The sequence below is a fragment of the Schistocerca serialis genome, chromosome 10, assembly GCF_023864345.2.
Source record: "Schistocerca serialis cubense isolate TAMUIC-IGC-003099 chromosome 10, iqSchSeri2.2, whole genome shotgun sequence".
NCBI lineage: Eukaryota > Metazoa > Arthropoda > Insecta > Orthoptera > Acrididae > Schistocerca > Schistocerca serialis.
Window position 1 is genome coordinate 89,221,455 of NC_064647.1, and position 144,179 is coordinate 89,365,633.

At 40.7% G+C, this 144,179-nt stretch overlaps 1 protein-coding gene across 5 annotated transcripts; it reads right to left on the reverse strand.

Annotated features, from left to right (window-relative positions):
- Positions 1–34,814: 34,814 nt before the first annotated feature.
- On the reverse strand, positions 34,815–109,539 carry LOC126425124 (F-box/LRR-repeat protein 17-like). Of its 5 annotated transcripts, none has more exons than XM_050088065.1 (8): positions 109,382–109,539; positions 99,760–100,130; positions 89,520–89,688; positions 82,890–83,209; positions 70,001–70,189; positions 55,017–55,190; positions 43,677–43,901; positions 34,815–35,302 (listed from the first exon to the last, which is right to left on the reverse strand). In XM_050088065.1, the coding sequence occupies exons 2-8, from the start codon at positions 100,125–100,127 to the stop codon at positions 35,170–35,172; spliced, it is 1,578 nt and encodes a 525-aa protein (XP_049944022.1). In that variant the 5' UTR covers positions 100,128–100,130; positions 109,382–109,539; the 3' UTR covers positions 34,815–35,169. The 5 variants fall into 5 exon arrangements, with proteins under 5 accessions (XP_049944022.1, XP_049944021.1, XP_049944023.1 ...); XM_050088064.1 differs by having other exon boundaries at positions 109,361–109,539; XM_050088066.1 differs by having other exon boundaries at positions 43,677–43,796; positions 108,928–109,539.
- Positions 109,540–144,179: the final 34,640 nt, after the last annotated feature.

Sequence of the window (144,179 nt, forward strand, 5' to 3'; positions counted from 1 at the left end):
CAGAAGGCCAATACGAAAGCGTTGGAAAGGCAGGAAGAATAGAATAAGCGCTTGGGATCTATACCACAGTACAGGGTAGGTCAATGGGTACTGATCACGAATCCATATACACCTAAGGGAAAGAGGAAAAAATTCTTGACGAAGTTCAAATGGTTCAAATGGCTCTGAGCACTACGGGACTCAATTGCTGAGGTCATTAGTCCCCTAGAACTTAGAACTAGTTAAACCTAACTAACCTAAGGACATCACAAACATCCATGCCCGAGGCAGGATTCGAACCTGCGACCGTAGCGGTCTTGCGGTTCCAGACTGCAGCGCCTTTAACCGCACGGCCACTTCGGCCGGCTCTTGACGAAGTACCACGGATCATACCAGGTCGTGGAGATGACTTCGCCTGTAAATGTTAAAGTGCAGCTGCAAACAAAAACATCCGTTATCCACGTAAGTAGAGTAAAGCCTTTTAAAGGAATGGTGGACGGATTACCTCAATTGCAAGGAAGTGACCCAATTGCAGAGGCTAGGCAAAGCAAATGGAAGAAGGTCGTAGCGGAGGGACAACAACGGACGCATAACGTTCTGTATGCGTTAAGGTCACGGAGGGAGTAAATTATTACATGTGTATTATTGTATGGCATGTCTACATTTTGTTTTTTTCTGTTTTGGTGGGTCAGGTAATAGTTGTGTTTTTCTTATTTGTTGTTTAGGTTTTGTCATGGTATGAAGGAGACTATTTTCTTTTGTTCAGAGAGTTCGATAGGAACGGAGTGTACTATCGGGAATTTTTGAGGACGTCGTACGATGTTGTAGTAACTTGTAGCGGATAAAATAAGTAGGTTACAACTGCAAGAGAGTGGAATGATTTTAAATGGTATGGTTTGTGAGATTGTGGGGAAGGATTTCCGTCTTCCAGCATCATGTACGGGTGAAACAGCTTTTAACTTTGTCACAGGGAATCTGACATATTTAAACTCAACGTTAAATCCAGAGGTTTTGGAAACGTTGCATTCCTTTATTCATGCACAGGAAGAATCTACCACAGCTAATAAAGTATTGGAACACGTTCGAATATTACAACAGTATCACACCGACAGAACAATGATAGTGAGCATTTCAGCCACAGGTTGTGCCGTCTTTCTATTTTTCTTGAGTATAGCTTTGTGGAGAGTGTGGAAACGTGCACCAGCAGAGGAGGTGCCAAGACATCAGTTGCCTACAGCATGAGTAACCAGTGTAAACAATGTATAGGGGTAGCGTTAGTGTTTTTGTGTTCTCGTTAGTTTTAGTCTGTAGCATATAAGTTTTGTGAACAAGGTATGTTTACGCAGCCACAGGCTGCGGCTGTTATATTTCGATGCGGGACGAATCTTGTTGAAAGGAGGGAGGTGTGCTGCGCTAGTATTAGTCTTAGGAAAGTCGTTAGGAAAGAGGAATTTTGTTAAAATTCAGTAAAGATGCAGTTGAGTGATGAAATCTGGGGCCACTGGCAGTGTGTGGTAATAGTCGGCAGCTAGTAGGCCAGACAGAGTAAGTAAAAATGGTGCGCAGCTGTAGCAGCGTATTGCACGTGCGATTTGAGCAACAGCGAGGCAGGGAACTGCAGCGTTGCTTGGAGTTATTGCGATGTATGAGGTGGGCCACTAGGCCAGAGCCGGGAGTGGCGATGTGTAAGTGACTGACGTATGGGAATTTACCCCTGCCATACTTTCTGTCTCTCTCTGGCACTACGTCAGAAGCGAGGGGAAAAGCAGTATAAATAGTCGGGCACTTTTAGCTTGAGCGTATGTGCCACGTCAGTCAAGAGTCGGGTCGGACGTGTGCTAATCTATGCTTACAGAGGCCAGTCTGGCAGCGATGTTTTAAATATTCTGTGTAACCTGCACTTTATTTCTATGTTCTTGTTCAGGGTGTATTCCGCCTCCAGGGACACAACACCGGGGTGGGATGGAATAGCAGCCAGTTACTTGGAGATTGCACGGTCTGCCTGAAGCAGTGTGGTGACAGCAGTCTGCAGTGAGTCCAGGACGGGCCACATTTGCCGTAGACGGCAATGGGTGTTGCCATCGAGCAAGCACCAGTAGCGGCAAGTTGCGACACAGCATCCAGGAGGGCACGGGTTCGAGTCCAGGCCTGTCCTGGGAGCAGTGGCGGCCAGAGGGTCACAGGTGGCCAGTATCTCCACCTTCGTCCTACGGTCAGACAAAGCAGACCAAATGGGACAGAAGGCGGCAGGGACCAGGGACTGTAACAGTTCCCAGAATCGCGAGCAGCTACGCGACGCAAGACACGACGCATCCTCAGGCGGGGACCGGGCAGAACATGGCCGGCTTCCAACTGAGCAGCCTTGAAGACGGCAGCAGCGGTATCGGCACACCAGCAGTTGCTGAGCCGGCTGGACTCGCGGGACAACGCTGTGGGCGGCACGCCGACACTACATTGCACCCATCGTAGTACTGTAAATTATATGAATATAGGAATACGTCCGAATACCGCTGTATCACACTGCACTGACCCTTGACGCTATTGAACTTGCTCGACCTCCTGACTAGAAGTTGTGCAGTGGGTCCCGGCTTCAGCTCGGCCATCTGGAGTCCTGCGTTCGACCATCCACGCCCCGCAACGAGAGAATATATTGATATGAAATTCCTGGCTCATTGAAAATGTGCACGCCAGAATAAGAATTGAACTCGGGACCTTTGCTCTAACAGCTAAGCTACCCAAGTATGACTCATGACCTGCCCTCACAGCCTTACTCGTCTTCTATCTTCCAAATTTCACAGATGCTCGCCAGTGAAACCTGGAAGAAAGAAATTTGCAGAGGCATTGCTTGGCTACAACCTGGGGCTATGCCACGTCTCCACAATATCCTTTCTTCCAGGAGTGGAGGTCTTGCATGTTTCGCAGGAGAACATCTGTGAGGTTTGGATGTACACAGAAGCGCCAAAGAAGCTGGTACAGACATGAGTATTCAAATACAGAGATGTGTAAGCAGGGAAATTGCTGCGGTCAGCAACGCCTACATGGGTGTCTGTGCAGATTTTAGATGGGTTACTGCTACTACAATGGCAGGTTATCAAGATTTAAGTGAGTTTGAAAGTGGCATTGTAGTCGGCGCAACAGCGATGGGACACAGCATCTCCGAGGTAGCGATGACGTGGGGATTTTCCCGTACGACCATTTCATGCATGTACCGTGAATATCAGGAATCCGGTAAAACATCAAAACTCTGACATCGCTGTGGCCGGAAAAAGATCCTGCAGGAATGGATCAATGACGACCGAAGAGAATCGTTCAACGTGACAGAAGTGCAACCCTTCCGCAGATTGCTGCAGATTTCAATACTGAGCCATCAACAACTGTCAGCGTGCAGACAATTCAACGAAACATCTTCGATATGCGTGTTCGGAGCTGAAGCCCACTCGTGTACACTAGATGACCGCACGACACAAAGATTTACACCTTTCCTGGGCCTGTCAACACCGACATTCGACTGTTGGTGACTGGAAACATGTTGCCTTGTTGGACGTCGTTTCAAACTATTGAGCGAATGGACATGTACGGGTATGTAGACAACTTAATGAATCCATGGACCCTGCATGTCAGCTGGGGACTGTTAAAGCTGGTGGAGGCTCTGTAAAGGTATGGCGCGAGTGCAGTTGGAGTGATATGGGACCTCTGATGCGTCTGGATACGACTCTGGCAGGTGACAAGTCCATTAGCATCGTGTCTGATCACGTGCATCCATTCGTGTCCATTGTGCATTCCACGGACTTGGGCAATTCCAGCAGGACAATGTGACACCCTACACGTCCAGAATTGCTACAGAGTGGCTCCAGGAACACTCTTCTCGTGTTTAAACACTGGGATGCCTTGCTGTGCTGTTCAGAAGGGGTCTCCAGCCCCTCGTACTCTTACAGATTTATGGACAGCCCTGCAGGATTCATGACTTCAGTTACCTGCAGCACTACTTAGACATTATTCGAGTCCACAACACGTCGTGTTGCAGCTCTTCTGCGTGCTCGCGGGGGCCCTAGACGGTATTAATTATCTTAGCTTTTCAGTGTATTAGATGATTTACTGAGGGAAGTAAGGCTGTGAGGGTGTTGTTCCCGGCGGAATTGCCCGAACACTACAGCCCATTTACGCCCCTATTATTATCGCTGTACAGTTCGTTTAATTATACGGCGACACTTGTCCGCATACACTCTTAAAGTAAACAGCAGCAATCACGATGTGAAGCAGTTTTCAACAATACAGGGGTCGCTTAGACGTCCCGTGTCGTTTCTTAGCAACAGTCTGGGTCGAGTCGGATGGTGAGCGACGTGAATAGTGGTGTCCGCATTCAGCAAAATCTTAATAAATACTGAAATGCCGTATGGGCAACGATAGCGGTCTCTGGAAAGCCATTAAACAGCATCTGATTTCCACCAATCCATAGCAGCAAAAATACAGGCGTTAAATTGGTTGCACCTTTCTGTGGGTGCATAACATTAATTCTGACATCACGTATTTTGAATGAGAATGGGGATCTTCAACACAGCAGTTATATTCGAGCTGATTTAATTTTACGCGGTTCGTCTAAAGCAGTTTGTGTTGGAGAACCATTAACTTCATAAATCTTGTAATTAAAGTAAGATCTGAATACGACAAATTAAACGTGATCCTACGAAGATGCCCATGCCAATTGCTTGCTGTATTCGCTCGTGTAGATAACGTTCGAAAGCTTAATACTTCACTAAATACACGTTTTCCATGGCCCTAACGTAAGAAATAATATGTTTCTATAAGACTTTCTAGCGTATTTTAGATGAATTTCAGGTATTGAGCTCTATTTTGAGTCAAATCTAGTGTCCGATTCCACCTGTCAGCTTTGAACATCGCGAGTGAACGACGCCATGAGTTTACGATGCGAAAGATGAAAGTGGTTTGTTATAAATTTTATCTGTGGTTGTTTTAGTAACTGTCGTAAGCTATGCAGTTTATTACAAATATATCGTTATTTCCCAGGTTGTGGTTAAGCAGAAACCTAAGTGTACCGCTTAAGAAAAGAATTTTTTGAATGACAACCCCTTCTACTCAATAGATGAATTCTTAGATATGAAGTAGTAACTGAAAAATAAATTAATTAGTTATTTTGTGTAAAGAAAACTTATGTTAAAGTGACACATTCCACATCATTACGAAATGTAGTATTCATGATCTATGGAACAAGGATTAATGTATGTATGCATGTATGTATGTATGCTCGTGAATCAAGTAGCAATCATAAATATATATCGTCGCTAGGCAATGAAAACCTCGTAACTCAAATTGGTCAAATTTTACAGGAGAAACAAAAAACTAATTATAGAAATCACATGAGGACCTGATTAGTTAAATGTAGTGGTTTCTGCTACACCATATGGATCCGGTCTTTGGTACATAAGACTTTATTATGCACTTCAAATTGTCTGCTGGTTTTTGGAGTTACGAGGTTTTCACAGTTATTTTTTTGGTAGTGATGGAGATGAGAGGCATGTAACGAGTGCACGGTTAAGAATTGAAATGAATTTGTTTTAAAAAAAAACTTACTTAAATTTTACATTATTTGTGTATTGTGAAACGTCTGTAACGATACATTGTTACAGATATAAAGTGAAATGAATAATTTCACTTTGATCAAAATATTGGAATCTGGATGTTAATAAATTGCAGTGTTTAAAAAACATAGAAACAATGTTGTTAGCTTTAATTAACCTTTTCTTACTGTGAACATTTGTGCAGTTTATTAACATTTATTATTGTTACTATTGCTGCTACACTGACAGTCATAGGTGGCTGTAAACAAGTTTAATTTCGGCTGCATTTTTTTATGCACGGACATGTTCTCTCATTACAAATGTGAGGCAGTGTGTCATAAAATGAATGCACGTCCTTAGGAAGGACCAGCTTTAGTTGTTGCAAATGCGTAAACTTTTCTGCGCTGATCTTTAGTGGTGAACTGTAGAGAGGGGGCACTGTAAGTGAGCTGGGTATGTTTGACATCCTTCTTGGAAGTGGTTCCCATGTATCGCTGAATTTCAATTTATATTCCATTTTTCCGGAGGGATCATACTTGAGACACCGGATATCAGTCACTGTTGGATCTCCAATTTTGGATCCTGGCCGAATAGATGAATACAACGAGAGTTTATCATAGGACTTGAAAAACGTGTGGTCCAAATAATTGACAACATAAGATCTAGGACTTTGTCTTGCGGTAGCACAAACTTCTACATAGCCAGCAGGAGTATAAATGTGTCTGTTTTTTAACTTCCTTTCTATGGTGGAGTGCATAGAATCACACTCCATTTGAGTGTGACCTTTCTTCAGAAATTTTTGCACTATTGTAATGCCTTTCTGATTGGCGAGATAAGCACAGTGCATTACTCATGACTGAGTTTCGATTCTGGTACGTGCATCCGTCGCTATAGAAAATGGCTTCTGAATCATTTGGGACGTACGTTGCTATAAAATGCACGAGTATACTGGCAAATTCCGAAGCTGTTAGTCCACCTGCACTCTCGTGCCAAAGGTAACAATAACCATCGTTACTTTTTAAATCATAGATGGTAAAGTTGTGGACCTTCAGTTTGCTTTTATAGTACAGTGCAGATGCTTTTAGTCTGGGAGAAAGGAGAAGTGCTTGAAGGTCCATTGTAAACACTCTAGCTGATCCTAATTTATCACTGTTTTTCGCTTCCCTTGCCTCAGTTTTTCGGGCCATATGCAAAGAGTATTCATTGTCTGAGAGATTGCCTGTCTGGTGAGAACAACAAAGATCGCACTGGTCCTTTTTAGGCGAAAATAAGTTAAGATTATTTTCATCGAATACCTCGCAGAACTGTTTGTAAGCAACTGGGATTTGTCCTCTTTTCTTGCAAAATTGTATATATTCCCTATGTAGTTCTGATTTACTCTGCCAGTTAGGTTCCAAGTAGAGTTTTGTGGAAGAACGACGGCAGTAAAGCGATTCCAGTTTCGGCAACTCTGCAAAAAAATCTGATGCTGATTGTCGTCCACCTGAAACTTTCGTTGGTCTCTCCTGCATTTGAGGCCCTTCTGCAAGCGTTCTTCCTGATGCACTAGATGCCCATGTTCTGACACTCCATTCGCCTAAGCACAAAGTATTCAGAAACATAGTCTTGCAGACAGTTTCTCTCTGTCCTACTACAAAATTGTAATATAGTGTGTTAGAACGGTGAGATTTGTTAGATTCTGAATTATTTCTGCGTCTTTTAACTGGAACGTAGTAGACATGGCTTCTAACAAAAATTTTTCTTTCACCCCAAGACATATCCTGCCAGAAATGATTAAATATTAGCTGTCTCTGCTCTTCTGTAATATCCTTGCAATTCCTGTTCCGATTTAAGGAAGAATGTTTACGAGTACATCGTGGTTTCATTTCCCTCCTGCTCCTGCTCATTGTTGGTCTCTTTTTGCCAAACTCATCTTTTTGCATTCCTAAATAATCCTGTCCCCTCATACGTTTTTCTTTCTGCAAACTTTGAAGTGATTGATTGCTTTTCCTTTTACGGCGCTGCTTAGTACTCTTCACTCCAACATCAACTTCGTCATCGTCGTCTTCCTTTCTCTTGTTACTGCTATGGTCATTTTTGTTTTTATCTGGATCGTACGCATCACTACTGCCACTGGAGATATCATCCTCGCTGCTGTGTTCGAAAAGACTTTCAAACTCAGAAGTGGAATTCGCCTCTGTATTGGCTTCTTTTTCCACATTATCTGTAGTGTAAACCATAACGTCATCAATAACATTTAAATAATTTAATCACCCCAACTTCCAAACAAGGATCTTACTTCCAGTTACAACAATATAAACTACGGTTTACCATCATTTTGTAGGTCTACCCTTTCTTTTGGTGTAGGACAAGGAGGAACCTGACTGGAATCTTCTTCCGGTGATTTTATAAGATACGATGCGTTGTCGGCTTGTTTCACAATGTGAAGAGTGAATTTACTCTTTTTACCCATAGCTGAAAACAAAGTAGTTGCTGTAGAATGTATAGGATTCTGTTCAGTTCTAAAATTAGAACCTCCTATGTACCGAGCGCAGTCTGCTTTACGCGCGATGAAAAACTCGTCAACATTGTATTTAACGAGGTCATTATTAATTCTGTATATTAAAATACAATACATAAATACCTAGAAATACTAACACGTACCTGTAGCAATAAAGCAGTGTTGGGTCTGTCAGTCAAAAACGTTACTATCACGTCAAAAAACGTTTAAATCTCGGAGTATGTGTTCGCCCTGCACACTAACAATGGCGATTACCGGAGATGCGAGGTTTGCTGCACAAACTACATATCGCTGGAGATGTGAAGTTTTCATTACTTCCGCTAGATGGCGACACCGTTCAACTCGAAGATGGAAGGTTTCAACAGCCTATGTGGCATAATTTTCTACATTTGGTAATGAAGTTACGTGGATTTCATTGTCAGATGGAGTTACGAGGTTTTCATTGCCTAGCGACGATGACAAATTTTTTCCGAATGTGGCACCTTTTCCTAAGGCTGAATTGGCTACAAACTTAAGAGCACAGCTGCAGTTGCTGGTACATAATCTTACTTCTCACAAATATTTGGCTGTTTTTCTCCAATTGCGCCACGATTGCCGAGGGTGAGATTGGGCAGCAACCTAAGAGGACAGTTATATAGGTCAATTCTAGTTCTTCGTCCCACGGTTCGTTGTTTTTCGTGATTTTTCAGTAAGTGTTTGTTGTTATTTCTTTTAGGATTACCGTATTTATTTATTTACTTCTTGTCTCTATAGGTCAAGTCTAGTTGTGGATTCCAAAGTTAGTTATTTTTCTCGTTCATCCAGTAGCATAGCGAGTGATATGAGAAAGTTAAACTTTTGACGAAATAATTAACAGCCAATCAAAATCATGAAAAATAACGGAATGTGGAATCAACAGTTGGAGTGACACCATACATGGCAATTCTCTAAGAATGCACAGTGCACACCTCTGGTACCAGCAGTAGTACACAAAAAAACACGAAAACAGAAATCGTATAACTGTGCGTGCTTTTAAAATTTTCATGGGTGATACCGTTCTAATTGTCGATTACACGTTCCATTTTCATTAGGCGTGGCTCCCTATTTCCTTTTAGGATTTACTTGTATGGTATCGCTTCCAGTACTACTGCAAAAAAGCGTTAAATAACCTTGGAATCGACAACTAGAAATGAGCTATACAGCTCACTTCTGGGTTATCGATTCCAAGATTTGTAATTTTTTCGTTACGTATGTAGTGACTGTTCCTTTAGAAATTCTGTGTTGCTTTTTCGTTATTTCCTGCTTCTGCCCTGCTTACGTTTCCTATGTGTTGCTGTTATTTCATTTTGCGGTTGTTGTGTTACATGTTAGTATGTGTCCATTCAAAACCCAATCCCCTACGATTCAATACTTGCTATTAAGAACTACAGCTATTCCGTAACATTACGAGTGTACTATGTGTCATATTGCGGTGAACTTTAAAGGTAGTCTGTGATTCTTTCACTTACTAGCGTGAACTATGATCACAATTCAGCCACTGAGAACCATGAGGGCCCAAAGCACATATGGAAAGTTTAGAGAAAAACAGATATTTGTAAAAATCAAATTTGTAGGGAAACCACCAGTCCTGTTTTTTAATATCATAATATCATTTAATATTTGTTATTATTGTTGATCTATAAATTTTGTATATATAGGCTAGAGGCAATTGCGTCTTTTAACTGTAGTATGATTTGTAATCAATGTAAAACTGGAATCAGAACATAAATAATAGACACTTAATGCACCACACATAGTTGGGACTTGTCCCAACACTTCACATTCCACGTTATCATCATCTTCATTAAGCAAATTCTCTAACTTGAGGTTCAGACAAAACTATCTGTTAACTTTAGGTATGAAATACAGTAGTTTTTTTTTTTTTTTTTTTTTTTTTTAGTCTATGTATTTCAAGTTTGATATATTTGCCTTCCATCTACGTATTGGGGCACTAGACTTTGCAAGGCATCAACAAATTGTAGAGAAATAGCAAATTGTGGTCTCCCTCGATGTGACTTGAAGTAAATGTTGGCCTCCCACGATTCCATTAAAGAATACGTTACTTTAAACAACTGTTCACGGAAACCTGTTGAAAATTTCATAATTTCAAAACTTATTAAAAGTGCGTTGTTACGATGAACACCAGTTTTCGGTGTGCTAGTAAGGTCGATAACACTCAAAGGTTCCAAAATCCTCCATGTCCATTTTACAACCTGGAATGCTCAAACCATGGAATGTGATTTTACGGTGGGGCATTTCCCCAAGAGCTTCCAGATTTTATGAAGAAATGGGTGTTATTGTAGCTCGTGAGCGTTTCTACAGCAATCAAAATTCATGCTTTGGCAGCTTTTCGCAACAGTTCACATACAGGGCGTTTCAAAAGGACTTTACAACTTTAAAAATTCATATAATTTTATCGAAAGAAGATAGAGAACTGGGTTTAGTGTTATTTTGTAGGGAAACACATCAAGTTTTTTTTTTTAATTTTAAACTAAAGATGTTGTATGTGGCTTCCGTTGGTTATCCTGCACACATCCGATCGGAAGTCAATTTCTTCCCAAACTCGCTGTAGCATTGCAGGTGTAACTTGCTCAGTGGCGGCGTCAATTCGTGCGCTAAGTTCAGTTAGAGAAGCCGGCACAGGAGGTACAAACACGATATCCTTGATGAATCCCCATAAACACACTTTGTTCTTGCTCAATGCATGTAAAACGTTCAGTTTAGGACTATCACGAACATGTTGCAATGTTTGATGTGGATTTTCACTGCCCCAAATCCTACAGTTATGTGAGTAAACCTTGACACTTAAGTGAAAAGTCGACTCGTCAGAAAAGATGATTTTATTCAGGAAATGTTCATGCTCATGTTATCGACATAACATATCTGCACAGAAGTTGTTGAGAGCAATTTTATCAGTGTCTTTCATTGCTTATACAATCGTCAGTCTGCACGGTTTCAAATGCAAACAGTTTCTCAACACACGTAAAACGGTCGTATGTGGGATTTGCAGTTCGCGAGATGCACGCCGTGTCGATTTCGAAGCCTGCTGACGAAACGTTGCCTCACTCTCCTAACGACGTTGTCAGATGTGCTTAAACGACCTGATGATTTCCCATGTCATTTATGCCACTCTAGGAGGATCTTTAGAGTACTTGGAATGGAAATTACTCTGGACTGTGTCGGTGTCTTCGATTCGTCCAAGCAAACCACACAGCTAGCTCGCTAGAAAGTGGTCGATTCCGCTGCCCCCGCCATCTACAGGGCCGAGTGTCAACTTTCTTTGTAGTCTGTTCGTAGGAAAAAGTTGAAAAATTTAAGCCCGTTTTACACAGGACGTGCGACACGAACAAAAAAGCCGCCGTCTACCGCAGCGCTCCACGCGACAGACGGTTCAACTATAAAATAGTGGTTACACGGGTACATGCCTGTCCAGCCGTGTGCTCTACGTATGTACTGTTTTTGTTGTCAACTGCCAGCAAGTGAACCGACGGCTTAAATTTACTTTTCGTGACTATCAAGTATTCTATGTCCTTTTGTAATGATTACTATGTTTAACTATTTCAGATGAACATTGTGACGCTGTATTTAGCTGTTTTCGTGCAGTTTATATAAAAGTAAATCACTTGCATCTGTAAACGACCTCACTGTAAGAGATGGAAATCATGGATAAACTAATAGAAATGTTGCTTTTCTGTTGCCAATATTAATGTACTAGATTAACTTACGTTTTTCCTTTCATTAAAATACACTTTATGGCTTTTGTGCGAGTGCATGTGCATATGCGAATGAACGAGAACATTTTTCTTAAGAGCAATTCCAGATAGACCCGGATCACTGGTTTACAATCACTTCTTCATACAAGCGTCTTATCGTTTAAATTCCACTGAATGCTTATAGCCAAAGTTTGACCCCATTAACTCAATTTTATGAGAACTACAACGTTTCGTTGAGCAGGAGACACAATTCACAAAGAACTTCGAGCGGTTTGTCAGTTGCGCTACGTACTTGGACGTTTGCACATGCACGAAGCACCTACACACGCGTGAGAATAGGATCAATCCTATTCTGCCTTCTAGCGATTGTACGCGTGAATCTCGTGCAAGTAGGTCCCTCTACACGGTAAGCGACGGCGGAAATGTGCATCATGAGTAATCTTGCAAGCTCGTAAGTCGTGTGTAGAAAGGGCTTAACACAGTCGCTGACCAAAGAACTAATCAGTGTCACCAACTCTGGATGGTGATAACGCTATAGAGTGCGTCCGATCTCCGTCAGTTCTGGGTGGGTCCGTGGAGGTGAGGTTAGAACCTGTTAAATGCAAGAATTAGGTTAGATTTTAACCTCTCAGTGTGGGATGGATACCACGATTCCTCCGTGGTTCGAAATGAGTTCTGCAGTGCGGCGTTTGCTATTAAAAACGAGGTCGAACGCCTCTAAATGAGATACTTATGTCTTGAAAAGAACTTGGCGAGTATTGTACACACTGTCGTCAGTTATTGGAATTTCGAGTTTTACGAATAGATGAGGGGGAAAATGCCATGCCACGGAAGTTAAAAAACGCTTTAACTCTCTGAGACAACTTTGCTTCTCCCACCACCGATTAGTATCCTTGATGTCTTTCATGTTTATGCGTGTGTATTACGAAATATGTACCTTGGCTTCAATGATACATCACATTAAGCATCTCTCCAAAACACTTTGTTCCAAGTATTGTTTAACGTGTGTTCACACATTCCAACAGCGCAACTACGCATGCACAATTGGAAATGGAGGCTGTGCATATAGTGCGTTGATACCCGCCTTCAGTGGGAATGCACGCTCTTCACCAGATGTCGGATAGCTGGGGTCCATATGTGTCGTTTACGTGGGACACATCTTCCGAAAGACGAAAACCAAATTTCGGAAACAATTTTTTGCTGTCGTGTTTACATGTTAAGGTCTGAAGCGGATTTGCTAGTCCAGTCAGACCCTTTGCACACGCAGCGACTCAAATGCAACCCACTGCCGACGGCAGTTGCCAACCGAGCCATTTCCTATATTGTCAAATGGGGCTCCGCAGACGGCGCAACTCACCGGTACATCAACGCTCCCAACGCGTTGTCAACCAGTTGCGCGCGACTCGGCGCCCGCGTTGCAAGCGATCTGAGTTGCGTCGTGTCCACGACATCAGCTTTGTTTTACGTGATTATGAGGATGAAGGAGCAAGTTTTTAAGCATTACTTCTGTGCGGGAAGTAGACAAACATTCCATTTTATATAATTACAAGCTTCCAGGCTGGTGCAAGAGAGATTTCACAGACATGTCGGAAAAGAAGTTCACATGACAGGTATGTAATGTACTGCATATCTATTGTTTATAATAAAATTACCAGTAAATCATTGGGAACAAATGTACAAAGAAAATAGATAATTCATAATTGGAGTATTCTTTGTGTGACAATGCTGTTACGTTGTTGTGCGCAAACAAACCTCAAAACGGCGGAAAAGACAAAGATGCCTTAAATCTACTATTTGTGTTAAATACAGTGGTGTTCAAATACAAATGATATAAAAATCATAAACCACTATCACCACATTTCCATGTGTATAAATGTAATCAACTGCAGGGTTTCAAAATAACAGTAATCGACAACACATCAAAGTGAAGAATGTTGGTTTCATTCATTCACGGAATTTAATTATAGTCGACATGAAAGGAACATTCAGGTACAGTTTATATTTCTGTGAATGTATGGAAGAAATTCATAAGCAATAATAATAACAGAAGATCACATCTTCTGTGCTAGAATCTGTGCTCGACATGGCCTGTAATCAAAAGATGCTCAGGTACAAGAGACAATACTCCTTCTCCACCAACTTTGCAAACAGCAACCTGTAGTTTCACATTGCAGAGTTGCGCCGTGTGCGGAGCTGCGTTGCAAGCCAGTCTGCAATCAGACATCGCTGACCCGTTGCGTTGCTTTTCAGTCACTGCGTGTGCGAATGGCCTTAAATATGGCGACTGGAAAACAGCTGTTACAGTGTATGATTTATTCAGTGCCATCTGTATTTCTCTGAGATTAGACGTGGTGTAAACAGCTCCAGCCTAATATTTCTACTTACCCATCACTGTAAAAAAAACAATTTGTCCATATTAGCTGAAAATTTTTTAAAACGTGACGAAACCTGACAGCTCAAGAACGTCTCAAAACTGATTGAATTTACATGGTACTGAAAATCGATTGCGCAGTTGGAAAATCAGCAACCAGAAGCGGATTTCCAGAATCGATTTTGAAATGTTTACATGATCACCTGGAAGCGGTATTTGAAAATTGGGTTACGATTCGGGTGTTAGGTGCCCCATGTTAACGGGGTGACTGCGTAGTGTGTTGAGGTTATGCTGTACAGTGATTTATGTGCAATATTCTCTGTTGACTCAAAAAGAAGCAAGCATAAGTTTATAGATGATTAGACACAAAATTAAAAGTTGTGTGGAATGCTGCATCTGAAGATTATTTGAATAAAATCTCGAGTATGTTGCCCTGAGCATCAAGTATTAGATAAAAAGTCTCCAATCACATTTCTACAAAGAACAATGCACCATAAGTAGGAAAACTGAGAAGATTAAGCTGAAAATAAATGAAAAGTGTATATGAAAATTACGGAATTGTATTCACACTGCATCGAATTAAAAGAACAACTGACAAGCCTTACATTTGAACAAATGAAGTGATGTACCAGTATGTGATGATGAAAAAAATATGAAGCTGAAAAACACGACGACCGTTCTAGTGGATTCTGTCGTCTATAAAATTCCAAATTTGTCGAGTATTAGTCCATATAATGCAAAATGGGGTAATATAGAACAGTGGGGTAACATGAGCCATTTTGACATCGATTGTGTTAAGTGCACATTGTGGCGACACTGGTGATCTAGTGATACCGCTTATGTTATGAGGACGTTGTCAGAAAAGTGCTGGTTTGTTTAAGAAAAAAAAAGTTGTTTCATTTGGTGAAGCTGAGTTTGAACTTATTTATTAACGTCATGTCAATAAATTACTGTTAAAATATGCCTCAAGAAACTTTGATTGTTCTGAAATGACCATTATTGAGTCAGTACCAATGCGTCCATAACACAACCTCAAATATTGCTGTTACAGTAGCACACTTGTAAGTTCAGTGCTGCCAACACAAGTAACGCTCCTTGCGAAAATTCTTTGAAGGAGCAATGATGGGATAACATGGGGCAGTGTCCTGTGTTACCTCCTTGTTTTTTCAGTGTCCAATGTTACCTCTCTTGTTATTTGTAAGTGCAATTTCAACATATTAATAGCATTTTTTTCTATTTTAGGAGAATCAGTATGATTGGAAATCCAAAAAGGAAGCCTGGGCCACGTAAATATCGTCGTTTTACTCATGAACAACTACAGAAAGCGATTGACGAAATGAAAAATAAAGGTATGCCTCTAAGAAGAGCTGCTGAAAAATATGAGGTGACCAGATCCACTGTAGACCTTCATATACAAGCTGAAGATGATAAGTGTGTCCTTGTGTCTTGTATAATTTCTGCAGGAGACTGCAGCTTCCCTTTGATACCTTTAGACGTTCATCTAGTTGTGAAACCATTCCTTGACCACAGAGGAATTATTGAGAGGAGATTCAACAATAATTTACCAGGCAAAGATTGGGTTTTATCAGTTTTATCTTGTCACAAACGAAAACTCCCACAAAGATTGTCTCAGAATGGGCAAAGATCAAGAGCTCAAGTCGCTTCAGAAATAGTAAACCAATATTTTGATGAATTACAACAATCCCTTGAATAAAACCACATCTTACTGTAAACTATGACGACACCAATATGACTGATGACACAGGAAGAAAATCAGCCACTATCAAACGTGGCTGCTGACATCCTGAAAGAATTGTCGATTCAACTAAATCGACTGTTTTGGTCATGTTTTTGGGAGAGGGGGGGGGGGCGCAGTACAAAAGGACCAGTTTATAATTAAGGGAAATGTGGAAATTTATGAACATTGGTTTGAAATGGTAGCTTTGCCTTATTTCAAACAATTCAGCGCTGAATCTCCAAAAAAATTTCATTAGAGCCAATTTAAGCAGCCACATATCAGCAAAGGTAATATCTGAATGTCAGAATAACAACACCAGTTTTGAAACTTACTGGCAGATTAAAACTAGGTGCCGGACTGAGACTAGAACTCGGAACCTTTGCCTTTTGCGGGCAAGTGCTCTACCATCTGAGCTACCGAAGCACAACTCACGACCCATCCCCACAGCTTCAATTCTGCCAGTACCTTGTCTCCTACTTTCCAAACTTCACAGAAGCTCTTGCCTGCGATAGGCAAATGTCCCGAGTTTGAGTATCCGTCCAGCACACAGTTTTAATCTGCCAGGAAGTTTCATATCAGCGCAAACTCCACTGCAGAGTGAAAATCTCATTCTGGAAATATCAGATTTGTTTTACTTCCTCCCAAAGGCACGGCCTTATGCCGACCACTTAATGTTGGCTTTTCCAGGCCTTTAAAAATTAAACAATAAGAATTTCAGCCTTCAGTTGCAAGGTAAAACTTTTTTACCCTGCAACTGAATGCTGAATTTCTTCTTGGCTGAACAATTCACAGCTGCTGAAGCGCTGCATTATGTTAAAGACTTTATAAATTAAGCGGAAAACTGTTGTTGATGACTGGACACAGAGGAAGAGAAGAATTATTCCAAAAGGCAGGTTTCCTGGACTGCTAAAACAATGTCTTGATGAATTTGGTGACAATTGTGGAAAGCATCTGAAATCGGGGTTGAGAAGTACAGGCATTGATCTTATAGACAGAGAAGAAGTGCTGAGAAAATTGTCTGGACCCCAAATCACCAATCTCAATCTTGAGGGAAATGAACCAGAATGGATTCAAACCATAGAAAATTTTCTTGAGCAAACCAGAAGAAAAGAAACACAACCCCTCCGAAGTAAAAGGAAAAGAATACGTTTTCCTGCAGGAAAAACTGTATCACCAAGTGATTACACTACACCTACAGTTCCTGGGACTTTAAAGAAACATGTCAACAGCAACAAAGATAAGAAACCCGACACATCATGTAGTGATCAATGTGAGATGTATTCAGTTCATGACTCTGACCCGGATGGTAACATGTCCCTTCTTGAAACATCTGTAGAGGAGACCAGCAGGAGAAAATGAAGAAAACCAATTTCCATCTGAAAGTATAAAGTTTTCTCCAAGCTTTGTACCAGAAGGTGCATTTGTAGTCATAAAACTTCTGTACAACAAGGACACTAAGGAGGCAAGTTCTTGATGAAATCATTAAAATGTAACAAAACATGTTTTCCCAGATGATGTTGATTTAATGAAATTGGAAATGACATCAAAAATTGAATTAGAGGATGTTACAAGTTTCAATTTCAACTACGATCTGTTTCAGTTTTTTTATCGATGAAAATTTGAAATTATGACCAATGCTTGGTATTAAAATAAAACAAAATTCTTTTTTCTTCATTATTACTTGATTCTAAATACCTTTCATTAGCCTTCCGTTGGAAAACACACAAACAACAGCTTTTTTGTAAAATAAAATGCCAATGTCATATGTTACCCCTATCTGTGGGTTAACACAGGACACATGAATTTTCATTTCAAAACACTGTCAGATGTGAAACTAAATTGAAAATGTTCACAAAATATAGGGGCTACAAAGTCACCAGGATTTTGGGAATAAAAAGTTCGTAGGTATACTTTAGTTAAATTGGAGAAACCACTAGAAGAAAAAAAAAAGGTGTCCTATTTTACCCCATATTACAGTATAATAATTCATGATTAAATGCAGCTGACACATTCAAAGTAAATTGAACAAAATGACTGAGTCCTCAGTTTCAGGAATAATCATTTTTATTTATTTATTCGTGTTCCATTGATCTATTTGCAATAGAACAGCATGGATATGAGATGGATCATATGTAATTATACATGAGCACAATACTTATTGATGCAAATAGGTATAAATTGTAATACTGCATAGGAACAAAATGTGCTAATCATTACAAGCTTAGGCATTTCTTACAGTGAAAAGAGATACAAAACAATCACATAATAAATTACAATTATTCCACATTACAAGTTACAAATTTGATAAAACTGAAATCCTTTGTTTTCAAATAAGGAGTAAATACTTCAAACAGGTATAAAAGTAGTCACTAGCTGAGGACATTTTATTCCCAAGCAGAAAATCTAAAACCCGGTTGTAACCTCCTCCTGAAATTTCCAGACAAAACATTGTCATTACTTTGTATTTCTCATACCCCTGTTGTTCTTTAGCTACAGTGGCATTTGTGTTTTCTTGTTCTGTTGCCTTTTCAGCACAAGAAACACAAAATAAGCTCCCAAGCAAAGAAGGGGATTCATAACATATTGCTTAATGCACAATGAGGCAATGTGTGGACACGAGAACACCCATGTGTACATGCATTCTTTCCACAAATTTTTGTGCTTGCCTTTTTATCCCCATGCATCTGCAATTGCACGCAATGAAAGGGGTATCATGTGGACATACTATACGTGAAAACAAAGTTGACACTTGGTGCAGTGGCTGATAGGAGGGACCGTAAAGGCATTTCCCTCTTACAGTTGGAACCATCAGCCACCACTCTGAATGTCAACTTCGTTTGAGTGAGTATTACCTTTACCATATTTTTCAACCACACCATCGTCTGATGTTATTGGGTTACTTCTGCCGAAAGTATCTAACTACCACTGTGAATACAGTCTTTTACAGCAAATTCCATGTGCCTCATGAACGTATTTTCATATCGTGGCCTATAGCATGGCTACCATTCTTGCAAATGACGATGATCCATTGCGAGTCCAGGCTGCCTATTTACACATGCTATCGCAGACACTTCTGTAATCTTCCAGGTACATTCAGTGATATACGTAGATCTGTCTGCAAAGTCGAGTACAGTCGGTAGTAAAGAAGTAAAAAATTAAACGTCATGTCTGATGCTGAACTATTACTGCATGAATAGCGAAAATGTAGTAAGTGATAAACTTACTTTCACCATTTTATGGGGGATATCAGCAAGAACAAGTTTTGTAAAGATTTGAAATTATGTGTAAAGTTCGTTGGAAGATGCTAAGAGCTCTCGTTCTCATATACTGAATGAATAAAGGCCGGGTATTTGCACACCGTCAGTTACACTGCCTCCAGCTGTTTAGTTGATTTGGAGAAGGGGACCAAACAGCAAGGTCACCTGTCCCACTGGATTAGGGAACAATGGGGAAGGATGTCGACCGTGTCCTTTCAAAGCAACTGTCCTCGCATTTGCCTGAAGCAATTTAGGGAAATCACAGAAAACCTAAATCAAGATGGCCGGATGCCAATTTGAACCATTGTCCTCCCGAATGCAAGTCCAGAGTTCTAACAACTGTGCTACCTCACTTGATGCCTGAAGGCAAACACACACTTTCTAACAGTAATGCTTGTTTTTGTGTTAAACTTTTAACATAAGAATTTACCTCTTTAACGATTTAATTATGGAAGCATTTTAAATTTTTTAAATTCGCCCACTTATTACGCGAAATAAAGATCAAATATTTGTTGCCCCAGAAAGTCATTACGTATGCAATCTGCAATTAGTGGCCAATTCCAAGACTGTCGATTTATAATAAAAGATTAATCGCTTTTGCTGTCTACAGATTTTGCAAGACAGCCAACTGATCGAAAGACCAAGCATAACCGATATATCTGAAAATTCACCGCACATTATTTGGGTTGTGTAAACGACGCTAATAACATATTTCATCAAATCTTAACACTTCAGATATTACTATCAGAGCCATCGAAACATTCACAAATTAAAATTTATGGAGAATTCCATTGCCACTCAACCTCTGAGCACCATGATATAGGTGAAGGTGTTGGTAAATTAACCGTGTCTAAATTGACTATCACTTCATGGGGCCACCGACCACAGGCAATTATATTGACTTCATTTATGACCTACATCAAGACATGGAATCACACAAACCAAAGAATGTTATTTTAACGGTTGTCATCATCATTCTTGAAATAATTCACTTACATACCATAGGAATTATCAAATGGCCACATTGTGCAGCCGACGTCCTGTTGTGTAGTGGTTCCTATAGATGTTAGGTAATATCAGGTGAGGCAGGCATACGGAGCATATAAAACAAACAGGCAGCAACAACGCATTACACCATACTGTAAAACACGTGCTCACACATACCACCGAAGGCAAAATTTTAACTCTGAGCAACTGACGTGAAACACAATAGCCTACAACTATAATGAGACATAATTCTTGACACGAAAGCAGCACTTTTAGTTTGTTACTTTGCACTTGGCTAAAGTGAGTACAACATCTGTTGACAACTCACCCCTGCCCATATGAGGCGAGGGAGGTGAAGTAAAGTAACATGAAACAAACGAAAAGTGAATACTATTCCTGTGGGGCTACAGTGTAGATTATACAACAGTCTGGCTTGAAGCAGCATACTCGGTTGATGAACGCAAGAAATAGTGAAATATTAGTCATTTACTATCATTTTGTTCACATTCTGGAAATACTTGGAATTGATCAGATAAAGATATGTTTATTTTAAGAGTTCTAAAGTCATTTCAGTTTTTCCTGCTGGAAAATGCAAGTCAGAAGCCTCCAAGCTCTCATTACCTTTTCCTGGTGCCCACATATTATAGAGGGGTGGACAAAAGCACAGAAACATCACGAGAAATGTATTTCACCACGAATGGCACCTGTGCAATTTGCGCAATACATTGCAAGTGTCAGGCGTGGTAAGAACAGTTTTCTTTGTAGTTGTGAGTGTATTATGACAGAGATAAGTGGATACAAATGAGGGCAAATTGTTAGTGCCCATATGGTGAGATATGGGCATTTCCATGACCAATGTAGCCCAAGTTTTTGGTTTTGGTGTTGCAGGAGGTCCCATATCGAAGATTTGCACGACATACAGGGAATGTGGAAAAACTTCATACACTAAGTGACATTGCTGTGTGTGTGTGTGTGTGTGTGTGTGTGTGTGTGTGTGTGTGTGTGTGTGAGAGAGAGAGAGAGAGAAAGAGAGAGAGAGAGAGAGAGAGAGAGAGAGACAGACAGACAGAGACAGACTGACTGTGGCAGATGCTCAATGAATGTGAAAATGTAAGAGGATGACCAATGCATACGTCACTGTAGAATGTCACACTCATGAACCCATTCATCACTAAGACAACACAAGCTAGGATTTTCATGGTGAGCTGGAATTCCAAAACCAGTGATACAAATGCCTGAATCTATAAAACCTGGACTGCAGAGCAATGGAATAAAGTCATTTTGGCAGGTGAGTCTTTTTTCACACTGTTTCCAACTTCTGGCTGAGTTTACATTCTAAGAGTGAAACACGGTTCAGTGATGATTTGGGCAGCATATCATGGTAATGTGTAGACCCCAAGGTTACAGTACTATCATTATTTGACTATTTTGGCTGATCACGTGCATTCCAGGGTACACTATTTGTGTGCCTTCCAGTGTACACTATTTGTCTCCCATTGGCGATGCTGTGACCTGGGACGACAGGGTCCCTATTCACAGAGCCCACTTTCCCCAGGACAGGTTTTGTGAGCACCAGGATGAATTGCCACATCTCCCTGGCTACCACAGCTAACTCTCAATATTATTGAAGAAAAAGACGCGTGATTGCTATCCACCTCAAACATCGCTACTATCACTTCCCGTTATTTTGCACGAAGAATGGTATACTGTTTCTTGGAAAACCGTACAGGACCTGTATTTACCCATTCAGATACAACAAAGTGTTATGAAAGTCAATGCTTTTCCTACACTGTATTAGGTGGGTATGTGCTGTTACCATGTTTTTGTCCACCCCTTCTATTTTCAATGAGTTATACTGGAGGTAATACATGGTCCAGTCACATTGATGTGACCACCACCTAAGTTTGACATCAACATGCAATAACTACTCATAGATGGGTGGTGACAGCAGTAGCAATGGAGGGTGCACAAAACATGTTAACGGGACACAGAAATCAGAGCAGCCATTGTTGTAATACGTAAATGGAGTGGTTTATTCAATGTCCAGTAGGGCAGGGTGACTGGCTTTTCAGGCCAAGAGTGGAAGCATTTTTGACACGCTAAGTTTCTGAATTGTTCGTGTGCTGCTGCGGTTAAAGTATACCCAGCGTGGAAAAACAGCACTATCCTAAACCGGAGCTGAGACAACTGTACTGTCCAATGGGCCATATATGACAGGGGTGAGTGATGACTGCAGTCATGTGTATGGGTGAATAGAAGTGCAACTGTTGAGCAAATGACTGCCCACATTAACCGAGGGGCTACCAACACTGTCTCCTCAACAGAGTTGTTGCGTACAGACTCCTGCAGCAGGTGCCTGGATTGTGCACCTGTGCTCACATGACAAAGGTTTTTGTAAATTGTCTTTCTATTTTCTTTGATACTGATAAATTCTCTTAACCAAACATTTTGTTACAATTGATATTACAGATTTTCTTAGTTTTCTTACAACCCTGTGCAAAACACCATAATAACTTCATTTTATGTATTCTCAAATTTTATAACATTATTATTAGGTGAAAGACTCATTCAACTTCGGTTTAAAATATTAACCTTTCTTAAGACAACACTTTTCAGGTGTGATACCTAAAGTCATACAATCTAGTACAAATTCAGTGACCGACACTGTGTGAGGGAGATACTGTAAGAAGTCAGGATCTGACAGATCTTTCACGCAGTTAAAGAAATATGCGATACTAACTAAATCCTGGCCAGATTTGCATTCATTTTAATTCGTAAATTATATTATTTATACTGTGGATGCTCACAGTGTTTTATAATCGTCAGGAGCTATTTTGCCATAAATAAAGGAAGAGGCAGAAATGACGGACATTTTTAGAACAGATAGCATTCAGGCTCAGGTAGTAGGAGTGGGAGGACTGATGTGGTCACGTGTTTGGTAGCTCCTCCCACTTTGTTAAATCGAGGTCACTGAGTCGTGTACAGTGCATTTTAGTCAAAGTGCATTGCACGAGTTACTGGTGATTTTCAAAATTTTGTAACTCATTATTTTGAGGTTTAAAAGCCATCTTTATGTCTTTATGTAATGTCATTCATTATGGGAAGTTTTCCTTCAATCAAAAAATATTATTTTTTAGAACATCATTTGAAAAAAAAGAAATAAATAATAAAAAAATTATTAAGTTAAAAGCTAAGGAGTTAAGACATTGCTGTAGGAAAGAGAGCGACTCAACCTTCAATGGTAAATTGGCATTGCCTGCCAAATGCAGATAGTCAGTTATAAAATGGCCCAAACGGTCCTTACATCACCCTCCCTAAAAAGAGGAAGAAAATATAGAATAGATGGACCCTGGACAATAGCCCATAGCAAATCAACAATTTAATTACTTATAGACTATCCAGCACATCCTAATGACAGCCCACATGTACAGTGACTACATGACGACCACAATGACTGTGCAGCAAAGCATCGGTACTCTGATCTTAGGGCTTGTCACAGCTGGTGTCAATAGTGAAACTGTGCAATGGGAGAAGCAATAGGTTAACCTCATCCCGCATACCTGTAAGCAGCCTGCAAAGGTTTGGCCACCTACAACAAAAGCACTAAGCTCCGAGTACCGGTGATTTGCTGTGCACTCAGTGTAGACCGTGTGGGGTCTGTCACTAGGATGTGATTGTAATTTGTTAGTATTCAAACTCTCGGTTCAGTACAGGCTATTGTCGAGGGACCTTCTATCCCATATTTTTTATTATCGGTTATAGGTTCTTCATCGCTTTTATGGAGGATGATATATACACACCAGCAAAAGCTGTACAACCCTTCTTTCCGACATCAATTTCATTAGTGACTTAAAAGTACTGTATGTTTAGTGATTTTCATTACTACAGTTTTGTGACTATAATTTCTCAGAAATGATTTTGTTCTTATCACCAACCTTGGTGTTTACTGTATTCTCTCTGCTTCAGCCATCATCAGCTATTTTGTTGCATTTTCTAACCTCATTTCCTCCTCATTGTCTGATGTAATTTGGCTACATTCTAAAGGGTGAGCCATAATGTACAGATGTTAAAAAAATATATTGTTACTTGTGCTTCAAAAAAATTTTTATTTACAGAATACCACTCAAATGATGTTGCCATTTCACAAAATTAATGCTCGAAAACAACATCTGCCAGGTGATGGCCGTTTTCAGCAGTACATTTCTGGAGCCACTCTTGGAAGTTGGCTTCCACTCTCTCTGATATTGTTCTGTCAATGTGAACAATTTCAACATGAATTGCTTTTTCAGGTCAAGTGTAGGTGGTTTAAGATCATTTACATGTGACTTGAGGTAACGCCACAAAAAGTAATTGCACACGGATGGGTCTGGGGAAAGAGGAGGCCAACTAATGTTACCAAACCGGGAAATAGCGTGCCCACGAAAAACAGCCCAAATAACTTTCACTGACATTCTTGCTGTGCCAGCTGTGGTCCCCTTCTGCTGAAACCAAACTCACCGGACAGGAATACATTTTCCTCTTAGTTTAGGTAGGAAGACTTCAGTGATCATCCGGCTATAATATTCTGAGGTTACAGTTACAGTGTTCCCGTTGCCTAGGAAAAAGTATGGATCAGTAACATTTGTATCAGTTACAGCACACCGGTCAGTCACCTTGGGACTATTTAATGGTCTCTCGTGTGTTAGTTTTGGATTTTCAGTGGCACATTAATGACAGTTCCGCTGATTTACCATGTTCAAATAAAAATGAGCTTTAGCACTCGAGCAAAATAATGCTGCCATTTTGCTCAACTACGAATTCCATTTCTTGAGCAAAATTTAGCTGCTGTACATAATGGCTAGGGTTCAATTGTTGCACTACAACCATTTTGTAAGAATAAAATCCCACGTCAATATACAAAATACGCTTTATTGACTGATTACTGAGGTTCAGTTCAGCAGAATGTCTCCTAGCGGATCGACGACCAGCTAGTACGACTTGCCAAACTCTTTCTACATTCTCTGCAGTGCGTTCCGAGTGAGGCATCCCTGGTGGCTTTCCACTCGTCACTGTTCTCATAAAAGAAATTATTCAGCCCAATGTAAAATGGTGTTGCAAGTGGGAACACTATCATGTTGTGATATTCGCTATTTTTGGCTTCATTAAAACAGCAAATAGTTAATACTTTCAGCCAGAAGGCAAATACTTGTTTATAAAGAATGATTAATGTATAATAAGGCGTCGCATAGTGACGGAGGAATTTCCTAAATAAGGTAACTCGTCGTCTTTGGGCGGCAATATAAACAGAAGAATACGGATAGATACGCGATCCTTCACTATTTTGTTCGCTGGAGAACAAATGAGGCCTTCAGCGCTAAACACTTGTACTGTTTTTCTTAAGTAAGACGGACGCAGATTTGTGGCGGTCTGATCTAATTTTTTACTAAATAAATAAAAACATGTTCCGTCTAAGTTTGAGTGAAGTGTAAAAAGAAGAACTGTTATAACTTATCGTGACGACACACGAGCAACTCAAAGAGTACAATGGCTATATAAAAGAGCGCTCAATAGACATGAAACGGACATAAAAATCTACCGTCATTGTAGTACTAAGCTTAAGGTACGATATATGTTTCAGTTATAATAAATATTTGTTCTGGGAATACTGAATCATTTAGCAGTGCTCATTCCTATTATCTCCTCAGTATTATTTTCATTTTAATTATGCATTTTGCTAAGATTACAGACACCAAGATCAGCAGTCCAATGTGCGTGTTACATTGATAAAAAGGAAACTGTTTTATCGTCTTCTTGCATCCGCTTTAATACTGAATTTCCCTTTTGTGTGATGTTACAGTTGTTTTTGCGCCCTTAAGAACTTTCTGGTCCCTTAGGAAATTGTTTTCTCATAACAATAACCTCACGACCGGGTATGACCGTATCTACGACCATGAAGTAATTAGAAAGACGATAACGCAATTTCTTAATAAATAGCACGCCAGTTGTGACTGCCTCAAACCACGCGAAACTGCAAGTAAAAACTATTCACATTTCATTATGCAATATTTTATGACAACGGTCAATCCATGATTCTTACGCCAATTGTGATTGATAAAACAGTAAGCGAAATCTCAAACACCAACTTTTTAATTGAATAACAACATCACTTTTATTTTGTTACATCACACTTAGCGCCCGAACAGGGACCTGACCAAAAATTAGTTCAAATGCTTGGAAAATTTTCTATGTGCTTATGTTAATAAATGTTCTGTCGTTTCATTTACACATCATCCCTCTGAGAGAAAGATGGAAAATACGCTGATCGATAACGCAGTTTAATTACCGAGAGAAAAGAAAAGAACAGAGACGCGAATTTGCTGAGACAACATAGCGGTAACCAAGCCATCAAAAAGTCAGAATTTTGCATACGCAGTGTAGTGCTTCAGTAGCAACGTTGCTTTTCCAAGTCGATCCACATCCCTTCTATCTCCTTCCCGCTATAGAAAATCTGCTTTATTTTATCTTTCAAAGTAAAATTCTTCATAGTCTGATAATAGAAATTATTTTTCTCCATTGTTAGTATAGCTGTATTACATTTTCAACATGGTGGATATTGTGTGCAATTTGCAGTGAAGAGCATCTTCATTCATTTGTCTGAAACGTTTAGGTTCCATCTTGTCTCCTCGCCAGATAGAATTTCATTTTTCACGTGATTTACTGACGAAAATGGCAGATAGTAAACAGAGACAGGTGACAACAGGAGATGGGAGTGAAGACGTAAACAGTATTCCATAGCCTTTACGATTGCGAACGGGAGGTTCCCGTGTGGAAACTGAACTAACTACGTATGTAACAGGGGGAAGTGACCCTGAAGTCCAAACTCCTCCCGCTGCAGCTACAAATGACCTCGATGCGTTAATGGAAATGCTGAAACAACAGTTTGACGCAGTAAATGAGACTATAAAAACACAGAATGAGACTGTTAACGCCCGATTAGATGCTGTGAGCGAATCAGTAAAAACACAGGTAGGCACAATCAAAACAGATGTGCATAAAGAAATTACGGCTGAATTAAATACCCATTTGGGTGAGGTGCAAACTAAGATCAGTGATCAAATTCTGAAAATGCAGAAACAGGCGAAAAGTGAAATAGCTGAAGCATCTGGAACATTAATCACAAAAATTTAGGCAGCTACCAAAGAAATAAACTCAGTTAGAAATGCAGTATCTGACATTGAAGATGTAGCAGAGGATCTGTCGAGGCACATAGACTCAATCAATATCGAAGAACAGGTTAAGAGCACTGTGAAAGCACACGCGGAGGCATTGTCGGAACACTACCCTGAATGGATAAAGGGTAAAGATATTTTTATCGAAAAGAAGGTCAGGGAGGAGCTTAGAGAGACTGTCAAGCACGTAACATATGAAATCTTAGCTGCTCCTGGTAAGTCGGGAGACACAGTGGTTTCTGAATTGGGACAGATTCGAAGGACACTTACACGGGATCTTCCTGAGTGGAAGCAGCAAGTAGTGGACAAAGTCAGATTTCTGAGAAACTGGGTAGAAAATCCGCACAAGCATACGCAAGCTATAGGGAACAACTCTATTGACAGTGACGAATGTCAGTCAACTCCTTATGGTTCACCACCTGAATACATGCAAAACAACAGTCCTGCTGAACCCCGAGAGGGGAAAATAAATGATCCGCCCACATATGTGAGTTTAATGCAAGAGGAAAGCGTGATTAAGCATCGCACTTTTCCTGTTTTTCATCCGCAGAAGCGAGAAATACACCCCATCGTGTTCCTAAAGAATTTTTCCGGCATATTTCCCAGGAGCTGGACAGACAGACAGACAGCGTATTCAGTTCGTCACTGGCTTTATTTCCGTTGATGTAGCATTATGGGGAACAGAAATGGTAGACACGTGTAGGAATTATAAAGAGTTTGAGAAAATGTTCTTGGCAAAATTTTGGAGTAATGGGGTACAGCAGAGATTAAGGAAGGAGGTGTATAGTGCGGAAATTTTCAATGAGAAGCGTGGAAGTCTCCGGCGATACTTTGAGAAGTATCTAGCAAAAATTAAATTCTGGGATTCTCCGATTTATTCCAAGGACGTAATTATGATTCTCAAAAGCAAACTCCCTGTGTCAATTAGAGAGAAACTAGTAAATGTGTCCGAAGAAGACACGGATGTATTCCTTTCTGTGCTGGATTCCTTACAATTAATTAGCGAGGGTGTGCGTTCCGAAGTTGGCAGCGGCAAATTCTTCCCTGGCAGCCAGCAGAACGCAACGCACGCGGTCAACAATGCGTCGAAGGAGAGGGCGAGCTGCTGCGATCGCTGGTACCAACCTGCCAGCCGTTATGAAAACACAAACGGCAATAATTTTAAATGGAAGCAGAAACCCAATTACAGTAGTCAGCAGAGATACCACCCAATTTACAACCACCAGGTACAACATCAGTACGGAAACCCACCCTTTAATTCAGCGCCTGAGCAGTATGGAAATTCTCCACAAACGAGTAGTAATTTTTCAAATGGGCCAGTGTACAATCAAACTTATAGGTCGAAAAATAGCAAGTGGCATGGGCAAGGCGGAGGCCACCCAGCACAACATCAAAACAACTTTTCCCGGGATAGTGGACCGCGGAACAATTTTCAAACAGCACCAAATGAGATCTTTCCTTCACAAGGAAATGGTTTTGCCGGTAACCAAAAGATCGGGCGACAGCAGCCGTCTCAAGTATTCTATTCACAAGTGAATGCACCCAGTGGATTTCACCCCTTTACACCGGCATTTGTACCACATAACCAGCACCAATATGAAACGGAACAAACACTTAAGGCTATGAATGACAAACAGACTAAACATCCTGCGGAAAATTAGAGGCAGCGCCTTTCAGCCTCCAAGAGGTCGCTGCGGATTTTGAGTGGGGGCACTAACGAATACTCTGATTCTGAGTATGTTAATGCGATACGGTACGACCATGAGACCGACTTACGAGATGACCTTGCACGTGACAAAGAAGCTCAAGACATGAACAACATTTATGATGAACAGGTCCAGGCTTCGATTAAGATTTCTATTGCCAACATTCCTTTCACAGCCGTTGTTGATACAGGAGCAAACATCAATGTCATGTCACCATGCCTCTTCAGACAGGTGTCTTCTGTTTCAAAAGTTTTATCATTGCCGATTCAGGGCTGCTCCATATCGGGAGCGATTGGTCCATTGAAACAGAGAGTTAGTTTACAGACACAGCCTCAACTGCAGATAGAATCTGTTTCGGTTTCTTGCCTCTTGCATATTGGAAATTTCCTTGTGTGAACTGTTAATGATAAGTATTGTGTTGAACAGCGCACGGACTTCATGGTAATGGCTACTACATGTAAACTTTCAGTATTAAATGTTAAGTATGGAAAAATTGTTTATAGTGATGGACATGAACTGACATTTCTTCAACAAGCTGAAGCAGGAAATTTAGGTTGCAGAAAGAATTTCAATTTAACTTTAAGTTAGTATACAAAAAAAAGTGCTTGCGAGGTGATTGCCCGGAGCTATATAAATATGTACAGGTGAGAAATGGAGGAGGGTGCGTAAATAAGCACTTCTCTCAAGGTACAAGAAGATTTATAGATTTATTTTTAGTAATGTAAGTACTTGAAGTTCTGTTGTAAAAGTCCCAATTACCTGCTTAAAAAAAATACATGTTCAAAACGTCCAGACAGTGAACAGGAGTGGAGGAAATATCTTAGCTTAAAGTTCAGTTACAGCGTACTGTTAAATGAGAAAACAAGTGGTAACCCACATGTGTTCACGCAAGGAGACAATAAGCTGTAGTACACTAAGTTAGGTGAAATACAGGACAATTAGAGGCAAACCATGAAGCATCAATAATGTAGCCATTAATTGCTATGAAAGTAAACTGTTTCCCTGTGATCTGAGCCCAATCTAAAGAGTATATGAGGAATGTTAGCTGACGAATTGATTTCAGTAGAATCAAGGTACTAAATAAACACATAGCAAGCCCCCTGTATCATAAATAAGTCCAAGTAAAGATCTTCGGAAGTTTTGTAGTGTAATCTAGCGACCATTCAATACCCTAATTGAAGGCTAATCTAAAGAACAAGCAATGCAGTGATGTTTAAACTTAATACTGATTATAATGAAAGTCAGATGTAGAAGTAGAAAAGCATGCTGTAATGAAATAGGTTAAAATTTATATATGTGCCTATGTTTATTATGATAATTTTATTTACATGCAGATTTTATTGTAAAAATGTCTCCTAAGACACTCCTCTTATGAAATCCATTTTCCTTGTGCCCGTTCCTTTTGATCCTGGTTCATTAACCTAGCCCAAGCGTCGACTTGTAAAAGGCACGTGTGCTTGGAGGCAAAGCAGTGCTTATGAGAAATGAGACAAGTAGTGCGATGAACTTCGCTAGCTTTGGTAATGTTTTTTTTTTTTATGGACAGGTTGCGTATTAGTGTGTATTAGTGGCAGTGTTATACTGCAAGTGTAAAAATAAGCCAAGACTACAACAATAGGTGCAACGCAAAGTTCTGTGTTGTTCTAAGTGCAGCGACAGCTACAATATTCGTAGTCACTTACCTGTGAGCCTCACGGGAGGCAGTTGACAGGGAAGTATGGAGGCAGCTTCAGTGTCCGGCTGCTCCGATGGAAAACGCGCGCGAGGTGTGTGTATCGATGCACTTGCGTGTTACTAAGTTCACAAAAAAAAAAGGGCGATCGATGACCAGCAGCTCTGTTACAGTTGAGCGCGAACGGATACTGAGTATTGGAGCTCACGCAACACTGTGCAGCCGCTGTGAGTGGCTGATGTGTGGGTGACAAAACAATCCAAACTTTAAACTGCTAACCGCCATGACCTCAATCGTACATACTGGAGGAAAGACATTTGCACACTTGTGTGACTACATTTTCATACGTAAATTAAGCAATTTTCTTGAGTTGAAGTTAAGATGAGTGAGAAGTAGATTGTCAGATTACTCAGACCTTAAAGCCATTAATACCGGCACTCCTGAACACTGCTAAAATGAATTATAATCCTGTCTCTTGATGGACAAAGAAAATGAATGTGCACTATAGGAAGACCCTGAACTCCGGACCGGTCCCGATCCTTAACAAATGTATCCAATAGGTTGTAAGTTATACTAATAATTTTCCACTTATTCTGTTTCATATTGTAAATAAAAACCCAGGAAGCCACTTGAATTCCTGGCATCACAGTGGAAAGGACAGATGTACTGCATGATGAACACCGTAGACAGATAGCACAGAAAGTGAAAGCATCACAAAGTGTAGTGCTACGTTATTAAACTGTAACTGAACCACAATGAGTCAACAGAAGCTCAAACATTGTCCACTCTAGTTTAGTGAAAATAAGCACTCACTGTACTCATGTATTAGTTGTTAAGCTCAAGAGAATGTAATTTCTGAATTCTATCCCCTGAAGTGTGAAATGAACGTTCACTTATTGTTATAAGCAAATATGGACCAAACTTAAATATGCACATAAGTGTTAATCTTGGTATTATGGAATGAATCGACTGATGAACAAAGAGTGATAAACTGTTTTGAAAAATGAAAATATCTGATATATTTTTTTATAAATGTAATTTCAATTTATGAACTTAGTACGCCAGTAACGTTATGTAAATGTCACACCAAAAATCACGAATATCTCATGAGGACATGAGGATCGAGGTAATCCTTCGGCATTCCCTCTCTCCTCATGGGAGGTGATGTGATATTCGCTATTTTTGGCTTCATTAAAACAGCAAATAGTTAATACTTTCAGCCAGAAGGCAAATACTTGTTTATAAAGAATGATTAATATATAATAAGGCGTCGCATAGTGACGGTGGAATTTCCTAAATAAGGTAACTCCTCGTCTTTGGGCGGCAATATAAACAGAAGAATACGGATAGATATGCGATCCTTCACTATTTTGTTCGCTGGAGAACAAATGAAGCCTTGAGCGCTAAACACTTGTACTGTTTTTCTTAAGTAAGACGGATGCAGATTTGTGGCGGTCTGATCTAATTTTTTACTAAATAAATAAAAACATGTTCCGTCTAAGTTTGAGTGAAGTGTAAAAAGAAGAACTGTTATAACTTATCGTGACGACACACGAGCAACTCAAAGAGTACAATGGCTATATAAAAGAGCGCTCAATAGACATGAAACGGACATAAAAATCTACCGTCATTGTAGTACTAAGCTTAAGGTACGATATATGTTTCAGTTATAATAAATATTTGTTCTGGGAATACTGAATCATTTAGCAGTGCTCATTCCTATCATCTCCTTAGTATTATTTTCATTTTAATTATGCATTTTGCTAAGATTACAGAGACGAAGATCAGCAGTCCAATGTGCGTGTTACAATGATAAAAAGAAAACTGTTTTATCGTCTTCTTGCATCAGCTTTAATACTGAATTTCCGTTTTGTGTGATGTTACAGGTGTTTTTGCACCCTTAAGAACTTTCTGGTCCCTTAGGAAATTGTTTTCTCATAACAATAACTTCACGACCGGGTATGATAGTATCTATGATCATGAAGTAATTAGAAAGACGATAACGCAATTTCTTAAACAATAGCACGCCAGTTGTGACTGCCTCAAGCAACGCGAAACTGCAAGTAAAAACTATTCACATTTCATTATGCAATATTTTATGACAACGGTCAATCCATGATTCTTACGCCAATTGTGATTGATAAAACAGCAAACGAAATCTCAAACTCCAACTTTTCAATTGAATAACAACATCACTTTTATTTTGTTACATCACAATGTCTCGCAAGATTGAAATGGTGACAAAACTCGTGCTGAACTGCAATGGTCGACTCATTATTGCCCACAAAACTATCATAAGCAAACACATGATGCTGCACAGTCCGCAGCTCCGTGACCCAACTAAACAAAATGGCAGGAGCTACCAAATATATGACCACATCAGTCCCACTCTCCTACTACCTGAGCCAGAATACTGCCTGTTCTAAAAACGTACATCCTTTCTGCCTCACCAGTTATTAATATTATTTTGCTTTTGTTGATATGCATCTCATAACCTCCTTTCAAGGCACTACCCATTCTGTTCAACTATTTGAGTGTAACAGCATCCACTCACAGTAGACCTGCTACCTGACTGCAGAACACACTCCATATGCCGAGTGCATTTACCGGCGAGATTTTTTGACAGCACTCCACTTCTGCTGAGGGGCTGACTTAGTGACCGAGATTGTCACTTACTGTCAGCTGTTGTGTTTACACCAGCTGTAAAAGACTTTGCACACCAGTTGTGACAGATACTGGATTTTGTTTTGTTCTCTGTGTACATTGACATTTCATGAATATTTTGTGATGATAATTTCTTGGCAGTTATAGACAGTTCTTGTCAAACTCTTCTCTAGCGCTAACTAGCCTCAGGTCTTATCCATTATCTATTCTGTGTTTATTTGGTTAATAAATGTTTATTGGTTCCTGGAACACCAGAATTTGAAACTCATTCAACTGGCTGTGTGTCTCGGTATCGACAGTTACAATTGTTCGGGTGCCAGCACAGATTTTATTGACCAATACCTGAGTTATAAGTAACCTCTAGTTGAGAGCTGAAAATTGTGTTGAAGAGAAGGGCTGCCACTTGGACATTTTTTTAAGTGGCCATATAGATAATAAAAACATTAACTTCTGATATTGAATAAATAAGCTGTTTCTTTACTTCAATATTAACATACTGCTCATTTGAAGATGATCCATTTGCTACTGGTCACCCTGCAACAGGTGAATTTTGGTATTTGGCCAGCAAGATAACTGACACTGCCAGAAGTAAAAAGAGTATACAACACAGACTAGTAACAGCAATAAAAACTTTTCTGGGAAAAGAGAAATGTATTAATAGCTAGAAAAGACCAAGGCTTGACTACAGTTAACAGTTTCAAGGCGATGTAGGGTACACACATACATTTATGAAGAGGAAAGCACAGGAGAGACTAACTTGGAGGGCTGTGTAAAACCAGTCTTCAGTCCCACGACTACAACAGTAACTGAAGTAAGCAGACATAATTATAGTTGTTATGGGAAGTCTGAACTGGTCATGGACGCTGAAAAGAGTTTGGAAATTTTTATCTAGATTGTAGTGATATTCTGAAAGCCTGAAGAAAACTGACTGCAGTTCATCATGATAAGGAGGACAAGATCATTAGAGATGGAGCACTACATCATCTACAGCCATTTATAAAAAATAAAAAATAAAATAAAAGCTGACGCACTCTTGCAGAAATCTGTTCTGGAAACTATAGGATTTTATGAGTTAGGAAAAATTACAGCTTCAACGGTGAGACAGGATGAAGACTGTTAATCCTTTGAGGTCCTTCACTCGTCATAGGGATCCAAATCTTTTTTTCTCTACCAAACTGTACCACAAACACACGCATGCACATCACTGGCATCAACTTTTACGATTAAATTCATATCATATCATTTGTTGCTTTGAGTAATATCACCTCACAACAAAATGTACAAGGAATAATAAAAATCACAAGTTTTCTTTTAGTGTAACCAACATATGTAGTCAGACACTACTACATACCAAAAACTGGAATCTGCAATCATGGAAAGAAATATTTTCAGCCACACAGTATTAAAAACATTGCGTGCCATTCGTACTATTGCAAAAACTAATTTTTATTTGTATCAGCAGACCTTCCAGTAACATACATCAATAATTAAATGTAATAATTTAAAACAAAACTGAGACACTTGAGACATGTGCAATTACTAAAATCTTTGTTCACGTATTGTCAGTTGTTTTCCTCTTCTCATTTCCATATTTTGGGCATCCAATGCCCTGTTGAAGCTGACAGTAACGAAATGGAGGAAGTGGCTGAGTTTTGTAGTCAGGGTCTTTAGAACACGAGTGCAACTTCCATCAGTGTGTCGATCCCATAGCTATCCCGCTCCATGTGCCGACTGTGTGCAGACCCTGGAAATGGTGTCACTCGGAGTTATCCTCTTCATATTATTCGTATTCATCGTGACTATCATCTGTCATTTGTGCCCCGAGTGAGCCCTCCACCCTCAGGTCTGGCATCTGGGCACTGATTCTGTCCAGTGCGCCCTGATCTCCATCACAGTAGTCAAACTCCAGCTCTCTGTTTGCACAAGACAAGAGACACGGTAATTATCAAGAGTTGCCACAGTCAATTTTTATTCTGCGTAATATACAGGGTGTTTCAAAAATGACCGGTATATTTGAAACGGCAATAAAAACTAAACGAGCAGCGATAGAAATACACCGTTTGTTGCAATATGCTTGGGACAACAGTACATTTTCAGGCAGACAAACTTTCGAAATTACAGTAGTTACAATTTTCAACAACAGATGGCGCTGCGGTCTGGGAAACTCTATAGTACGATATTTTCCACATATCCACCATGCGTAGCAATAATATGGCGTAGTCTCTGAATGAAATCACCCGAAACCTTTGACAACGTGTCTGGCGGAATGGCTTCACATGCAGATGAGATGTACTGCTTCAGCTGTTCAATTGTTTCTGGATTCTGGCGGTACACCTGGTCTTTCAAGTGTCCCCACAGAAAGAAGTCACAGGGGTTCATGTCTGGCGAATAGGGAGGCCAATCCACGCCGCCTCCTGTATGTTTCTGATAGCCCAAAGCAATCACACGATCATCGAAATATTCATTCAGGAAATTAAAGACGTCGGCCGTGCGATGTGGCCGGGCACCATCTTGCATAAACCACGAGGTGTTTGCAGTGTCGTCTAAGGCAGTTTGTACCGCCACAAATTCACGAAGAATGTCCAGATAGCGTGATGCAGTAATCGTTTCAGATCTGAAAAATGGGCCAATGATTCCTTTGGAAGAAATGGTGGCCCAGACCAGTACTTTTTGAGGATGCAGGGACGATGGGACTGCAACATGGGGCTTTTCAGTTCCCCATATGCGCCAGTTCTGTTTATTGACGAAGCCGTCCAGGTAAAAATAAGCTTCGTCAGTAAACCAAATGCTGCCCACATGCATATCGCCGTCATCAATCCTGTGCACTATATCGTTAACAAATGTCTCTCGTGCAGCAATGGTAGCAGCGCTGAGGGGTTGCCGCGTTTGAATTTTGTATGGATAGAGGTGTAAACTCTGGCGCATGAGACGATACGTGGACGTTGGCGTCATTTGGACCGCAGCTGCAACACGGCGAACGGAAACCGGAGGCCGCTGTTGGATCACCTGCTGCACTAGCTGCACGTTGCCCTCTGTGGTTGCCGTACGCGGTCGCCCTACCTTTCCAGGACGTTCATCCGTCACGTTCTCAGTCCGTTGAAATTTTTCAAACAGATCCTTTATTGTATCGCTTTTCGGTCCTTTGGTTACATTAGACCTCTGTTGAAAACTTCGTCTTGTTGCAACAACACTGTGTTCTAGGCGGTGGAATTCCAACACCAGAAAAATCCTCTGTTCTAAGGAATAAACCATGTTGTCTACAGCACACTTGCACGTTGTGAACAGCACACATTTACAGCAGAAAGACGACGTACAGAATGGCGCACCCACAGACTGCGTTGTCTTCTATATCTTTCACATCACTTGCAGCGCCATCTGTTGTTGAAAATTGTAACTACTGTAATTTCGAAAGTTTGTCCGCCTGAAAACGTACTGTTGTCCCAAGCATATTGCAACAAACAGTGTATTTCTATCGCTGCTCGTTTAGTTTTTATTGCCGTTTCAAATATACCGGTCATTTTTGAAACACCCTGTAAATACACTCATTCAAAGCTTCCATTAGTTAAAGGAGACAAGTCAGATTACTGCTTCTACCAAAATTTTATTCGCGCTGTGGGCAACGCGAGGCAGGAAAGCTACTTATTATTGAGGAATATGTTGTGCTGCATCAAATGTGAGAGCTATCAAAAAAGAAGCTTCACTCGGATATGAATAAAATACTGGAATAGTTGAATCACATCTATTAAAACCATCCTTAAAACTACAGTTTATTTCTCTATACAATCACCATTCAGATTTAAATATTCACCATTTGGCTAACAGATTGCAGTGGCGTTTGGTTTTGTGACTTGTCGTTTGTTTGATGTACAGAGCACAGAAGAGTCGTGAGTTTTGCTATTGCATTTGTAATTGAACAGCACGTTTTGTTTCATTTTGTTCTGTGTATACTGAAAGTGTAGGCTACGGAAGCAACTTTACTTTGTTCCTAAAGGGGAAGGGGAAAAAACTATGAGTATACAATAGAGTTATGTATGCATTTTTACCTCTAATTATTACTTAATTACTAATGTCACCATTTGGAGTCATTCATGGGTTAATATGTATGGGGTATACAAGGATGAATTTGTATCATGAGAGTGTATTGTTTTTGTTCTTATATAATATTTTGTAGTTTTCATTCTTGCATCATATTTTCTTTATGGGTTAAGCATGGACAACCCAAAGCTCTACAGGATAATGAAATTCTTCTTCGGCGTTGTGATGAATCTGAAATATCAGATGACGAAATTATTTTGGGTGGTGAAATTGATGATGAACCACCAGTGCAGCAAGCATTGCCTCAACAGACAGAATTTGAACTGGACAGTTTTGATGATCCTCGTACTAATGATGAAACTCCTATAGCTGTTATGGATACAAACTTTAGGAGCCTGTGCAATGTGTGGGTACGCAAGGATCTGCAGGCCATGGATGTACAGTGTGCTGTGCAGTTTCCAGATCCACTAACGTGAAGAACATACCCCCTTCCAATATTTTGAAAGTTTTATTGATGAGACTATAATTTACAATTTAGTTACACAGACTAATGTATACTCAACTCAAGGGTAAGGCGAAGTATAAATGCTAGTGCCAATGCAATGAGACAGTTCATTGGCATTCATTTAGTAAGTGGTATTGTGAGTGTTCCCATTTACAAGATGAATTAAGCAAATGAGACAAGCTATAAAGAGATAGCTGACACGATGCCACTCTGTCAATTCTACAAGTTGAGGAAGTGAGACCTGAGTTTCTCCTGGTGTATACAACTTTTAAATAACTTCCGGGAATTCAGCCAGGTAACACTTTCAGCGACCGCAGATATTTCGGTGGGAGAACACCCCGCCATTGTCAAGGCAAACTGAAACGGACAGGCGGCATACGTGCAAATTTAAAACCTCGGTTCTCGGACTAAAGCACCAAAGATGACCAAAGACAGAGCTATTGATAGTGGGACTATGAATGCGCAGGTGAGGTAGCATTGACTCTGTCCCTCTGTTTTTTGACAAGGGAGAGAGCCAGATTCCAAATAGAGTTTAAACAAACGTCCATCCCTGTTAACGAGGTGCTTGCTAATTTAATCTCAACGAGCAGACAGATGGAATTGCGATGGGTAGTCCATTGTCTCCTGTGATCGCAAATTTGTTTGTGGAAGACTTCGAGGAATGTGCATTGGAGTCGGCGCCTTTGAAACCCGCCTGTTTCTTTAGATACATTGGCGATACCTTCGTTGTTTGGCCTCATGGTGGGGAGAATTTGAATCTCTTTCTAGAACATCTGAACTCGATCCACCCGTACATTCATTTTACGAGGAAGAGGATGGTTGCATTCCCTTTCTTGATGTGTTGGTTAGGAGGAAGGATGATGGATCATTGGAATAGTCTACAGGAAACGTACTCACACCGACTTGTACTTACAGGCTAATAGTTGTCACCATCTGGCTCAGCGTGAAGGGGTACTTCGTACCTTGGTACACAGGGCACATGTCGTTTCTGACGCTGAAGTTACATTTTGGCAAAATGATTATAGTGATAGACAGATTGAATGTGCGTTGCGCTATCGACCAACTGAACATCTGGTGACTGATGATAATTCTGAGTCAACACCTAAGTTTACTGCCTTTTTGTCTTACGTAGGAAACACGTCCAACAAGATCGGTTGTATTTTACAGAAATATGATGTGAAATGTGTTTTCTGACCTCCATCTAAAATTAGAGCACTTTTGAGTTCCGTTAAGGATGATCGTGGACTGCATAAGGCGGGTGTATATCTTATTCCTTGTAGCTGCGGCATGGCATATATTGGTCAAACTATCAGGACCATGGAGGACCGATGTACTGAACATAAACGGCACACACGATTACAGCAGCCAAGTAGATCTGCTATTGCTGAACATTGCTTGGATACTGGTCACCCCATGTTATATAATAACACCGAGATATTGGCATGCACGTCCAGCTATTGGGACAGTGTTATTAGCGAGGCAGTTGAGATTAAATTAGCGAGCAACCTCATTAACAGGGATGGAGGTTTCTGTTTAAACTCTGTTTGGAATCCGGCTCTCTCCCTTGTCAAAAAACAGAGGGACAGAGTCAATGTTACCTCACCTGCGCATTCATAGTCTCACTATCGCTAGCTCTGACTTAGGTCATCTTTGGTGGCACTAGTGTTCGGTGTGTGTATTATCTTTCCTGCTTTAGTCCAAGAACCGAGGTTTTAAATTTGCATGTATGCCGCCTGTCCATTGCAGTTTGCATTGAAAATGGCGCGCTGTTCTCCCACCAAAATATCGGCGGTCGCTGAAAGTGTTACCTGGCTGAATTCCCGGAAGTTATTTGAAACTTGAGGAAGTATTTGTATGTGAACGACAGTGCAAATATGTTGCCCAGATGTGACACACACCATACAAATTGTTCAAGGCGAAGCCATCTTTAGATCAACTAAAGAACAATTTTCTCAAAACTGAAGTTGAAGAATACAATGGCATTGATGAACTTATTGTGCCTTTAAAATTACACACTTCTATGTGCCAGTATATAAAATCAAAGCCCCACAGATAAGACATAAAAGTATTTGTTTGAGCTGGTGCAAGTGGCTACATTTATGATTTTAAAGTGTATGTTGGGAAGGGAACAAACACTGCATGTAATCCTGAGTTAGGAATGAGTGGAAGTGTAGTGATGTGGCTGACTGAAATTGACATGCGTAAGCACATTCTTAAAGTCTTTACGGACAACTGGTTTACATCCCTCAATGCAGCAGCAAAGCTTAGAAATGAAGGAATACAGGGCGTTTCAAAAAGAAAGAGCAGATTTCAAACATTTATTTCTCAAAAACTACAAATGATAGAAACACAATTCCAACGGTCCTTCACTCAATATGAGTACCAAATGTTACACAACAAATATCAAAACTGTACCTCAATATGAGCACCATTTGTTACACGACAAATATCAAACCGGTATCTCATTTCTTGCCACACACGACGCAACTGGTCTTTAGTTACCGAATTCACGGCCGCAACAATTCGATGTCGTACCTCTTGAAGAGTAGCGGGCATAGGTGGGACATAAACACAGTCCTTTATGTACCCCCACAAATAAAAATCGCAGGGAGTAAGGTCTGGTGACCTGGGAGGCCACAGACGATGACATTGATCTTGTGCTCCTGCTCTTCCAATCCACCGTCCTGGAATGGTGTTATTTAGGTACCGTCGTACAGGTTCAGAGAAGTGTGGTGGGGCGCCATCTTGCATGAAGATGAAGTGATTTGAATCTTCCTGAAGTTGAGGAAATAGCCAGTTTTCTAACATGTCCAGGTAAATGGTTCCTGTGATAGTTTTCTCCATGAAAAAGAAAGGTCCATAAACTTTGTTTACCGAAATTGCACAAAAGACGTTAACCTTTGGTGAGTCTCTTTCATGTTGAATAACGTCCCTCGGAGTTTCACTCGCCCAAATTCGTACGTTATGCCGATTAACTTTACCAGAAATGTGAAACGTTGATTCATTTGAAAAAATTAATCGTTCGGCAAAATTGTCCTCTTCCATGTCCTGTAGAATTGCAGTTGAAAATTCGAACCTTTTGTTGTGGTCGTCAGGACGCAATGCTTGCAATAACTGCAGTTTGTACGGCTTCATGTGCAGACGGTTACTCAGAACGCGCCATACCGTTGTTTTAGACATGTTTAGTTCGTGACTTGCCCGTGCCGTGGATTTTCTAGGGCTCCTTTCGTAAGCTGCACGGACACGCTCGACATTTTCATCCGATGTGCGTGGACGACCCGTGCTTTTTCGCTTGCAGATGCAACCATCTTCTACGAATCTGTGATGCCACTCATAAATTTGCTTATGACGAGGCGGCTGTTTGTTGAATTGACGGCGGAATGCACGTTGCACACCAACAATGGACTCTAACTTTGCAAATTGCAGCACACAAAATGATCGTTCCTGTGGTGTCGTCGCCATTTTCCTACAAACAAACGCCAGCGCCACTGCGGATTTGCATGGAACTTCTGCGCGGACCATTGAAAAACTTTGAACCTTTCTCTGACAAGAAACGTTTGAATTGTGTTTCTATCATTTGTAGTTTTTGAGAAATAAATGTTTGAAATCTGCTCTTTCTTTTTGAAACGCCCTGTATATGTTGTGGGAACCACCAGAAAAATCAAACTGGGTGGATGCAAACAGAAAACTGATGCAGAGATGAAAAAAGCAGCCAAAGGAACCTGTGATTATAGGGTAGATGAAGAAAACAAAATTATAGTTTTGAAATGGTTTGACAATAAAGCTGTCCACCTGACTTCTCTTTATAAAGGCAAGGAACCTGTTGCAAATGTGGAACACTGGAGAAAAATAAACAGATCGTACATAGAAGTTCTATGTCAGAACATTGTGCTGGAGTATAATATGCCCACAGGAGGAATATGTCCATCCTGATATACTGAATAAACATAAAAAGCAAAAGGTACTACCTGAGAATTATTTTCCATTCCATAGACGTGGCTTGTGTAAATGCTTGGCTGTTTTAGAGAGGACATTGTGGTCAGAAAAATGAGAAGTAGCAGACGCAGCAAGTGCCTCACTGAAGAAAGGAAGGCAATCTGCCCAGTTGCTGACGTGCACTTTGACCAAATCGGATACTGGCCTGAGCATTTAGATTCAGAATCAAGATGCAGACTTTGTACAAAGGCCTATTCAACAGTCAAATGCTCCAGATGCAATGTTGCATTGTGTTTTTACAAACAAAACAACTGTTTCAGAAGTTTTGATTAAAAATAAATCAGTAAAAAATCAATTTTGTAGAACGATTTTCGGTTAAAAATAAATGTAAGATTCAAAGAAACATGCTGTTTTATTCCTTAACTAAACAGTAAAAAGTTTTAACACTTTCTAATAAAATAAATAAGAAATTAGTTTATGTATTTATACTAATTACTTTAAATCTAAGTAACACTTATGATGAATTTCAATGACAATGATGCCATTGAGAATAATTACTTTACTTTTTAACCAGTAGCATCAGAACAACTTCAGCAAAGAATATGGCATATGTACAACATATATAGTAAATATTCATTTTTCCCAATTTTTCTCTAAATACCATGCACAAATAGTTAATGAGCAACAGATTCTCTCTGCGTGAAACCCTGTTAGCTAAGATTACAACCGGCCTGTTACAGTATCTTCAAGTTCGTTATTGTAGCCGAGCCTCTGTTCAGAGTCCATGAAGAGATGGAAACCAGTTAGAGTGAAGTCTGGGCTGTAGGGTATATGTTCAAAAATGTCCCATTTGAACTGATGCAACAATTCTCACATTTGTTGGGCAGAATTCAGCCAAAAACTGTCATCTTAAATTGAGACACCAGTACCCTAGAGACCAAAGCACTTATATTGAATTGTTATTTTCACTTATCTCGGTAGCTCACAGTAGTAGTAGTAGTAGTAGTAGTAGTAGTAGTAGTTGTTGTTGTTGTTGTGGTCTTCAGTCCTGAGAGTGGTTTGATGCAGCTCTCCATGCTACTCTATCCTGTGCAAGCTTCTTCATCTCCCAGTGCCTACTGCAACCTACATCCTTCTGAATCTGCTTAGTGTATTCATCTCTTGGTCTCCCTCTATGATTTTTACCCTCCACACTGCCCTCCAATACTAAATTGGTGATCCCTTGATGCCTCAGAACATGACCTACCAACCGATCCTTTCTTTTAGTCAAGTTGTGCCACAAACTCCTCTTCTCCCGATTTCTATTCAACACCTCCTCATTAGTTGTGTGATTTACCCATCTAATCTTCAGCAGTAGACTTGAGAATTAACTGCCATTCACATTTCATAAAATCCAGAACAAGATTCCTTTGATGTCCCAAAAAGATAGTATCCATAAACTCTCCAACTGACAGGGTTTAGTGTCCTTTTTCCTGTTTTGTTACGGTAGGCAGTATGACCTCACATGATGGTCATCCATTTAGTTCCCTGTTGGGATCGACTCTTACCACTGGTCACAATTTCGTTTTGTAAGACTTCCCCTTTCACATTTTAATGATCACAGAGGTCCAGAGAAGAAGTCACCTGTTGAGTGCTGCTGTAGTTCATAGAAAGAATTTTTGGAATTCAATGACAACAGAACTTCCGGTAACCTGCTTGCATCTCCTGTATAACACCCCAAGGTGTTTGTGGTAGTTGCCGCCCCCCCCCCCCCCCCCCACACACACACACCTGTTAGCTAGACTACTACACTAGTATGAATGTAGTGTTACCTGAGGTTCACCAGTCTGCCAGGAAACTTCTCAAACGGTATGGCGTAGCAAATACAATACTTGAAGAAAAGCCTGCGGAGCTCTGACATTTCGAGAATGCAGTCCACATAGGGCTTTAATCTATAAAATTTAATAGAACTGAACTCCAAAGTGTGCAATGCTGACACCTGAGCTATGTATGATATTGCTTTTCCACCAAGACATAGACAATAAGAAATTTTCAATCTGAAACACAGCAAAATTATATTTCTGAAAGACTGCTAACAGGATATATTTGAGCAAAAACCTTTTTAGTAAAGTTTATACACATTTTTTGGATAATATAAATAGTACACTATTGTCAGTAGTTCAAGTCATTGTTAAATCAAGTAACAGTGTAAAAGAAGCAATTTTTACCTATCTATAATCTATCATTAAGCGTTTAAATGCACTCAGTTTCACCATTTTGTGTACACATACATGCACACAAACGCACTTGCATTGTGAAAAGGATACAGTGAAACACAGTGGAGTTATAATTAAACTTTTGCTACTTGAGCCAGTAGTGACAAAATTATTTACTGTATGGGAACCCAACTTTCTACGAATTATGTTCAAACTGTGCACTGCAGGATTTGTGATGTTAGCAGTATTAGTGTCGTGACTTGTCAATATATGCCAGTACTGATAGTGCATTACAGCTGAAGACAGTCTGGACAAGGCATGCAGGGCTTTATTTGCAAGGCTGTTTTATCAAAACAACAGCAATAGTGCTGCTACTCTTCACAAGTATCAATGCATTTAAGGAATATGGAGAGGTCCTCTTTCCACACTGGGGTTGAGGAATATTATTCATATATTCAAATTAACTGGTGATTTGGGAATTGCTCCTCGGAGAGGCCAACTGTGGCGCAAATTTTTGAAGAAGTTATGTTGCCACGGCTGAGTATGCCGAATGCAATGTGCTATTTTCGAGCAGTGCACGAGCTGTGTCAAGACAGCTGAACATTCCACAGTCCACCATTTGAAAAGTGCTGCGAACAACTATGAAATGGTATCCATACAAAGTTCCTGGCTGTTGTGTATGCAGATGGTCATCACACCGAGCAACACTTTGTAACCCGGAACTTAACATGGTATGCAATTAATAAATGTTACCCTCTCATGCAGAAATTAAGATGTGTTTCTTTCAATGGTTTATTTGTTATTTCTCTTCTGCATGCCCTTACAAATGTTTCCACAAAGTTTCATCATCCTATGATCACATTTTTTTCACAGGAGCCCTCTCAAGTAGCAAAAGGTTAAAATGAACACCCTGTATGTACGCACGTTATCTGCTGCTATTACCAATATAGATACTACAGTCTATAAGCTGGGACAGTTTTAAATATCACAAAATACTGCTACTCCATTGTACAATACATGACACATTTATTATGTACTCACATACATGAACAATATAAATGAAACAGCATTAGAACTCAGAATCAGATTCCACTATCAGTTTCCATACTGGGGAAGGCTGCAACATTTAAAGAGTAGAACTATGGGGCCAGGACGCTTTGAGGAGCTTACAAACTGCATCTCCTTTGCTTTTTGTAATCAACTACTAAATAGCACCAAAAGCTAAATCTGAGATACGATCTATAGATATTATGTTACAACACTGAAGCCACATTTTCTGACATTTTATCATGACAAACACATTCTGGAGAGATCTTTCATGTGGCATAGGTTAGCTCTGCTGTGAACTTAATGTTTTTCATGTTTTCAGTTCTGAATCTGAAATATTTAATGATTTAAGCATTTGTAAAGCAAATGTACTGTATCTGTCGGGTTTTTAATCAATGCTTATGTATTGCAAATATATGCAGTTTAGGTGATACACCACATTAAAGATCTTTGCAAAAGGCATCTTTTTTAATACCTTTTTTGTTGAGCTGAAGTATCAGGAAGTGTGACATTGGTGACCAAACATGCTACTGTACATTGATCTATTGATATTACTTATTATACCCTTGCATGGATATACACTGTTTTTTGATCTTGTTTGATGTTTGGTCAGGTACGAGTGTTCCAAGTTTCTTCAGTTTCCCTAAGCTCTTGTTTCAAATTTTACCTAATAAATTGTACACTGAATTCATGTTGCGCTATTTTCAGACTCATGGTATGCTATAGGTACTCACAATAAAATAAAACGCACTATAACTCGGGAACAATACGTTCACAAAAAGGAATGACATCAGTGAGTGAAGAAATTGTTGGTAATTACCAGTGATGGGACACATTTTGCATGCATACTTCATCTAATTATTCATGAAAATCTCATTAGATGGTACCACCTATGTTACCATATTCTAGTGAACTCTAGTGAGCCATTTACAACTTCGTGTGTCTTTCCAGCAAGGGATCTAAAAGCCAATGTCGGGAACAAAAAACTGTTTTCTACATAATGGAAACATTAATATTGAATATAGGTTAATGACCCATCAAAGTATAATAAAAATGTACAGAGCCAGAGATTTGATAACAAAGCTTCTGCTGCTCTGTTGATTCCCTTTCATCATAAGCAACAGTACGTGAGGTGATGGTAGGAGACCCTTAGGCAGGACGAACAGAGTGTTCAATGGATCCATATGAGCTGTACTACATGGGACTTAGGAACCCAAACTTCTGATACATAGAGCTAATTGGAATTTCAACGTGCACCCTTATCACTTAGCTACTACCTGTTCGAAAAACGTCACTCGATGTCAACAGTTCCAAAAACATTTACTGTGATTATTTACACCCTTGTGGTAAGCATACAAAATGTGTCTTGGTGATTTCAGCTCTGTAATTCATTACCAAGAAATATATTTTAATACATGCTCTGGAGAGGCTCCACCGCAGACCATTTTACTACAAGCCACGCCTGCTTAACAGACTTTCCAGGAAACCTAATGAATTCTCATACTGTATAAAACATCTTTTGTGTAGAGGTTTTGAACACACATATGCCTTCACTGGCAATATGTTATATAATTGTAAACCCATGTATGTCATAATGTGCCGAATTTTTTGTGTCTGGCAGCTGGGATGTCAATCTGCTTTTTAATGAATGGACGAATAGCAGGTGTAAAGGCTCACACAGTGTAGTACAGTAGTTCAATGGCTACCTGAGAAACATGTGTCCATGAGCTGTCTAAGGGTTGGAGATTTCATCGTGGGAATGTGGCTCTCTGGAAGAAGAATGTATCGTTTAAAGCCCTGTCAAGATCGAGGACATTAGAGATGGAGCACAAGCTCGAATTGCATCAAGGATGGGGAAGGAAATCAGTCGTGCCCTTTCAAAGGAACCATCCCAGCATTAGCCTGGAGCAATTTAGGGAAATCACAGATGTGACTCTCTGGAGTCCCCCAATGGGTTTAAGTCCTTGGTTGGTTGCTTTTGTCACTGTATATCAACAATATTTCATTTGTGGTCTACAAGGTGTGATAAAAAAATGTAATGGGAATTTTTGTTTCTCTTAAAGAATCTTTATTCATTCATCAGCATCAACCTTGTTCCTTTCCAAATAATCCCCCTCGGATACAATATGCTTGTGGCAACACTTTTTCCAAACTTGGAAGCCCTTCTGGAACACACTTTTCGTTATGATATTCAGCTCCTTCAGTGATTCTGTTTTTATCTCATCAATGGTGGGAAATGAAAGAAGTTGTAGGGGGCCATGTCCGGTAAATATGGTGGCTGAGACAATTTAACAGTTTTGTTTTAGATTTTAGTTTTTTTGTGGTTGCAAGGGGGGGGGGGAATAATCACGAACAAGTGTGAAAGTGTGAGTGGGGATAATTATTGTGATTAAATTTTCTTCAGATTGCTTGATGCAAATGGTGTACAACTTCCAGGAAATACCCCTTATTGACCATACAACCATAAGGCAGGAAACTCACGATGTACTATCCCATGGCAACTGAAGAAAAAAATGAGAAGAACCTTTGCATGTGATCGAACTTCTCAAATTTCTTTTCGGTCTTGGCTCTTCAGGCAATGTCCAATGGTAGGACTGGGTGTCAGTTTTGATGTCACACCTGTGTGTACATGTTTTATCACCTGTTAAAAAGCAACTTTAGAATATCTGGATTATTGTCAACATGATTCAGCAATTCCTTAGCAATGTACATGAGCTGTGTTGCGACTCGTGTTGGTGCCGTTGGTAGGTTGGTATCGTGTAATAGGGATATTGGCATCTCGTTTTCTTCTTGTGTTTACTGGCGCCACTACGTTTGCTGGCGTTGTCTGTCCGGAAGTGGCAGCAGCAGCATTAGCGATATCTAGTACCGTGGTACTATCTTTGGAAGGAAGCGAAGTGTTTCATGGGTCGGGTGTGTCGGCAGTTTGGTTGGGACAGAGCAGCAGTGAGGTCCGGCAGCACAAGGACATGCCAGGACCACTGGCAGCACAGAGGCATTGCCGGATCGAGGGGCTGTAGTTGCGAGGGCCACAACCTCATTGTCCACCAGACCCAGGACGTTTGAGTTGAGTGAACATTAACCCAGTAGTGAAACCTCCACTATTACGAGATCACGCCTTTTGTTCACGCACTGCTGCTAGCAGGTTTGCTGAGATGAAGAGCAACGAGTGGACTGTTTGCGGTTGGCAAAATTAATTAGCCGTCCTTCACTTCTTATTATTAAGCATTGAATTCCTTGTGTTTGTTGATGAAGTTCAACCAGCAGTATTTTTCTGCCTAGTGGCCGCCAATGACCCAGTTACCTGCCCTGGGGGTTAGCGTATTTTCGCGGCAGTGTACCTTTCCTCACCTTGCCGCTGCTGTATGGTAAGGCATGTAGTTCGACAGCCTCCTTGATTGTGGTTCGGATATTTTGTTCTTTTGGATTACCTTGGTCGTAGTGGTTCCTTATGCTTCTGGATGTTCTAAACACCGGATTCTCAAGATGTAACACTGTCTACCAGTTCTGCATTGCCAGGGTTATTCCATCGTTGTGTTGGTTAGCAGACGTTAGGTAGATTTTGCAAGAGTGCTGGTTTGAGTTGCCGTCCGGTTAAGTGACCACAACTCTTGGCTTCTTGTCTCATCGGTCACGAAAAGTTGAGTGACTTTCCCAGGCCAATCCTTGAAGCACTGTCTGAGGCCCACTTCTCTCTTGGATTGATCAGATTGTGATGATTTTTTCTAAATATTTTAATTCTGAGTTATTACTATTGAGGCCTTCAGCTGACAAGTAATTTGAATTTCTTGTCAATAAGGCCTTCAGCCATGAATGCAATTTGTCTAAAGAATTTTTAAATAGATATTGTCTCTTAATAGTAAAATTTTAATGATTGTGGTTTTTTAAAAAATATATATATTTTAGTACCTCTTGGAGAAGTTTAACTGTTCTTAAGAATTTGTTATCCATGCATTCAGCTGTTAAATTGTTTTTTTGAGTTATTACTATTGGGGCCTTCAGCCACAAAATAATTTGAATTTCTGGTCAATAAGGCCTTCAGCCATGAGTGCCACTTGCTTAAGAATTTTTTATTAAACAGTGTGTCTTACCAGCCAGATCTGATAACTGTTCCTTATTGTCAACCTTGTTCACAATTGGTTCCAAATAAAGTGTACGTGACTTTAAAAAAATAAAATAAAAAAAATAATCTGAGCCACCAACGGTAACTGAGTAAGGCCCCGTCCACACTGAATCCTACCTTCCCTAAGTACTACATCTCAGTCCACATGATACTGTTTTTGGTTGAAATTCAAGAATTTCAGAACAAACTTTGCTGCTACATGTTTCATGCCCAAAATATCTGAAAAAACTGCTTAGTATGGAGACACAGGAATCACATCATCATCAGTAACCTCTCTGATGGTGATTCAGTGATTTTCCAGAAAAAAAATAATTTTCTTACTTCTTCCACACTGTCATCAGTAACTGATGTGCTAAGGTGTCCAAGGCAGTCACTGTCTTCAATGTCTTTTCAAATCTCTTTGAAACATTTATATGACTCAGATGAGATCTGCTAAATCCAGTCAACAATTCAAATTCGGTGCTGCACTTTATTCCATTTTTCAAGAGAAATTTAATGCATACTCTTTGATCCATCCAGCTTTGAAAGTAAAAATTTGCCAACCACTTCAAAACACGTACAACCTATTCAATGTCAACAATAAACTAAATATTCAAAACAGCTGAAAATGCAAACACACATCAGAAATGTGTGTACCAATATGATAAAGAAACTGGAAAAACCGCAAGCTCTGAGATCATTGCTGCTGCCGTATCACGTTTTAATGATGACCAGAATGAAATTTTCACTCTGCAATGGAGTGTGTGGTGATATGAAACTTTATTGCAGATTACAACTTTGTGGTATATCGCTAGAGCACTTGTCCACAAAAGACAAAGGTCCCAAGTTCAGACATGTGCAACATCACTAGACATTTCTCACCCCATACAGTGTGTCATTTTTCTTCTCTCTTGCTCTGCACATATACAGTTTCTGGAGGATGTTTTCTTGATGGCATTGGCGGGAAGGGGAATAAACCTAGCAAAATGTGCCCAATTTTCTGCTTGCACTTTTAATGGGTAATCCCATAATGAAGCCATCCATGTCTAGAATAGTCTGGCGGTAGAGTGACCGTTTCTATTATGTCCTCAGCCAGCTGACTTCTAAACTGATTAAAACAAGATTTTTCTCCTGTTGCTTAGTTTAGTGTGACATATGAATTGAAAATCCCAATGTCCATCAAGTACAAGAAAATTTTGTTCTATCCTTTGGCATATCTTCTCATGACAGAGAAAGATAACAACTGCTGGTCTTGTCTGTCAACTGCATTCATTGATTTACTTGTGTTGTGTTACTGCTTGGGACTTCTGGACTGGAGTTTTGGTTTTCCTGCCAGTTTTTCCTGTTGCCGTCATACTGATATCTGTATGGATAGTTGATAGAATATTTACTTCTTTTATATCCATCCACTTCAGAGCCATGAGCCATTATCAGAACTATCAGAAACATCACATTCAAGAAATATTACTTTCAAGAAACACTGCTGTAACTTTTATTCAAAAGATTTTTTATGTCCTTGTCCGAGAAAAACTTTTTGCAATACAGCATTGATTGCTATTACACAGCTGCTGAAAAAGCCTGAAAATGATTGCTTATAACTCCCAAAATACCAAAAGAAATCAAATGTGGTATACATCACTAAATAGATCATTTTTTCAGCTTTCCAATGATATATAATGCACCACACACCATCTATTGACAGAAAATAAGAAACACTAAGAAGAAGCTATAGCTGACTGTACTACCAGCCAACAATGTAACAGCAGCTTGAAACCTGCAGCCAGCTGTATAAGCCAATGGGTTAATAAATGTGAATACAGTACTGAGTGAAATGCTTTTCCAAAGTCAGAACACAGTGTCCTGCTGACTAGATAGATCAGTGGCTTTCCAGTTGTCGTGTAGGAAAAACACAAGGTAGGTTTTGCATCACAAGTATTTTTGTAATCCGTGCTTGTCGGCACAAAAGAAAACCATTCTGTTTGTGATAACTCATTACATTTGAGTGCAAAATGTGTTCTAAAATTCTGCAATAGGTGGATGTCAGAGAGATCTGATGGCAGCTTCACAAATCACTTCTGCTACCGATCATATAGATGGTATGATCCATGCTTTCTTCTAACAAATAGGCAGTTTCTTGTTTGAGTGATCCACAGTAAATTACTCTAAAATAGGTGCTGGCCCATACATAATTTCTGTCTAGAACCCAAGGATTCCACGGAACTAGTTCACTCTAGCACTTTCAGCTGTTTCTCGAGGACAATTACACTAACATTTATATCACTCTTCTTTTCAATGGTGTGAGAATTGAACTGGGGCAGACCTCCTGTTATTTCCTTTGTGAAAAACGTTTTAAACTGCAGTACAACATATCTGCTTTTGCTCTGCTACACTCAGTATGAGTTACCGTTTCACCACAAGACTCTGGACATTAACTTCGGGGCCACTAATTGTCTTTTCGGTCAGCGTGGATTTTGTTTGAGTTCAGAAGAGTCCTTTTGATACGATTGTGCCACAGTTGTTGTTGAGCTGGAAGTGTGACTGAACAAAGTACAATAGTGAGAAAATTTTCGAGATTGTTTGTGTGTGCAAGCTATGTTGCAAAGAAACTTTTTTTCTGAGATTAAGAAGGAACAGGGGTATTTCTAGAAGGGGTAGGGGCGGGGGGCATTATCTGATATGATAAAGATTGATGATGATAATTTCTAGAAATACCGGTATAACAGTTTGTCTAGGATAGCAATGAATGATCCTTTAGAGTCAGTCATAAGAATAAATAAAAAATAAGAATAAAATAAAAAATAAGAATAAAATAAAAAATAAGAACAAAATAAAAAATAAGAACAAAATAAAAAATAAGAACAAAATAAAAAATAAACAAAATAAAAAAGAACAAAATAAAAAAGAATAAAATAAAAAATAAAAAAAGAATAAAATAATAAATAAAATTTCCAATACTGTGTACGTTTTAAAACTAGTGGAAGTGGGATGAGATAGGGCAGACATGTACTCTTCCCTTTCCAAACTCATTCCTGAACACAATTGAGCACTGCAGCAGAGTTCGAGGAGGTGTGAGGCAACTGTGTTTGACCACTGTTACTCAGGAAAGCACAAAATGGCTGTGGGAGAAGCGAGGCCACTAGAAGTTGGAGAAAACTGTGTTTCTGGAGAGCAGTGAAAGAGGCACCCCGAATGTTCTGGAAGGTTGATATAGGAGCATCTAACATTAAATTAAAAGGAAGATACAGTTTTGAGAGGAGAGCTACTCCTTGGCAACAGTAGAATGGACTTGTCCCTGCACACTGAAGCGGATAGACATGAAATGGTCAATAAAAATATTTTACAATAAGAATTATGAATGTTATGCAAGGTGATGTATCTGACATCAGATGTTCGTTGAGGCTCAACATGATGGACATTGGCTGAGAGCAGACAGTGACACTTGAGGCAGCACAACCTCACTGATGCTCTAAGCGGAATTGGTAGTTTATCTGATGTTGCAAACTAAAACCATGTACACCTATGACAGTCTACTGCACAATGTCTCTCAAATGCATTGGTACATGGGCTATGGACACTATCTTGCAGTGTATATTGTGGAAGATGATTGTGTTTCGCCTTATGGTCATAACTGAGTGGGGACAATCAACAATAGTGCTGGATCTTATTGTGAATGGTGCCAAGCAGTCTCTTAAATATCCTAGTGTTTCACAGATAAAGTCCCTTATGGCATCATATTTCATATAGCAACCTTTGCATGAGCAGGTGTAATGATGGCCCATTGGCTTATCTTCCACTGGTGTTGCTAGTTCATAGAGAGCACAGTGGGTGACAGTTACACAGAATTATTGGTTCCATGAATGTTCCTCAAATTCTAACATGATAAATAACATGATGCATATATATCTTTGAGTTGGAATATGATAAATATGTATACCAATAATGAAAACTCCTGGATGGAAAAATACATAAGATATGTGAAAAGCAACCACTTACCTTGTAGCGTAATTTGTGACTGGTGAAGTGATGTGCTGCAAAAATGAATGATGATTGCCAGTGTAAAAAGTTTAGTTGGGTACTGAATTTGTATAACCTGACGTTTGGCTGTACGTTTCATTTATGCTCACGTATCACAAGACAGATCGACACAGCGTATATGCTAGTTGGGCCAATGACAGAAGACATCTTAAATCCATTCGTGGTCGAATGTAATGCACCTGCCATTGTTCAAGCGTAGTACAGAGGTGGACTGTGTAAAGATTTTTGTGGTCACTATTGGTTATCTATATTACTAGCCTGGCCATGTCGTTACATCTGAAGACAGCAGACTCCTTTCTCCAAGATGCAAAGTCTGTGTCAGCTATAAATCTAAAAGATCGATCATGAAAAATAAATTCATGTGCTGTATTTCACTGCCATTGTATACATTATGGTTTATACTTTATCACAGTGTACAACTTTAACCAAATTCACAATAAAGACTGGTCTTTGTCATTTTCACTAGACAGATGGAATATCCCATCACTTTTCGAGAATGTAATAGATTACGCCTCAGTGGTAACTGCTAGTCGGACGGCTTATTCCTAGTAGTCAGGTCCAGCCTTAGAGATACAGCGTGAACCACGGAAGAAAAGTGGCTGTGACAATGCCTATGACATCGTGGGGAGAAGGGAAAACCTGTATCTGTATATCCAGTTGGAATCTGTTAACTAACACAGACCATTTGTGGATGTAGTCCATATCAAACTATTTGTAATGGTCCGCATAATTAACCAACTTCATTATGCACGGTCATTATAAATGAGAAATTCCGGGAGCGGAAAGACATACCTTAGGGGGAAAAAAGGACGGGTATATACTCGCACACACACACACATATCCATCCACACACATATACAGACACAAGCAGACATATTGCTCCCGGGATTGGAATGACTCCTTACCCTCTCCCTTAAAACCCACATCCTTTCGTCTTTCCCTCTCCCTCCCTCTTTCCTGATGAGGCAACAGTTTGTTGCGAAAGTTTGAATTTTGTGTGTATGTTTGTGTTTGTTCGTGTGTCTATCGACATGCCAGCGCTTTCGTTTGGTAAATCACATCCTCTTTGTTTTTAGATATATTTTTCCCACGTGGAATGTTTCCCTCTATTAATTCAGAATATAAAAATTGATACACATGCTTAATCTACATTGCCACCCAATATCGCGATAAAGTAGAAGCAAAACATCGCAACCTACAGACGATTGATGTGTTGGCCACACAAACACATAATAGAAAATGGTTAAAATTAGCTTTTGAGCTCTCGATTATTTTGCAGTAAGAGTACACACATTCACACATGCAACCACACAGATACCAAAGTGTACACACTCAACACAGCAGAATGAATACCAACTTAGTTTAGAGCACAGGGCCTCAACAATATAGTCTGCTCTTTCTGGGCATGTTGAGTACTTACTTTCTGGCCAGCTGTCCACGTCCCCATCCTGTAATTTCATTCAAAGTGTACGCATGTTCCACCACAATCTGAGAACTTTTGCAGTGAATGAAAGGCAGGTGAGTATTGCAGGTTGCAGTGTAGCTAACGTGCACCGACTTTTAGGAGCAAACAACGCTTTAGGGCACGAATGCGGGTGCCTGTACCTCAAACTGCCACCAATGTGTGTAAGTTCCTTCTCTAGAGATTTTGTGCGAGTTCTGCTTTTCACCTATCTTGTATGAATAAAAGTCTGTGCCATATTACGAAATTGGACACGAAGTTACAAGCATTTAATGCAAAACAAACACACTGTCGTGTTGCTCACACTTACGTTTCCAGCTTTTTAAGTCGGTGGAGTGGCTCAAAAAGAGCATCTGTGTGATCCGCACAGCTGAGCAGTTCAAGTTCTCGTAGGTCCGGGCAGTGCTGTGTCACGGTGCGCACCGTCTCATCCTGCACTATGCAACTCAGCTGAAGGTGCTGTAGTTTCTGCAATCGTCCGTTCCTAAAGGGACAGTAAACAGGTGTGTACTAGACTTATAACAAAATGTACAACATACAAAAACAATCTAATGCAAATTGTCGGAAACTTTTCTCAGACAATACTCTCATCTGCAGGGAGGTCACAAGCCCAGAGTATAGTACCACAAAGCAGGAAGATTTCAGAGGATCTGTGATGCGTGCAGTGACTGGAAGATAATACTAATGTACATAAATGTAACATACTACACATAAATAAGCAGAGACACTGATTAATGTCAGGTAATGCTGTTGGTGATAAATCAGTGAAAATGTTAACAACAATAAAATATTTAAGTGTATACATCTGGAACAATAAAATATTAATGACTATAAAAAGTTAGTTCTGTTGTAAGCAGATGCCAGGTTACGACTCCTTGGGAGAAAAAAAACGATTAAAAAAAGAAATGAATCGACTGAACCTTACATATTCCTTCACTGGGTATCATTAAGTGAGGACGTAATATGAAAGTGACCAAAACAGTGAGAATTTTTTTTATTGGCTCTTCATTTACTACATGGAACTGAAATTTCAGTTCCTCAATATTATCTTCCATTTCCACTTCTAAGTGTGATAAAAATAATAATTAACAAAAGCTTGCATGAGCCACACCCCTTTGTTGTCCTGTATTTCCACATATTATTTATTCCAGCAGTGTTTTCTTCCAGTTTTATGGAGCCACAATGTGGGGAATATTTTGGTGTTTAGCGGATTCAGTATGCGCATGGAAAACTCAAAATCCTAATGAAATTTCCAACTCCCTCGTAGGGTAACCGTGCCCCAAGACAACATTTGTTTCCACAACTGCTGATGAATTTGCACCATATGATGCTTGTTTAGTTTTTAACTGTACTAATCTTGCAGACTACAGACTCTAGAGAGGCTAGTATTTGATCCAAGAGCTTTCACACTGGCGACATTGAAGAAATCACAAGCAGGAGAATTGATGCTGCTGACATTACTGTTACTCAGTTTGAAAATCAGATTAACCTAAGAGGACAAGCAAAGTAAAGACTACTTGAGGATGAAAAGGAGAAAGCATATGTTTTGCACTAGTTTGCACTGATAAGGTAAGGCATAACATAAACACTGTCAAATCTTTAACTCAGGCTTCCCATAATCTACATTTTGCCAATTTTATGTAATTAAATTTGGCGTAAATCAGTCACTACTATAGTGAAACATTCTGTGGAAGGAATTTTCATTTACTACTATAGTAAGGCAAACCTCTAAGATTTTTTTTCATAGGAATTTGAATAGCTGTAAAAATCTAGCAAAAGAAGGTATCAATATTCTGTTCCACAGATATTTGTAATAATGATATATCAAACTTTGTACACAAGAATATTAATTCCAGTCCGACAGAATTTCATAGAAGGGACATTTGTACTCATCTTGTTGAAAAAATTTCAATTATTTATAATTAAAACATATAACTTAAATAAGCATGAAAACATATGTGTGTATCCATATGACATTCTTTAACAACTGTGCCAAATTTAGTTACATTGCCTTGAGAACTTCAGATTTTTTTCAAAGTACTGCAACTTCGCATATGTTGTTGTTGTGGTCTTCAGTCCTGAGACTGGTTTGAGGCAGCTCTCCATGCTGCTCTGTCCTGTGCAAGCTTCTTCATCTCCCAGTACCTACTGCAACCTACATCCTTCTGAATCTGCTTAGTGTATTCATCTCTTGGTCTCCCTCTACGATTTTTACCCTCCACGCTGCCCTCCAATGCTAAATTTGTGATCCCTTGATGCCTCAAAACATGTCCTACCAACCGATCCCTTCTTCTAGTCAAGTTGTGCCACAAACTTCTCTTCTCCCCAATCCTATTCAATACCTCCTCATTAGTTACGTGATCTACCCACTTTATCTTCAGCATTCTTCTGTAGCACCACATTTCGAAAACTTCTATTCTCTTCTTGTCCAAACTGGTTATCGTCCATGTTTCACTTCCATACATGGCTACACTCCATACAAATACTTTCTGAAACGGTTCCTGACACTGAAATCTATACTCGATGTTAACAAATTTCTCTTCTTCAGAAACGATTTCCTTGCCACTCCCAGTCTACATTTTATATCCTCTCTACTTCGACCATCATCAGTTATTTTACTTCCTAAATAGCAAAACTCCTTTACTACTTTAAGTGTCTCATTTTCTAATCTAATCCCCTCAGCATCACCCGATTTAATTTGACTACATTCCATTATCCTCGTTTTGCTTTTGTTGATGTTCATCTTGTATCCTCCTTTCAAGACACTGTCCATTCCGTTCAACTGCTCTTTCAAGTCCTTTGATGTCTCTGACAGAATTACAATGTCATCGGCGAACCTCAAAGTTTTTACTTCTTCTCCATGAATTTTAATACCTACTCCGAATTTTTCTTTTGTTTCCTTTACTGCTTGCTCAATATACAGATTGAATAACATCGGGGAGAGGCTACAACCCTGTCTCACTCCTTTCCCAACCACTGCTTCCCTTTCATGCCCCTCGACTCTTATAACTGCCATCTGGTTTCTGTACAAATTGTAAATAGCCTTTCGCTCCTTGTATTTTACCCCTGCCCCCTTCAGAATTTGAAAGAGGGTATTCCAATTAATGTTGTCAAAAGCTTTCTCTAAGTCTAAAAATGCTAGAAGCGTAGATTTGCCTTTTCTTAATCTTTCTTCTAAGATAAGTCGTAAGGTTAGTATTGCCTCACGTGTTCCAACATTTCTACGGAATCCAAACTGATCTTCCCCGAGGTCCGCTTCTACCAGTTTTTCCATTCGTCTGTAAAGAATTCGCGTTAGTATTTTGTAGCTGTGACTTATTAAACTGATAGTTCTGTAATTTTCACTTCTGTCAACACCTGCTTTCTTTGGGATTGGAATTATTATATTCTTCTTGAAGTCTGTGGGTATTTCGCCTGTCTCATACATCTCGCTCACCAGATGGTAGAGTTTTGTCATTACTGGCTCTCCCAAGGCCATCAGTAGTTCTAATGGAATGTTGTCTACTCCCGGGGGCTTGTTTCGACTCAGGTCTTTCAGTGCTCTGTCAAACTCTTCACGCAGTATCTTATCTCCCATTTCATCTTCATCTACATCCTCTTCCATTTCCATAATATTGTCCTCAAGTACATCGCCCTTGTATAAACCCTCTATATACTCGTTCCACCTTCCTGCCTTCCCTTCTTTGCTTAGAACTGGGTTGCCATCTGAGCTCTTGATATTCATACAAGTGGTTCTCTTTCCTCCGAAGGTCTCTTTAATTTTCCTGTAGGCAGTATCTATCTTACCCCTAGTGAGATAAGCCTCTACATCCTTACATTTGTCCTCTTAGCCATCCCTGCTTAGCCATTTTGCACTTCCTGTCGATCTCATTTTTGAGACGTTTGTATTCCTTTTTGCCTGCTTCATTTACTGCATTTTTATATTTTCTCCTTTCATCAATTAAATTCAATATTTCTTCTGTTACCCAAGGATTTCTATTAGCCCTCGTCTTTTTACCTACTTGATCCTCTGCTGCCTTCACTACTTCATCCCTCAGAGCTACCCATTCTTCTTCTACTGTATTTCTTTCCCCCATTCCTGTCAATTGTTCCCTTATGCTTTCCCTGAAACTCTCTACAACCTCTGGTTCTTTCAGTTTATCCAGGTCCCATCTCCTTAAATTCCCACCTTTTTGCAGTTTCTTCAGTTTCAATCTGCAGTTCATAACCAATAGATTGTGGTCAGAATCCACATCTGCCCCTGGAAATGTCTTACAATTTAAAACCTGGTTCCTAAATCTCTGTCTTACCATTATATAATCTATCTGATACCTTTTAGTATCTCCAGGATTCTTCCAGGTATACAACCTTCTTTTATGATTCTTGAACCAAGTGTTAGCTATGATTAAGTTATGCTCTGTGCAAAATTCTACAAGGCGGCTTCCTCTTTCATTTCTTCGCATATATCCCCCCCCTTAAAAGATCAAATAGAGAAAATCCAGCAAAGACCAGCCAGTTTTCTGTCTTCATTATATAGTATGTGCAACACTGTAACAGAAATCCTATGAATTCCAGTGGCAGATGTCACAGGAGCCATTCTGCTCTGTGCAGAAGCTTACTGTTAATATTTTGAGAAAATTTGTTCCATGAAGTGAAAAGCTAGATACTGCTTCCTCCTCACATGCAGCTTGTAAAATAATTGTGACTGGAAAACAAAGAGAATTTAGACCTCGCATGAGGTATTATATTACATGCCCTGTGCACCGTTTGCAAGCAGAACAGGTATGAGGTGAAATGACAGTTCCCTCCAACACACACTGTAATGTGCCTCGTGGGGAATACTTGGAGGTGTACAACTACATCATAAGTTTATGTATGTTGATAGGCCTGTGCCTCCTGGTACGTAACATGGTAAAACATTCTTTTTTTGTGCTGGTAAGGAATTCCTACACTGATACAAGGAAGTCCTACCTCGATACACTGTTGTTTATTGCCAGTATACCTTGTTAGACACTAATTAAAATTTTATGACATGAAATGACATCTTTTCCAGTATATATGAAACACTCATACTCAGTCACATGAAACTCGTTTATTCATTTGTTGTGTTCTGCAGTCCTCAATAAGGAGCGGAGCTTCCGGGAACAGGAGGGCCAGAAAACAAAGAAATTAAGATTTAACTAATTCAAATTTTACAAGCAGTAGGTGTATTTTCTATGGAAAGGATGAGAATCCAGCTGAGCCGTGATGCTATAGGAAGTGTTGAAAATCAAGGTAGTTAGTTTCATGTTCCCCAACTCAACTGCACCATAAACTGTAAAGTGGAATGAGTCATTTTTCGTTCACGTTGCAAGATAGCTTGTAAATATGGCTCATCCTGAACATTTATAACTGTACTTACAATCACTTTTAAATATACATCTATGAGTTAGTAATTCCTGCCCACCACCTTTTACACATCATAATAACAGAATATTTTTTTATGAAACAGAAGGAGTTGTCGATGAGAAACTTGATTTTGTTTTCAAATTTTTCTTTTTGCCAGTCAGACATTTTATAACACTGGGTAAGTTATCAAAAATTTTAGTTGTAGCATTGGCCATTTCTTTTTGTGCTGAAGACAACCTTAATGTGGAGTAATGAATTTCATTTTTCCTTCTGTCGTTTTGAGTAGTGCTGGATTTTTCAAAACAAACTGCGTGAGGGAATAAATATACTGTGAAGCACTAGTCAGAATGCCCAACTCCTTAAACAGATGTCTACACGACAATCATGCGTGAGCACCACGTATTATTCTCATAGTATGTTTTTCAGTAATGAAGACTTCCTTTTCTTATAGATGAATTACCCTACAACATTATTCCATATTAAATTCTTGAATGAAAATACGCAAAATATATCCACTTACAGATCTGTCTCTCCCCAAGATTTGTGACGGTTCTAAGTGCAAATGTGGCTGATTTAAGTGGTTTCAGGAGTTCCAAAATGTGCTTTTATCAATTTAAATTTTTATCAACATGGATACCTACAAATTTTGAACCGTCCAATCTATTTATTATTCCCTAATTATGTTACACTTACCGTTGGTGTAGCAACCCCAAGATGTGCAAAACTGAATAAATTTTTTTTAATTCAAGGTGATACCATCACAGAAAACCACTCAGTGATACTTTTAAGAACCTTGTTTACCATTCTTCTGGTGCTATATGTATGCTTGGAGTGATTACAACACTACAGTCATTAGCAGAAATAACTATTTCTGTTTGATGTACATTAGACGGAAGATCACTTACACATATGAGGAATAATAGCAGACCTAACATTGAGCCTCGAGGACACCCATATTCGATTCTCCCCAATCAGAACAATGTCCCCAGACTAAAATGGTTGATTCTTTTGGTTAGATCTGACATTATCCATTGCTTGGCTATACCATCAGTTAAATAAAAGTTCTGTTTATCTAAGACAGTACTGTAATTCACAAACTCGAATGCCTTATTTTGGTTGTACTAAATACCAATTGGCACTGTTCTCTTATTTAACATTTGTAAATTTTGCTGAGTGAACATGTAAATGGCATTCTCAGTAGAGTAACTCTTTTGAAATCCAAACTGTGATTTACTGAAGATATTATTGGAGCTTACATGAGAGATTATTCTATAATAAATCAACTTGTCAAAAAGTTTAGAAAATGTCAGTACTGAAACTGCTCAATTATTATTGATGTTATCTCTTATCGTCTTTGAAATATGCCGTTGTTAAACCCTTCTTTAAGACTCTCTCTGGAAATTCTTGAGCTAGTGATGGATAACATATTTCAGAGAAGGCAGAGCTTATTGTATGTGATTAAATCATCAGTACGCTACTGAAAACACCATCAAAACCAGATGAGCTTTTATTTTTAAGGGAATACACAATTTTCTTAATTTCAGAAGTTGGTGATACATTTATATGATTGAATTTTATGTGAGTTGCTTTCTCAACATAGTGTTGTGATTTTTCCCTGTAATTGTTTGTCATACACTCAACATTTAAGTAAACTGATATGACAATACATTAGGAAGTTATTCACAGAATTGGTGGGGGATGGAATGTGCCAAAGCCACAGAAAGAAGAAGGAATAAAGTGACAGTATGTGTGTCGATACATCAGGAACATACCCACATATTATAAACTCGTGCCACTGAACACAGTTCTTTTTTCTTGCAGTGTCCAATTATACTCCTCAAGCCACTTCACATTGTATGGCAGAGGTATCTCTGCCACCAATCTCTCTTCCCCCCTTCCTGTTCCACGCACAAACTGCAAAAAATGAATGTTGCTGAATCTCCATATAAAGGCTCTCATTTCTCTGATCTTCTCCTTGTGTGCATTTCACAAGACATTGGTATGTTTTTAATTTTCTTTCCAATTGGTAGGAATTCCCAATTTATTGGTTTACTTTAGATAGAAACTTCTCAAATATCTTGACACAACAACTAAAAGCGTACAGGAGTAAATGTATTGGGAACTGAATGTAAGAATTTCCAGATCCTTAGAAACTCTTCTACAAGTTGCTCAATTATCTACTTTACACAATATCCATACTGATTACTTCTGTTGAACAAACAATTACTTCACTTTATGTGAACCGCTATAGAAGATAGGGAGTGAAACCATACAAAACAAACCAACACTCTTGTCTTTAGGTCAACATACGGAAGTGACTTCTACGGGCAAAACACACTGAACTGAGTTTCTTGCTTATTTTATCTGTGTGTCGACTCCATCCTGACTTGTTAAGCAGCTCCACACAAAGGAATTTCCACAGTGTGTTTCATTTAGAGTACAGTCATTAATGATTTCTCACAGTTCAAACATGCCTTTTGACTTGTCTGAAACTGAATAATATTAGTATTTCTGAGATAAAGAAGGGAAGAATGAAGACTAAGGTTTAAATGAAATGACACTATTTCCGAGTCTTTACTGGCCTCAGAAAAATATGATTTTATGTGTGTAGACTGCAGCAGCAAGTGACAATTTGTACTGAGGCTGGGAGTCAAACCCAGGTCTTCTTACTATACAGGTGCATTGGCCAATAAACCCTTCTGGCGCAGTGGTTCACACAACTGCACAGATTAGCCCGGCATGCCTCCCCCCCCCCCCCCCCCCTCCTCGATCTAACTGCTCATTGCTGCCCCAGTCTGACACAACTGCTTAGTAAGCAGGAGATCCAGGTTTGATTCCCAGCCTTGATACATATTTTCACTCGCTGCTTCAGTATATATACACAAAAAAAATCGTACCTGTACGAGACTAGCGAAGTCTCTGAAACTGTGCCATGTCATTTGCATTAGTACTTGCACTTGCATTTCAGGCAGGATCCTCCATTTACGTTTGATGCTGAGGTGGTATTCCAAAACACGGAGCCTCAGTAATTCTGTAGTTCTGTTCACGTTTAAGGGGAGAATTAAAAGTAGTATGGAGCGGCAACGATAATTTGGATCGAGGAGAGGCGAGCCAGGGTAATCCGTGCAGTTGTGTGAACTGCTGTGCCAAGATGGCTTAGTGGCTAACGCATCTGCCTAGTAAGCAGGAGACTCGAGTTCAATTCCCACCCTTGGTACAAATTTTCACTTGACGCTTCAGTTTGTATACATAAAACCAGGGTTTAATGTCCTGTTGACATTGATGTTATTAAAAACAGAACACAAGCTCAGATTGCTTCAAGGATGGGAAAAGAAGTAGACCATGCCCATTCAAAGGAACCCTCTCAGGATTTGCCTGGAGCGATTTAAGAAAATTGCGGAAAACCTAAATCTGGATAGCCAGACACAGATTTGAACTACAGTCCTCCTGTATGTGAGCCCAGTGTGCTGACTAACCCTGTTGTGAGAGATAAGGATTTAAACTGTTAGGTGCAAAGCACTCACAGGCTCATACTGCTATCTTCTGAGCTAGTCTGGTAACAGTTTGATTAGATTAGCTCAGTTGTGCCACTGGCAAACATTAAAGCTTTGGAACATACCAACAGACCTTGTTAGGAAACAAAAATTGAAATTCATATGGAAAAATGCAGCCATATTTGGATCCTGTAGGATAAGCTACATTATCTACTTTGGCTAGGGCTATTTCTAATCACAGATGATAGGAAACTTTTTGTTTAGATTAACTTCCCACCAGGTCCTAACCCAATCTGTACGGTGGGTCCAATATTGCCACTACATGAGACACAGTCCAGCCATGGCGAGTGAACAGTCGACAGCTGATACTCTTGACATCGCCGTAGCGCCATAAGCTCCACTGGTAACTTTTCACGAAACGTCCCTACGATTCACACTATCCTTGTTAGCCACACCTCAACTGTGAGAAAACAAACTCCTTTTACCAGGAAACTGTCTCTCCTGTACACCAAGCTTGAACATCGTGCTTCGAAGGGCTCTAGGGAACAGCTGAACAATGGGAAGAGAAATTTTTTTGTTGTGGACTGAAACAGGGAGGTTTGAAAAAGCATTAAAATGTTTATTACATCACAACACATTACTGTACAGTAGTTATATTTTATGGATCTTGTACAGAGGCAGCTCTGGGGTGTGAAAAGTACTCAAACATGTACATTTTACTTACGTGTGTTATAATCACTTAAGTCGTTACCACAAAACATTATTGTATTACAGTGCTAATTTTGATTATAAAGTAACCTAACCCTCAATTTTAAGTGTTTCTGTGAAGATATTTGCAATGCAGTAGGAGGGGTTACCCAACAGAATGTTCTTTACTTCAGTCTGAAACTCCAGCAAGTTGTTGAATACGTGTGCTGCCACCAACCTGACTACTTCCTGCACTAATTTAAATCTAGAGATCATTTTTAGTCCTGATGGCAAATTCTTTTTTCCCCCTCTTTTTGTGGGAAAAGACAGGTATTAGTAATGACTAAGGACATTAAAAATGTATCTATTTGTGAAATAGCTTTCAAATACTAAGTTCTATGAAAAGAATCTCAGCAAGATGTCCTAGAACAAACACCTGTTATAATTATTGCAACACAAGTCTATTTTCTGGAACCACTATCCCCTTAAGTTGAACCTAGCCCCTCTGCCCAAAAGCCCCTCTGCCCAAAAGAAAGGTTCCAGAACTCACTGGTGAACATAACTACATAAATACATTTCTTTATTTTTAAATCATCTATAGCAGTTATCACACATATGCTAACATATGCTGAACAAAAGGTGCTTCAGTAATTCCAGGCAGTGGGTTTTCCAACTCGGACTTTGATCTGTCTGTAGTGCCAAAACTTCAACATTTTTGCTCCTTGCACGTATTTGTTTGAAAGGACTATTATACGGTGTCCAAAATTAAAGCAAAAAACCCCTGTTTCTCTATTCTGTGTCTAATTCACGATGTAATCGTACAAACTGTCAAGAGACATCTGTACGATTGTGTTGTGTACAGAATATGGCATTCCACCAACAATGAGGCCAGGACACTTATCGAGCAGGATAGTGTTCTCCAGGTAGTCCCTCATCCACATATGCTGTGTCAAAGACGGTGCACTGCGGCACAGAGAAGACACCTACCTGACACTCTGCGGTGGAGAGCCATAGGAAGAATGGAAGCAGGACAGTGGAAAAGGCTTAATGTGAACTGTTCCGTTATTTCTCAGGTGTGGAAACAGTTTAGAGAGACCGAAACCGTATCCCGAACACCAGGTCAGGGGCTACCATTTGTGACATCAGAAAGAGAGGATTGTTATTTGGCTTAGTACTGCACAGCAACTGACATCTGTCCCCACAGCATCCACTGGATGTGTCGTATCAAGGCCGACAGTGCACAGAAGGCTTCGGCAGAGTGGCCTCTACTGGCAGAGACCAATCGTACGTGTACCTCACAGATGGGAACGTCTAGAGTGCAGTTGTCAGCATGCCACCTGAACAGTCGAACAGTGGGCCGATGTTTTTTCCACAGACAAGTCCCGATTTGGTCTGGAGAGTGAGTCTCAATGGATTCGCATCTGGAGGGAATGTGGAACTCAATTTCGGGTCCGAAACACTGTGAAATGAGACTGATATCGCGGAGGATCACTAATGGTGTGGGCAGGGATTATGTTAGCCACATTAGCACCTCTTCATGAAATTATACGGGTGAATTGGCAAGATTTAACTGCCGTCAGGTATTGTCACGAGATCTCAGGACCTCATGTACGGTTGTTGTGAGGTGCTGTGGGCCCGGACTTCATACTGACAGACGATAACGCTCAACGTCATAGATTGTGGGTGGTTGTTCTCTTGGAAAAAGAAGATATTGCACCCATGGCGTGACCTGCTTGCTCTCCCGATTTGAATCTCACAGAGCATGTCTGGGATGCATGATGAGAGGGGTTGCATCACGTAAACTTTCGCTGACCACTCTCCGATACTTGCATGCATTACTCCTTCGACACGAGATCGATGACATCATTTGCAGCTTGGCCAATTGTCATCATGCCTGTATTGGTGCCAGTGGCAGTCACACCCCGTACTGAGCACATTAATCAGTTGTCAGAATGTGTATGCAGATCCGTTAAGTTGGAAAAAGTGAATAACATTTTTATCTATTCTTATCTGTGTTGCAGTTGTTTACATTCTGTATTTTTTACCTTGTGTCTACTTTACCATAACATGTTTATACTGTTTTGTGGCAAAATAAATGCAGCATTGCAAAATTTCCATCTGTTGCTTTAATTTTGGACACAGCGTGTTATAGTTTTCGGAGTATCACTGCACTGTATTGAAGTTTGACATGACATTTTTAGGATGGCACCTCCCACTCCCAAGCTTCTATGAAGATGAAAGATGTTTGTGACATTTAGCAGTGGGTGTTGGGATATTACACGATGGGATATACAGATATGTGCAGACAGGAGAAAATCCAGGTGAACACTTTCCTCAGGCTATGTATGTGCTGCTCATGGTGAGTAACATTGCTGCAGAGTAGGTTGGTGGTCTGAACACTGGGGGCAAACAGAGAGTAAATGTTCAATCCCATGATTGCCCACAGCAAGCAGACGTGGCAACGAGCCATCATCTTTGTCCTTGATGCCCCCCCCCCCCTCCCCTCGTGGCCACAGTGCAGGATGTGCAGGTTGTTCTGCTGGAAGGACGTCCAAATCAATGCCCGCGGCACTGTGTCTTCTGTTGTCAACAAGAGGCAGTCTGTGGCATAGAAGAAAATAACTACAGACAGGGTCTGAGGCTCGAGCCAGAGGCCACCTGGTCACCCACCCTCTGTGGATATGTTGCCTCACCTGGCAGAGAATGAGATCTGAGCTGACTGCATGAGCTCATAATAGGGAACCCGTCTATGGTCTGCTGAGCTTCTTTGTTAAGGTAAAAGTGGAGGATTTCTTCCCAGTCAGGGTCAGGTCCCATTGGGAAACATGAGAGTCCATCTGGGTTGGACTGCTGAGCCATCAGGCAAAACAGAATCTCACACTGGTAACAGCTGAGGAACTGGCCTGCTGTTGAAACCTGTGTGCCATCTTGACTGGCAGATGCACCGTGCAGCTAAAGAGAGAGACTAAGGACGTGTGATCCGTGACCAGGTGAAACTTCACACCATGTAGAAACACATGAATCATTCTGATTGAGTAAATAGTGGCAAGGGCTTCCTGTTCAATCTGAGAAGTGTCTGAGACAAGTAGTATTGGCTGATAGGAATTGTTGGGATTCCAAAGGACCAGTGTAGCCCACTAGCCTTACCGAGATGCATCAGTAGCCACAACAAACTGTCAGCCCAGCAAATGTGGCCAAGCACAAGTCCAAATGATGACTGTCTTTCAAACTGTTGAGTGCTTGTTCACATGCTGGCATCCAAAGAATCAATGTGCCATTTTTGGGCAACTGCTTTAGAGGATATGCCATAATAGCTGCCTGTGTAATGAAATTGTGGTAATAAGCAACATTGCGTAAAACTGCGTGTAGCTCCTCGATATAAGCAGGTCGAGGGAGGGCCTTTATAACCTCGACGTGACTGTCAGGTGGACCTCCCGAAAGCAAATGATGCATCATAGGTATTCAATAGATCGCTGAAAGAAATGTGATTTATTCAGTTTGCACTCGAGACCCACATCACACCGTGTCTGAAACAGAAGCCAAAGGTTCCGTAAGTGTTCCTTGATGGGACTCATGACTACAATTTCAGCTAGACAGTCCATACAAAAAGAGACCTGTTCTGTGAGTTGGTCCAAATAAAGTTGAAAAAAAGGCCATAGCACTCAAGATCCCAAAAATAATCTGCGGTACTTGTAGAGACCAAAGGGCCTGTTGACTCCAAGCAACTGCAGGAACTCCTCACTTAGTGGTAGTTGGAAATATGCCTCTGACACATCAAATATGGAAAAATACTGTCCCCCACCAGTTTTTCAATGAGTTCTTATGGACACAGGACGAGGTACGTGTTGACCATAAAGTGTGCATTAATTGTCCTCTCGAAACTGCTGCAAAGACACAGCTTGCCGGGGGATTTGCAGCATCTCAGTCACACCTTCAAGGTGAGAGGACTGCGGTAACACTAAGTCAACTCTCATAACGTACCTCAGTGACTGCTACTGTCACTATTCAACTCACCTGCTCCAGTGCTCAGCAGCACGATCAAACATTGGACGCATAGGGGACAGTACGTGCAGCCGATAGATGGTGCCACCTTGAGATGCTTACGAGCAATGAGCAATCAATCCCATATAATCCCAGAACGGAGTGCACACAACTTCATTCTGTTATCTTGTATGCTCATGTTAACTTGACTCAAGTCTTGGGGCTCTTTGCATCATATCCAATTTGTCATGGCATTACACTTGGACTGTGAATGGAACTTCTAAACTTGTTTCTCATTAAAGTGATTTACACTTTAGGCGTGTACTTACTTGGGTGTGTAGTTGCTATAGACATGGGCACTGTCATGCTGAGAAAACCAGTCACTTGCTGACAAACATCAGACCTTTCTACTGCACACTTTTGTCTTCTCCTAATGTCTAAACAGGAAACTTTATTATGGTCTGACCTGGTGGAATAAACTCTGATTTCACTATTCTCCTCACACAAAAAACAAAAACAAACCACCACTACCTCAATGTGTGACTTCACTTCACATGTCCACTTGGGGAGGCAGCACTGACATCTTCCATCTGTTTAATTGTCATTTAGGTTGCATGTCATTACCCTAGTACTGAGAAACACTAATAATAACTATTTTAGAAAAAAATCTGTGACAGTCTGGTGACATTCTGTTGAAACATAGCACGCTTCCAGTCGACACTCATTTTGCTGGACTGTACAATGTAGAAACTGCCAGATGTCTAGAATGAGGTGTGCCATCAATCAACATTTCACCAAATTAGAAATGAGCAAAGCACTGGTACGTTCAAGTTTTCCACACAGCATCAACTCTGCAAACTTTTACAACTCCACGAGAGCTTTAGAAGCATTTTTCCCAGAGCGGAAAGCAAAATTTCACAGCTGGTGCTTTTCACTTGTACTCATCTTTCCACTGTAAGAAATGAGAGAATGAACCAAATGCAGCAAAAAAACTCACTACAGGCAGAGAAAAATTTGCAGACCATTCATATCTCTCTCTCTCTCTCTCTCTCTCTCTCTCTCTCTCTCTCTCTCTCTCTCTCTCTGTCTCTCTCTGTATGTGTGTGTGTGTGTGTGTGTGTGTGTGTGTGTGTGTGTGTGCGCGCAGAGGGGGGGAGGGAGGGGGAGGGGGGGGGAGGGAGGAGGGAGCAAAGAGCAGGGAGCGAACTGCATGCTGCAGATGCTCCACACAGTGCAGCATTGAACTTTTGGGTAGTCCCATGCACAGCCATTCGAACAGCCCCTACACACTAATACAATAAGAAACAAATTTTATAACTAGACTAGTCACTCCAACGATGACAGGCTTTTTACAGAAAAAAGAGCCTTCACAGGTGCGGACGACTATGGCAACATGCCGAAGATCCAATTACTGATGTACCCTAGTACAGAGTACAAGTTGTTGTGAGTGGCACATAACTTTAGTCCCACCACTTGTCCTGGTCTCTCACAGAGGTATTTTCACCAAAGCGAATGCTGCAGCTCTTTCTTTCCCTTGGCCTCAATCTCTGAGTCCACAATCTCCTAGATGGGACCACGTTAATGGGTAGTCAATTCTAGACATGCAGATAATTTGACCAACTGTATGATATGGCCCTATAGTGGTATACTAGCACTGTGCATGGCAGAACTAACAGATCTTTTTGTAATGGTCACTGTGTAATTGTGGGCATGGACGAGCTCCACTTTAAAAGAAAAGTATGATATTTAATCTGGTGTAACTCACTCAAACACAGCAGGAACCAAGTGTCGGACTTCCCAAATAGTGACACCGAAGTGGAGACGCCGCAGGTTGTGGAGTTTCCCCAGGGCGGTGAGAGTTTTTGTGGCCTCCTCGACGCTGATCTTGTGGTTGATTATCAGCTCGAGGTGCTCCAGCACGTCGGCACACACAAGTAGCAGCGGAACTATACTCCTGTGGAGAAGAGCACAATACGGCTTTATGTGCTGATGAGGTGTACAGGTAAATCCTTCTACACAACTTCAGTCAAATTCACAACTCTGTAACAGTCAAACGTGGGGAGTCAGCACACAATCGACATCTGAAAATTCCACAGAAACATAGGAAGAGCTGAAGCAATGACTCAACTATTGGAGAAAAGCAAATATACATTATAGTGTTTACAGATTTCAAATAATTTTGAAACAATTCCATCTGGAATAGACAGTCTGACATTCTTAAGGCAGCAGGGATTAAACATAAGAAGCGAAACACAATCTACAATTTGTACAGTAATTGCTGCATGGTTAATATATAATGTGGCTCCTTTCAATATAGCCACACCTTTTACAGGGTAAGAAAAGCCAGTGACTAGCTATGGTAGGAGGTCACAGGTAGTCTTTGGGACAGTACTGCACCTTGGTCAACTATGAGTGAATGACTCATGGGGCGCAGGGTCGGGAGCAGGGTTGCGAGCAGGATGAACAAGGATATTCTGTAAGTTTGGTAGGCTCCAGAACACAGCTTTGGGTGATGCATGTAGGATATCCCTCATCTCAGAGCTGAACCCCTGTGGAGGATGGATTGAGCTCTTCAAAGCCAAGGAGACACTGGGTGATCAGAGAAGTGCTGGTCAGTGGTCAGTTAACACATTTACTGGTGTCACTAGAGGAGGCCGCAGTGGATATCTGATTGCGGATGAGCTGGATAGAATAGTCTGTCAATAAAACCTCTGGTATGCTTATCAGTACCTCTCCAGGAGAGACTGTTTAAAGCAGTACTATTCGTGTGGGTCAAGAGGTTTGCATGTTCGTGTGACACTAAGAGCTAAGCGGTAGCATAGCTACTGGGAGGGTCTCCCGAGCCGGACAGGTCTTGATCGAAGAACCAGACGAAGTGTATCTCAGAATGCTTTATTTTCCCATTCCTTGTCCTTCACCTTTTCACATTTTTCAGAGTGAGGAAATGAACCTTGACAGCTGTAGAGAAAGCCTTGAAATTCTGCAGGAAGAGATGGCGAATGCAGTCGTCAACCAGTAAATCAGGAGCAACAAGATTTGGGTTGGAGATGAATGCATTAAGACATTGTGAAGAGAAGAGAAGCCGAGAAAGGCTTGCTACAAGTCGCACATATTGCTCGAGGCAAAGCACAGTTCAAAGAAATATCGAGAAATAACTGAGCAATCCTGATGAGAGCAAAGAGAATGTGCATCAAAGGAATGAGGAGGCTCAACAAGATTTCTTGGGGAAAGAGGTGCAAAAGATGTGCTGTAAAGTCACCTTCTTCAAGAATAGATACCAGAGTTGCCAAAAATTCATCAAGGACAATAACAGGACCACATTCACCAATTAGTTCAATATTGCTGTGAGATGGAAACAACACTTCAGGGAGCTCCTCAACTGTGATGATCCTAAAGATGTGCTTGAATTTCAACATCCTGACATTGTAGATTTAAATTGCTGGGGAAATTAAGATCACCCACATTGGAGGAAATGAATATTTAGATAATGAAACTGAAGGAGAATTAAAGTCCAGGAGAAGATTGAGTCCAGGCAGATGTCATTCAAGCTGACGGAGAGACACTCCAGAAAAAAATACAGTTAATCAAGAGGATCTGGGTTTTGGAGGAGATCCGAGAAGATTGGAAGACAACAGTCGTCTGCTCTGTATACAAGAAAGATGAGAAAAAGGATTGCAGCTACTACAGAGGGTGCCTCTTGTAAGATCTTGTCTAACTGTATACTGGATAGAATCCAGCTATTTGCAGAAGCAGTGACTGGTGAGTATCAGAGGGGATTCAGAAAGGGCTATTCATATGTCAACATCTATGTGCTGCAACGGCTTACCGAAAACATGTGGGAATGTGGCAAAGACCTACATGTGCTATTCAGGGATTTTACAAACGGATATATTGCATTCACTGAGAGAGACGTATGAGTTGCCTAACCAAATTTTCAATGCCCAAGAAACTCATCAGCCTAGTTCGAGCCTGTCTCACTGATTCCAATGGGAAAATGAAGCTTGTGAAACAAGTCAAGGAGAGCTTTTACATAAAAGGAGAACTTTTACATAAAAACAGAGTTCAGACAAAAAAATGGTGTGTCACCGACATTGTTCGACCTGGTGTTCAAAAAAACAATAGGGAAGCTTTCCATAAAAAATTAAAGTGACAGAGGTAGATGTTGAGAAAATCGCATACCTCCATCTGTCAATGTTGCAGCCCTGTCCTCTAGACCTAAGGGAGAACTGATGCGGTTGATCGACAGGGTGGAGGTGGAAGTGAGTAGAATAGATCTCCTTGTGAATAAATTGAAGACAGAGTATCCAGTGATAAGCTCGACCCATGCCTGTTTGAGAGACCCACTCCAACCTCTGATAGTCAGAACCTGATCATACAAATGGGTTCATAATTTTAAATGTCTGGGGGCAATCTTTACGAATGACACATCGTGTAAAGCAGAAATCACAGGTCTGTAGAGTTGTGAAACTTGGAATATGCAGAAAAATCTTCTCATTTTCCAGTAAAAAGTCTTACGAGAGCTCTATGGTCTGGCAGAAGATAAGATCATTGGAGAATGGAAGATCCAACATAATTGTGAGGGGGCTGAAATCTGTAACAGATCAAACATTGCAGACCTGATGAGAAGCAAGCAGCTAGTATTGGCAGGGCATGTCACTCGGATGGGTAAATACTGAAGGCCTTTGAAATCCGTGGATTTTACTTCATGTGGAAGAAAACCACTAGAAAGACCAAAGAAAAGGTGGAGAAATGGAATGTACAAGGACTTGCTGCAGATCACAGAAGGTGACTGGTGACAGAAGGCACAAAACAGATTCCAATGGAAGAAGAGACTCGTAGCCGTGCACGATCCTCTGGACCTGATCGCGTAAAGTATGTGAGGTAATCTTTACATTTAGCCAACTCCTGTTTTCCTTTACAGATGCAGTAAGACTGTAAGGAAGACACTTTTTGAGATGGAATGGCTGACAGTTTACAAAGTGAGATGTAGTTGGTGGTTGGTCCACTCGATATGAACAGAAGAGGTTGAGACTGACATATAAGAAAAGACTTGGTAAGCTGAGAAGGACCAGGTGAAGTGGATTTCAGAGCAGATGTAGAGGAAGTGGAGATACAAGCAAGGATTTTCCCGTCACGAGCCCAAGTCGTGAAAATATTATCAATGAATCTGAACCTGACAATGCGTTGTAAGTGTTGACTGGGTAGGAAAGAATCAAAATGTTGTAAGACACTTAAAGAATCATCCAATTTAAATGTTGGCAGAATATCAGTGGGCTCAAGTGAAAATTATTCTTTCACTATCCAGGGACACAGCGCAGCGATACTGGTGCACTGTACATCCCATTATAATTAATCTAAAAGAATATTGAAGAATGCTAAAAAAATCCACTATTTTGGTAATGACTGTGAGGGACCATTAAACAAATTAATTTTAAAAAGACACGAGAAGAACAGCTGAAAGATAGCACAAAAACCCTACAAAATCAAATACTATCTTCATCAAGTTAGTTTCAGTTTTAACACGTTATCATCACCGAAGTTCAGTTTCATTTTATTTTGGAAGAGAATTGGGCAAATTCTTCTTGTGCAGAATGGTCCTCAGAATTCAGACACATCCTGAAGGCAGAAGTTTCCATAACTTTAAACCATTTGAGAGTTTTTAGCGAACCTGCAAGCAAGGAGGAGGAGTAGTGTTGTGATGTCTCGAGACCACCTCGTAATATAACTTAAAGAATAAATTAGCATCTTTTGTGTGAGAAGAAAATTTGATACCAGCAAGGTATGTAGCTTTTAAATATTTAGAACTGTGGATGTTTCAGACAATCATAGAGCTAAATACAACACAACATTATGTCACTGCACGGTTTACGCATTCCTGAGGACCTTCGCCGTCATTCCATTAGCCCAAATGAGAGGTACACATTCCTCGTGTGCTGCTTGTTGCTGAGCATCCTAAAACATCAGTGGGGAGAACTTACCTGTTTACAAAGTAGTATCTGTGCTCTGTTCGGAAAAAAATGTATGTAGCACTGTTTAGAAAAAAATTACTGGTAATTGAACCTATTTCTAAGTTTAATCAATTAAATTTCCAGTTAGATCAAAAGTATATTATCCAGGCCTCTCAAATCTTCAATTATTAATTTTACATTCTAAAGGAAAAATTAATAACTATTATTTGTTACACGAACAAAAATTATAAAGGGACAAATAACAAAAATTGAGGTTTCTTCCATTCCCACAGGGGTGGAAAGGAAGAAGCACACGAGGTAAGAGAGACGCTCAATACATAACAGACCCTGTAACAAAAGGAGTGGGAAGGCAGAGGACCTGGGTGAACCACCAAGCCCAGTTGAAGCCAATCCAGACAGGGTGAAGGGGGAAGCAACACCGATAAGGTGGAAGGTCCCTCACTTAAATAAAGCGATAAAAGCCCCCATCACAAATAAAACATAAAACGAGATCCGCCGCTGAGGCATTGTCAGCCAACACAAGGGGTAGCGAGTCTGGAAAGCTTAAAGCCCGTCGAAGGGTGGCCAAGTTTGGGCAGTCCAATAAGATGTGAGCCACAGTCAACATCGATCCACAATGACAGATAGGCGGGTCCTCATGACGGAGGAGACAACCCTGAGTCAAAAAAAAAGTATGGCCAATGCAGAGCCAGCAGAGGACAACAGAGGTCTTACAAGAGGCCCATAAGAAGGACCGGCATAGAGTTGTAGAATCCTTAATTGCCCTGAGCTTGTTCGGCGAAGAAAGAGTGATCCCTTCTGCATCCCAAAAACCCAAAACCTGACATCGTAATGCCAAGCGAAGGTCTATTTCTGGAATGCCAATAGCAATAGATGGCCTGGTAGTAGCTAATTTAGCCAGTTGACTGCCAGGAATCCCAACAAGGTCTGGCGTCCAAATTAAAACCACCGAGCATCCACGTTGAGTGAGGAGATAAAGGGACCAATGGGTGACGAGGGAAGCACCGGCAGATAGCGTGCAAACTGCTCAATGAGTCACTACAGGTAGTGAAGGGGAGTCCTGAGCAGAAGCAGATATGGTCCAGTATGTGCAAGATGGCTACCAATTCAGCAGTAAAAACACTACTGCCATCTGGCAAGGAATGAAGTTCCATGCGTCGCGCATAGGTGTAAGCAAAACCAGTGTGGCCAACAACCATGGAGCCATCAGTATAGATCACTTCTGAACCCTGAATTGCTGGAGCTCAGAAAAGAGTGACTGAATGCGGACAGCCATGGTAAGCCCACATCGTGGCCGCCACTGCAGCAGGGTGATCGTGTCTGGATAAAGGAGACCATAATTAGCGTGCTTTGGGGTGCAGCGAATGCGGAGCGCATAAGATATTGGACGTTGCTGGCGCCAAACTTGCAGTGGTGGAATCCCCCTCTCTGTGAGAAAGCTAAGTATGGGGCTACTCTGGAAGGCACCAGTCGCAAGTCGGACCCAACAGTGGTGGATGGGGTCTAGTATCTGCAGTGTCGAAGGCAACGCAGAACCACAGACAGGACTTTCATAGTCTAAACGAGACTGGACCAACGCTTGATACAATCGCAGGAGAACACAGCGGTCTGCACCCCATGTGGTATTGCACATACACATAAGAACATTGAGATGGGAGCAGCACGTCCTCTTCAGCTGGCGAAGGTGAGGGAGCCATGTCAACCAGGCATCGAAGACCAGACCCAAGAAGCATGAGTGTCCACCACCTCGAGGGCCTGGCCATCGAGGAACAGTTCTGGATGGGGATGGATTGCACGGCGATAGCAGAAATGCATGACACAAGTCTTGGCCGCCAAAAACTGAAAGCCATGGGAGAGAGCCCATGAGTGCGCCGGACAGATTACGCCCTGTAAATGGCATTCTGCAGTGCCCATTACGGAGGAGGCGAGGTAGACACAAAAATCGTCAACATACAAAGAGGGGGACACTGTCAGCCCAACAGCTGTCAACAGACCATTAATGGCTACGAGAGAGAGGGACGCTCAGCACGGAACCCTGTGGAATGCCATTTTTTTGCCGATGGGGAGAGCTGTAGGAGGAGCCAACTTGGACCCGAAAAGAGTGACAAGAAAGTAAGTTACAGATAAAAATGGGCAGAGCACCATGGAAGCCCCATTCGTGATGGGTGGTGAGGATGTTGTGGCACCAGGTGGTGTCATCTTTATGCAAATCAAAGAAGACTGCAAGGAGGTGTTGCTGATGGGCAAAAGCTGACCGAATAGCAGACTCCAGGTGAACCAAGTTATCCACCATAGAGCAGCCACAGCTAAAACCACTTTGAGTCAATGACAAAAGATCGTGGGATTCAAGGATCCAAAACAGCTGCCGACTCACCGTGCATTCAAGGAGCTTGCAGAGGGTGTTAGCAAGGCTAATTGGATGGTAGCTATCCAACTGAAGAGGCAGCTTCCCTGGCTTCAATACCGGAACAACAATGATTTCCTGTGACTGTGTAGGAAATTCACCCTCACCCCACAGACGGTTGAAGAGGGACAGTATCCGACGGTGGCCAGCCACTGGTAAGTGTTGGAACATTTGGTTATGTATCCCATCCGATCCGGGAGCCATGTCAGGACAAAGGGCGAGGGGACTGGCAAATTCCCACTCACTCAATGGGGTATTATATGGCTCTGAGCAGTGAGAAACAAAAGACAAAGGCAGTCGTTCTGAATGCTCTTTCAGGAGAAGGATACTGAGTCGATGCCGAAGCTTGAGCAAAGTGCTGAGCGAAATTTTCTGCCACAAAGTCCGGATTGGTAAGGACAACACCATGCACAGAAATTCCTGCAACCCCAGTGGGAGGACAGTGGCCAAAAATTCGTCAGAGTTTCACCCAGACTTGTGAAGTGGGGGTGTGGGGACCTATGGCAGCTACATATCGTTCCCAGCAAATCTGTTTCTGAAATTTGATTAGGTAGCGGGCCCGGGCATGGAGTTGTTTAAAGACCAGAAGAAGAGCAGTAGAAGGGTGCCTCTTGAAGTGTTGAAGAGCACGGCAGTGGTCTTTCATAGCTGCAGCAATTTCCGGAGTCTACCAAGGCACCATCTTCCAGTGGGGGGAACCTGAAGAAGAAGGGATTGCTGAAACAGCTGCTGAAAGGATGGAGGCAGTCAAAGTCTGAGTAGATTCATCAACACTGTCGTGTGGCAATACAGGGGGGATGGGAGCAGAGGAGAAAGCACGCCAATCAGCCTTAGATATGGCCCACCTGGGAGGATGACAGAGCGAGAGACACTGAAGGAAGGTCAAAACAATCGGATAATGGTCGCTGTCTCATTAGTCATCGTGGACGCCCCACTGAATGGAGGGAAGAAGGCCAGGACTGCAGACGGAGAGGTCAATGGTTGAGAAAGTGCCGTGCGCCACACTAAAGTGTGTGGGAGCACCTGTGTTTAGTAAACAGAGGTCAAGCCCCGCCAGAACAGCTTCAACTGTCCTGCCCAGGTCAGTAGTCGCGTGACTACCCTAAAAAGGGTTGTGGGCATTAAAGTCCCCTAATAACAGGAAGGGAGAAGGGGATTGTTGAAGAAGGGTGGTGAGGGCATGGGATGTTGGCGGCCTGTTAGGTGAGAGGTAGAGATTACAGATTGTGATTGGAATGGCCAGATGGACCCTTGCAGCAATGGCTTCCATAGTAGTATGGAGGGGAACCCATTTACTAACAATGTCCTTACGGACCAAGGTGCAAACACCACCAGAAGCCCGCAAGGTGCCAATTTGGTTCCGACAAAGTGTGGAACCCAAGAAGGGTGGGTGAGTAAGAATTGACAAAATGGGTCTCCTGGAGCGCAATATAAGCGGCAGAGTACAAGGAAAGAAGGAGCTGCAACTCTGGAAGGTGACGCAAATATCCATTACAATTCCACTGGAGGATTCTCAAGCCGGAACCCAAAGTGGAAGTGAATGGACCGGAGTCGGTCACGCCACCGAGTCACTATCCGTCACCGATAAGGATAGGGTAATATCCATATAGGTGGGGCCAGACTCTGTCGGTTCATTGACTGTAGGAGGGCAAGGCTGCATCTCAGGGGGTACCAGAGTGGACTTGACCTCATTCCTGCATTTCTGCTTCTTCTCTTGGCAAGGAAGAGCAGGGCAGACTTCAGAGGCAAGGAATCACCCTGCCGATGTGGAGCAGCAGATCGCCTTTCAGGGGGAATGCCGGGAAGAGGAGTCCTGGGAGGGAGCTCCAGTACCGGTGGCCTCCGAAGGAGGAGAGCACTTCTCTGGTGGGGGAGGAGTAACAGCACCCAAAGGGGTGGGTATGGGTACTGAAAGGCAGGGGGAGTGGGAGAGTGGGGGAGGAGGAGAGGGGAGGGGGAGGAGGCTGAATGCATGGGGCGAATGGGGTGGGGATGGGAAGAGGAGGGAGTAGGAGGGGGAATGGGTGTAATTGAAGCAAAAATAGATGTCATAGACACAGGATGGAGCCGGTCATGTTTTTGACGAGCCTCAGTGTAGGTGAGCCGATCTAAGGTTTTGTACTCTTGAATCCTCCTTTCTTTCACAAACATCGGGCATAAGGCGAGTGTGGAGAATGCTGTCCATTTCAATTTACACACATTGGCAGGGGAGCACAGGCACTCCCCTCACGGAGGGGGCACCCACAATAACCACAGAGGTGATCAGTGGTGCAGCAGAAAGCCATGTGTCCAAACCTTAAGCATTTAAAACATCTCATCAGTGGTGGAATATAAGGTTTTACATCACACCGATACACCATTAACTTGATCTTCTCTGGGAAGACATTCCCCTCGAAGGCCAGGACAAAGGCAGCCATAGTGATGCAATTGTCTGGAGGGCCTCGCTGCACACGGCGGATAAAACGAACCCCTCGCCACTTGAGGTTAGCACGGAGCTCCTCGTCAGTTTGCAGGAGAAGATCTCGGTGGAAAATAATGCCCTGTACTGAGTTCAAAGATTGGTGGGGTGTGACTGAGACTGGGATGTCACCGAGACGGTTACAAGCACACAGGGCATCAGATTGGGCAGCAGAAGATGTCTCGATGAGCAAAGCATCAGACTGCATTTTACTCATCGATTTAACTTCGCCATACTTATCTTCAATTGTCTCCACGAAAAACAAAGCCTCGGTCATGGCAAAACTATCACCATCCGTCCTGGTACAAACCAGGTACCGAGGGAAAGGTTTCAACCCAAGCTGGCGAGTTTGACCCTCTTCCCAGGGAGTGGCCATGGGAGGGAAGGCTGAAGGATCAGAAGAAGGAGTGTCACATCTGCTACCACTCTTAGAGACGGCCACAGCATGGCCATGATGGTGAAGCTTCATGCACAAGGCGTTCGCCCTAGTACCACCCAATCCGATCAGGGGCTCACCCCATGGGTGCCACCCAGTCGCAGCAAGAGCCATATGGCACGGCGGCCATTACAGGGAGTTTTGGCACCCCAAAGTGATGAGCATCGACTCCTGGGCAGACACGAGGTGTTAACAGCTCAGGTACTAGTAGTGTGATCCCTGTGGTTTCAGGGGGGCTAAGACAAGGGGTTCTTAACAGCCCCACCACACGGACTGGCTACAGTGCTGGTGACCTAGCAGGAGGGGGGCCAGGGTGCAAAGGGAAAGGGGAGGGGAGGGCGAGAGGAACCTGCACCATGGAAGCTAGGTAGGGAGTTCATCTCCAAGTGGCTCACACTGAATGGAAAATTTTGGAAATGGAGGTCAAACCCCAAGGGGACAAAACACGCCGAAAAAGATGTGGAAACAGCAAACTAAACAATAGCACAGACCAAAACAAAGCCAGGAAGATAGCTAGGTCAACATAAAGAAGTCCACTAAGAGGGAAAAGAGGGGGCACGAACAAAGGAGCAAGGATAAGGAGGGAGAGGAACAGGGATGGTAATGCAGCCTTCAAAGGAAAGGAAAGGAGACTGCAATAGCTCGGGGGCCTGTGCGTACGACACACGTACTTACTATAGGACTGTGGGCCCCCTTGGGGGGGGTAAAATTTTTCTTTACAGTCTATAGTCTAGAGCAGTGGTTTCCAACAGGTGGTCCACGGACCCCCAGGGGTCCGCGAGCTATGCCAGAGGGGTCCGCGAGATGCTATTATAATAAAAAATATATTAAATATATTTTGTATGATAATAGAGTTTTTGTTTTGGCCACTTCCTGCATGAGCAGAGCTTTAGCGAACGCTAACTTCTGCGTCTAGCAATAATCAAAACTTTAACAATAACAATAAATTGAAAAAGTTTTAAGCTCAATATTTTTTCAATAATGAATATGTCAATGTTTTTTCTAAGTACCAAAAATAGAAAATGTATAAAAAGACTTTTAATTTGGCTTTTTTAGGTGCCTGATACTGTGATATGACAAGGTACCAATCATGCTCAATGAGGGGGTCCTCGAGAAAATTTTGTTGGTAACCCCTGGTCTAGAGAGTATATAACCATGTAATTTCATATAGATTGGCTGATAAAAAATTCATAAAAATCATAATTGCATCAGACCAAAAAAGTCCCAAAAATTATATCATTTCATTAGAGAAAAAAGAAATTTCATTTATTCTCCAAATATTGAAGTGTAATTTCATGCCAACACAATGGTAAAAACAACAAAACTTTGAAACTTTGGAGTACAATAAAATGGAAAAACAGACAGAAAAATTGCTAAAATTTTGTGCGGTTATCATTTACTTATAGATGATGGACACGACAAAACATGTTTGTGTCAAAGACTGAGCAATAAACGCAGTGATATGCAATGATCAGAATTACATGCCTTCTCTGGAAATGACTGCATGATGTGTAAATCTTCACTTTGGCTAATTAGGAATGTAAAGATAACCAACCAAAATTAAAAGGTATGAATTAGGACAGAGTGGTACTAGTTACACAGAGGAGGGGTTGTGCGGAAGACGGGCACACTTAAAAGTAGGCTAAGCTATGGGACAAAGCCCTTACTCAGATTTATAACCCCCTCCCCCTCCCCCCCCCCCTCTCTCTCTCTCTCTCTCTCTCTCTCTCTCTCTCTCTCCATACTATCACAACAACTAATCACGCACATGGTCACTGGTGTCTCTGGTTGCTGAACCAAACTGTGGGGCTCAAGGCCTCTTCAATGGGGTGAGCAGTAACCCATCCTAATTCACACTGCTATTCCATTCAGGTTTTTCCAGTGTTAAATTTTACATATAAGTGGATTTCAAAATAAAAGTAAAATCTATTACTCAGTTAATGCCCATTATTTTGCACATAATTCAGTTATTTAACTTCCGACAGAAGAGAGCAGGTAAAAAAGACTATGACAAAAAATATCACCACTTTTGGAGGCGTGTGAGGTTTAACTGAAAACTTTTTGGAAAAATACTTTTTGTATTTATCTTTTACACACTGGATGCGTGAATTCAATTCCACAAACATTTTTAAGACAATTTGAACAGTAAAAATATAGGTCCCAATATACCAAGCTTGACTAAATTCCAAAACTCTTGCTCCATTATCAATTAGCACGGAAAGTTCACAGAATATTCAGATCACACTAATATGTCTGAAATCATCAATTTATATTCAGATATTCTGAGGAGACAAAAGACAGTTAAAATGAAATTTTAGTATTAACTGTGGTCTCTTTCCCCAAAGCACCGTCTAGTGGAGTAAGATATCTTTCTGTGCTCCACCGTATATTCGTCATAATTGATGGCAAAAGCCATTTATTGTCAAAAGTACCTGTGATGAATTTAATTTAAAACTACAAGAAGAGTATTCAGTTTGTTATTTTTCCATTTTCTTTATCACCAGTGTGTCAAGCATAATTCTGTATCCCTTCTGAAGACTAACCAATGTGTTTGGATTTTAGAGTCTTTCAAAAGTTTGTAGACAGCAAACTGGCAAACATGACATCTCTCATGTGACTCTATGAAAACTGAAAAATAATTAATAGTAGTTGACACCTGCCTTCCATTCTACTGACTTAGTCATCTTTTATCCTAATTAATCTTCTGAAACATAAATGAAAACAGCCAATACATTAAATTGTAAGGCAGAATCTCCACACAAAAAAAAATGAAATTATTACAGTAGGAATCAATCAAATTCCAGAAATGATTAGTAATGGGACTGAATTGTTTTGTTTATGATAAAATGAGTATTTTTTTCACAAGCTTTGATTTGAGTGACAAGTTCTTTAAGACAGGTCCTTTGCACAGAAATGAACATTTTGATTATGCTCTACATGTCGTTCTTAAACTCAAAGTTGTACATTTTCCTGCCGAGATGGGCACCGAGCTCATGGAGGACTATACTAAATAATTTACAAAACATCAAACACAGAAGCTTAAGTTTACATCTGATTACCTTGGTATGTATACAGTTTTATCAAAAAATAAGATTTTTTTAAAAAGAAAAGGCAATTTTTTTTTAGACAAAATTGCTGGATAGCACTTAGCATCAGTACTGCTGATAGACGCATACAGAAGTAAAATTGATACACTTACTAGCTTTCAAAATCAACAGTTCCTTCCTCAGGAAGGGGGGAGGGACAGTTTGGCGAGGGTTAAACAGGAAGGACAGGTCACAGGCCAGGATGAAAACAACTCACTTTGAGGATAGAAAGTGTGCGCACAGCAGAGGTGGCAATGCAGCGATTGATCGTACGAGATGAGCGTCACGACTTTAGACTCACCTGCCGTTGACTGATGTCCACCTGATACGCAGGCTCTTGAGCACACATTTATGGGAACTGATGAAATACTCGGCATCTTGATACTGGTAGCATAGGCCGTACATGTCCCCCAAGCCCAAGTCACTTAAATGTGGGCAGCCATCAGCTATAATGCGCAGTGGAATCACCTTCTCTGCAACTTCAGTTTCTCGTATGTGCAGCACTCGCAGGTCTGCCAGCCGTGCCACAGCGTCCAAGAATCTCACGTTTGCCCGGACACCCTTGTCGGAAATGGACAATGTACGGATCTTTCTACAGCCAGCAAAGAGGTTGTCTGCTTCCTGAATCAAAGCGAAGCAGACACGAGTCAGGTTTATGATACATTATGGATAATTTGCAGAACTGATACGAGTACAAAAACAAAGTCAATCGCGTATATACAGGACATCGAAACTGCACATCTTAACAAATCAACTCATTAGACACAGGGAAGGATAAAAAGGGTGACAAAACTGCCCCAGAATTCCAAAATTACACGGATTACATCATCAGGGGTATCTGTCTAAGCTACGTGTGACTGAATTTCAGTTACACTGCAGTACTTGCCATCTGAATGATGTAATGAAAATACAGTAAGATAAAAAAATGACACCACAAAGAAGTTAAGCAAACTGGTCACAAATTGATGTTCATACAGGCATTGACGAATGATGCAAAACTGTAGACCTTGGCAGCTGACAGATGGATGTGTAATGCTGCAGCACAATGTCGTAATGTAATTGGCAAGGCTAGTAAAAAGAGGAATATCAATACCAGGGCACAAAGTCTTCGCAAATTTCATTATGTGTACTCAGTTGTACAGCAACTATGCCTCACAGACAAGAGCATGAGTATATATATGCACATGTCGGGATTTGAGAGAGAACATGTAGTTGGGCTCAAAGAACCCGGTCAGAATAAACAGCGAATTGTTCCACATTTGAATAGGGAGTGATACCACTATTCGAAGATGTCGGCAGGCATAGGTGAATGGTGGCAAAACATAGTGTCAGAAAGGAAGCGGTGACCTAGAGAGAGGACAGAATGTGGTGGCCGAGCAATCGCCAGAGAGGCACTAAGAGCCTCAAATTCACATTATCATTGATCCATTGTGCAACTGGTGCTTCAGTGACTGCAAAAATCATTAATAGGAGGCTCACACAAAGGGGGCTGAGCTCACAGCAGCCCATGCACCAACTGCCATTGACATCTGCACGTCGACATGCCTATTTGCAGTGCTGTTGGGTACATTTGGCTGCGAATCACATTGACTGGAGTAGAACTGTCTTCAGAGATTAGTTCCACTTCAAACTGAACACTGATGAGCAGTGAAGACGTATCTCGAGGTGACATGGACGAAGGTGTGATACCAACCTGATTGTTGCCCACTATATGGCCTGACATCCAGGAGTGATGGCCTGGGGCACCATTTCTTTTCATAGTAGGACCTTTTGGTTATCATCTGTAACACCCTTACAGAACAGAAGGGCACTGACGATATCTCACACCCCAATTTGTTGCCCTTCATGGCAAACAACCCTGAGTTTGCATTTCAGCAAGATAATGCCCACCCACACAGTGTGATAATTTCTACAGTTTGTCTTTGTGCTTGCCAAACCCTACCTTGGCCAGTAAGGTTGCTGGATTCCTATCCAACTGAGAACATTTCAAGTATTTCGGGCAGGACCCTCCGACCACCTTGAGATTTTGATGATCTAATGCGTCAGTCGGATGGAAGTTTGCACGATATGCCTCAGGAGGACATCCAACACCACTTTCAATCAATGCCAAGCTAGCTGCTAGCATAAGGACAACAGCTGGACCAATGCATTATTGGCTTGCTCAATTTGTGATGCTCTTTGTCTTGAATAAATCATTCAATTTTTCTCAAATTGTAAACATTTGATTGTTATACACTACATTACTGCTATCAACTTCATCCCATTTGGATTCTTCTGTCCTGGTGTCTTTTTTTCCTTATTATTGTGGTATTGGTTTATGAAAGAAGTTTAACAAAATTCTGATATTTATAATTTATGAATTAATACAAAATGGTTATTTAAAATGTGTTTGATGTTGAATGTGTGGGGATCATAACAACACAGATTCATATACATACTGTGTTGGGAGTAGATCCTTGCCATCCCAGTCAGCACGTTGCATATAGCTGATGGCCTGTGACCACAAGGAGATACTGCCATTTTGTTCTCACTTCCTCTAATCATTTATTTAAAAACTGTACCCATGTGTGTGTGGGGGGGAGGGGGGGGGAGGTTGAGAGAGAGAGAGAGAGAGAGAGAGAGAGAGAGAGAGAGGGAGGGAGGGACGGGCGAGGAGGGAGGGGAAGGGGTGTGGCAAATAAAATGGGAGAGTGAAAGCGGCTTACTAAATAATTATGTTGCACTAGTTAGCTACCACTTGTTTCTCGTACTGAAAGGTTATTTACCACAAGCATCATTCAAAAATTTTAAAATAGCAACAGATTTGTAACTGAATTCATACTATCACAAATTATGAAGATAAATATTTTGCTGGTGAAGTGTGAAAATAAGCTGAATCACCTAAAAATTTATCGTATCAGATTCCCTTGATAACTTCCCTTTTTTCTTTTGACACACAGTGCAATATATTTGACGTAAATAGTTATTATGGCTATATCTAGTTCAATATAACAGTACAAGAAAGAAATACTGATTAATTAAGGGGAGAGCCTGGCACTGCTACTCTTGAACAAGGCTTCCAATATCTGGTTTGACGCAACTCTAAGTCAACTCTCCACATGAGTGTCAGTGATTAGAAAAAAGTGATGCAAAACGGGCAGAGCACACTAATAAGGCTGCAATATTTTTCCTTAAGCACATACTTTTGACAGAACTCCAATAGAGGTACACTTTCAAACTTTTTCCAAATCTGAGTGACACTGAGAATCTTCACAAGCCATATGTAAATCTTTGGAGACTTTGTCTGCACTTATGCAGAGAGCGGAACAAAAGAGATTGAGACTTACTTTATTGCCCTTGAAGTCTCAAAATCTACTACTGAATTCCTCTATTTAGGTATGATATTATGTGTAAATCTCAGACAGAATTTTTATTGCTGCTTTTTCTGCTGGTGAGGAAAATACACAAAACTGTTATTTGTGATTCCCAACTTCACAGAGTTATTTTATCTTAAATGGCTCCACACGGTGATACATAGTTCTTATTAACTGTTCTTTCCATTGGAAAAATATATTTAGTTTATCTGAGTGAGCCGTTGTAACTACCACAAAAGTAAAATCCCACATCATATTGCACCTTCAAATTCATACTTCAATCGATCCCTTGGTTCCTTCCACCACAGCAATGCAAATGCCTCAAACCAAGAGGCCTACCGATGAAAAAGGCACTTCAAAGAGGAACAGCAAATTTTTGCATGAATCACTGCCAGTGGAGAAATGAAGGTTGATCACCAGTCTGGTTCTAACTAGTAGAAACAATTTCATATTGGTATCGGTCTCACCAATTTTTGGATTAATTGCTTTTAAATGATATATTCAAAATAGTGTTTCAGCATTCTAGAAAAGGCATTCATCTGGCAGTTCATTTACTTAATAAATAACACATCCACAAATTGCTACTTCTCATGTGTGGCCACAATGTTGCCGGACAGCATTGTCAGACTACAATGTTGGCAATAGCCAACTTTTACAGTCTGTACCTCAATTGTCCATGACAGAGGTTGGATTGTTTCAGCTGTCAACAAACTGAGTCCATTCGGACTGGCTTTAATTGTGAGGAGCAGGAAATTGGAAAATGTCTGCCACTGCTGGACAGGATGGAGATGTGGCAGCACTGCTGAGTCATACTCGGCCACAACTAGGAGGCATGCAGTTGGAGCATTGCTGCCGTGCAACTGGTGGGCACTGTGGCTGACCGTTTGTGTTTGGATGGCCCTTTTCCTTAAACTCACGAGAACATATATGTGGTAGACAGCCTTGCCTCTGGGTACTCGGGCTACAAAATCTTTGCAAATGTCCCCACCACTGCAGAAATAGACAACTGGTAGAAACTTCACTTTTGATCAACTCACTCTCGGCTCCTCGAGGCAAGGAGTGTTTCGGGAGGGCCGTCCTAATTTTAGTGCCCTGTCTCGTAGTTGTATCCGAGCCTCCACACTTCACTGGTGATAATGATAGTCGTGTCCCCCCCCCAACCCCCCCTCCACACACACACACACACACACACACACACAGACACACACACACACACACACACACACACACACACACAAAATGTGTTTCAATATTTTTTTCACCATCACTGTACTGTCATTCTCAGGGCAGTCAGTCAAAGTTTGGGGACTGACAGCACACATTTTCTCCATGTTCAAATTGTGGCTAACGGTGTCATGCGTAGTGGTTTTCAGAACACTGAGCACCTCTGCTATGATCTGTATAGTCATTTGACAGTCACCGTTTGAAAGGTTATGAAGACGTGACACATTTCATCACTTTTGCTGGCACGAGGCTCCAGTGTGGGATTCACCATTGACGTCTTCCTGATACCTCTGAAATGATGTTTATAGCTTAATAACTTGAGAATTTCATGAAGCAGAGTCGTTATAGTTTTTCCATGCATCACATCATATCTCACCATACTTTGAGTGAAATTTGCCACTGTCAAATTGGTGCACCCAATCTATTTTCGAAAATACTTTTGGTCTCTCAATTTCATTCATAGTTGTCTCTATCCCACTGGAGTTCTGACTCAATGACAAAATTCAAAAGTTACTATTAAAAGTAAGAAAATTAAAAACTGCAAGAGAAAGAGGAAAATGTACCCAATATCTGATTACAAAATTAACAAGCCAAACAGTCACCTCACACCCATCTCAGTCACTCAACATCAGCTGCTTTACCTGCTCATGTGTGGAACAGCTACATACATAGAGGGGCTTCAACTGTACTTGGCTTCCACATATGGAACAATTACTTAAAAATCTGAATGTTTAAAACACATACAACATAATCATTGCTTATCAGATGAGTGGTATATTCATAATTCATTGTAGTTTCTTCAAATACTGAAAACTGTAGTGGATTACATTAAAATAATGAAAAACAATGACTGTTATAGTTTTTAAGTTTATCTTTCTAAACTTGTATGCCACTTTCTATGAAGATAACTGTTCAGCCTGACAAGTACAACATATAACAAGCTGTGCAAATTGATGTCAACTGACTGATGTAGGCATGTAACAGACATATAACTTTTGGAAAGGGTATTGACCATAGTTTTATTCCCCTATTTGCCCTGTACCATAATTTTTTCTAATTTAATAGTAACTTTGCATTTAGCCTTTTCTGTATTTTTTAACTCTAGGAATGGCTTATAAGAATCAAATCCAATAAACTGTTATAACTCTGACTGAAGTGATCAAGACAATTATAAAAAAGGGACTCTGAGTTTGGGACAGAACTCATCATGACTCATTAATTGACCATAAATTCCACTGTGTGTGCCAACATGTAACTGTAAGGATGTTCACAGAAACAGCAGTACTGATACTCAAAGCCTAAAGCTGACTGACAAGGGACTGTACGAATTTCCCTCACTGATTTGATTCTTATGGGATGTGCAGGGCATGACTATGATTTCAACACACATAAATACGAAGATGCAACTCTCAACCATTTTCGAGAAAATTACGTTTGAACATTCTACAGATATTTATATATTTTGTATGGCCACTAGTACTAACAAAGTCCACAGTAAGTGTGTTAAGCAGTTGGTTTTGGGAGTGCAAGGTCCAAGGATCGAATATCACCGCCTGCACTTTTTTCCCTTCCCACATAATTATTATGACTGTCCAAACCATCATTACTGAATCATTCATTTATTATTTTCATAGTCTTTATGCTGAAAAAAGAAGAAAAAAGCTTCATAATAAGAACAAAAAATGGATAGGCAACTTCCAATTAATTCAGAACAGTCATTTTATTTATATTATTTTATCTACATGTGGCAAGTGTAATGTGTAACCTATGGATCACTGTATGAATCAGGGGGATACTGATCACATTAATTATTGTGAGATGTAGCAACTGTAATGAATGTCAAATCTTTGCATGTGTATGGCTTTTTCAGTGTGTCTATTGCATAACAAATTTGGGTTACATTCGTAAGCAGTTCTCGTATCACACTTATCTGTTGTTAGAATTATGTGAGAAGTGATAGTTGATCCACAGACCTCACGCTTATGAAACTACATGCTTACTCACCTGGCTTCAGAATCCTCGGTTACGTTTCACCACATGAATCGTGTAACCACACGTAAAATGTTCAAATTCGATTCTCTCAAAAACGGTTGCATGTTGCGTCTTGCTATTTGCATATGTTGAAGTCCTAGTCAAGCTCTACACAGCCTGCCAATATGAATCACATCAGTAAGAGGAAGTTTGCCCTCGCGAGCTAGACAGCATTGTGAAGATAAGACATCACCCAAATTGGTCGAGATAGGTGCGAGCATCAGAAGAAAAAAAATAATTTCATTACTGTTCAGACACCCCTCATAGTGAGTGATACTTCCTCCTCAGCAGGGACCTCTCCAGCACCGATATGAGACACTTACCAAGCAAGTCAGCATCTGCCAAAGGTCAGTCTTGAGAGTGGTGAGGTGTGGGCAGCTTCTAGACAGAGCCTGGAAAAAACCAGGTGAGACTTTTTTTTCTAGGATCACAGTCCGCAGCTGTGGCACTGCAGAAAATGTCGCAACAGCCTCCTCTTCACTCGTTTCCTGTCTGTGCCGAGAGTAGTAGATTTGATTTTAGTTGCATTTACACAAGCACAACAATTTCAGCAATAAAATCACATAACTACAAATGTAGCTTTACTGACACAGTTGTGTCCACTGCCTGTTCACAACAGTATGAGTGGGAAATTAAGATATCTTCACTTTCAAAGCAGCATAATTAACCGATTCACAATGGTTCAGACCTGATGACCATACAAGTATACTTCTGTTAACAACTTCGTTCCTTTCACAACCTAATTCAGGAAGCAGTCTCACAAGAAGATATTTGGAGACACTTTCACAACATACTCTATAAAAGAAGTGTTTCCACTGGTTATTCAGTGCTTATTACACCCAACCCTTGACATAGATGCAGTGCATAAAATTCTGCCTCACCATGTTTCTCTTTCTCTCTCTCTCTCTCTCTATCCCCTTCTTTCTTTCTTTTTTTTTTTTTTTTTTCACAATGTTTTGTAGCTACCAGTCCATTTTCAAATGGTATCTTACAAAATTGCACCAGCAAAATGTAGTATAAAAAAGATAATTCTAACACACAATTACCATATTTACTCGAATCTAAGCCGCACTCGAATATAAGCCGCACATGAAAAATGAGACTCGAAATCAAGGACAAAAAAATTTCCCAAATCTAAGCTGCACCTGAAATTTGAGACTTGAAATTCAAGGGGAGAGAAAAGTTTTAGGCCACACCTCCAAATCGAAACAAAGTTGGTCCATTGAAATATGAGACACAATTTAGGTAGAATGAATGGCGATACAGCTACAGTAGTTTGGGTCAAGTCGTAAGCTTAGCAGTTAAGCTTTACTAGGTAGCCACTGCTATGCGTCAGGCACTCCGTCCATATTTATATGGGTACCCTTCCCTTTTCACGTGCTTCGTCTGGTTTGAATTGATTGCTTATTTTTCTTTGATCTGAAAAGTGCCGTTCTTTTTGTTATAGGCGTTTACGTCACTCTAAGCTGAAAATGCATTATTGTACTGTGTCATGCATAGTTTGTCACATTCTGATAATGAGCGTTTACGGCCTGTCGCCGCTCGTGGCATGGCTTGCTTTTGTGCACACTACCACCGCTTACAATTAAAAAGAGAGAGAAATCGTCTCATTAGCGAAACAATGGCAAGAGACTGCTATTTGTTGTTACTTACACTGCTGCTTTCTTTGATAATGACCAACAAGAACTAAATGGTTCAAATGGTTCAAATGGCTCTGAGCACTATGGGACTCAACTGCTGAGGTCATTAGTCCCCTAGAACTTAGAACTAGTTAAACCTAACTAACCTAAGGACATCACAAACATCCATGCCCGAGGCAGGATTCGAACCTGCGACCGTAGCGGTCTTGCGGTTCCAGACTGCAGCGCCTTTAACCGCACGGCCACTTCGGCCAGCAACAAGAACTAAATAATAGAATGCGTATGATAGAAGATGTTCTGAACGAGAGTTTACCGAAAATTTTTCTCCGTTTGAAAATCTTTGCAGACGCCTCTTTAGTACATTACATTCTGCACAGAAATTAGGGTCATCTTAGATTTAAAAATCTAGTCAATTGCCATGCTTCATTTCTAACTCTATCACTATTAGGCATAAGAATAATATGGGTATAAACAAGACATGATATGTATATTCTTCCGCATTTGCTGTTGTCTCACTCTAGCTTCGTAGTTTATTAGGCAGACAGGATTTAAATGAGATAGCAGCAAACACAAAAGAATACATGGCAAAATGTTTATATTCATATTATTCTTACGGTGAAGAGAATACTGCATGTGATTCACAATTCAAAAAGTTCCTATTAGCAACCATCTCTACTCACAGGTAGGAAAAAATTCAGAATGTAGAGTTGGCCATATTGACAAATATCCCAAACAGTCTTGCCAGTCGATTTTCGTAGTACATTGAAATGCTGCTACATTCGAAGATGACCAATACGGAATTTGTATTTACTTCGTTGCATAATGTATGAAAATGTAGTGGTGGAAACTCGGGGCAGAGAAAAAAGCTCGTCTTCCACTTTTTTTTTTTTTAATTTATTTACTGACGCAGAGATTTTGGCGTCAGTATTTATCATTGTGCCTGTAAAACATGCCTGTGTAGCGCTACATATATTCGACGGCAGAAGTTGGTTGTGGCGGCACCTACCAATATTTTTCAGAACTTCTGCCTACTTTGCACTCGATTCTAAGCCGCAGGCAGTTTTATGGATTACAAAAACTGGAAAAAAAGCGCGGCTTAGATTCGAGCAAATATGGTATTCAAAGACAACATTTATGTACTAGGCTTTAAAAAAAAATCAGCAATAACCATGTGTTGTCCAGTACTAAAAAATTCAAACTGGATCATATTCAGTGGTGACATACTAAACATATAACATTCAGTCTAAAGATTTTTAGAACAATTTTTTTTTTTTCATTTCAGAGAATTGGCAATGCTATTATTTATCTTTTGAAACGCTGTTCCTGGGAAGCAAAGATTAAAAAATTAGAATAAAAGTGTTTAAATACAAACTGTCTAGAACAGAACGCACATTGCCAAAATAGAAAATTTATGAATCAGGTAACGGGTCTCAATTGTCGAACAATCGTCATCCGAACCTTAAAACCGTGTGAAAATACTAATATAAGAGTTTCAGAGGACAAGATTTAGGCATGAATATAAATTACATAAAAAAATTTAAAATACAATTCCGTATTTACTGATGATGACAACTGGAGAATGGGGCTAGGAGCAGCCCGTTATGTAGCAACGATAAAAACAGCCGACCACCACCACCACCACCACCACCACCACCACCACCACCACCACAACACAGCTGCTTGCAGGTCGATAGCAGGGGCTCTGCGCACTGTCTCCCACATAATGTCATTTACAGGCAACGGTTATGGAGTACGGCATAATTTCATAATAAGATTGCAGTAAAGTGTAATTATTATAGATGTAATGGCAAAAAATATAAACATGAAACAATGTATAAATTAAACTATTGGTTGTAAATGATGTTATGCAGGAGGCAGTGGGTGGAGCTTCTGCTACCTAACTGCAAGCAGCTGTGTGCTAATCAGCTGTGTTTATTGTCACTTCATAGTGTGTTGCACACTGCTTCTCTACTCAGTACTTTGTCAAGCTTACATAAAACGTGTTAACATAATTCGAAAACAACTTTTGCACTTATCAATAATAATAATAAACTCTTGCCTTTGATCATGTTGAAGAATGTTCTATTGAGTACAAAATAACAATAATAGTTATATACTTCTCTTATGTTTGTGCATGTTAACTGTACAGGAATCATCAAAAGTAATTGCTTTGGTTAAATAAGATTGTGGAAGTTACGTGATCAACCACTTTTTAATACTTATAAAATATAATTTGTATTTTGTAAGGACATAAAATACACAATGGACTGACACTTATCAATGTGTGGTTCTAATTATATGCAAAACAAAGAAACAAACAAAAAACAAAGAGAAGTCAGTGGCTGCCACCTTCTCTCTCTTATATTCATTTTTCTTTGCCTATCAATGCTAGCAATAATCCTAACATTATATCATGTTATTTATGTACTATACCAAAACTACCAAACTAGGGTTTTGGTAGAGTGCAACTCCGCTACAAACACATTTTAATTTGCAACTCCTTGATCCTTATAACTAAATACAATTTGATTATCAGGAGGACTAGCCTCCCTCATTTGTGGGGATGAGTTTGTGTGAGTACTCCCAGACGGCACACCCATCATGCTAACAGTCTATAAGTTTGGGTTCGAGGATTCCATCTCAGTCCTGTGAGCAGCCAGGGAAATAAAGGTCCATTCACACAGAGCCCACCTTACCTTAGTAAAACTTATATGACAAGTGTGCGAGGCTCCTCAAAGGTTGCCTACAAACAACTGTTCCACCTCTAGAGCCACTCATCTCACAGGCACATGGCACACCTTGAGACTGAGGATTTCTTTCATAGGGGTTTTGACCATCCTCACAATCAAGATGACTAAGCCGAGATCCCCAGTCCCTGTGGGACACAACACTCCGCTGTTGTGGCACACAGTGGTTCCCAAACTTTGCCCAGAGTTTATGATTACGTAGGACTAGTGATGCTTACCAGTCCCTAGCTGAGGAAACTCATGTTTGTCAAACCCGTACCTGACAAGTGAATGCTGAGCTGCCTGTGGTGCTTGCCATTTAGCATGACACATGCTTATTAGTGGCTTACTGAATGCCACAGTTGTGGAAGCACTAGCCTCAAGAGGAACCGTGATAATTTCATTGTCATCACAGGATCAAGAGAAAACTGTGACATACTCACACAACTGGGATCTGAATTAAGACAGAGCTTTTTGAACTCAGTCCTTATCAGTATAATGTTCTGAATAATGAAGCACTTTTGTACAACATGGTCGTTTTAAACAAGAGGAGAATACACAATGTGCTGCTTATGAGAAACATCATATTTATTTGAAGAACTGGATTTTGGATTGTATTCTTAACTTCAAACAGTAACTGCAGCACTCGAGGAAAGAAGTTCAATCAGAAGAGGTTGGCAAGTGTACTGAAATAATGATGTGAGCCAGATCACATTGAAACAACTTCAATTTCCTGTTTCTTTTATTGCAAAATATTCCACATGATTTTATAAACTGTGAATCCATTTTTCTTCTTGCAAGAGTAATTTTTACATAGGTTATTCTAAAACAACTGTACTTTCCATGAGGTAACCTTCTGATAGCATTATAACAACAGAACAACTCACTCACAAGCTACCACGGTTTGGTCTTCATAAATTTTTCCTACGTGCACCTGAAACTTCTAGATGCTTGAACTTTTCTAATTACAATACTTTTCTATTACGAATTCAGTTATAAATGGATTCTGCAATGGATGGTTGATCGATGGGATTGAAGGGACTGAACTACGAGGTGATCGGTCTGTTAATCCTTTGTGTGTCAAACTGGAATAGTTCCCCAAGATGAATTACACCAAAGACAAATTCCAATGGATTCGACTATACCTGGGAATCGACAGACCGATGAGATGGAAGCAAACAGAAGTGAGAGAGGGATAGAAGGGTTAGGTGGGGCAGCTGCCCATCCCAGAAAAAAGCTGGAGGTCCACAGCACGCATTATGCGACAGGAGAAACACCCTCTGCATCCGACTTGTGCTTCCACATCATTAGCACAATAAAAGTAGCTACACAGACAATGTAAAATCTCAGGACAGAGAACAATGATGACAAGTCTGTTAACCAGTGACAGATGTAAAAAAATAAGAAGAATTAAAAATATGGGAAGGGTAGCAAGCAGCAAGCTGGAACCATCCACCAAGCAAGGGTAGCCATGGGTACCCCGTGTCAGATTAGGTGACGGGGCACCCTTCCAATCCTTCAGGCAGTTGACAAGACTAATGTGCCCTATGTCACAGACAGGAGTAGAAACCATTTACACCGGTAAAAATTGAAACCAATTCAGTGACTCTGGCATCATTCACTAGCACCAGAGAGAGCCTGTCAGGAAGGTCGGTCGGTTGGCCGGTTCGGGGAAGAGGACCAAACAGTGGGGTCATCGATTCCATCAGATTAGGGAAGGATCGGGAAGGGAGTTGGCCGTTCCCTTTCACAGGGACCACCCTGGCATTTTTTTAAAGTGATTTCCTTAAATCATGGAAAACCTAAATCGTGATGGTCAGGCCTGTCAGCAAGTTTAAGGTTATGCTATAAGGTGGCCAAATTATGGCAGTCCAGTAAGATGTGAGACAGGCACAACATCGAGTAGGGTGGATCCTCACTATGTCGGGTGTGACCATAGGTCAGCCAAGTGTTGCCAATGCGAAGCCAACAGAGGACAGTAGATTGCTGTGATAAGCACAAAGAGAGGCTGCCACATGCTCATGGCCTCCTTTATTGTTAGCACTTTATCTGGTGAAACCAGGGCACACCAATCCGCATTACAAGCCTACAAGAATTGTCAGCATAGAGTCAACCAATTTCCTTGGGATCCCAGCATGACAAATTGTCCGTACAAAAACGACCTGCCGTCCTACATTGTGGAGGTCATAAAGGAGATCCTGGATAGTCACAACCAATAGGTGTCAAGGATAACAAAAAGAATGACTTACCAGTGCATGAACAAAGGTGGCTTAGGGCTCAAGCAATGGCCACCAATTCTGCAGTGAATACACAGCATCCATTTGGCAGAGGGGGTAGTTCACTCCATCTTGGATGTGGGAAGGCAAAATGGTTTGTCTGTTGACCAAGAGATGCCAGTGTATACCACATTCTAGCCCGTAAATGAGTTGAGGACACCCAGAAACAGGCAGAGGAAAATCGTATGGTCTATTGAGTCTTTCAGTCTGAAGGAGTAGTCGAGGCAGATCTGAGGAGTGGGTACACACCATGGGGGTGCTGACAACAGGTGACAGTGGGGGAAGGTGCAGTTCAGAGTAGATAGGGTTGGGTTGTTTGGGGAAGGAGACCAGATAGCGAGGTCATCGGTCTCATCGGATTAGGGAAGGATGGGGAAGGAAGTCGGCCGTGCCCTTACAAAGGAACCATCCTGGCATTTGCCTGGAGCGATTTAGGTAAATCACGGAAAACCTAAATCAGGATGGCCGCATGCAGGATTGATCTGTCATCCTCCCGAATGCGAGTCCAGTGTCTAACCACTGCGCCACCTCGCTCGGTCTCAGAGTAGATACCCTGTATGCAAACTGTGATCCTGCCTTCAGACCGTGGCCTCTGTTGTGGGAGATAGGTCTCCCTACCAGGAAAAAGGAAACACTAGTGCAGATGCTCAGGGGACCAGCGATTGTGTATTGCTCAGTTGAGTGGCAGTTGTCGGTGCCCCCGATCTGTGTGTGTGTGTGTGTGTGTGTGTGTGTGTGTGTGTGTGTGTGTAGTATTGAGGTGTGACCAGCACGTTCGCTTAAGCTGGCGAAGATGGGGAAGCCACGTCAAACGAAGTTCAAAGACCGATCCCAAAAACTGATAAGACTCTACTACATTCAGAAATTGATCGTGGATGTAGAGGTCTAGTTGGGGACGGACAGTACAATGGCGACATGTCCTCGCGATGGAAAACCCAAAGCTGTGGGTGAGAGCCCACGACTGCACTTTCCATATGGCACCCTACTGTCAGTGTTCTGCACTACTCACAGTTGAGGAGCAACAGTAGATGCAAAAGTCATCAGCGTACAGGGAAGGTGATACTGTAGATTCCATAGTTGCAGCTAGACCATTGACAGCCGCTATAAAAATGAGAACTCTCAATACAGAGCCCTGTCAGACACCATTCTCTTGTATATGGTGAATACTGTGGGAAACACCAACTTGAACCTGGAAATTACAGCAAGACAAGAAGTTCTGGATAAAAAATGGGAATTGGTCCTGGAGACCTCACTCATGGAGGGTAATGAGGATGTGGTGATGCAACTTAATTGTCTTAAGCTCTATGCGAGTAAAAAAAAAAAAAAAAAACCACCTGCAATAAGATGGTGATCACTAAATCACTTTTATTTGCTCAAAAAAGTTTCCCAGTTGGATGTGAAACCAATGTCTACAAGTTTCTGAAACAAGATGATGTTGAGCTACCAGGTGTCATTCCTCGAAGAATGTTCTGTAGCAGTTTATACCTGCTACCCATTCTCAGTAAATTATTGAGACCTTGTGGTTTTCTGCTTTCTGCTGTGTCCTCGTTAGTTTCACGAAAGTAGGTGTGGTGGAGGAAACAAAGCACAATTACTTGAAACTACTGAAACTATGTTTATCAATCACCAAACATACATATTCTACCACTTTGTAACACATGCCTCATACCTCCAATGCACATAACTGACAGTGCAGTTTTTACATATTATATTGCTGTCAGGTGGATAACTCAGATACATGCAAGTATATTCTGTATTCACATATCTTTTTGCATTTTTGACACTGCCTGGAAACACAGTAAAAAACACTGTGAACTGAAGCCATAACATTAATGGAAACTTTTAGAACACAGAGTCATGTGGAATTTGCAATCGCAAGGAGGACAACAGTTAAGAGCGAAATAGTTTTACACCAAATTCATCTGGATACAGTTGCTACTACTAGACAGCGTACATTACTTTTTCAGGCTTTCTTCAGACTGATACACCTGTCTGTGAGGTGGGGCACAATCCAAGTTCAGTTTGTGAGTATCGTAAAGAGAAGGTTCTGGGTGGAACTTACACAACCTGCTCCTTTGTGGACACAAAGGCAAATTTTTGCATACAGTTTTCATTGGCTATCTTCAATATTTCTTATTCTGAGGCACTCGTGTCTGCTGACAAACTACAAATGCCACATGTTGTACTCTTACAGTAACGTGTTTCTTCCTGGAGGGCAGCAAGGACTGAGGACACCTGCCCTTCCCTGACAGTTCCTAGGTACAATCTCTATGGGAGCAGTGATGATGAAGTATCATTATTTTCATTGAACTTGACATTTGCAGTGTCAGACAGAGATATCTTTCAGTCGACAGGAAGTGACGGCAGGAAAATGTCTGCTGTGTTCTGATGATATCTTAAGTTCTTTATTGCAAAATTAAATAAGAAAGATAGTCATTGTAAACAAACTTTGTTGTGTGCAATGGGGGAAAGCCAATACCTGCCTGTCAGCTGAAAGATATAGATCTGTCACTGAATTATATCAAAGCTGTCGATAGCAATTCTCTGTATTGGAACTTAATAAACTCTGATTCAACATGAAACTACTCAAGGAAAAGAACTGAGAAGACTATTTCCAAAGAAGTATACTCATTTTAGACAGCTAAAAATTTATTTACTGGACTGTGAAGAGAAAATAAACAGAAATTTTTATAAAAAGAGTGATCTGAACTTTTTCAGATAGAGTTATCCAAAATGACCATGTTATAAGAAATTAGTCTTTTTCAGATGTCTTCTTTCTTCTACATCAAACAGCTCAAATGTCCAAGAACAGAATGAACGCAAAGAACCTACAACAATTTATTTCAGATATATTAATCTCAGTGTTGACATACCCTGCACAACTTATAGCAGTGAAGTAGTACATCACGCACAGGATCACTGAAGCTCCAAGAACCAATATTAATTCAATATAAATATGTAAGGAGAGAATGAATGTTGGTTCAGTTGATGAAAACATGATAAACTTCATTTTTTAAACTTCCAGCCAGATTAAAATTGTCTGCCTGATAGCTTCTCAAATCCTTGTCCCAGTCTTGCCCTCAAAGCTTTAGTCTCACCAGTACATCACCACCTAATTTCCAGATTTCACAATAGCTCTCTTGCACTACTTGCGGAAATGGAAACATTCCTTCTATCCTGTGGCTAAGACACTTCTCTGCGACATTTTTTCTTCCCGGGCTGTTAGTCCTACAATGAATGCAGGGCAGTTTTGTGGACTTGCAAAGTAGGGAAGAAGCCCTGTTGGAAGCAAAGTTTTGGAGACAGGTTGGGAGAGGTCTTGTTCACAGTGAAGTTGTAGGGATAGGTTATGAATCATGCCCAGTAGCTCAGTCGGTAAGGGAAATGTCCACAAAAGCGAGGTTCTGGGTTCAGTTCCTGCTCTGGTGCACAATTTTAATCTGCCAGGAAGCTCCAAAACAACACAGACTCTCTAGAACATCTTTTTGGTGTTCAGACTGTGTCAAACTGGAGTTATAACTTGAGATTTTCCAAAAAGTCACACAGTCTTCCTTGTCAGCTTCTCAATCACGGCCTGTCGAAGGAGTAGTAGGTGTACCACCACATTAGCGATTTCCTGCATTTGTGCACACGACCCCTGTTCTATGGGTGACATCACCTGGCCAATGAGGAGTTGAGCACAAATGCAATAAAGGAAGCGGATATTACTCCTAGCAGAGAGTCCTCTCCTGACGAAGAAGACAGTGCTAATATTTGAAAGCTCAAATTTTAACGCCAATCTGATGTGGTCTGAACAGTGAGGTGATTTGATACAGAAATGCCACCACAATAGACCTCAATGTTGCAGCACAGACTCAGCTTCACAAGGCTCATTCTGAACTCATCACTGTCTGCAAGTGACACCAAATCGTAGCTTCTTACCTGACAATGTATTTCTCATGAAGCCACAAATGAGCGTCCTGGGCCAGAATCCTCCAGCGAGTGCACACATTCTGTAAAACTTTAATGTTTTCACTGAAGCTCACATATGAGAAAATCTCCAGCATCAGTTCATCTGGCAGGTCATCTACTGTGGTCCCTCTGCAATCCAGTTTCGAAGCACTACTGGCCGCTCTTAAACGACTGTCTCCTTCCGAATGTCTTCTGTCATTCAGTTCGAGGTCTGAAACCAGTGGCACACCTGATATGTTATCCCCATCTGCAGTAGATGTAGGAGAGACACTGCTGTTAAACACTGTATCGGCATCCTCTGATATTTTCAAAGGTGTAGTAGGAGACCTTGTGGCCATGACCTGTAATAACCAAAATAGATTTCACAAACATGTTGAATAGCTTCATATTTTAGAAAAGTAAATACAGGGTTTATTTTAGAAAAGTAAATACAAACTCTGTGCAACACAATTGAAAATGAGGTGGTATTTAATCCATTCAAAATAAATATTCAGTGGTACAGATTACACTGATAGGAGACACCATTTTCCTTCCTGCCATACAGTGGGGACGTAACGGTGAAAGCATAATTTACTTCCAAAGTTGATTTATTTACCAAGCATATAAGGTTGACTAAAATTTGCTGTGAGGCTATGACCCCAAGCATTCAGTTCATTCATTATGTTCTGCAGATCTCATCAAAAAGGAGAACATCACAGATGTGGGATGAGCCAGGGTACATATTAACAAAAGACAAGGAAAGTGTACAAAATTAATTTGTGTACTGTATTAACAGCAAAGTATCACTATGCTGATTACTGCTATTGATGCTGATGCCACCTAAACTCAATTAAGTAAATTAGCAAGAAAGCTCTACTTTGAAAGCGGCTGCTGCCTCCTTACTTATACATAATGGCTCCCTTTTATCTCCTACTGAGAGCTTATCAATTATCTTATTATACCAGGAATTCTGAAAAATATAGTTATCTGAATCTGTAAATAATCAGTCATGTTTAAGCACTTCTTGTCATGCACCTTTACAATCACTGCTGTTTGCCCTGTAGCTAATGGAACATTTCTAGCCTAGATTATAAAAAGTGTAATTAATGAGGTATGCTTTTAATTTTATTTTGAATTGGTTGCTATTCCCAATTTATTCCTTTATGTTACATGTGTGCTTGATGGTTGTCTTACTACCAGTGCACATGGCTTCTCACAAATCCTGTTCCAGAAAGCAATGTCTACATGAAAATTATTTTTGTCTTGTATTCTGATTGTGTACATCACATTTCTGTATTCAATGTCAGAAACAACCATTAAAGAGTGAATGCACGGGGAAGTGAGTGCAACAATTCAAACATCCGTCAACAGGCTTCTGCAAGATGTGAGGTTATCTACTCCACACTATAATCTTACTGCTAGCATCCCTGAATAAACACTAGATTTATTTCAGGTGCACCATCCAATAAGATAAGTGGAAAAAATAAGTAAAATACGCCAGCACTCTTGCCCTTATTTCATTTATGCATTTCTTTACTTACATATTTATCACACCAAACAACTTTGGGGCCTTAATGCCCTCACTACTATCTGACCAGTCATCCACGGCATTACAACATGTGTTAGCAAAACAATATGTGTAGCACAAGCAGTAAATAATAACAGTAATAATAATAATCAATATATATGGAATTCCAGAAATTTCAGTCATGTTAACATTGTGTTGATGTTTCCTGATTACGTTCTTGTAAGATGCCAATAATGACATCTAACAGAAATGGCAGCACTGAAGGAAATCAATGACAGAGCAAGAACGAGAAACAATAGGGAATGCTTGCCAATAATGACATCTAGCAGAAATGGCAGCACTGAAGGAAATCAATGACAGAGCAAGAACGAGAAACAATAGGGAATGCTTGACAGACAACAGTGAGACAAAAACACCAATGTGCACTTTGCTGAATTGTTCCAGTGCCACAAGTGGCCATGCCTTAATAGTGCTGGATGCAGGGTTGAGGATGGCGCTTGTGCCGGGTGACTCGGGCCATGTTGTACTGGTACCAATTGGGACTACTGACAGTTGGCTCTTCACAACGTCGGGGCTGCAGCTCACAGGACTGCAAGGGGAGGACGGGTGAGCAAATTAGGAGAGCACAGTAGGTGGAACTCAGGTCACGCATGTCACTGTTTGGAGGAATGGGTATTTAAAAAAAAAAATACGCAAAAGGTGCCTCTGCTTGAAAAATTTGACAATTAACATAAAAACTTCTACAGTCAGCTCACAAAAGATAGACTCCATCATAGCACAAAGCTTGTTTGTTAAAAATCAGAATCAGACAGGGGACACAAGGTTACACAATATTGGAATTCACACAGCTCAAACAATCTTTCTTCAGAATATTCAGACAATAAATAATAAAATACAGCAATATTAGATTGAACTTAAGTCCTTAAAATATACAGTAATTTGCAACATAAACACAAGCACAGAGATCCAGAAATCCAACAAGTAACATTATCCTGATATGAAAGGATAAGCTCTTATTACTGGACTTCCTTAAAACGGAGAGGATCATGCACATACCCCAGAAAGGCTTCACAGTTCAAACCCAGACATGACGTTACCACAGGTAGTGATGAGACATTTTGAAATTTCAAGTATTGAACTACCAAACGATGGAAAAAAAAGGAATGACCATTCTTTGTGTGTACCAATAACCTAAAATAGTAATCAATCACATTGTTGCAAGTTACAAGCGGAGACTGGGAACACAGTGTTGTACATGCGAAAGATTTTAGATGCTAATCATTTCAGCTAATTAATAAAAATAAAAGCTGTCTCGCAAAAGCTCATCAGACTACACATGTTCAAAAGACCTTTTTGGAGGGCTTTCATTTTTCAAGAGCATTTTTAGACCAAAGCGGGGCTGAAGTTTATACACATAACAATGCAGATGTAAAATTCTCTAAGTTCTGTAATATTTAAATTAAATTTCGAAAGTATCCACATTGGCTGCAATGGCCAGTAAATACAAAGTAAATAACTGCAGGTATAGAGAAGTCCTCTCTTACCAGAAATATATCTGTTCCACAAAGGAAATCCCACCATATTGCAAGAAGACAAGAGAAAGATTTCCTACAAACTATCACAAACACAGTGCAATACTTTACTCTTCCCAATGTAGATGTTCATGCACAATTACACCAAGAACTTTTACTATTTTGGATAAGGTAACTGGATATCAAAGATTATTGGAGGTATCACTTCACAAAAAGGTTCAGTGACAAACTTTTGTTGTCATATGAGGATTGTCTGCAACTTCTCAGCATTTAGTTTACAACCAAAGTTTTGTACCCATTGTGAAAATGAACAAAAGTCTTCCATCATAACTGATATACCAGCAGCAATGTTGATATGACTGGCACAAAGATATTACTAGATGTTGTTGATATAGAAGTAGTAGTTACAAAAACGTTGCACAGATGCAAAATCATTGATGTACAGTAAGGAAAGTAATGTGATACTAACAGAACCCAAGAGAACTCAGCAAATATGTTCCCATGACATCATCTCTGATCCACTAAGGATTTACTGATATTTGTCAAACCACAGTACTTCTCTCTTTCATAAATTCAGCTGCTTCATTTTCATAACACACAGAACAAAGGCTCTGCTGAGGTCAAGCAACAGTCTGGCTGTCATGGCATACTGAGGTTCCTGATGCCCTGGGGAAATTTTATTTCATGAAGCTTTAATGAAAATGTACCTGTGTGTCATATTTACTTAACCTTCGAGTGGGCGGGCCTATGTACAAAGTGCGCCAACTGCAAATAAAAGTGTTTTGCACCATTCCAATGTTGTTTTTGCAATGGCGAGCCCATGCCTATTCCTTCATTACTGGTTGCTCAGCTAACAAAGTGATAAATTGTATTGTCATATGTCCAAGTAAGCAGCAGCAATATATAATAAAGAGTGAGCTAGGTGGGAAAAAAATTTACGTTCCGTATGAGAAAAAGACCCAAATTATGAGCTAGCAGCAAAATCTTACAATGAAGCAGTTGTCTATGAGAGAATTAGTAACCGAATAAGTGATTGGCTGGGATATGATGCAACTGTGCTGTTTAATGCTTCAAATGGGTTATTACTGTGGGGTAATACTTGTCCATGTAATCAATGACTCAATGAAAGCAGTGTCTTAGCTAATATTACGTAAGTTTATTTTATCACTGTTTAATTAAACTAAGATTTAAGTCTTGAGTTTGCCCATACATGTTTACCATGGTAACATAACAAAATCTACTCTTTACATGTATACAAAGTACACCTCGCACTCGCTCAAGGGTTCATGTGGCACACAGACAAAATTTTCCCTGGGTTATGTTTAACACATGTGGCAATCAAGTTGTTAAAATGATTGCTTTACACCTGTCCAAAAGTATGTTTGATTTTGTCGGTCACACTGATTAATGTAGTTGATTTACTATGCTCATTTCCAAAGCCTGCTTGATATTTATCACGGTTGTTTTAAGGTAATCTGTCAGCTGGTCATGAAGAATGTACTCTGAGGCTCAAATACTACATGCAATATGCTACTCTGTCTATAGGTGCCTTGTATTTTTGGATTATGATTCCTGGGCATTGGCTGAACTAAATTTTACTTCCACTCGGCAGTATATGTACCACAAACATGAGACAGACTGAAGGTGTTTGTAAGAACTGGAATAATATATCAACACTGTTCCTAATCATACCTATACACACTCCCTTATTATGTCGCAATAATATGTGGAAAGTTCAATACAGAGATGCAATAAGCTATCTTAATCATCTATAATGACGGGAAGTCACAGCTGTTCTATACAAATATTGCTTTACAAAAAATTGACTACTGTTTACAAGAATACTGCTGTAAGTACTTAGCTTCCCCCTCCCTCCCCCCCACCCCCCAAGCTCAAACTATTACTTGTGAAGACGAGAGTTGACACTTTTACAGTCAAAGATCCATTAAAGCAAACTCCCACATAACTGTCATTTCTACAACAGTTTTTTAATCCTGAAAATGACAAAATTTATCAGCAGCCATGACTTTTAGAGATGTTTAACACTTTCGCTGCAGCTGACGCTTATAAGCATCACAACAAGCCACGAGCCAGTGCGGCTGACGCTCATAAGCGTCCGTGCTCACTGTCAGATTACTCAGTCTAGTTGCAGCATCTAAGCTAGCATCAAAGCGTGTAAACTTTTGTTTTGTGTGGTCAGTTATTGAACGTATATTGTTTGTAATGGCAGTTAATGGGCCTTCCAATGTGAAAAGGAGCAGGAAAAGTGTTTCACTTACTAATTTCTACGCATCCGGGCATCCACTGGGCATCTATGACAAATGTAGACGGCTAATTCTCTCACACCAGGAGCAAACATGCTACTAAATTGATGACCTCATATCAGAGTCAATCTTAAAAATGTGCATTTAAAGTAAATACGATTTCAAATGAATCCAGTTCCTTTTTTCCTTTCTTTTTCCTTCTTAAGAATATGCGTTTTGGAATCGAAATTGTATTTTTTGTTACATTATCAACAAATCACGAACATCTGAATGATGCCTGTGACCCCTACAGGTATCAGATAGAAAACAGACTTTAAAACATGACCACAACACAGTCAAAGCTTATTTGAAGTAATGCTCCTAAGGTGTCATCATTAGGTCAGTATAGAACATGATCCTACAGATCTTACAAGGTCTTGACATCAGCCTGTAGCTCAGGTGTGCTTAAGAGCGTCGGCTCCGAGTGGTACCAGCTGTTTCAGTGTGTTACCGGCCCGCACTCGAGCGTTGCCAGCCCGCACTCGCACTTGCCGGGCCGCACTGGAGAGTTGCACGCCTGTACCGATGCCACAGCGAAAGTGTAAAGTACCAATGCAGCCCCAAGCTGCTGACTTCAAATGGTTCAAATGGCTCTAAGCACCATGGGACTTAACATCCTAGAGCATCAGTCTCCTGGACTTAGAACTACTTAAACCTAAAAAACCTAAGGACATCACACACATCCATTCCTAAGGCAGGATTCGAGCCTGCAACCGTAACAGTACCGCGTTTCCAGACTGAAGCACCTAGAACCGCTCGACCACAGCTGCAGGCAGCTGCTGACTGATAACTACGACTGCTTATGGGTAATTCTACAAAGTCAGAATCAGACTTTCAATACTCTGCTCCAAATATCGTCAGTGTCAGCAAATTAAAACTATTTTGTGCTCGTAATCACTTTAGGGGGTGTATTGTTGCAATACATACAGTGTCTGCACAAGTAAATCCAATGCATCTGTATTTGGGGTTGTTAGTGGGCGCTCTGTTTGCTGTCACAGAGGAATACTAACTAAAGTTGGTGGCAAATGATTTGAAAGTGTCATGATTTCTGTCACACCAACTTTTTGAACGCTGAAGTTCATTAGGAGTGCTAGTTTTGATGGTTTATTACTTAATACGAGGTTTGTCCGGAAAATACGTACAAAAGTTGAATAATAACTTTATTTTACAATTATTCGGGTATTACAATATGGTTTCCTTCAAAGTACTCGCCCTGAGATGCGATACACTTCTGTCAACGCCGTTTCCACTGTTAATAACATTGCTGAAAGTCTTCAGTTGTGACGTTGTTCAGTTGCCGTGTCGTTTCCGCCTTGATGGCTTCCACATCTCGCAAGTGCCGTCCCCAAAGCACCATTTTGCATTTCGGGAACATGAAGAAGTCACACGGGGCTAAATCGGGTGAATAAGGCGGGTGGTCTGTCACGGTGATTGAGCTTCGGGGCAAAAACTCGCGCACAACGAGCGACGTGTGAGCGGACGCATTGTCGTCAAGAAGGATCCACCTGCCCCCTTTTGCCAACTCCGGTCGAACTCGGGCCACACGAGCTCTGAGACGTGTCAGAACTTCAACATAAAAATTCCCGTTCACACTCTGTCCGGGAGGGACAAATTCCTAGCGAACAATGCGCCTAGAATGAAAGAAAACAATCAACATTGTCTTCACATTGGACCTTGATTTTTGCGACTTTTTTGTTCTCGGTTCTCCTGCTAGTTTCCATTCCTTGCTTTGAGATTTGAGCTCCACATTGAATTCGTAAAACCAGGACTCGTCTCCAGTGATGACTCGGTTGAGAAAGTCCCCTCGTTCCTCTGCTTCCAACCAATCCTCACAGCACTCAACCCTCTTTGCTTTCTGTTCTGGCATCAAGAGCTTCAGTACAATTTTCACACACAATTTCTTCAATTCAAGTTTTTGTGTCAGGATTTCGTGAATGATTGTTTTGGGGATTGACAGCTCGTCAGCAATCATTCTGACTGTCAATCTACGGTCTTTAAGAACACAAGCCCGAATTCATTCAACATTTGCATCGGAACTCTATGTCAACGGGCGTCCTGGGCCATGGTCATCTTTCACTTCTTCTCGGCCATCCCGGAACCTTTTTAACCACTTGTTCATGGTTGGTTCCTTCAGAGAATTGTCTACGTAAACCTGTTTCAAACAATCAAAAATCTCACGGCCATTCTTGCCCAGCTTTGCAAGAAGATGTTGACGCGCTGTTACTCAATCAGAGAGAGCTCCATGCCGATGGCAGGGAAAAGGGTAACTGTCAACAAGCTGCTGCACACTCCCACCTTCACGCAGAGTGCTCTGACTCGAACTGAGCATTGATGGGATTGATTACTGCAGTAGTCCCACCTGGCAGTGACTGCAACTTGTAACATAAAGACATTATTCAACTTTTATACGTATTTTCTGGACAAACCTCGTATTATTCAACACTGCTGCAGTCACATTTTTTAGTGTTTTAATTTTTTAGCTTTATGTCTATGTTCTGCTTTTCCTTTTTAACAACGGTCTGGATGAGTTTAGAATACTGATGGTAATGGAGTTTCAACTACAGAGTACAGCTTTTCTTCACAACCACGTAAAGGTCTCTTCTTGAACTACATTCTTTAACCACATGAATTATCCATTTCTTATTCTCGTTTATGTAACTTCTCTCAAACAACTATGATTGCATCACTGTTCATGATTCTGGGCCATCAGACTTTTATTCTGTGATCTATATTTAACTATTACACATATTTTACTGTGTACATTTGCCCATTAGAATCAGATGAACTGTGGATGTGATGAGTCTAAAAACATATCCCACATGGCTGTTTTTCTGTGATTTACCTAAATCACTCAACCCAATGTGGGTATGTTTCCTTCTCCATTACTGAAACATTCCAAGTATGTGCTCCATTTCTAATTACCCCAATGTAGACTGGACATTAAATACTCACCCACCCTCCTTCTATGGCTGTTGCATTAACTCCTTCCATTCCTGCTGGGAATTTTACATGGCAAATAATCCAGACCTAGTATTAATGCTTGATCACAGCTATCTGACAGGAAGTCATTTAATTTTCAATGAACAATGATGCTCCAACTATATTTGCATAACCTTATAAAAGCAGTCAGTAGCTGCTTTATGGACCTTCAGATAAGTACTGTCGGTGGCATGTGATCTGTCAGTAGCAATCTCGTGTGCTTCCTGATCCAGTATTGGTGCATGGCATTAAGAATGTTCAAATAATATTTCACAATCCAAACATAATATTTCACAATCTTAAGTGGAACATACCCCAATTTATGTATATATAGACAATATTTACCTCTTTTTCTGCCCCCCCCTTTTTTTTTACTAATATACCATATAACTATATTAACTTTATCCACAAGGATGAATCTATTCAGTATTTATGTGACTCTGATATGCACTAAAGATTTATTATTATTATTATTATTATTTCCCACAACAAACTACATGGAGACCACATTTCTGAACTTGTCAGGTCATTTCATGAGAATCTTCGTAACATATTATATTTTAAAACAACTGTGATATGAAAAGACAGGTTTGCAAAGTAAATTGCTTTGGAGGGAGAAACATTTCAACTTAGCATCTTTGTCACACTCTGGATTATTTAACTGCGGCACGAATGAAACAAAAATAAGTGATAAGCGATTTTATTAAATGATATTAATACACAACAATGAATCACATAAAAAATTTTCACTGTTCAGTGCAACGCTGAGCCACTTATCTAGTGAGTAGCATGGGCAAGCAGTAAATTTTATCTTTACCTGGCCTTAAACTCTGCAGTAGGGAGAGATGTCACTGATGACTGAAATTTGCTGGCAAACCTCAGTCCATGAAGTTACAGTGATCGTTTTTAATCCATTCAACTTCTGAAAGGCACGTTCCCAAAAGCCAACAACTCGTCGGAAGTGACACCTGTCACCCAAGTGCTTGGGTTAGGGTTTAACATGCCCAAGTTGGGGAAATGCGGCCAAGTTCCTTAAGCATAATACCCCATTTTCATCGAAACATTTTTAAATAACAGAATCGTCCAATATTGAAATTAACACTACATTCCACTTCGCAACTTTGTCATTCTTAGTACATTCCACTTCGCAACTTTGTCATTCTTAGTTAGCTATAACAACGCTAACCTGACTACCAAAACGTTTCGATTATTCTTAAAACTAATTTGGTTTCGGATTCTCAACTAACTACATTCAACCAGCGTACACTTGCCGTCTGTTATCTTATGATGCAGTACAGCTGCAAACTATCTAGAAATACTTTGTGCCACCTTGCAAAAGGTTTCACTATGTCGCAAAATGAAGTTCGTGCTATCACATACGTCATATTTTCGCAGAAATGATTCACCCTTGGCTCCACTTGTTTTGTACCCCCCCTCCCTCTGTCTTGAGAAAAAGTTGAATATCAAACACAGTTGCCGACCAAAGCACTAATCAGTGTTGCCACCTCTGTTACACGTCTTTCGGCAAAGTTGATTAAGCCGAAAAGCGCATGACTTTTGACAGTTCGTGGGATGGAGGTAATAAAAAAGGGAGGTGGCGCTTTAGACTTACGCTGTCATGCTGATTACATGGGGCTCCCAAAACCGGATAACGTAAACCGATTTCCCAATTCCGCCTATGGGTGGTCGTCTTGTTTTGCAAGAGCCGGAGTGGGTGGGGCCTGCCGGCGTCTTAAACAGACCGAAACATTAGCATACTACCGTTTGCGATTGTTTCTTGTCCGTTATGTTTGTCGTGTGCACACAACAGCTGATTTAAATACTAAAAATTACTGTCCGTACATGAATAACATAGTGTAAGGAAGGCAATTTCGAACGTTTTTTCTGTTCTTGAACGTGTATTTGATCCAGTAATACGACACATGTGGCTTCGTTGATGTAACTTGATTAACCAAGAATTCTGTAATGTGAAAATGGTGGCTTTGTAATGCGTATTATTTCACTTTTACTATGTTTGTATCAATAGCAAATGACGCTCGAACTCCTCAAACGGACTGATAACCTTGCAGTTTAGTATCTTTAATCTACAAACCAACCAACTCTGGAAGCAATGCTTGTTTGTGTACTACTACTGCATCTTGTTCGTCACATTTTCAGCTTTCAACTCAGGCACACATTTTTAATGTTCACATTTGCAAAAAAAGAAACATAACTACGTGTTCTTTGTTAGCCCATAAACTTGTGCAGTGAGGAAAGAATCAGGGCTTGCAATCTATCTTCTGCGTGGCAACTAGATGAAGAATTTACGAACTTGCAGCATGCAACAGGTGAAGAATAGGTCCGCAACTTGCCTTGTAATCGAAATAAATAATTGTTGCTCAGTCATGAGTTGCATTAGAAGAACCTATTTTATATATCTTGATCGTGACTAGTTTTGTGTACATCATTTCAAAGTGAATGATTACTGAAATGTCAAAGAAACAATTGCATAGATATGCACCTTCCTGCATAATATTGTTTTTGTTTTATTAGATTGTCAGTGCATTAGACTCACTGTAGTTTATATGTCTTCTCACTTTGAAATCTTACATATGGTGCATAATTCAGTGTGTGGCCAAGTATAGCATTTTACATGGTAAAAAAGGACATTTTTTAAACATCTTCCAGAATTGTGGAATGCTATTTATGCAAGTAAGGGAATGATCTAAATAGCTTAAGACCCCGTCAAATGGATATTTTGGGATATTTTGCTTTAACATGTTTCTAAGTAGGCTTAAGTTTTTTTAGTAGTGATAGTCTAACCTGTGTAAGATGTAGGCCTACCTTTCCAACAGTAGCGTATTTGCCTTCCCCCCCCCCCCCCCCTCCCCCGCCCCAGTAACTCTCACTAGTAACATTGTGAGTTTTTCAAGAATACCCAAATCTAGTTCAATTGGAATGTATGCCTACTTTGATTGTCTGCTTGATTTTACTTTTGAGTTTCATTCTGAGTTTTTCAAAGTATATAAGGCTAAACAATGCTATGTGATATACCAATAGTTAGTGAGTTTCATGTTCAAAGTATCAGTTGCATGATAAACCGTAATGATGTGTACTGAGTCTTGTATATTGACGTCACCCTTTTGTAAATATGCCTCCATGCTCATCATTTATTTTTTTTTTTTTTTCATAACTAAAGACAGGCATACATTAGTCAGTAATTCCTGCCCTTCACCATTTACCCATTACAGTAATAGATAATCTGCAGAATAGGAGGAGTTGTCAAAGAGAAACATTTTCTGTTTATTTTCACTTTTTGTTGTGCTGTCTGTCAGTTTTCCAGTTTTAATCTGCAGTTCATAACCAATAATTTGTCGTCCAAATCCACATCTACCCCTAGAAATATCTCGCAATTCAAAATTTGGTTCTTATGTCTTTGTCTTACCACTATATAATCAATCTGAAGCCTTCCAGTGTCTCCAGGCCTCTTGTATGCATACAACCTTCTTTTATGATTCTTAAAGAAATTTAGCAATGATTTAATTATGCACTGTGCAAAACTCTCCCAGATGGCTTCCTCTTTCATTACTTTCCCCCAGTCCATATTCACCTACTGGTTTTCCTTCTGTTCCTTTGCCTACTAGGCTTATCTAATTTCAGTCTCTCATCACTATCAAATTTTCGTCTCACCTAACTATCAGAATAATTTCTTTTAATTTGCCATACACTTCTTCAATCTTTTCGTCATCTGCGAAACTAGTTGGCATATAAAGTGGTACAACTGTGATGGGTGTTGGCTTCATGTGGATCTTGGCTGCATTATTGCATTCACTATGTTCTTCATAGTAGCTTACCCGCATTCCTGTTTTGTTACTCATTGTTAATTGCATTGCCCCTATTTAATTTTGTACTTATAAACGTGTATTCACATGACCGCAAGTCCTATTCCTCCCGCCACCAAACTTCACTAATTCACACTATATCTAACTTCAACCAATCCATTTCCCTATTTAATTTTTCTAGCCTACCTGCCTGATAAAGGGGTGTAACATTCCGCATTCTGTTCCACAGAACGCCGATTTTGTTTTTCCTGATGAAGGCATCCACCTGAGTAGTCTCCGCCTGGAGATCCGAATGGGGAGACCATTTCACATCTGGAATATTTTACCCAAATGGATGCAGTCATCATTTAAGCAAACAGTAGAGGTCCATGCCTTTGGGAAAAATTAGCCACATCAGTCATCATCAAGACTCTTGCCCCTGCAACTACTGGCGGTTGTACCTATGGCACAGCTATCTGTATTGCTGAGGCATGAAAGCCACCCCACTGACGGGAAGGTCCATGGTTCACTATGGAGATGAAGAGAATGCCTTTCCTTAATTTGTAGGTTTACTGAAAGCCATGGGGTAGACTTGGCCATAGAGTATATAGAGAGGCCACCAGCACTGAAAGGTACCTAAATGCCTCCTCCCACCATCACCTTATGCAGAAGAAATCTAACCTGTCCACTTTAACCAAGAGAGCCCACAGGATAAACAATGAAGAACATTTGAAGGCTGAACGCCAAACCCTCAGGTAGATTTTTTGGATAGGTTGAGACTGCTAGATAAAACTATGGTGGCAAAGCATGAAGGCAATAATGAAGTCCAGAAGGAAGCACGAAACATCGCACTACCACCACATGTTCAGGGGGTCACTGAACATGTGGCCAAAATTTTCTCCTGAGCAGGTATCAAGCCGGTTTTTCGAAGCAGCAACAGAACAGATGATGTTCTTGGCTCAACAAAAGGTTCAGTTGACAAGCTACAATGCTGCTAGAGTTTATGAAACCAGGTGTGAGTGCAAACTCATGTATGTAGGTGAGATGGGGCAACCCATTAGCTATGGATATCTGAACATGAAAAATATACCCGACTACGACAACACTAGATGTCAGCAGTGGCAGATTACCAGGATGAGTGTGGCAGACAGATAGAAGTTTGAGATGCCAGCATATTGATGAAACTGCCTCTTACCTCCAGGAGGAAGATTAGAGGGGTGACAGAAACAGCCAGGTGACCCCCCAACATGAGCAATTCTGACTTCCAGTGTCTTGCCTACAAGCAGTAAGAGCACTATGGAACAGCAGTTTACGTGAAACAGAACACACAGGTGTGCAGGAGACCACAGCGGCGCATGTACACGAGAGTACTGGTACGCCTCAGCTGGCACTAGGCAGCAAGTAAGCAGCTCTACATCATAATTGCTTTACTACTTGCCACTGGTAGAAATATGTGAATGGAAAATGGGCAGCAAACATAAATTAAGAATGTCCATATCTACAAATGAAAAGAAATAATGAAAACACCAATGAAGGATGGACAGTGCGGTGATAAACACAAGAATTTCACTGACTCTGACAATGGCCATCTACATTCACACACACACACACACACACACACACACACACTGTAATACATACAAAAGAAAATATCACTAAATATACCTGGAGACTCAGATGAGGGGAACGGAAAGAGGGAGTGGGGGAGATAGACAGATAGATAGATAGATATTCCAGGCCCTTCTGTTGTCAACAGACAATGCCGATCCTTTTTCCCCCAAAACAGCTGAAAACTTTCTTCTCCAAAGGATGAGCCTATACTAACAGTACATGCAGATCTTCCAGTATACTCACTATTGATTTATCTGGTTTGGTTTCTTTCCAGAAATGGCAATTTGTATCAGATCCTTACAATAAGTTTGTTTTTTGAACAAATATGTGCCTGTAAGATTACAGAAAGTAGGGGAGAAAACTTTGTCATCCCAATGCTAAATATACACAGTGCTCTTCACAGTTTTTCCAATTACTACCTTGATGGCAATATTCACACTTCACAAAAAATTTTAAATTCAAGTTTTCATCCAAGAACATCATTCCACTGTCAATTCTGAGATCTGTTGCATTTTTAGCAGCCAGTTTCTCGCGTAATACCAAGGCCATGGCCTTAAATGTAAAATAATAATAATAGTACTAGAATACATCTGATAACAGAATCCTCGTGTCTTGAGGCATGTTGACAAAGCTCTTTTATTTATAAGTTTTTAAACTTGTTTGAAATGTTGCTCACTTTCAGAGTACGCGAAGTTTCCACACTGAGAACAAACCACAATACTTGACAACTACTACTAGTCCCTATGATTTTTTTAACCAGTGCAGGGAACTAAGTGCAATAAAATGTTGTAGGTATGACAATGTTTATGAACATTCTGTGCACTTGTGGTGCTGACAACATATGTTTGAAGGAAACAAAAACTGTAGTTGTTTTGGGAAATCATGGTTGCCACCTGTTAGTAGCTTCTGTTCAGTAATTCAGCTAAGATATATTGTTCAGGCAGAATGATGAGAATTACACTTACTTTAATTTCATAAATAGTGACCTCTCATACTCCTAAGAAAGTAACGTAACAGCAGCCATAATGTTACTGAACGCCAACCTTTGGCAACGGTAAACGTCCATCACTGTACAAAAATGCCTTGACGAAAAAGTAAACAAATCACTCCCGACACCATTCTGTTGGAAGTTACAGGCATGGAGATCGTGATTTCTTTGTCACACAAAATTACTGATTCGTAAGGGAAAGAAATGATCTGCACCTGAACTATTTTGTCTCTTCCACAACACCACTCACCACAGCAAAGTTATCTTAACAGTCTTAGGTACAACATAAAACAGAATGTCAGAAATAAAAAATAAGTGATAGTGATGGATGAAAATGGTTACATATATAAATGTAGAAACCATGCAATTAAAGCACTAGTACCCTCACCTCCTGTCACCTCTGCCTCAATGCTCCTGGCAAACATTGATGGGATTAACCAATTGTCGCCCCAATGCCGCTGCCAAACATTGAAGGAATCAACCAATTGCAAGGGTGTATTTCCTTATATTCTTCAGGTTTCCCCACCTCCCCATTGCACAACTTTGCTTTTGTGAGTGACGAGACCTCACTGGCGTCTTCTACCACACTTTTCCTTTACTTCCAAGAAGAAAACTCAAGAACTTAATGTTAGGAATAAATGCCTTTTGAATATAGCTTAAACAAAGATTTATTCAGTGCTCATAAACACGCTCGTACTGACATAAAGACAACTAACTTAAAATTCGAAAATTTTCACTACAGATCTGACTTAAATAACTTTTTCAATGGTGTTGCATTACATTAACTGAATGTTAGGAATAAATGCCTTTTGAATATAGCTTAAACAAAGATTTATTCGGTGCTCATAAACACGCTCGTATTGACATAAAGACAACTAACTTAAAATTCGAAAATTTTCACTACAGATCTGACTTAAATAACTTTTTCAATGGTGTTGCATTACATTAACTGAATCTACATAGTACATACGAAGTCCACCAACATTCATGATATTTCTGTCTACAAATAATTATGCCACAATAAATGTTAGGAAACTTAAGTTTTCATGACACTGTGAATATTAATCCAATCGGTAAATAAAAAACAGGAAAACAGCCATCAGCATTGATTTCACTGTCGAACATAACAATTATAGATGGGTCCACTCCGGTTACTATACCCAGTCAACTAGGGTTGGAGGGATTTGATGTCATTTCTTCAATAATTATACCGTGTAAGTATCTAACCTTCCATGGGCTGCGGGGTTAATACTTTTTGAGATACTCCTCCTGAGGGGCTGACAGCAACCAGGATGGTCATATACTGTCAGCTGCTGTGTTTACACCAGCTGTCGAAGACTCTGCATGCCAGCTGCGAGAGGCACTGGATTTTGTTTCATTCTCTGTGTACCATATGACAATTTCTGAATGTCTTACATAACAATAACTTCTTGGTGGTTATAGACAGTCCTTGTCAACTATTCTCTAGTGCTAACTGGCCTCAGGTCTTATCAATTATCTATTCTGCATTTATTTTCTTAATAAATGTTTGTTCCTGGCACACCGGAGGTCGAATCTCGTACAATTGGCGATCTGTCTCGGTCTTCACAATTATAGTAGTTCGGATGGCCAACACAGATTTTATTGACAAATGCCTGTTGACCTGACTTATAAGTAACTTTCGGTTTGGCTGCCACTTGGATGACAGTTTTTGTAAGTGACCATATACATAACAGCAAACATTAACTTCTGATATTGAATAAATAACATTTTCCTTTTCTTAAATATTAACATACTACTGCTTATTTGAGAATGATCCATTTGCTACTGGTCACCCTGCAGCAGATGAATTTTAGTATTTGTCCAGCAAAATAACTGACACTGTCAGAAACAAAGAGAGTATAAAACACAAACTAGTAACAGCATGAAAAACTTTTCTGAGAAATGTATTAATATTTTGAAGAAAAACCAAGCTTGACTACAATTAACAGCTTCAAGGGGATGTAGGGCACACAAGTTATACAGTTATGAAGAGAAAAGCAGAGGACAGTCTAGGTTGGAGAGCTGTGTAAAACCAGACAACGGTAACTGAAGTAAGAAGGCAAAATATAGTCACAGGAAGTCTGAACTGGCAATGGAGGCTGGAAAGAGATTGGAAATTTTTATCTCAATGGGTGATATTCTGGAAACCTGAAGAAACACTGATTGCAGTTCATCATGGTAAGGAGGGCAAAATTATTAGAGATGGAGAAATACATCCCCTACAGCCATTTAAAAAATAAATAAATAAAATAAAAACCGAGGCACTCTTGTAGGAATCTTTTCCAGAAACTACAGGATTTTACAATTTAGGAAAAATCACAGTTTATATGGCAAGACGGGACTCTGAAGACAGTTAATCCTTTGAGGTCCTTCACTCAAAGCCTAGGAGTGCAAACCCTTTCCCTCTACCAAATCATACCACAAACACATGGCTGTTCATCCTTGGCAACTGTTGTTACGTTTAAATTCAAATATATTTTCTTTGTTGCTTTGAATAATGTCACCTCACAACAAAATTGTCACCTCACAACAAAATCCTTAAGGAAGAAAACAATTATTTGTCTTTTACATAATAAAAAATCACAAGTTTCCTTTTAGTGTGATCATTACATCATTTAGTGAAAATAGGCAGACATCACTACATAATCAAAAACTCGAATATAGAATTATGTAGGGAAATTTTTCAGCCACACAGTATTAAAAAGATTGGCTGCCACTCATAATACTCCAAAAACTAATTTTTATTTGTGCTGGTAGAATTTCCAATAACACAGAGTCATTCAAGTCATTGATAAGTAAATAGAATAATTTAAAACAAAACTGAGGCACTTGCCACATCTGCAATTACTAAAATCTTCACCATTGTTATATTGTCTTTTGTTCCCCTTTCCCGTTCCTTATTTCAGGCATCCAATACCCTGCTGAAGCTGACAACACTAAAAAAATGGAGCACAGGCTGAGTTTTGTAGTCAGGGTCTTTGGAACACCAGCGCAGCTTCCAGCAGTGTGCCAGTCCCACAGCTCCCCAGCTCCAGGTGTCGAGTGTGCACAGACGCTGGAAATGGTGTCACTCGTAGTCACCCTCTTCGTAACTATCATCTGTGACGTAGTCACCCTCTTCATAACTATCATCTGTGATGAGTGTCTCGAGGGTGCCCTTCACCCTCAGGTCTGGCATCTGGGCACAAATTCTGTCCAGCACGTCTTGGTCTCCATCACAGTAGTCTATCTCCAGCCCTCTGTACAAGACAAGAGACACGATAATTATCAAGAACTGTCACAGTTAGTTTTTATTCTGTATAATATAAATACACTCAGCCGAAGCTTCCACTGGTTAAAGGAGACAAGTCAGATTATGGCTTCTACAAAAATTTTATTCGTGCTGTGTACAACATGAGGCAGGGGAGCACTTATTATTGAGGAACATGTTGTGCTGTATCAAATGCGAAAGCTATCAAAGAAGTCTTCTTGAGGCTATAAACAAAATACTGGACTTGTTAAAACACATTTATTAAAATCATCTGAAACAGCACCTAACTTCTATACATAATCACCATCTCTTCATGAACTGACAGATTGTCTCTGCATGAAATTGAGCTAGTTAAAATATTACAATCGACCTGTTACAGCTTCTTCAAGTTATTCATTCTAGCCGAGTCTCTCTTCTAAGTTCGAGAAGAGGTAGAAATCAGTCACAGCTAGGTCTGACTGTAGGGAGCATGTTCCAATGTGTCCTGTTTGAACTGATGCAACAATTCTCACATTTGTGAGGCAGAATACAGTCAAGAACTGTTATCCTAAATTGAGACACCAGTACTTGAGAGACCACTGCACTTATTTTGAATGGTTATTCTCACATCTCCTAATGACTCACAGCAGACATTAGAATTAAGAGTCCTTATACTTTTCATAAAATTCATGAACAAGATTCCTCTGATTTCACAAAAGACAGTATCCATAACCTCTTCAACTGACAGTTTAGTGAGCTTTTTTTGCTGTGCCCCTAGGTGATATGATCACACATGACTGTCTGCCATTTTGTCACCATGTTGGCAATGACTACTCGTCTCTCACCACTGGTCACTGCTTTGTTTTGTAAGACTTCTCCTTTTGAATTTTAATGATAAAGAGAGTCCAGAGAAGCTGTCATCTGTTGGCTGCTGTTGTTCTTAGACAGAATTTTCGACTTTAATGACCACAGAACTTCTGGTAACCTACTTGCATCTCCTGTAAAACACTTATGCAAAAACTGTGAAAGTTGCCTAGCAGTCAACATATTGGGAAATCCCAATCCACATGTTTTTTTTTTTTCTTTTTTTTCCTCTCCATGAAAGTTGCTACTCACCACATAGTGGAGATGCAGAGCCACAGGTAGGCACAAACAAAATTACTGTCACAATATAAGCTTTTGGCCAACAAGGCCACGCACACACACACACACACACACACACACACACACACACACACACACACACACACACCTGGCAGCTGAAGACACACTATGAGCAGCAGCAGCAGCAGCAGTGCATGAGGGGAGTGGCAACTGGGTGGGGATAAGGAGGATGCTAGGGCGGGGAGGGATAGGAGGGTAGGGATGGGGGACTGTGAATTGCTGTTGGGAATGCACAACAATGAGGTGGAGAGAGGGTAGGGCAGCTAGGTGCAGTTGGGAAATTAGACAGTGGGCAAGGGAGAGGTGGGAGGGAGGGGGGGGGGGTTGCAAAAAAGTGCAGAAGTAAAAAGACTTGGTGTGTTGGTGGGCTGAGAGCTGTATAGTGCTAGAATGGGAACAGGGAAGGGTGAGAAAAATGACTTATGAAGGCTGGGGCCAGGAGGGTTATGGGAACATAAGATATACTGCGGTGAGAGTTCCCACATGTGCAGTTCAGAAAAGCTAGTGTTGGTAGGAAGGATCCCTATGGCACAGGCTGCGAAGCAGTCATTGAATGAAGGATTCCGTGTTGGACAGCGTACTCAGCAACAGGGTGGTCCCCTCGATTCTTGGAGACAGTTTGTTGGTAGCCATTCATGGTTACAGACAGCTTGTTGGTTGTCACACTCACATAGAATGCAGCACAGTGGTTGTAGCTTAGGCTGTAGATTACATGACTGGTTTCACAGGTAGCCCTGCCTTTGATGGGATAGGTGATGTTTGTAACTGGACTGGAGTAGGTGGTGGTGGGAGGATGTATGGGACACATCTTACATCTAGGTCTATTATAGGGATATGAGCCATGAGGTAAGGGGTTGGCAGCAGAGGTTGTGTAAGGATGGACAAGTATATTGTGTAGGTTCAGTAGATGGCGGACTACCACTGTGGGACGGATGGGAAGGATAGCGGGCAGCACATTTCTCATTTCAGGGCACGATGAGAAACCCTGGTGGAGAATGTAATTCAGCTGCTCCAGTCCCAGGTGGTACTGAGTTATGAGGGAAACTCTCCTCTGTGGTCAGACAACGAGACTTCGGGGGGCTGTGGGAGACTGGAAACATAAGGCATGGAAGATTTGTTTTTGTACAAGGTTGGGAGGATAATTAGGTCTGTGAAGGCGTCAGTGATACCCACAGTATATTTCAAGAGGAACCGCTCGTAACTGCAGATGTGATGATCACGTGTGGCTAGGCTGTATGGAAAGGACTTTTTGGTATGGAATGGGTGGCAGCCGTCAAAGTAGATTTATTGCATGTGGTTAGTAGGTTTCATATGGACAAATGTACTGATGTAGCCATCTTTGAGGTGGAGGTCAACATCTAAGAAGGTGGTTTGTTGGGTTGAGTACCATATTTACTCGAATCTAAGCTGCACTTTGTTCCGGTTTTTGTAATCCAAAAACCCACCTGCGGCTTAGAATCGAGTGCAAAGTAAGCGGAAGTTCTGAAAAATGTTGGTAGGTGTCGTCACAACTAACTTCTGCTGTCGAATTATGTAGTGCTACACAGGCCGTTTTGCAGGCACAAAGATAAATACTGGCGACAAAACCTCTGCGTCAGTAAAAAAAAGGTGGAAGACGAGCTTTTTTTCACCGCCCCGAGTTTCGACCACTACAGTTTCATACATTATCCAACGAAGTAAATACAAATTCCATAACATTCATCTTCGAATGTAGCAGCATTTCAACTTACTACGACAATCCGACTGGCAAGATTGTTTGGGATGTTTGTCAATATGGCCAACTCTACATTCTGAATTTTTTCCTACTTGTGACAGGAGATCATTGCTAATAAGAACTTTTATGAATTGTGAATCGCATGCAGTATTATTTTCACCATAAGAATAATACCGTACGAGTATAAACATTTTGCCATGTATTCTTTCGTGTTTGCTGCTATCTCATTTAAATCCTGTCTGCCTAATAAACTACAAAACTAGAGTGAGACAACAGCATACGCGGAATAATATACGAGGGCAGTTCAATAAGTAGTACAACACATTTTTTTTTTCTTAAACAGGGGTTGTTTTATTCAGCATTGAAATACACCAGGTTATTCCCCAATCTTTTAGCTACACAACACTATTTTTCAACGTAATCTCCATTCAATGCTACGGCCTTACGCCACCTTGAAATGAGGGCCTGTATGCCTGCACGGTACCATTCCACTGGTCGATGTCGGAGCCAACGTCGTACTGCATCAATAACTTCTTCATCATCCGCGTAGTGCCTCCCACGGATTGCGTCCTTCATTGGACCAAACATATGGAAATCCGACGGTGCGAGATCGGGGCTGTAGAGTGCATGAGGAAGAACAGTCCACTGAAGTTTTGTGAGCTCCTCTCGGGTGCAAAGACTTGTGTGAGGTCTTGCGTTGTCATGAAGAAGGAGAAGTTCGTTCAGATTTTTGTGCCTACGAACACGCTGAAGTCGTTTCTTCAATTTCTGAAGAGTAGCACAATACACTTCAGAGTTGATCGTTTGACCATGGGGAAGGACATCGAACAGAATAACCCCTTCAGCGTCCCAGAAGACTGTAACCATGACTACCGGCTGAGGGTATGGCTTTAAACTTTTTCTTGGTAGGGGAGTGGGTGTGGCGCCACTCCATTGCTTGCCGTTTTGTTTCAGGTTCGAAGTGATGAACCCATGTTTCATCGCCTGTAACAATCTTTGACAAGAAATTGTCACCCTCAGCCACATGACGAGCAAGCAATTCCGCACAGATGGTTCTCCTTTGCTCTTTATGGTGTTCGGTTAGACAACGAGGGACCCAGCAGGAACAAACCTTTGAATATCCCAACTGGTGAACAATTGTGACAGCACTACCAACAGAGATGTCAAGTTGAGCACTGAGTTGTTTGATGGTGATCCGTCGATCATCTCAAACGAATGTGTTCGCACGCTCCGCCATTGCAGGAGTCACAGCTGTGCACGGCCGGCCCGCACGCGGGAGATCAGACAGTCTTGCTTGACCTTGCGACGATGATGACACACGCTTTGCCCAACGACTCACCGTGCTTTCATCCACTGCCAGATCACCGTAGACATTCTGCAAGCGCCTATGAATATCTGAGATGCTCTGGTTTTCCGCCAAAAGAAACTCGATCACTGCCCGTTGTTTGCAACGCACATCCGTTACAGACGCCATTTTAACAGCTCCGTACAGCGCTGCCACCTGTCGGAAGTCAATGAAACTATACGAGACGAAGCGGGAATGTTTGAAAATATTCCACAAGAAATTTCCGGTTTTTTCAACCAAAATTGGCCGAGAAAAAAAATGTGTTGCATTACTTATTGAACTGCCCTCGTACATATCATGTCATGTTTATATTCGTATTGTTGTTATGCCTACTAGTGATACAGTCAGAAATGAAGTACGGCAATTGCCAAGATTTTTAAATCTAAGATGACTAATTTCTGTGCAGAAAGTAATGTACTACAGAGGCGTCTGCAAAGATTTTCAACCGGAGAAAAATTTTCCCTAAACTCTCGTTCAGAACATCTTCTATCATACGCAGTCTATTATCTGGTTCTTTTTGATCATTATCGAAGAAAGCAGCAGTGTAAGTAACAGCAAATAGCAAGCAGCCTCTTGCCATTGTTTTGCTAATGAGACGATTCCGCTTTTTTTTTTTTTAAAGTAAGCGGCGGTAGCGCGCACAAAAGCAAGCCATGCCGCGAGCGGCAACAGGTCGTACACACTCACTATCAGAATGCGACAAACAATGCATGACGCAGTACAGTTATGCATTTTCAGCTTAAGAGTGACATAAACATCTATAACAAAGAGAACGACACTTACCAGATCCAAGAAAAATAAGCAATCAATTCAAACCAGATGAAGCACGTGAAAAAGGAATGGTACCCATACAAATACAGACGGAGCACCTGACGCATAGCAGTGGCTACATGGTAAAGCTTAACTGCTAAGCTTAAGACTCGAACCAAACTACTGTAGCTGTATTGTCATTCATTTGACCTAAATTGTGTCTCATATTACAGTGGACCAACTTTGTTTCGATTTGGATGTGCGGCCTAAAACTTTTCTCTCCCTTGGAATTTCGAGTCTCAAATTTCAGGTGCGGCTTAGATTCGGGAAAAAATTTTTTCCTTGATTTCGAGTCTCATTTTTCAGGTGCAGCTTAGATTCGAGTGTGGCTTAGATTTGAGTAAATACGGTAGAACCAGGTGAAGCAAATGCGGGAAAATCTGTTGAGGTTCTGGAGAAAAGTAGATAGGGTATCTTCACTCTCGATCCAGATCGCAAAGATGTCATCAATGAATCTGAACCAGGTGAGGGGTTTAGGATTCTGGGGGTTTAGGAAGGATTCCTCTAGATGGCCCATGAATAGGTTGGCATAGGATGGTGCCATGTGGGTGCCCATAGCCGTACCCTGTATTTATTTGTAGGTAATGCCTTCAAAGCAGAAGTAATTGTGGGTAAGGACATAGTTGGTCATGGCAACTTAAATGGAGGTTGTTGGTTTGGAGTCCATCAGGCATTGTGAAAGATAGTGTTCATCAGCCATGGGCATTAGGAATGTTAGTGTAAAGGGAGGTGGCATCAATAGTGATGAGCAGGGCACTATGTAGCAATGGGACAGGAACTGGGGAGAGTCGGTGGAGGAAATGGTCAGTATCTTTTATATGAGCAGGTAGGTTCCAGGTAATAGGTTGAAGGTGTTGGTCTATGAGAGCAGAGATTCTCTCAGTGAGAGCACAGTGAAAATGAGAGTTTGGCATCAGTGGTCGGGAGTTCCCAGGCGGGAAGTTTGGCCACCCAGTGCAAGTCTTATTGAGTGTGACGCCACATTGGGCAACTTGTGTATTGAAAATGGGGATGAAATGATGCTGAGGACAGCATGGCAACCAGTCCCTGAGGGGAGAAAATCTCCCACCCCAGCCAGGAATCAAACCTGGCCCCCTTGCATGGCATTCCAATGCGCTGACTGTTCAGCCATTGGGGCAAACTGGAGGCACAGTAATTGGCCACAATGGGGTGTCCTGGTGGGTTGGGTTTATGGATTTTAGAAAGCACGAAGAAGATAGGAGTGCAGGGAGTGGTGGGGGTATGCAGAGTGGTGGACTCTGGGGAGAAGTTCTGTGATAGGACAAGGATTTGAGTAGAGACTGGAAATAGGTCATAGTCACCGGAATAAGGTGACTATGGCAAGGTTTGTAGATGGATGTATCTGAAAGCTGGCAGAGTCCTTCTGCCAAGTAATCCTTGTGGTTCAACAGTGGTGGTGACTTTGTCCACAGGTAGGATCATAAGGTCGGGATCAGTTTTTAGTTGGTGCACTGTGGTTCTTTCTGCAGATGGAAGGTTAGTTTGCATGTTGAGGGATTTGGGGAACAATGGTGAGGCATAGTTCAAGTTTAAGAAATTCTGAAAAGTTAACAGGAGGTGATATGGGGGCAGTAGGAGTGGATCACAGTTGGATGGAGGAGTGAATTGAATCAGACAGTTTAACATTAGTCTTTAGTTAAGTCTGATTGATAGTAGGGTTGGTGGCAAAAAATGTTTCCACTGTAGGGACTGGGAGAAGGAGAGGTCTTTAACATGTCCTGCATGATTGAATTTTGGATTTTCCATTGTTCATGCTGAGTGTTATTTTTTATGAATATTTTCTGACTACAGGTGGAGAGCCACTTTCTAAATCACTGAGACCATTCGACCTTCCATATTCAAACTGAAGACGCCAATAGCCTGGAATACTTTTACACTTCACATTTGGTCAGTATACAGCACAAATTTCGTAAGTCTCAACAGATTTTTGCCACCTATAACAGTATTACACAATGAATTTTATATCTGGAACCATTTTCAACTCTGCTGCTCATACCAAATTGCTAATTTCGAGGAATGGTACACAATGTTGTACTGTATGAGTCAGTGTTTCCCCAGCAATTTCACATTACATAAAAGGCAGATGTCACTTTCTGGATAGCCCTTGCACAAGCCACATTGACAGCTTATTCCATTTGCAGCCCCCCCCCCCCTCTCCCCCCCCCCCTCCCACACACACACACACACACACACACACACACACACACACACACACACCTATTGCCTAGACTACTGCACTAGTATGAATATAGTGTTACCTGAGGTTCACCAGTCTGCCAGGAAACTTGTCAAATGGTATGGCCCAGCAGATACATTCCCTGAGGAAAAGTCTGCGCAGCTCTGACATTTCATGGATGCATTTTACACTGGGTGTTAACTTATAAAATTTAATGTCACTGAATTCCAAAGCATTCAATGCTGGCAGCTTAGCTATGTATGACATTGCTTTTCCACCAAGACATTGACAATAAGTAATTTTCAGTCTGAAACATAGCAACATTATCTTGCTGTAAGTTTGGTAACAGTAAATATTTGAGCAGAAATGTTTTTTAGTTAGGTCTATTAAGATTTTTAGGATAATGTAACAGGAAGCTGTCATCAATAATTAAGGTCATTGTTAAATCAAATAACATTCTAAAAACAGCAATACTTTACCTATTTATAATCCATTATTAAGCATTTAAATGCACTAAAGATCATCATTTTGTGTGCACACATGCACCACGCACACACATGTGCATTGTGAAAAGGATACAGTAAGGCACAGGGTGGTTATAATTAATCTTTCGCTACTTGAGCCAGTGATTCAGATGTTTGAATTTGTGATTTGTGAATTGCTCATTGGAGAGGCCAACAGCCAACTGTGGCACAAATTGTCGAAGAAGTTATGTTGCCGTGGCTGAGAATGCTGGATGCGACGTGCACAAGCAATGTGACGACACCTGAACATTCCACAGTCCACCATTTGAAAAGTGCTGTGAACAATTATGAAATGGTATCTGCACAAACTTCCAGGCTGTTGTGGATGCAGATGGTCATCGCACTGTGTAAGTTTGTAACATGGAACCAAACAAGGTATCCAATTAAGAAATGTTACTCTCTCACATAGAAATTAAGATGGTTCTTCCAGTGGTTTATTCGCTATTTGTCTTCTGCATGTCCTTAACAAATGTTTGCTCAAAGTTTCATCATCCTATGATCAGTCATTTTTTCATGGGGCCCTCTCAAGTAGTGAAAGTTTAATTATAAATACCTTGTACATAAAGTTATCTACTACTATTACCAATATAGGTACAACAGTCTATAATATGGAGCAGTTGTAAATATCACATGACACTAGTTGTCCAATATACAATGTATGACACATTCAATGTCTGCTCACATACATGAACAATATAAATGAAACAGCATTAGTACTCAAGATCAGATTCCACTATTGGTTTCCATACAGGGGAAGGCTGCGACATCTAACAAGCAGGACTATGGTGCTGTGAATCTCTAAAGAGCTTCCTTCTTGTAATCAACCACTAAATGACACCAAAAGCTAACTCCAAGATAAGACCTATAGGTATCATGTTAAGCCACCAAAGCCACATTTTTTGACATTTTATCACGACAAACACATTTTTCAGAAATTTTTTGATGTGGTATATGTTAGGTTTGCTGCATACTTAATGTTTTTCATGTTTTCAGTTCCAAGTCTGGAATGTTTAATGTTTTTTTGTCCATGTTCAACCTGTGGCCTTTATGAGTTAACGATATGAAACAGAAGCAAACTGAGCAGCCCCCATGTTGACCGAAGCCGTTGTGAAGCAAATGTACTGTATCTGTTGGTTTTCAAATTAACGCTTATGTATTGCAAAAATATGCAGTTTAAGTGATACACCACATTAAAGATCTCTGGAGAAGGCATCTTTTTAATACCTCTTTTTGTTGTACTGAAGTATCAGGAAGTGTGACATCAGTGACCACCCTTGCACAGATATAATTTTTTTTTTTTTTGCCCCCTCGAATGATGTTTAGATTGGAATGATGCATTACAAAAAGAAACTTCCCAATAACACACTTCATCCCTCAAATGCCATCAGGAAGTGAGGAAATTGTTGGTAATTACAGGTGATGGCACACGTTTTGCATGCTTATTTCCTCTAATTACTCGTGGAAATCTCACTGGATCGTACCACATATGCTACCACATTCAAGTGAAATGTAGGATGCCATTTCTAATGTAGCATGTCTTTCCATCAGTGGATACAATAGCCCATTTCAGGAACAAAAAACTGTTTTGTATTTAATATTAAATATTGGCTAATGACCCATCAAAGCACAATAGAAAAATACAGAGCCAGAGCTTCAATAACAAAGGTTTAGCCACTCTGTCGGTTCTCTTTCGTCGTAAGCAGCAGTATGTACAGTAATGGTACGAGACCCTTAGGCAGAATGAACAGACCCTTCACAACGCCTGTAAGAGCTGTACTACATAGGACTTATGCAACACCTTTATGGCTTGGCTACTACAGGTTTGAAAAATGTCACTTGTTGTCAACAGTCCCAGAAACATTTACTGTCATTATTTACACCCATGTGGTAAATATACAAAATATGTCCTAGTGATTTAAATTCTGTAATTCGTTATTGAGAAATATGTTTTAATACATCCTCTGGAGTGGTTCCACCTTAGACCATTTTATTACAAGCCGCCATCATATACTGATGACATAACGACTTGTAGGGTTGTTACGCTTCAGGCTATCTGGAGCCGTCAAGGGCATCCCGAGGTAGGAAATCGGAGACACAATGCAGAGAGAGCAGGCAAAAGCGGTAGCATTTAATTTACCAGTGATAAACAGTAACACTAGAGCTGTGCAAATTGCAGATGCTCTTAATGCTGTCCCACCGGAGAAGTTTCACTTCAGAGAATTAACTGGTAAATCCATCCGCCACCTAGAAGTTGTCATAAGGCATCACTGTAAAAATGGTCATGAAAAGGCACGTCTTAGCAGAGGCAGCGAGCTCAATACTTGTTCCTGAGAACTGCCACGTCTGTGGGTTTACAGAGGAGTGCTACTACAACAGTCCCCACCTAGAGGAGGGCAGAGGGCGGGGCTGAGTGACGTAAAACACTGTTTTTGCTGGGCATAATAGGAGTGGCAGTGACATTTAGCTTTCAGCTGAATGCTGTTGATACTAAACTGGTGTTTGTTAATGTAAAATCTAGAAGGATCCCTGCCTACTGAGTAGGGGTAGGGGAGGAATCTAAATGTGGTTGGTCAGAGGCACCCTGGAGGTGTAGAATGACTTGCCAGATTGGACAAAGCTCATTAAATGCAGGTGAATTGGTGGGTCGATTATAGGAAGGGAGAAATGGTGCACCACCATGATTCTTTAAAAATGTTTAGAATTAGTTTTCAGCGTATTAGTAGGACTGATCACAAATAAATAGTATTGATCAGACGCCTGAATTACATGAGTCTCCTGCTGCAAGCATCCTGTCGAGTCCCAAAATCCACATCTCGCGTAGATGCCCTGTGACAGTGTTTGGCACCGATCCGAGTTGTTGTCCTGTCTTCACTAGGAATTTGTCTTTCTGTATTTGCTCCTCACCATTTGGAAATTGCAGATGGACCTTAAACCCATGTCTTTTCTCTATTCTGTGTCTGGACATGACACCATACCTGCTTAACAAAATCTTCAGAAAACATACGAATTCTCATACTGTGTAAAACATATTTTCTCTAAGCCACTTTAATGTAGTGGTTTTGAACACACATATGCCTTTATTGGCAACAATTATATAATTGTAAACCCACGTATGTGACAATGAGCCAAGTTTTGTTATGTCTGGCAGCTTGGATGTCAATCTGATTTTTAATGAATGAGCAAATAGTGAGTGTAAAGGCATAAACAGTCAAATACATTAGTTCAACAGCTACCTGAAAAACATGTGTCAAGAAGTCATTGTTGGAATATGGCTCCCTGGGTTTAATGTCCCATCAACTTCGAGGTCATTAGCGGCAAAGCACAAGCTCAGACTGTGTCAAGGATGGGGAAGGAAATTGGTTGCGCCCTTTCGAGAGCACTAGGGCATTAGCCTGAAGCGATTTTGGGGAAACTTAAATCTGGATCGAACTTGGGTTTGAAACATTGTCCTCCCAAATGCAAGTCCAGAGTGCTAACCACTGTGCCACCTCTCTCGGTGTGGCTCTCTGCTGGCCTCCAAAGTTAAGTCCTTGGTCCATTGCTTTTGCCACTGTGTATCAACAATATTTCATTTGTGGTCTACCATGTGTGATCAAAAAATAATGGGAGTTTTCACTTTCCTTAAATAATCTTTATTTATTCATAAACTTCAACTTTGCCCCTTCTAAAAGATTCCCCCTCAGACACAATATAGCTGTGGCAGCAGTTTTACCAATCTTGGAAGCACTTCTGAAACTCTTTTCATTATGATCTTCAGCTCCTTCAGTGATTCTGTTTTTAATTCATCAATGGTAGCAAAATGACATTCTTTCAAGTTTCTCTTCTGCCCAGAGAATAGCAAGAAGTTGCAGTGGGCAAATACAGTGGCTGAGGCAACACAATGGTTTTGTTTTTTGAAAAAATCTAGAACAAACACTGAAGTGTGAGCAGGGAGTATTATCGTGATGAAATTTCCGTGAGTGGTTTTGTCACAATTGTGGTTGTTTTCTTCAGATCTCATGATGAAAATGTTTCATAACTTCCAGGTAGTATTCCTTATTGACCATATGACTCTAAGGCATGAACTCATGATGTGCTATCTCATTGTAATTGAAGAAAACAGTGAGAAGAACCTTCACACATGATCAAAATTGTCAATTTTTTTCTGTTTCGGCCCTTTAGCAGTTGGAATGACTGCATCTTGGCTTCAATGTCATACCCATGTACACGTGTCTTATCACCTGTTATAAACACCATTAGAAGTTCTGGATTGTTGTAACTCAATTAATCAGTTCCTGGGTGATGTCCACATGATGCTGTTTTTAGTTGAAATTCAACAATATTGAAACAAACTTTGCTGCTACATGTTTCGTGCCCAAAACATCTGAAAGAAACTGCTTGGCATGAGCCAAAGGAATCACAGCATCATCTGATGGTGATTCAGCAATTTTCCAGAAACATTTTCTTACCTCTTCCACATTGTCATTAGTAACTGAAGTGGTAGCATGTCCAAGGTGATCGTTGTCTTCTAGACCCCCTTTGAAACATTTATATCGCTCACTCTTGTCTCCTTTTTCTTTTTGGTCTACGTCCTCAATTATTTGCTTGACGTATTCCAATCTCTGTCTTCCTCTACAGTTTTTACCCTCTACAGCTCCCTCTAGTACCATGGAAGTCATTCCCTCATGTCTTAGCAGATGTCCTATCATCCTGTCCCTTCTCCTTATCAGTGTTTTCCACATATTCCTTTCCTCTCCGATTCTGCGTAGAACCTCTTCATTCCTTACCTTATCAGTCCACCTAATTTTCAACATTCGTCTATCGCACCACATCTCAAATGCTTCGATTCTCTTCTGTTCCGGTTTTCCCACAGTCCATGTTTCACTACCATACAATGCTGTACTCCAGACGTACATCCTCAGAAATTTCTTCCTCAAATTAAGACCGGTATTTGATATTAGTAGACTTCTCTTGGCCAGAAATGCCTTTTTTGCCATAGCGAGTCTGCTTTTGATGTCTTCCTTGCTCCGTCCATCATTGGTTATTTTACTGTCTAGGTAGCAGAATTCCTTAACTTCATTGACTTCGTGACCATCAATCCTGATGTTAAGTTTCTCGCTGTTCTCATTTCTACTACTTCTCATTACCTTCGTCTTTCTCCGATTTACTCTAAAACCGTACTGTGTACTCATTAGACTGTTCATTCCATTCAGCAGATCATTTAATTCTTCTTCACTTTCACTCAGGATAGCAATGCCATCAGCGAATCGTATCATTGATATCCTTTCACCTTGTATTTTAATTCCACTCCTGAACCTTTCTTTTATTTCCATCATTGCTTCCTCAATGTACAGATTGAAGAGTAGGGGCGAAAGGCTACAGCCTCGTCTTACACCCTTCTTAATACGAGCACTTCGTTCTTGATCGTCCACTCTTATTATTCCCTCTTGGTTGTTGTACATACTGTATATGACCCGTCTCTCCCTATAGCTTACCTCTACTTTTTTCAGAATCTCGAACAGCTTGCACCATTTTATATTGTCGAACATTTTTTCCAGGTCGACAAATCCTATGAAAGTGTCTTGATTTTTCTTTAGCCTTGCTTCCATTATTAGCCATAACGTCAGAATTGCCTCTCTCGTCCCTTTACTTTTCCTAAAGAAAAACTGATCGTCACCTAGCGCATTCTCAATTTTCTTTTCCATTCTTCTGTATATTATTCTTGTAAGCAGCTTCAATGCATGAGATGTTAAGCTGATTGTGCGATAATTCTCGCACTTGTCAGCTCTTGCCGTCTTCGGAATTGTGTGGATGATGCTTTTCCGAAAGTTAGATGGTATATCGCCAGACTCATATATTCTACACACCAACGTGAATAGTCGTTTTGTTGCCACTTCCCCCAATGATTTTAGAAATTCTGATGGAATGTTATCTATCCCTTCTGCCTTATTTGACCGTAAGTCCTCCAAAGCTCTTTTAAATTCCGATTCTAATACTGGATCCCCTATCCCTTCTAAATCGACTCCTGTTTCTTCTTCTATCACATCAGATAAATCTTCCCTCTCATAGAGGCTTTCAATGTATTCTTTCCACCTATCTGCTCTCTCCTCTGCATTTAACAGTGGAATTCCCGTTGCACTCTTAATGTTACCACCGTTGCTTTTAATGTCACCAAAGGTTGTTTTGACTTTTCTGTATGCTGAGTCTGTCGTTCCGACAATCATATCTTTTTCGATGTCTTCACATTTTTCCTGCAGCCATTTTGTCTTAGCTTCCGTGCACTTCCTATTTATTTCATTCCTCAGTGACTTGTATTTCTGTATTCCTGATTTTCCCGGAACATGTTTGTACTTCCTCCTTTCATCAATCAACTGAAGTATTTCTTCTGTTACCCATGGTTTCTTCGCAGCTACCTTCTTTGTAACTATGTTTTCCTTCCCAACTTCTGTGATGGCCCTTTTTAGAGATGTCCATTCCTCTTCAACTGTACTGCCTACTGCGCTATTCCTTATTGCTGTATCTATAGTGTTAGAGAACTTCAAACGTATTGCTACTATATTGTGATCTGAGTCTATATCTGCTCCTGGGTACGCCTTACAATCCAGTATCTGATTTCGGAATCTCTGTCTGACCATGATGTAATCTAATTGAAATCTTCCCGTATCTCCCAGCGTTTTCCATGTATACCTCCTCCTCTTGTGATTCTTGAACAGGGTATTCGCTATTACTAGCTGAAACTTGTTACAGAACTCAATTAGTCTTTCTCCTCTTTCATTCCTTGTCCCAAGCCCATATTCTCCTGTAACCTTTTCTTCTACTCCTTCCCCTACAACTGCATTCCAGTCGCCCATGACTATTAGATTTTCGTCCCCCTTTACATACTTGTCTTATGCATAGCAGATTCGCCAATAGCAGTCGACATTTGAAATGTGGTGCTGCACTTTATTCCATTTCTCAAGCACAATTTAATGCAAACTCTTTGAGCCACCAATTTTAAAAGTAAAAATTCACCCAGCACTTGAAAACACATATAACCTTTTTGACTGTCAATAATAAACTGAATATTCAAAACAGATGAAAATGCAAACATACATCAGGAATATATGTACCAATACTATAAAAAATTGACAATCAGATGCAAAAAGCCCATGAAATTGAAAAATTCCCATTACTTTTTTATCACATCTTGTATTTTCATAACTACCAGAGATAGGAAACTTTCTAGCAGATTAAAACTGTGTGGTCTATTGATAGAGCACTTGCCAAAGAAATGCAAAGGTCCCAAGTTCAGGCACGTGCAACAACACCACTAGACATGTCTAACACTCATACCATGTGTCACTTTTCGTCTTCCTTACTCTGCACACCACACAGTTTCCAGAGGATGTTTTCGTAATGGCACTGGGAGGGGGGGGGGGGTTTAGCCCAATTTGCTACTTCCAGTGTAATTGGAAATTCCAGTGAGGCCATCCATGTCTAGGGTAGTCTGGTAGAGTGACCTGCTCTATTACATCCTCAGTTGAATTCTAAACTTATTTATACATGATTTTTTCCCCTATCACTTAGTTTAGTAGGATATATAAATTGAAAATTCCAATGTCCATCAGGTAAAAGAAAATTGTCTTCTATGCTTTGGCATATCTTCTCATGGGAGGGAAGAGAGATGACAGATTGCTGATCCTGTCTGTCACTGCATTCAAAACCGAGCGAGGTGGCGCAGTGGTTAGCACACTGGACTCGCATTCGGGAGGACGACGGTTCAATCCCGTCTCCGGCCATCCTGATTTAGGTTTTCCGTGATTTCCCTAAATCGCTTCAGGCAAATGCCGGGATGGTTCCTTTGAAAGGGCACAGCCGATTTCCTTCCCCATCCTTCCCTCACCCGAGCTTGCGCTCCGTCTCTAATGACCTCGTTGTCGACGGGACGTTAAACACTAATATCCTCCTCCTCCACTGCATTCAAATGTATAACTGCTTGGGGCTTATGGACTGGGGTTTTGGCTTTCCTGTCAGTTTTTCCTGTTGCTGTTATACTGACATCTGTATGGATAGTTCATAGAATATTTACTTCTTATTTATCTATCCACTTCAGAGTCTTGAGCTCATGTGAAAATAACACGAGAGCCTCTCCTTTTGTAGTTTACATTTTTGGAACTGGTCTGCCATATTTCACCTAGTAGATCTAACTGTTCCTGTGGCATTTGTGCCTCTTTCAGTAAGCCTCACAAACAATTACCGGGAAACCAGGAAGTGTAACAGTTGTCAACATATACTGTATGACCATTGTCTATATATAGTTGCATGAGGTCCATAACAACAGCTTCTCTAATCAAGATTTCTTTATTGCTTGACTCAGGTTTCTTTCTTTCTTTTTTTTTTTTTTTTTTTTTCAGGATAAATATCAAATCCTGAACAATAGCCAGTATCTGACACTCATATTTTGAAGACTTTTATTCAGAAATACACCCTTTTTTTGGGGACTGAATTGGACATAGCAGAGTCTACCTCTGAGTTTCATGAGGCTTTCATCAATTGCAACATCTTCTTCAGGATAATAAACACTTCAGAAATTTTGTTTGAGGTGGTCAATAAGAGGGTGAAACTTGTTCAGTTTGCAGGGTCAACATTTTCATTATTTACAACATGAATGAACTTAGAAATATTTAAGAATCTCCTACATGGCATGACATAAGAAAAGAAAGGAGTATGAATTGATTTTTTTTTTAAGGACCAGTATGACCAGAGTCTTGGTTTCTGCACCTGTGCCATAAGAATGCATAAAGTAAAATATGCTTCAATTTCATCTGGAAACCAAGCAGTGTTTGATTTCCAAGTAGGACATTTTTTTTAATAACAATCTGTTGCATATCTATTTGCTTCTACTGTTACATTATCCCAGAAAGACATATGAACCATTTTTCTGTACATATCTAATGGCGTTAGTTTTTGAGCGAGTTGTCTCTGACCGCTAGGACTACTGTCACTAGAACCAAAAAAATGAAATCTTAGAAGGTTTATCCTGATTCATTCCCATTTCCATTTTTCTACCTTATGTTTTTTAGCAACACTCACACCTGTAGCTGCAACGTCTCTGTTACTATCTGTTTCATTTGCCTCACTGTCATCTCTAGTATCATTTACATTGCTGTCACTTTTTTCAACACACTTTCAATTTCATCATCTGAGAGAAACTATTTACCGTACAGCATTGCATGCTAGTTCACAGCTGGTGAAAAATCCAGATAACAATTCCTTATAACTTGCAAAAATCAAAAGAAAACGAGTGTGTTATACGTCTGTAAACAGATCAGTTTTTCAGTTTTCCAAAGGTATCCACAACAGCCCGGAAGGTATGTCATATCATCTGTTGACAGAAAAGAAGAAACACTAAGAGGCAGCTATAGCTCCTCTGACCGTCTTAACAGCCAGCAATGTCATAACGCACTTGAAACCTGCACCTGGCTGTGAACTAGCTGTATAAGCCAATGGATTAATAAGCATCAATGTAGTACTGAGTCAAATGGCTTTCAAAGTCAAGATGTGTGGTATCCACCTGACTGCATCAATCAGTGGCTTTCCAAGCGTCGCATGGGAAAACATAAGGTAGGTTTCGCAACACCGATATTTCTGGCATTCACGCTTGTCGGCACGGAAGATCATTCTGTTCCAGATAACTCATTAGATTTGAGTGGAAAACATGTTCTAAAATTCTGCAATAAGCGGATGTTATAGATATCAGATGGCAGCTTCACGTATCCATTCTGCCACTGATCACACAGACGGTGTGACCTGTGCTTTCTTCAAAGTAACGGGGCGCTTCTTGTTCGACTGATCTACAGTAGATTACACTGAAGGAGGGACTATCTCATACACAAATTCTGTTTAGAATCAGGGATTCCACTGGCCCTGGAATTAGTTCGATGCTAGCAATTTCAGCTGTTTCTTGATGACACTTACCCTAACATTCACATTAATCTTCTTGGAAAGAGTGTGACAATTGAACTGAGAGAGTCCTCCTGTTATTTCCTTTATGAAAGACATTTTAAACTGCAGTTTATCATTTCTGCTTTTGCTCTACTTCACTAAGTTTGAGTTACTGTGTCACCAATGAGTCTCCAGACACTAACTTTGGTGCCACTAATAACCTTTTCATTTGACCTAAATTTTGTTTGAGTTCTTTTGATCAGATTCCACCACAGTTGTTGTTGAGCTACAAGTATGACTGACGAACCAAGTGCAATAGTGAGAAAATTTTTAAGACTGTAAATTGTGAAAGCTATGTTGCAAAGAATCTTTTTTTCCAAGGGGTATTTCTGGGGTGTAATGGGTGACCCGGGGGGGGGGGGGGGGGGGGAGTCTGCATCCTGCCCCCCTTGATTCACCACTGACATTATCTGATATGACAAGGAGGTCGTGGACAATTTAGATTAATGATAAGAATGTCTAGAAATACTGGTATAACAATTTGTCTAGAATAGCACTGAATAATTCTTTACTGTCAGTAATGACGATAATATGAGAATGCAACTTGAATTCATACAAACCTAAGGAAGAATGTAAAATTATAAATGGTTTAAAAATTGACGGTAAGGTATTGTGGTCATTCCAAAGATTTAAGTCTGTATAGAAAGTTGGTTCTGGTTTACTGATCTTCAATATTATATTAGATTTAAAACCAATGGAGGTGGGATGAAATGAGGCAGTGACATGTAATTTTGCCTGCCTACACTAATTTCTGAACATTATCAGGCTTAGCAGCATAATCTGAAAGGGTGCAAAGCAACTGTGTTTGACTACTGTTACACAGAATGGCTGTGGCAGAAGTGAGGGCACTAAAAATTGGAGAAAGCTTTGTTCCAAAGAGGGGCGAAGGGCATCTCGAATGCTCTGGCAGGTTTACGTAGGAATTCTTCCTGTGAAACTAAAAAGTAAGGTGCAGTTTGAGAGAAGAGCTGTCCCTTGGCAACAGTAGAATATACTTATTCCTGCCATTGGAGGGGAGAGGCATGAAATTGTCAGTAAAAATATTGTTACAATAAGAAAAATACTTCCTAAAAGTCTTGCTAGAGTTGTTCTAACTAACTGTAAGCATTAGTCACCACTGGGGCTAATTAAAGTATTTTAATTATGGCTGTTATGCAGAGTGAGGTATCTGACATCACTTGTTGCTTAAGGCAGACCATGACGGGCTTTGGCTGAGAGTAGGCAGTGTCACTTGAGGCAGTACAATCTCACTGATGCTCTAAGCTGAACTGGTAGTTTATCTAACGTCACAAATTAAAACCATGTATGCTGATGTCAGTCTACTGCATCACGTCTCTCAACTACATTGGTACATAGAGCTATGGACACAATTTTGCAGTGTATATCGTGGTAGATAATGGCAGTTGGCCTTACGGGCACAACTGAGTGGGGAAACATGATAAAGTCCCTTCTGGCAGCATATTTTGTACAGGCATGTCTGAATGTGTGGATGTGATGACTGCCTGTTGGCTTATCTTCCACTGGTGTCGTTAGTTTGTAGTGATCAATTTTGGGAGACATTTACTCAGAAATAGTGGTTCCATGAAGGCTCATCAGATTCTAATGTGAAGCATATATATTTTTGATTTGGAATATGATACATGTGCATACCAATAATAGAAATTTCTGAATGGAAAAATAAGTGAAATATTGGAAAGGCAACCAGTTACCTGATGGTGTAATATGTGACTTTGGTGAGGGATGAGTTGCACAAGCATTCATTCACTGAAACGCAAATGATGTTTGCCACTATAAAAAATTTAGTTAGGCAAAGAATTAGTATAGCTTGCTGTTTGGATGTTTGTTTTATGTATGCTCACATATCACAAGATTGACGAGCACAGCATATCTGTAATCTGGGATGATGACAGACATTTTAAACCCATTTGCAGTGGAAGGTAATGTGTCTGCCGTTGTTCAGGTGTATGGAGGTGGATATGTAAAAGTTTCTGTGGTCACTACTAGTTATCTATTCTATTGGCCTGGCCATGTTGTTGTATCTGGAGGTAGCAGGCTCTTTTCTCCAAGATGTGAAGTTGATGCCAGCTATAAATCTCAAACACTAATTATGAAAAAATAAATTCATGTGCTGTATTTCACCCCCACTGTATACATAACACTTCATACTTTACTGTAGTGTACAACTTTAACCAAGTTCACAATAAAGATTGGTCTTTTCCATTTGCACTAAATAGAGGGAATAACCCATCACTCTTAGAGAAAGCGGTCGGTTACTTCTCAGTGGTACTTGCCAGTTTGGCGGCTTATTCCACGACATCGTGTCCTGCCTTCGAGATGTGGTGTGAGCCACAGAGGAAGAGTGGCTGTGACAATGCCTATGACACCATGGAGAGAACAGAAAACCTGTTATCTGCATGTTATTTGGAATCTGTTAACTAAGACAGACCGTTTGTGGTCATAGTCCATATCAATGTATCTGTGAAGGTCCGCATAATGAACCAACTTTGTTATGCACGATCATTATAAATGAGAGTGTATGATACATAGTTTATCAGAAGCATTTATTTATTTCTATAATAGCATTGTGGAGTGCACTTTTAACTTTCAGTGGTAACTGGATCGAATAACAGGAAGTCGTAGCTCCTCAGCTTACTTACTTTACATTGCCATCCGATATCACAATAAGGAAGGAGCAGAATATCACAACCTGTAGACGACACACACAAACATATAACATAAAATGGGTAACACTAGCTTCTGAGCATCTTGATCATTTTACAGTAAGAGTACACACATAACATGTGCATCCACACAGACACTCAAGCTTACACGCTCAGGGTAGCAGTCAGAATACTAGCTTAGTTGAGGACACAGGGCCTCAACAAAACATTGTTTTTATTAGTCACATTGGGTATCTATTTCCTGGCTAACTGACCTCTTCCCCATCCCGTAATTTCATTTAAAGTGTACACATGTCCCACTGCAATGTGAAGAACTTGCGCAGTGAATGAAAGACAGGTGAGTTTGCACACTGCAGTGTACCTGACGTGCATCGACTTGTAGAAATAAGCAACACTTTAGGCCATGACTGTGGGTGCCTGTAGCTTAAACTGACACCAATGCGTGAAGTTCTTTCTGTACAGCCTTTTTGTGTGTGCTGGTTTTCACCTACCTCTCACGGACAGAAGTCGACGGTATAATAAGAGACAGGTAACTAAGTTACAAGCATCTATTGCAGAACAAACACACTGTTGTGTTGCTCACACTTATGTTTCCAGCTTTTTGAGTCGGCGGAGTGGCTCAAAAAGAGCGTCCGTGTGTCTCTCACATCTGAGCAGTCCAAGTTCTTGCAGATCAGGGCAGTGCTCCGCCACAGCACACACCGTTTTCTCCTCCACAATGTAACTCAGCTGAAACTGCTGTAGTTTCTGCAATCGTCCATTCCTAAAGGAATGACAAACAGCTGCGTACTACAATTATAGTAAAAAATGCAATATACACAGACTATGTAATGCATAATGTCGGAATCTCTGTAATGCTTTTCTCAAAAAATACAGTCATCTGTAGGGAGGCCGCAGGCCCAGAACGTAGTAGCACAATACAGGAAGACTGCAAAGGATTGGTGATGTGTATAGAGACGGGAAGATAATACTGAAAGTAAATAAATGTAACATATTACATGTAAATAAGCAGAGAGACTGATTAATGTCTGATAATGCTACTGGTGATAAATCAGTGAAAATGTTACCAACAACACAATATTTAAGCATATCCACGTAGCACACCATAAAATGCAGTACTTATTAAAAAAACTGGTTCTGCTCTAAGGGAATGCCAGGTTAAGCCTTGCATATGCCTTTACTATGTATTATGAAGGAAAGGGGGTGGGGGGGGGGGGGGGGGTCATTGGATGGTGGACGTATGTGAAAGCGACCAAAACTGTGAAAAAAATTTTATTGCACTTTCAGTTACTACATGGTAGTGAAATTTCAATTCCTGAATATTACATTCCAATTCCGTCCCTGTGTGTGATAAAAATAATCATTAACAAGAGCTTGCACAGGGCTACACCCCTCTGTTGTTCCATATTTCTTATTATTTATTCATGTGGTGTTTTTTTTTTTTTTTTTTTTTTTTTCTAGTTTTATGTGTCACAATGTGGGAAGTATTTTGATGTTTGGCAGATGCAGAACTGATACAAAAGTATGAACATGAAAAAAATAAAAATCCTAATGAAAGTTACAACTCTCTGATGGAACAACCATGCCCCAAGACAACATTTGTTTTCACAACGGCTAATGAAGTTGCAGCATATTATACTTGTTTAGTTTCTAACTGTGCTAATTTTGGCAGACTACGGACCCTACATAGGCTAGCATTTGATCCGGGAGCTTTCACACTGTCAATATTGGAGGAAATGAATATCAGGAGAATTGGTGCAGCTGACATTATTGTTACTAAGTTTGAAAATCATGTTATCCTTAGAGGACAAAGTAAAGAATACTTCAGGATGAAGAGGAGAATGCATATGGTTTGCAGCAGTTCACCCAGATAAGGTAAGACCTAATACAAAACACCCTCATCCATCATTTTTAACAGCCCTCAGCAAAGGTACAGATGAGCTTCTGTATCGGGCCGTGGCACCTCGTGGTTCAAAGGAGCTGTCCCAGCCAGTTGCTGTTACTGTCCCCGTGGCTGGTACTGAGCACCATCCCATGCTGTGAGGAGGGATGCTGGGATTGCATCACGTCAGTCACCCCTCCAAGGTGAGAGGACGGCAGTAAATGGAAATGAGCGTATGGCATTGTGGGCCAGGAGTCCCCCATTTGGGGAGGTTGGGTTCGCCGAGGGCAAGTACATATTGCATTCAACGCCACATTGGATGATTTGCATGACAGAGATGGGGATGAAATGATGATGATGACAACACAACACCCAGTCCCAGAGCGGAGAAAATCTCCTGTCCAAGCCAGGAATCGAACCCTGCCACACTGACCACTCGGTTAACGTGGGCGGACAGGACTGCAATAATCCTATGTCACCTCTCATAATGTATCAGCTCTTCGACGGCCACTACTGCCACTATTCAACTCGCCTGCTCTGGTGCCCAGTGGCACGATCAGACATCGGACACATCAGGGTCAACATGTGCATATGACAGAAAGTGCAACCTTGAGAGACTCAAGAGCAATGTACCGAATATAATCCCAGAACAGAGTGCACACAACTACATTCTGTTATTCTGTGTCCTCGTGTTAACTCAACTCTGCTCTCAGGACTCTTTGCATTGTATTAGATTCAGCCTGGCATCACACTTGGCCTGTGAATGGAACTTCTACATTTCTTTCTCATTACAGTGATTTACACCACGAAGATGACATGCTACAGACACAAAATTTAACCAACAGGAAGAAGATGCTGTAATATGCAAATGATTAGCTTTCTACACCATTCACACAAGGTTGGTGCCAGTGGCGACACCTACAACGTGCTGACATGAGGAAAGTTTCCAACCGATTTCTCATACACAAACAGCAGGTGCCCGGCATTGCCTGGTGAAATGTTGTTGTGATACCTCATGTAAGGAGGAGAAATGCGTACCATCACGTTTCTGACTTTGATAAAGGTCGAACAGTACCCTATCGCGATTGCAGTTTATCGTACCGCGACATTGCTGCTCGCATTGGTCGAGATCCAATGACTGTTAGCAGAATATGGAATCAGTGGGTTCAGGAGGGTAATACGGAACGCTGTGCTGGATCCCAACGGCCTCGTATCACTAGCAGTCGAGATGACAGGCATCTTATCCGTATGGCTGTAACGGATCGTGCAGTCATGTCTCGATCCCTGAGTCAACATATGGGGACATTTGCAAGACAACAACCATCTGCATGAACAGTTTGACAACGTTTGCAGCAGCATGGACTATCAGCTTGGAGACCATGGCTGCGGTTACCCTTGACACTGCATCACAGACAGGAGCACCTGCGATGGTGTACTCAATGACGACCTGGGTGCACAAATGGAAAAACGTCATTTTTTTGGATGAATCCAGGTTCTGTTTACAGCATCATGATGTTCGCATCTGTGTTTGGTGACATCACTGTGAACACACATTGGAAGCGTGTATTCATCATCGCCATACTGGCATATCACCTGGCGTGATGGTATGGGGTGGCATCGGTTACACGTCTCGGTCACCTCTTGTTCGCATTGATGGCTCTTTGAACAGTGGACATTATATTGCAGATGTGTTACGACCCATGGCTCTACCCCTAATTTGATCCCTGCGAAACCCTACATTTCAGCAGGATAATGCATGACCGCATGTTGCAGGTCCTGTAAGGGCCTTTCAGGATACAGAAAATGTTCAGCTGCTGCCCTGGCCAGCACATTCTCCAGATCTCTCACCATTTGAAAATATCTGGTTAATGGTAGCCGAGCAACTGGCTCATCACAATACGCCGGTCACTACTCTTGATGAACTGTGGTATCATGTTTAAGCTGCATGGGCAGCTGTACCTGCACACGCCATCCAAGGTCTGTTTGACTCAATGCCCAGGTGTATCAAGGCTGTCATTACAGACAGAGGTGGTTTTTCTGGGTACTGATTTCTCAGGATCTATGCACCAAAATTGCATGAAAATCTAATCACATCAGTTCTAGTATAATATATTTGTCCAATGAATACCCATTTATCATCTGCATTTCTTCTTGGTGTGGCAATTTTAATGGCCAGTAGTGTACTTATTTGTGTGTGTAATTACTACAGGGAAGAGCACTGTTGTGAGCCCACTGCGGGAGGCAACACTGACATCTATCAGCTTAATTGCTTATTAGGTTCCAGGCCATTATCCTAGTACCGAGCACCATTATGGGTAACTATTTCAGAAAAAAATTCTGTGACAGTCCAGTGACATTCTGTGAATGCACGGCACACTTCCACTTGATACTCATTTTGCTGAACTGTAAGAAAAGGAGGCTGTAAGATATCTAGAATGAGATGTGACCACAATCAATATTTCAACATCTTTGAAATGAGGAAACTACTGATACATTCGAGTTTCCCAAACAGTGTCACCTATGTGATTTTCTTTGATTTCACAAGAGCTTTTAAAGCATTTTTTCTTGAGAAGGAAGCAAAATTTCACAGCTGGTGCTTTTCACTTACACTCACCTCGTCACTGTAAGAAACGAAATGCATGTGCCCATGCACCAGTGCGCATGCATGCCTGTGCACACATACACAAAGGGCCACTCACCTCGCCACTGTAAGAAACGAAATGCAGGTGCCCTTACACCAGTGCGCATGCATGCCTGTGCACACATACACAAAGGGGGGTGAGAGGGAGAGCATTTACAGCATAAGCTCCACCCAGTGGAGCTCAAAACTCTTGGTTAGCCCCCTGCACAGCCATTCAAACAGCCCCTACGTGACTAATACAACAAGAAGCAAGACTTACAACTAGACTGGTCATTCTAATTATGACCCCCCCCCCCCCCTCTTTTTTTTTTTCTCCAGAAACCAATAAACTTCGCAGGTCCTGACAACTACAGTAGCAATTACTAATGTACCTCAGCACAGAGTATGAGCTGTAGTGAGTGGCACACCACTTGCACTGCTGTCTGTCTGTATTCTCACAGAGGTTTTTCCTCACAGTGAATACCGTAGCTTTTTCTTCCCTCTGCCCTCAATCTCTGAGTCCACAATCTCCTAGATAGGACCACGTTAATGGATGGTCAATTTTAGACACACTAGTAACATCACCAGCCTGTGTGATGTGGTCCTATGGTGGTGTACTAACTCTGTGCATGGCAGATCTTTCTGTAATGGTAACTGTGTAATCGTGGGCATGTACCAGCACCACTTTAAAAGAAAAGTGTAATATTTAGTCTGATGCAGCTCACTCAAACACAGCAGGAACCAAATGTCGGACTTCCCATTTAGTGGTACCGAAGTGAAGACAGTGCAGTGAGTGCAGTGCAGTGCAGTGCAGTGCAGTGAGTGTTTCTGTGGCTTCCTCGACACTGATCTCGTCATAGTCTATCAGCTCGAGGTGCTCCAGCATCTCAGCACAAGCAGGCAGCAGTGGAGCAATACTCCTGTGAAGAAGAGCACAATAGGACTTTACGTACTGATGATGTGTACAGCTAAATCCTGCAACACAACTCAGTCAAATTCAACTTAATTTAAAAGGGAAATAAGGCACCGACTGTACGTATACATGAAGTTGTGGCAAACATGACAGGACACACTGAAGGAAGTCCCTACAAGTCAACACAATGATTAAAACAACAACGTGGAATGTCTAGCAGGTCATGTCACTGCATCCTTCGTGGCTTAAAAATGAAACCTTACCGTGTCAGTGTTGTTCAGCAAATAAAAGAAGTGGACAAGTGTAAGCATACACATTACTGTAATTGGTTGCTTTAAAATGTTGCTGGGGGACATCTTGATCCGTTCCTCCTTTTTTCGACAGATGAAGCTCGGTTTCATCTGCCGGGTTGCATTAATTCATGAGTAAGAAAGGTAAAAGAAGAGACCTCCGTAATTAGAGATCAATGTCCTTAACACTGATATGCTGCAGAATTCCAGAAGTCTGAATATAATACAAACGTGTGCTGAAAAGTAATACCTCCTAATTTTCTATACTGTTCTCAACATCAGTTGAGGTGTTACATGTCACGCATGTCAGTCGGTCG

Coding starts and splice junctions, on each gene's coding strand:
- LOC126425124 (XM_050088065.1), bottom strand. CDS start 100,127: ATGGCCACAAGGTCTCCTACTACACCTTTGAAAATATCAGAGGATGCC. Junction 89,689..99,759: donor CATGAGAAATACATTGTCAG/GTAAGAAGCTAC, acceptor CTCTCGGCACAG/ACAGGAAACGAGTGAAGAGG. Junction 35,303..43,676: donor GGCAGACTGGTGAACCTCAG/GTAACACTACAT, acceptor TTGTGCAAACAG/AGAGCTGGAGTTTGACTACT.